Raw genomic sequence first — 144,179 nt, forward strand, 5'->3', positions numbered from 1 at the left:
TGTATACTATATATTACTCACCATTTACTTTTTACATTTAATAAAAGCCATAAAACAACAGTGTGATTGCTCAATTACTTGGGTGTATACAAGTGCACTTGCAACATTATACATTGTACATTGTTATACATGTACAAATGTAACATGTAATTCATTTATCTTACCATTATAACAGATCGGTCCTACTAAAAAGCGCCCGGGAGCGCCCGAGAGCGCCCGGGAAAAGAAAAAGCGCCCGGGGAAAGGAAAAAGCGCCCGGGGAAGGAAAATTAGCGCCCGGGAGAAAAAAATAAAAATATTTTATAACAATATTTTTTTTCCTAAAAAAAAAAATATTGCTTGTTTTGTCCTTAAGGTCAAGGGACAGTAAATGGGCTATGTCGCAGATTTTGCTAAAAATTTGCATACAACTTTGGCTCGTTGATTTACAACTGAAAATCGAAAAAATAATTCATTTATCTCTTTTATTATCTGAAAAATTGCAGATTGATTTCATTTAATATGGATGAATATTTGTATAGAAAGCACATAAAATCGGCGAAAAACCTTCTAAAATTTGTCTTAAAATCGCCAAATCTCTAATTCTACTCCATAGATTTTTCTTAAAAAACTATATATTGTTGACACATAAATTTGTGTTTCAATGATATCAAATAATCATGGGGTCACCGACTTCGTTTTTTGTCTAATAATCAATTTGATACCTTGTTGGTAGTGAAAAACGTCAAAAATCAACGTTTTACGACCTGCAACGCGATAACGTTACGATTATTTCGACGTTTTGTTGGATTTTTTTCACAAAGAACGCAACTATGAATGATGCTACATCGAAAGTGTTGTTTATATCTTTTATAAAACTAAAACTTTGACTTTTAATGTCTATGCTTATCAGGAATTTAATGCTTAGTTTTTGAATTAAACCAAACTTCTGCTTTTTACACCCTTCATTTAACTACTGTACATGTATAGTACTGCTTTATTTGCTGATTTGTCATTTGTAACTTTTTTAATTTTGATTAGATAAATATTTATCTGTGAAATTTAAGTTGTTTTTTAACATTCTTCATTTAAATATTGCTTTTGAAAAACATGTCTTTTGAAGTTTTACATTTTATAAATCTTCCGTATAAACTGTGATCTATTATTATCTGTCTTTCACAATAGTATTCATATATAATGGTTAAAATTGAAACATTCATACATGTACTTGTTTTTGTGCTTTATTATAAATGTCTATTATCTGAATTTGCAAATTACTTGTATAAAATAAAAAAAAATCAATTCACATAACTTCATTTCATCGACACAAAGTTGTCTCATGCCAATAAAATATCTATATATTTTCCCCGGGCGCATTTTGTTTTTCCCCGGGCGCTATTTGTTCTTCCCCGGGCGCTTTTTCTTTTCCCCGGGCGCTTTTTCTTCACCCGGGCGCTCCCGGGCGCATTTTAGTAGGACCCTAACAGATTATCAATAGTTTTCCATAAATTTTCAAAACCTCCTTCTATTACAGAATTTATATTTAATTACACTTACCAAAAATCAAATTACATGATTCTAATCCTGCTTGCCTAATGGCATTTTGTACTTCCTCCAGGGAAGAAAACTTGTCCAGAATGGCATTATAATCGGATCCTCCACCACCAAACATGTTCCATATACTGTTTTGTTGCATACTTGCTTTGCTCTTCTGTAGATTTGACAAATCTGGATACAGTTTATTTGTGCTGCTATTGTTTTTATCTGTTGCTCTTTTAGACTGGTTACTTGACCCACCACAGAAGTACCAGATTAGGAAAACAATCCCACCAAATATAGCAATGCTGATGAATTCCATTATGATGTGTTGTACTGATTCTCTTACCGATATATGAACTGTTTTTTAATTATATTTCCTTATGAATTTGTGTGTGAACTGAAACCAAAGCAAAAAGCAAAAAATCAAGTCAACATTTTCATCAATCTTGTTGCAAGTCTGCAAAAAAAGTGTACATATAATGGTTTACTTTTACAAATTGTGACTTGGACTTGAGTTTTCTCATTGGCTCTCATACCACGTACATCTTCTTATATATATGCACATGTACAATTTGTATTTTATTTGTATGGTTAAATATTTTTCTTCCTCAGAATATATGTCAGTATGTATTTGTTGTATCTTCAAAAACATCTTAATACCTACATGTAGCAATGGCAAATTTGCAGACACCTGCAACAAAATGAATTTGTTATTTTGCGGGTTCTTTAAATTTGTAAAGAGTTGCAATTGTTTTTAATATTCACTCTTGAAAAGTACTAGGAAAATGTGCATTGTCAAAATACAAGAATTTTTTTTTTAATCATTTAGTTTAATAAGATAAGTTTTCAACATTTACAATACTTGAGATACAAATAAGACATGTAAGATAACAGGTACATTGTACAATATTTGAAATATAGATAAGATAATGGCTGCAATATTTGAGATACATGTACATTGTGCATTTGTACATAAAATAGTTTAAAAACAGTGTTCAAGATAAACTTTTAAATCAACATACCTGGAGCTGAATTTTTGGAAATTTTAGATAGAATTTGTTGGTCTGTAGTCTAGGGATAATATGTACAGGCCTACTTGAGCTACTGGGCCTGTAAAGATTGAACACATGTATCAGTATAAGTCTCATAATTTTTTTTAAATCAAAAGCTATATAAATTTGATAACATATTACACAATCAAACAAAATCAATCACATAACTTCTATTCAAAATCAACAATATTTAAATTAACTTTGCTTTTGGAATAATAGTCGGATCATTTTTAATGGTTAAATTGGCTTTTGCTTACCAAGAGCCCGCTAAATAATATATTTTCTATTTTGCTGGTGTAGGCAAAATAGCCACTGTGGAACGGTATTGGGTCCATTTGCTCTGATAACATGTACGCCCTGGGTCCGTTCATCCTGAGTCCTTTTGCCCATAGACAATTCATACATGTAAACCTCCCGACTGGAGTACACTTATCAAGTTTTCAGGGGTCCCCTAAAGTCTGACATGATAGAGTTTGTTTGCCCTAGGTTACTTCTCCGTACTTTTTTTGAAAAATATTGGTTTGGGCAATTATGATTCAGGGCAAACGGACCTGGATTCCTGTGAATCTGCATAAAATATATATTCCTTTACTGGCTTCACTGGGAGCGTTGAAAGACAGAATTTCATATTGCTCTTACCCATTTATTTTTCCTAAAGAGGGCTCTTTTGATACTACCTTAAGTCGTTTTTATACACTTAACAACAGTATATAACAGTCTGTTCACTGTTGTCAGTGTTAATATAAAAAAAAAGTCTTAATTTTTCATAAAACAAGGAAGCAAAATCAAAATCTATAAGAATTGCATTGTAAGAATTGAAAAAACTTACATTTAAACGATATTGTTCTTTGAGATAGACGATATTGATCAGCTATACGATTCTGTTCGACTTAAATAACAAATATATTACACGTAAGCCTAATTGTCTGACTCAACTTTCGTAATATTTGTTTACACTGTGTCATATAGTTCCTAAAATCATGCGTAAAAAATCTCCAGATAAAAAACGCATCAAAGATATTTATAAGAATTCTAAATCTACACTAGTTAGTGATAAGTATGTTTTCCGGAAAAGCCACGTAATCGTTAGGGTTCATGATGACGAAAATTAAATAATTATTTCAAATCTTATTTCGCTTAAAGGGGCACTAGCTACGAGATCTATTAAAAACTAAAGTAAGATTTTTTTTGTTCAATCAATAATGAAAGTGAAATAGTGAATAATAATGCGCTTTTAGCAGCCAAAATGGTTCAATTTGGAAATTTTTATTTCAATAAAAATGATTAATTACTGAGAAAGAAATTTATATTTTTGCTAGAATTATTATTTTTCTGTTCCTAAAATTTATTTATTTAAATGCTATATTCTTTTCGTCAAACTGAATTTGTCATAACTTTTTTTATTGGTTTGTTAGTTGAATTCTACTTTCTTTCGTTTATATACCTGTTAAATTACATACCTTTTTACTTCACTCAAAGATTTGCTTTCACACGGTAAACACATAGTTCTTATTATATATTATTTTTTAAATTTGAGTTGAAGCGTCGATCAACACATTTTGGTAGTTTTGAGAATATTTTTTAACCCGCCCACCCGTGCCCATTTTTACTTTTGGGTATTTCAATATTTTCTCTACTGGTTTAGGGTTAATTCTTATGTATTAACAATTTTTGAATTTCTATATTGGTCATTCTTAAATTTGTTTATTGAATAGTATTGAACTATTGTTTTGTGTGAATTCATTTCATTAGCCTAATAAATGTTTTTATTGTTTTGGTTGTTTCATGTTTTTGAAAGTAATTTTGTCAAATTAAGCGAAGAAACATTGATAATTACTCATTCACTTGCAAGTGAATTAGTCGACCTCAATTCATCCGTATTCATGTGAACTTCAATTTAACCCCTTGCTAGAGATTGACAACGCATGCATTGTACCTGTACTGGTTATTTAAAGAAAAAGAATGTCAACAATGACAGTGAAACTACGGTAAATCATTTGATTACTGATTCGCTCCATATAAAATCATTCGTATACGGTTAAAAACAATGAGAAACATATATTTTTAATCCATAAAATAAACTCAAACAGACCTAAAAAAAATCCAATTGCACGTGTTGGTTTAATATATGCATATCTTTATTCATGTTTACATCGGTTATCTGGTCATCTGAGGTCAAATCGATAGTTAATTAGATCAAGGACGTATAACTAACTAATATACGTCCTTGATAAGATGGCATCTGGACTAAAATACACACGAAACGAACCTACATATTATCTACCCAATGCTCTGTAAACTGTTTATTTTATACTTTTGGTAGTTTGGATAAATGTTTTACATTATTATAAATCAAATATGAGAATTTGAGTCAATTAATCGGTGACCACTAATTTGACAGCTAGTGCCCCTTTAATTAAAACGTCAACGAGACAGCAAATTCTTATGGAAAAAAAATACATCTGAAGGTAGTCGGTCATTTAAAATCGATAGGATTTTTTATTTATCTGCAAACTTTAAAAAAAAAAAAAAAATTAAAAAAAAAATAATTAAAAATTCAATAAAAATTGTAAAGCTTAAAAATAAAGAAAAATTGAAATCAATTTACAAAAAGCAACCTCAATCAGGCATGCGCCAGAATGTAATCTTCAAAATGTTGATGGTTTTCTGTAACTAAAGAAGAAGACGAACTTATATGGTGATAACAATTATTTCAAGCGAATACTCCGTTTGAATAGAGTCTCAGTCGTGACTACACAGATCCTTGTTATCAGCAAAGACCACCATCACAGACACTTGTCTCTAAAGAAATTCTTTATTCCTTAATATAATTTTTTAAGGTTTATAGGGTTGGAAAAAAATCAAAGACAAGTACCTGAAGCAAAGATCCATCAGAACCTTAGGTAATTGCATGGGGACAGGTTACATTTTTTTAGCCCTCCCCCTTTTTTCCAAAATCCATAATTTTTTGGTTTCCATTAATTACGGTTATTTTACATAAATATGCTAGAAATTTTAAGTATTTTCTATTTACCGTATCAATTCCAGGTTTATTATCAACAGCGGTCACTGATCAGTAATTGGAATTAATGTCAAACTGGCAAAAAATGTTGGAAAAAAGGAGAAGGGCTAAAAAAAAATGTTCTGTGCCTAAGCCACAACTAGACCGTGCCATAAGTTCCAATACCTCAAGGTTTTCTTGAATAAAAAGCCACTTGAACTCAGTACTTGTGTTGAACACTTCAGCATTGTATGATAGAAATCTATTTTGAACATGTTGAATGGTAATGCATGGAACGTTCGAATATATTAAAATGTTCTTCATCTTGAACTTTATCCATTGTCCATTTTTACATAACCTTCGTGGTTATCAATATAGTTTGTTTTCTTTGCTTATATATCTCTGTTTTAAGGAGTATGTCTGATCTGGCATAGTTCTTAAAAAAAAAAAGGAAAATTGATGTTCAAATTAATGCTTGATCGAGCCATGATGAGAACCAAATATTAACTTACTAGTAGTTTGAGCCAGGATCAATCAAATTTTTTCCCGATTTGTTTTAATTTTATATTCTATAGATTGATCTATTGGTGTGTTTACAAACATCTAACATGTGTCTAAGAATGTAGCGGTGCATATAAAATTAATATGATTGTGTCGAAATATTTCTAAAAAAATATTCAACTGGAAGAAAATATTCAATATGAAAATTCAAATTGAACCAAATTCAGTTATTCATATGTCCGGTAAGGATTTTTAATTTATCAATCTCATGTTTTTAAATTTAAGCTATTTATACAGTTACTAAGGTAAACAAGTTATTTTTAGTAAATTTAATCGTCATACAATCCAATCCCCCTGTTAAGTCTTAATAAATAGTTATAAACTTATAATTTATCAAGAAAAGTTTTCTGTTTTGTTTACAATTAAGAACTAATTTCATATATGAGAAGTATGCAATTGAAATACTACATTGCATCTAATTCTTGCTTCTTTTTCAAAGTAAAAGGCCATTTTGATGAAAATATTGTTTCCCTTAAACAAAATAAGTCATTTAAGGTTTAGCTGCGTTTAGAGATCTAAAGCCTTATGCATTTTCACATGCGCTGAAGAATGTATGGGCATAGCTAGTAAATTTGGGGCCTGTTTATCGAAGCAGTCTTATGATTAAAACGTGTCTTAAGACCAACTTAGGACATATCTTAGTCCTAAATGGGTTTATCAAACATGTCGCAACTTAAGAAAATTCTAGGTATTGTCCTTACTTAAGGATGCAAATTTAGGTGTCTTATGATGGTCTTAGGATCGATGGTCCTAACTTTAGGAGATATTTAGAATGATAATTTTGTAAACAAAATCTGGCCTGTATTGGTATAGCATTTACTTTATGGAGCTTAGTTTTCCTGGCGGGAGTGGGGTTAGAGGGAAAGGATATCCTAGCTAGAATAATCCTAAGATAGCTGCGATGTGCATGCTGAGACATATCGTAAGTCGGTCCTAACTGTTTATCCTCATTTCTGTCATAAGAGGATTCCTAGGACCAATCTCTAGACAGTTTCGAGAAACATTCCCGTGTCGTTCTTCGACATGTGTTTTATTTCAACAATTAAGATTTAATTATAACAAAAAAGAACAATTTGAAGAAGGTACTGTTTGAATAGTATACATGCTAGAAATATCATTGCGCACAACCGTCAACAGGCACTCGTCAGTCTTAGAAAATAAATTTCATATATACCTTGTTATATAAAGGTATGTATAGAAAAAAAAAACATTCTGAGACGAGTGCCTATGCAACCATCACTCAAAAGATGTTTCAACATTGGATCTATCTATAGTCACCAACATATTTTGAAAGTGGTCTTTTTTCGTAGTATAAAAACTGAAAAACAAATTGCTTCAAGCATCACAGTAAAGTTGTGTTTTTAAGGGTTGACTAATATTTATATTTTCTAAAAGCCTTTCTTCGTATGCTGCCGACATTTACATGTTAAATTTTATTAGTAATGTTTATTATCAGAATAATACCAGTGCTAAGGTCCAATTTTCTCCTAAAATGTTCTCTTTTTCATTAGTTTTTGGTCCTGCTATTTCAAATCTGGAACATTTAAATGAAAGATAATCACCCTCTCTCACAAAAACAACTTATGTTTTTTTCCTCAAGTAATATTTATCAAGATGACCGTCCTACACGCTAACAAGTTTGGTGCAAATGAGGAGACGGTCATAGCTAGTGATGATACTTACATTCTACTAATTATAAAGCTTTTTTAAAGCGTGAAAAATAGAGATAGATTTTCATAATCATGGTTACCCAGGCACTTAAAAACCTGATTTTACTTCTATATCTATATGTTTTAGGTTTATTTGCCGTTCATATTTTATACCATAAATGTATACGAAGAAAGTCAATACAAAAAAAACCACATTTTAATCAGTTAAACCAAAACCATAAAGGTCCTTCTTGTCTAATTAGTAAAAACTTGGCACTATTTTTAATAAAATACTTACACGGTACTTATGATTTATGTTTGTCTTTTTTAGTTGAATATTATGGTAATTTGTAAATTGACATTTTGCTATATTTTACCACGCATGCATGGTGCATGCATTATTATGTTTAGTGTAAATGTATTGAACATAAAAATGTGTATACTTGTATATATGATGTCCTCTTGTACACCTATGTGCCCGAGGTTTAATGATCAAGTATGGTCTATTGTCTATGGTACTTCTTTCCTCATTTTGATGTTATAGGCAGTTATAAAGAGGACTGTGATGGAACCATTACCATTACAAATCACGAAGATTATGATGTGAAATTTAAAGTGAGAACAACTATGCCACATATTGTTACTATTATGCCAAATTCTGAAGTTTTATCTGGAAATAGTTCAAGGAAAATCGATAGTAAGATATTATTATATACTTTCTAACGTCTAAAGGTTACATGATCATTATATCTATTACAATTAATTTATAATGCAGAATTCAATCTCAACATAGTGAGGCCTAATTTTCCACATGATTATTTAACACTTAACTTTGGTAAAACTATTGTATTGTACCTGTAATAGCTATAAAATAGTCCAGCTGAAATGACAAATGTAAAAATACCAAACGAAAAAACTAATGACCTGCTTTATGTAAAAAAAACCTACAAAGGCAACACCTTTATATCAAAAGAAGGATACGTGGAAGGATTGCCTATGAGACAAGTTTCCACCAAAGTTCAAATGAAGTGGATGTAAGCAATTGTAGACAACAGTACGGCCTTCAACAATAGAAAAACCCATACTGTGTGTGTAAAAAAAAGATGTGGTGTGATTGCCAATGAGACAACTCTTCACAAGAGACCAATGACACAGAAATTAACAAAAATAGGTCACCGTTCGGCCTTCAACAATGAGCAAAGCTCATACTGCATAGTCAATTATGAAAGGTCCAGTAATGACAAATGTAAGTAAAACAATTCATATGAGAAAACTAACGACCTAATTTATGTAAAAAAAAATGAAGAAAAACAAATATGTAAAAGACATGAACCGACGGCAACCGCTAAACTACAGGCTCCTGACTTGGTAAAAGCACATACAAAATGTGACTGAGTAAAACATGTTTATGAGCGCTCAACCCTTCCTCTAACATGAGTGGTGTAACAGTACAACATAATAAGAACAAACTATAAAAAAAAACAGTTGACAAAGGCTTAACTCATCAATTGGATACAAACAGAAATACATCCAACAAAAACACAGAGTGTACGTGGACAGGTAATTAGACATCCCAAAAGCAAAAAGACACTAGGTACAGATCAGAGATTGCTCGCAGTTACTTACAGCTTGTTCAAAGCCAATAACAACCAATAAAAAAGTCATATATCTAAGACTGATCTACATATGCATATATTTCTGAAATCTTGTTTATCAATTACAGTTCATTACCAAGGACAGAGAACTGATCAGTATCTAAAATTTATGGTCCTTTATCTTTCACTTGAAGACATTAAGGACAGTGATAACGTGGTATGTCTATAAATTCCTCTTTCTATGATAAAGTATTTTTAAACATTTTAATGCCTTTATAAATGCATATACTAAGACAAAAGGTTGGAAACAGTCGTTAGCAAATATACAAAAGACAGTTTTATCATCGTGAATTTACTTGCAATTATTTCAGGGGATTGGTTGGGGCGGGAGATACATAGTCCTAATAATATTGCTTAAAGGAGACTTGTTATAAACGTGAAAGAGATAGCAACCAAACATCTATCCATCAGATACCAAATAAGCTAGTTTTTACCGTATACGGTTCTCAACAATGAGTAAAGCACTAACCGCATAAGCTATAAAATTATCGGGGACAACAACATGTGAAACCATTGATTATTAAGAATGAATAGAATATACTTATGTCCTGATTTAGCTTTTATTACGACCACCGAAAAAAACAAATGGTTTTAAGTTTAGTCAAACCTTATCAACTGATTATGTCCAATGTTGTCTCATAAATAAAACTTGTTTTATTTACAGTTTGAAAAATATAAGGATGACGTAGATCAAAAACCTCTTTCAGCAGCTTTTGTTATAAAATATAATTTGGACGAGGAGGTACGTGGATAAATCATTATTCTACCATTTATGTTTTAATTATCACTCAATAAATGAAGAAGTATTGCAAAACCTTATTTTTATAACAACATATATATATCTTAGACGAAGAGGCAATGATAGAACAATGTGTACAAAAAGAGATGCGACAGATACCAAAGGGAAATGCAAACCCATAAGCCGACAACAAACTGACAATATCAAAGCAAAAACGAAAAACAACATAAAGGCAAACAACGGAACAAAAAAAACACAACATAGAAAACGTAAGACTGAGCAATATATGAACCCACCAAAAACAGGGGTTGATCTAAGTATGCAGATTCTGTTTTACATGGCACACGTATTTTATAACGTAATTCCAACACCTGACGTCACTGATACTGCTTTATAGCATGACATTCAGGCGCGGATCCAAAGGGGGGACCCCTTTTTTTTGGACGATCAATGCATTTGAATTGGGACATGTAGTTGGACCCCCCTCTCTATGTCCTGTGTTAGGACCCCCTTTTAAAATGGCTGAATCCGCCCCTGACATAGCTGAATGTGCATCTGAATAGGACACTAAGACAAATTAATTTGGAAATCTATCACCTAGTTTATGTACTTCAAGTTGACGTTACAGTTTTATACTCTTGATATCTAGTATTAAATTTTAGGTTTTACAAAATAGGCGTGTTTCGTGCTAGTCCAGTTTTTCAAATCTTTCACACTTGCAACCAAGCTGTTCCTCCTGCAGATACTCTTTTAATGATATGATTTATTCCGTTTCAGTTCCTTTCACCTATGGCTCGTAGCCACCAATCTACAGATGCAGACGATAAAGATTTTGGTGGCAATATTCGAAAGAAAGTCCCGTGGCTAAAGAAGAAATAAACGAAACACCTACGAACAATGCTGAGATTATCGTTTTTCGTCCGTTGATTAGTATATCTAAATGACAAGGGTGCGAAACTTGAAATGTGACAATATATAAATGAATAGTGCAATTTTTATTGCATCGCTATGACCGCGAGGGCATTCCAATATATTGTTGCCACATAGATTTGACTTTCGTTTTTGACTGGTAACGATCGTACAAATACGCGGACAGAATCGAGTGCAAATTAACTTTCCTTGTCGCTTTTTATAAATTAATTTCTTCAATAAATACTCATAAAAATATTTTTTTTAGAACATAAATTAATAAAATCATTTTTGTTTGTCCTTAAGTAAAAAATCATTAACATCTGTGCACATGTACAGAAAAATTGTGTAATCATAATGACATGCTAAAGAATATCCCAAGAACCCTGTGCGGGAAGATATGAATTTAAAGAATCGAAGTATTACAGAAAAGGGTCCAATATGTACTTACAATGCAATATTACTAGAATAGTAAAATAAAATTATTAAAATGGATGAAAATTATAAATACATTACAAATATTATTATAATGTGTGTATCACTACAATATATTAGTTATTACAGTGAGGATGAATCCCCGGTCATTTATATATTTATCATCCACGCACGAGCTTGTCTCAGAAAAGAATATGTATCTGTACATTAACCTCACTTTCAGGTATATATATGTATTTTTTACACAAGTGCTTGTGACCTTCCACGAGAACTTGCGGTCATCCGATGTTCAGTACTTCTGTACTTTGATTTTTATTAAAGTATGGCAATGAAAATACAACTTTTTCTCATTTCAGTTTGTATTTGTACACTAGCATTTACAGGCTTATGTCGCTTTGACTACCGCAGATAATTGATCTATGTTTCCGCTTGCCTTTCGTTCAAATTATGTTTACTGTTGTGTACGGCAGATATCTGTGTGGTGTTCCGCCAGCAATTGCAAAACAATAAATTTTGTAACCGTTTTCGGCAGATTTTGATTTGTCTTGACTTGCATCTGAACTACCTTTGGCCGGTAATTTCATGAAAGGTAGCTTTTTTTAAATTCCAACTGGTATATGTATGACAGTCTTAAAATTCTAGGTTAACCAATGTTCAATAGGCCATCAGACAAGGTATACATTCATAACCAATGTTCAATAGGGCATCAGACAAGGTATACATTAATTAACAGATGACAAAAGAGTAAAGGGAAGCGAAATCACACGAGCTACAAATGTAGTAGGACTTGTTTCACTGAAAGAGTAAACACATCCTTCTTTGTATGAATCAATAATCACTTTATTGAACATTTTCATCTCAGCTTGGTCTTTTCAACATGCAATTGTCTCGATTTGTCATAAATTAAGTTATCAAATGTTCTGCAGTTTTCTCAGTATTGATGTTTATGCTTCAACACTTTAAAAGTGAATAAATCAATTAATTACTGTTGATAAAAAGTTACAAACTTTGCAAAATGATGGGCATAATATTAATACAAACACATGAGTTATCTTTCTTGTTGGAAATCACTGCTCACGATTTTAAAGACACGGTAAAAAAAAATTGAGATTTCTCGTCAATGGTTGTTGTGTCTCTTTGTGTATTTCCTTTCAGGAACTAATTTAACTGTCAATCTTCTAGGTGCGGACAAACAATGGCCTTCGATACGATTTGTCTACTGTTACAAGCCGTATTGTAAACGTTTCAGCGTCATTAAAGGCTGCTGTATCATTTGTGGGGATTTTTATTTTTCCACAGCATGTAACAACATAAATTTAAACAAAATACTTTACTTCTAAAGAAACAACAGAAAGAGCAGATCTATGTTACAAACTTTATATTTGTTTTCCTATCAATGTTAATAATTGTTTATAAATGAAACTAACTGCAAACCCGAAAAAATGAAATTACAAAAGTATCGAAATGCGAGGAAAGTATATCGATAAACAAAATAAAATGGCCAAATCAAAAGCCCCAAAACACTAGACGAATGGAAAACAACTGTCATATAACAGAGTTATATTGGTGACTGCTAGTGAGGAACAACTAGCTTTGAATGTTATTGCACATATTGTAAAAAGACCATCAGTTGTTTGGTAATTTAAAGTAATTGATATCATAATCGTCTGTGTACCGAGAACGTAGTACAACACATAATTATAGTGTAGAAATGCTTGTTTTAGTATGTCGTATTGACCATAGTTACGATCATGGAAATGTCGCAGTGTTGCATGTACCAGCTGTAACACTGCACATAGAACAGAAAAGAAACATAAAGTTTATTGTTCATAACCAAATCATAGAAAACTTGCAATTCTATTTCAAGGTAGCAGAAAAGATTTCTCAGAACATGTGTAAAAGTAAAATCACAAAAATACTGAACTTCAAAAAGGAAAGTCAAATGGCAATATCGCAAGCTCAAACACATCAAACGAATGGATAAAAATTAAACCTGGTTCAATAGCTAGGTAGACCTCTCACTTGTAAGTCAGTCGCATCAAATTCCATTATATTGCCAGCGATGTGTGAACAAAACAAACAGACATAATAGGTAAAAATGTAAAAAAAGAGGTACATCAGTCAACATTGTGTCATATTCTTAATCACTATAAACATAAACAAATATGTAAAAAAAAAAAGAAGAAACACATTAAGGCATATAGACAAACCACAATTTATTTAAAGTAACATTGAAGCTTATATTATATTGTATTCATATTGTATGTCTGTGTTTGCTATTACTTTATTCGTGAATTTCGGGTCATCAATGCTCTTCATCTATGTTTGGCTTTCTTTACTTTTTTACCTGAGCGTCACTGATGAGTCTTATGTATACGAAACACGCGTCTGGCGTATTAAATTATAAGCCTGATACCTTTAATGACTAGCATGTATTATGTTCTATTGTATTGTTGATTTGTGTATTTTTCTGTCCTGAATGTTCTTCCATTTATTTGTATTTTAGGCCTGTCATGTAAAATTGTCATTTTAGTGTTATATTTAACATTGTCATAAAAGCGGGAGGTTTGGCTAGCCACAAAATCAGGTTCAACACACCATTTTTTTCTTAAAATGTCTTGTACCAAGTCAGGAAAATGACAATTGTTATCTTATAGTTCGTTTCTGTGTGTGTTGCAATGTCGTTTTTTGTTGTTGCACTTTCATGTTTTTGTTGTTTCGTTGTTTTCCTCTTATATTTGATGTGTTTCCCTCAGTTTTAGTTTGTAACCCGGATTTGTTTTCTCTCAATCGATTTATGACTTTCGAATAGCGGTAAACTACTGTTGCTTATATTTACTAGTATGTTGTTACTCTATATAATAGGAGTAAAAATACACCTTATCTGCACCAGCTGTGCATTTCGACAATACATTTTTCTTCAGTGGGGTCGAGGCAAAAGCATTTGAAAATGGAAAGCTTATTAAAACAATTAAAACAAGGAAATCCTTATACACCATAAAGGACAAAAAAGAATAGACAAAGTCGGACAATGAATCAGATAATTACATTAGGGAGATACATTCTTTAATAAAATTACCAAAATGTTGTATAATATTGTATTGCTAAAGCTTAATATGTTTGCTTCTGAAATACAGATTTATCCATTCAACAGAATAATCTACAAACGACAAAGTACAAGTATATTTTATTTGACACTATAACATAGACGATTGACAGAACGAAATTTGAAATCATTGAACCAGACAGTATTTATATTTCTCAATTACCTAAAATGGCGCATTCTATTTAAAATTAATGTTACGTAAAAGCATATTTTAACCTTTTGCCTACATAGAACATATCAGATAAAATAAATGTATTGAACTTACACTTTCTAATATCAATTGTTTAAAAAGGGAAATACTTATCAATTGTAAATATTTAAACTGTTTCAATATTTGTAGCCAAAAGTTATAGATTTCACCGTAGCTGGCTATCAATATCGTATTTTAATTTCTTTTGAATAGACTATGTAGATATTTAAAATTCTTTTTGAAATTTACGATTTAGTGTATATATTTATCAACCGGGTGTATTAATATGCTAAAAGGATTGTAGAAGTTGATAACTTTCATTTAAAAGATATATGTCAACATGTCATGTACAGGGTGTCAATAAATGAAACTTGACGGGATTGACTTGAGATCATAACTTTTTTACATACCTTGACTATTTATCAATATTGAATTGGCGATAATGTGTAGTAAGAGTGTTCAGTATCTGAAAGTGACTAGGTAAAGCTGAAGTTTTGAGGCTTCAAGTGAGTACGTTATAATCTATATTTACATTACTGTGTCTTCATTCTCTCATTTATATGTCAAAAAAACACTAGTCAAATAACTATTTACAGTATAACTGAACAATACAGTTACAAGCATTGTAAAAAGTAATATGAAGAAAAAAAAGTGACCCTTTATTTCAGGAAATAGAAACATAGACACGAACGTGGCAAAATTTAAGTATGTTTGATATTTATATCATCAGAGTATATGTCGCTTGTGTCATTTTTGTTGTTATGATGACGATAAGGACATCAACCCCGGTCTTTGATGTTGATCAATCTTTAGTTTTCTATGTTGTGTTTTGTGTACTTATGTTTGTCTTTTCGTCATTTTCCTTTCTTTTCTTTTTTTGCTATGGCATTGCCAGTTTGTTTTCGACTTATAAGTTTGAATATCCCTTTGATATCTTTTGCCTCTTTTGCCATCAGTGAGTCATTAAATGCAAGTATAATCAATATAGAAATAATGGAATCATTTGAAAAAATCTAGCTTGTTTGACGGTCTCGACGTTTTTTTACTATAAACGCTCAGTAATATTCTTGTTTTTACTTAAATTAGCATCTTATAAAACATACCAAAAAAACGTAAAATCACTAAGATACTGAACTCAGAGGAAAATCCAATCGGAAAGTCCATAATCACATGGCAAAATCAAATGACAAAACACATAAAAAACGAATGTACAAGAACTGTCATATTCCTGACTTGGTACAGGCATTTTCAAATGTAGAAAATTCATTATGTAGAACCAAAAGGTAAATACACGAAAATGACATATCAAAAGTATTTTAACACGTGCAAAATATATAAAACGAAATAAATTATGTACAAATAAAATGCACAAAAAAATATCCGTAATGTTCCAAGAAAACAAATAACTTGCATAAAGTGTATAAAAGTGTTAATCAATTCGTGATCTCGTCAACACAAAAAGTGATACCAGTTGCCCCAAAAAGGTTAGCTTATTTTTTTCAAATCTGACATACATCGTTCTGTCCAGTGTTAATTTGGCTATTATGGATACTAATGATATTGATTTTATCTTTTTGCTATAATTTTAATGTATGTTTATATTGCTGTAATTCCTGTCTTATTTTACTATTCATGTTTTTCAGAACGTTGGTGATAATAAATTCAAAATGAAGAGGAACCAAATAAAAAAGCCATTTTATGATATGAAAGTAACTTTTTCAAGACTTGATGAGATAACCTCAAAGACACGTGCACGTGCGAACAGGGTTAATATGCTAGAAGAAGCACGCCTTCAAACAATGCAGAAAATAATTGAAAAGGAGGAAAGATTTAAAAGCAATATTCTTGATCGCATGTTAACACGATCAGACCGCTCTCACAAACGATTAAAAGGTTATGAAAGTGTTTTGAACGATCAATACCGAGCGAAAGAATTTGACACACTTAAGAAAAGAGGATATAAACGACCTTGGGTACAGTCTCCTAAATCTGCAAGACATTTCGCCCAAGAAATTAGAATCTATCATGGCGGGTACGATCGAAGGAACTTTGAAAAAGAAATAGAAAGAAAAATCAGACAAGTTGATCCAACCCGAGTACAGAAAATATTGCGTAAAGTTTTAACTGAACAAAGTCAAACTAAATCTAATTTCATTGCGGACAGAAATTTGGAAACTACAGAGTTTTATGAAGCTTTCAAACAGAAAATGAACCCCAAAATACGTGTAGACAGACACGGTAAACATATAACAGTGGACATGCGAGAGAGTAGTTTACAATCGAGACATTCGAGACACACAACAGAATGATATATAATTAATGTTCAGTTTTGTTACGTTTCATTGCAATTTAAAACAGATATTAGGAAATACACCATAAGACTTTTCATTTCATCGAAATAAGCTTCACACCTAGGTTTTTTTTTACGTACAGGATATTTGTTTTCCACTATGTTTGTATTCTCATGCGTCTCCCTTTGTCGCCATTCCTTACGTTTTCTGTAATAAGGTAGACTGTCTGTTATTCTACGAAAAATGATTTTGTTCTCCCTTTTTTACTTATTATAGTTATCAAAGGTACCAGGATTATAATTTCGTACGCCATACGCGTGTTTCGTCTACATAAGACTCATCAGTGACGCTCAAATCAAAATAGTTATAAAGCCAAACAAGTACAAAGTCGAAGAGCGTTGCGGACCTAAATTCCAAAAGGTTGTTCAAAATACGGCTAAGGTAATCTATTCCTAGGATAAGAAAATCTTTAGTTTTTTGAAAAATTCAATGTTTTGTAACAGGAAATTTATTAAATAAAGACCATATAATTGATATTCATGTCAACACCGAAGTGATGACTACTGGGCTGGTGATGCCCTCGGAGACGAAACGTCCACCAATAGTGGCATTAATATGAGCTATTCTGGATCGAAAGTGAATATCCTTAACATCTAACCAATTGTAATATATAATTTGTTTTCCCTTCTTCTATTTATGGTATTATACCTTTGGTATGCTTACAAATGGTCTAGAAAGTTGTGAATAAATTTAACAGTAACACTTAAAGATCTGAAATGAACACAAAATGATCCAGAAAAAAAATGCATTAAAATATGGCTGACGAGGTTCCTGACTTCGGACGGACATATCAAAATGTTTGTGTCTAAGGAAAGGGGGAGGTAAAACTCATTTTGTGAGATATCAACCCTACCTCTTCTTTCATTCTAATCAGAAGATTATCAAAAAACACAACAGAAGGTACAATAAAAACTAGCACAGCAAAAGCACCGATGAACTAAACACGATACAATACCGGTAGAATGTCGACATCATTGATGCCTTTATAAGTATATTTCTGTTTGTAGAATTATATACTGAGGTGTCCTGATGAATAACCAAATATATTTCCACTAATTAATGAAATTAATATCTGGTTAACGATCGCACCAGCGAGTCTACACTGTGAAACCAAATATGACAGCGTTGTTAACTTGGTACTTATACAAGAAATCTTTTTTTTTAAACATCCCTTCAGGTATGCCAATGCTTGTTCAAGTGGGGTGCAAACGGAAATTTTGCCCTGTATATTATCATCTTAAACAAACTACAATCTACTAAAACTGTAAATGGTTAGCTTTAAATAGTTTTACCTGAGATCAGATATCATTGCTTATAACAGGAACTACAAATAATTGGTTCAAAAAAGTAAAATCACAAAAATACTGAACTCCGAGTAAATTTCAAAACGGAAAGTCCCTTATCAAATGATAAAACACATACATTGAATGAACAACAACTGCCATATTCCTCACTTGGTACAGGCATTCCCAAATGTAGATGGTGATTTGAACCTGTTTTTATAGCGCTAAACCTCTTACTTTTATGACAGTCGCATTAAATTCCATTATATTTACAATGAAGCGTGAACAAAACAGACATAATAGGTAAAATAGCCAAAATATGGGTACAGCAGTCATCACTTTGTCACAATCTCAGAACAAACAAATATTTAACAAAACAGCACAAAGAGCATCTTTCAAATTTAAAAACCACATTCATTGCTTCGTGTGTTTGACGTCAGAAAATGTAGACGTTACACAGGAAGATATATAAAATATTTTTTTCGTTTAAGGTTTTTTAAAAACAATATATATATTTCACATGGGGAAAATGAAAAGGGTCTAAAGATATACATAAAGGTCTCCGTCATGTCGATATTGTGTAACATATATCCTACAAAATGTATTGTCTTTCTGAACTTGTCGTAACCAATAAATAAATTAGGTTACAGAAAAATGGCCATCTTATAGACTTCACCTATCCGGCTGGAGAACCCATGATAAACAGTGTCGTCAGCTTTGATTTCCTGGGTTGTAAAAAGTACATGCGCTTTAGGTACAGTAAAGTCTTAATGAATTTAACATTCACAATCTTAGGTCATCGGCAGAAGACATAGAAAAATTAACAAACATGGAGCAAACGGTGGGAAATGAAGCCATATCGAATTACAAGAAAGAGGTGATTTCAAAACAGTTAAAATGAATTTGTAAAGACGAAATTATTCAGGCTTTAAAACATTCCAAATATAGTATTTTTCGAATGGAAATCGGATAGGCAAAACATTGGAAAAAAACAGAAAGTGTTAAAGCTATAAAAAGACTACTAGTATAAAAGAAGTGCGCAACGAATGGCCAACGTAAGTGTAGTGGCACAAACTAGCGCTGACGACTACGCGCTAAGATAGTCATAAGCATGACATGCAATCCTAACTAGATATTGTACATGATAACACAAAGAAAGACCATGTTACAATCAATCCAAATAAGTCAGATCTAGTACGGATAACACCAAAATGTAAAATTATCTTTGTTCAGCATTGAAATGATAATATAGTGCAAAATTCAGAATAACATCTAGGACTAGTCAGAGACATCAAAAATAAATTTAACGTTGAAGATTGGTCTAAAACAGCGAGGAAAACTGTCTACGCAATGTTAGGACCAAGTATTTGTGCACGTAAAGGAATGTCATTAGTACTTGCACTAAAACATGGCAAACTTTTGCATTTCCTATGTGCTTTTACGGTAAAGAGATAATGAACTATACAAAAACTGACATACAAAAGCTAGACTGATAACAGCTATAGGTTGGTAGACAAATACAGGGACTGCCAAACAGAACAGCAAAAGCCGCCATCTATGCTATGCTTGGGGAGAACCAATACAAGCAGCCGTTGATCGTCTTGCTCATTCTTTTTTTCGGAGGCATTATTCAGGCTCGTACTAGCATTGAGTTTATGATCATAGAAAGTTAATTATGCATGTAAACACCAATTAATAACAATTTTGTTAAAAGACTAAAAACAGTTTTGGAAAAATATTGTCTATGAAAGGCACATGAAATAATGAACAATAATACACCGAAAGAGACAGTAAAAAGAACTATTAAAGAGGCTATAATCATGCACAGTGGTTAGCAGAAAAAGAAAATAAAACAACTATGCAATATCTGGAAATAAATTCACTACCCATCTGGCAGCTAGTACTCTACACAAGAATCGAAGTAAAAAAGGCAGAAATCAAAGTGTGGTTAGTAACAAGAACCTACACAATGCAATCAGACTGAGCAAACTTAGGTTGAGAAGACGACAAGTGCTTGCTATTTGAAACAAACTCTGAAGATACAAATCACTTTCTGCTAATGCCCCAAAGACAGAGCGGGAAAGAGATTTATCAGTTCTAAAACCCTAAACGTGTAATAACACAACATACCTTTTTGAACATATGACAAGATAGAAGCTCAAGGATCACTTTTACTATGCACCCTTGATCTATCTGCAATCAAATTTAAAGAGCTTTACAAAACAAAGAAATCTGAATATAAGGATATTAAAGCAATAAGAGGAACATTGTGTTGCAGCCTGCATATCAGACGTACCATTTTAAATCAGACGAAGGCTTAAATGGACTGTTACATAAGATCAGAATATTATAAATATCTTAGTGACAATTTTACGTAACAAATATTTGTGAAAGACTTGTTTCAAGAGACATAGTACAAATATATTAAAGACTTTAAAGTAACCGATGTATGGTGATAGAAAACACATCCGTTGCTGTATTTAAAGTGTCGAATTTTCAGGACATAGTCAAAACAAGGGCACGAAATGTATGCGTTTTAAGTTTTTAACGTGGAAAGTATAGATATTTTTAATGCATAACAATCATGTTCTGTTACTATAATTGTTAGACACAACTTATTGAATTGAACCATTTATGGTATATTAACCCTTTTGTTTAAAGGTAGTAGCGCTTGTCTAGTCATTTGATTCAAAGTTATAGGATAATGAGTTTGTTGGAAAACATTTAAAAAGTGAATGTAAGTATAGCTTAAGTTTACTGTTTGAACCACTATTGTAGATATATTATTTAGACTACTGATTTTGTAGAAATGTATCGTATACATTTCAATTGAATAGCATTTATAAAGCAACACACAATGTCTACATACATACTTATGTTACACTTACCAATGAAAAGATGCACTATATATATATATATATATGAATTGGTTATTTTGTTAGTATGCGTCCGAAAATAATCATTCTAAAACGTTATTTCATTTTGGTGTACTTAGTCGATATGGTTTTGGTGTATTGTAATGGGAACCTGTGATATACCCTAATAACTGAATTGGTAGTGTACGCTTTTCGATGTTTTCTTAAGTCTCGGATATTCCCTATAGCTATTGAAAGACTGAATATTATAATAAGGAAAATGTCTTTCTCTTTTACAATCCTAACACATCTTGTATTTCTGAACGCCCGAATTTTTAAAACGACAAAATTGAGATTTGTAATAATGTTTCATTTGTTCACTCTGCATATTTTTCAATTGACTCTTTTGTTTACAGGGAGATATCATTCATAATCTTCCTGAAAACAAATGATATTGATAGTCATGCAGAATGGGATGTTCTAATACAAAAGTGGAAACTAATTCTCCCGTTCGGAAAACAAAAGGTAAATATGAACTTCTACTTGACACAAATCCATGTAGTACGCAATAAGTTTGGTTGCTATATCGATGTTTTTTGCTATTTTATCGTTGGGTTAAATTATTGTCTCATTGACGTATATCCGTCATCTCTTATTATCTGACCTTAGTAAAAAAAAAGCCAAAATATCAATCAAACAAATTTCTTATTTTAAATTACAACTATAATACAAGTAATCCTGTGTTAGGATGCTAACACAAAAGTCACCAAAACGGACCCCACATCATTGTTCTGCGGTATCATTGATGCCAAATAATGTGTGTGTAAAGTTTAATTCAATATGAAGAATTACATTTTTTTGGACATTTTTGCTGTTTCCATGGCAACGGCGGCCATTTTGAAAATTTCAAACTCAAAATTAAAGTCTACACAAGTTAGGCAACATTTGTTATAAGTTTCATTAAATTTGAAGCATTTTGATTTTTTTAATATTTTTGCTGTTTCCATGGCCATTTTGAAAATTCCAAACTCAAAAGTCAATTCTACACAAGTTAGTCAACATTAGTTATAAGTTTCATTAAATTTGAAGCATTTTAAAGTTTTTCATATTTTTGCTGTTTCCATGGTAACGGCGGCCATTTTGAATATTCCAAAGAGAAAGTGCTGCTGCAAATTGTTCTCTCCATAATTATATACCATCATATACCATTAAATGTGTCTAGAATAAATTAAACTTTGATGTTCTGGAATGTTCCATGAAAATTCACCCCCCTAAAATTATGCCAGGAGACCCCCTACTGAAATAAAAAAAGTTCCATGTTGAAGCAGACATGTGTCTCTTAATATTCATAGAAGTAATCATTATTCCATCTACTCTACATACAGTAGGAAATTTAAGAAATGTAAAAAAAAATTGACCCCACCCATCTTTGAGCCCCCCTAATTATGCCAAGATGACACCCTGGTATCACCGACATTGGGTTCTGCAACCCCCATGATGCAGACCCATACCCAGAAAAAATATAAAGTTTCCATCCTCTACTGCTTCCCAGAAAATGGTACGACAGTTTAAGGGGTCAGAAAGAGAAGAATAAGAATAATAATAATAAGAAACGATACAAAAACAATAAGTCCCAAAAACTCCGTTTTGGTGACTTAATAACTGATAATATGTGTATGTGTATGTGTGTTTCTTATTTTTAAAATAAGATATAATAGAACATTTAATTGTCATTGAAAGCCTTGTTTGTTTATGATCACCACTGGTCTTATTTTGCAGATAATAAACATGGAAATGTAAATAAGTCTATCATAACGTTGCCCCTCTCTTTTCGCGTAACATTGAGAGAACGATTAAAAATAAAAGAGTCAGATGCGGATATATGGATAACAGACTGCATCACATTCAAAGACAAATATATATTCATAAATCGTAATACCGGTTTAGTTATCAGGGAGGCGGACAGAAATATCAGAAATATCACACTTTCCGGAAATGCGAATGGATTGTCGGCCATAGATGATGCAACTGTTGCTGTGACTTTTCCAAATGGACATTACATTGAGATTATCTGTGTTGCAACAGGTGAAGTAAAAAATAAAATCGAAGTTGATGGAATGTGTTTCCAAGTAGCTTATCGGAATGGACTGCTGTATGTCGGATTTGATGAAAAGATTGAAGAAATTGACCTTACAGGAAAGACAATAAGGCGTGTTCCAAGTCCGACGGCAGATATTGGATACATAGCAGCCACAGACGAAAAATTATTTGTCACTGATTTAGAGAAAAATTTATTATATTGTTGCGACTTTACGGGATTGGTTTTGTGGGAGTTCGAAGATAGAAAACTCGAATGGCCCATGGGTGTAACAACTGACAATGATGGCAATGTATACGTGGTTGGTAGCTCTTCTCATAACGTCTTAGTTATCTCTCCTGATGGGAAGCATCATAGAGAACTTCTCAATGAATCCAATGGACTGAAAGATCCAATCGGAATACATTACGACAAAACGAATAATCGTCTGTTAGTGTGTAATAAAGAAAGCGGTGATGCTTTCTTGCTTGAAATTGAAAATGTTTACTAGTAGGTCATTATGTATTGAGGAAAATTTGGAAGGGTGTAAAATACTATATGTTAAAGATAAGACCATGTTACTGTTAGAGGATTGACTGTGTAGAAAATAAACGAAAACAAATAAAGTTATTGCGATTAACTTGAGATTATTATAACAATATATAGTAGTCTCAGGGTTAACATATGATCACAATACCGCTATTGCAGGAAAAGAGATGTTCTATTTAGTTTGTTATAAAACAGTGTTTTTATCAGCTACGGGTGTTTTGATATAATTATTTTCATGCAAGAAAGAGTTGTTGAAGTTGGGACATTAGCCCCTGAAATTATTTTAAGCGAAGTCACGTCCCAATATAGTATATAAACTAACACAGGACAACCGTACCAAATATTATCAATCGCATACGCATCATACTTGCTTTATCTCTGGAAAAAAGATTATTTCTCACAAAACAATACGAATAGTCCAATTATCTTAATCACACTAAACCTACCAAAAAATCGTCCAGTAGAAATTAGTTTATTTCTTAATCGGTTGCTATTATCTTACAATTAGTTAAAAGATGCCCAAGCGTAGCATCAGTTTCTTCAGTCATGAGTGCCTTTAATGTTTAACTGAATTTGATTGCAAAGTACAGTTATTGAAACCCTACACTTAATATTTTATCAGCATCTACATTCATATCATTGATGTTTTTCGAATTTATGAATAAAAAAAAATAACTCTTTATTAGAGTATATCTTAATAACCGGATAACATGTAAAATGGAATTAAATATTTTAGTGCAACTAATATAATTTTCTGAAACGTTAAAATTACCAGTTCGAATTGCTTATTTTGCTAGTGGTATTATTTTGAAAGGGAAAATATAACTATCTTTAATTTTATCAATTTGAAGAAACTGTTATTTTAAAACAATTTACAAAAGAAGTCTTGTGTCGTAAAAACGAACGCGAGCTTCAGTGAAAACGAAAATTAAATTCTCGTTTCCAGGTGTTTGGCAACAAAAGAGATCTTAACATCTATCAAAATGAATTTAAACTGTCTTCGGGGAAGTGTTTTGTCAAAGTTTCCTTGCAAACAAAATTAGAATTAAAATTCATTCAAAAGAGGTTGACCGTCTTATCCAATCGAATCATTACGTCACATTCAGTGAAAGGATAACCGAAGAGAAGAAAAGAAACATTCCGATCGGCACGAGACTTGTAATTTGTCTCCTTTTTACTAGATAATGCTATCATTTATCAGTTGAACAGCCACGAACAAGGCCGAAGAGGTGTTATGCAAGAATCAAGATAATGGCTATAATATGTCGACAATACACGGGTCATGAAAGACAGTTTAATTCGACAATAAACATCATCGAAAAAAGTCAGTTCAAGTAAGAACACCTGGAGTGCATATTAAAGAATAAGAGACAAAAAGGTCGGTATTTGGCAGTAGAAAATAAAGTTTATGAGAACTAGTTCGCACATAATATATTGAAATGCATAAAATTAAAAAAATATATTATACATGAAAAATACAAAATATATCACAATTACATCATTATATAAAATGTAAAATGCTAATTTTAGTGTGTTTGCACAACTCAAAACAACTGAGAAACGAAAAAGCATATTTTTTTTTATAGAATTTGTATAGCTATGTTTTACATATTGTAACCAAATACAAAGTGGTTTCTCAGATGTGAAACGCGGGGGTGTCAAAGAAATGACAAACCGATCAAAGAGCAGAAAACGGCCCATAGCCAACATTTCAACACAGCGAGAAAATCGCACACCCAGGGCCGACTTAAGCTTCCCCTTAAACAAATTGTGACTAGTTCCGAGCTTATGAACGTCATCTGTATTAATACCAGTTCTCAATTGATCAAAACAAGGAAAATGAAGTTAACATAAACAAATGCTTTGTTGGCAATTTACATAAACAATTTTTACAAGTATAATCTCCATGGAATCTGGAGTCATGCTATGGGACAATTTATCTAATCTATAGATATGTTTTTATACCAAAAGCGATATACGGCTTATGTGTATCAAATACAATTCATTTTGCAGTGTGCATTAAAATAAGTATAGCAAAGATGGACGACAGATACCAGGATGATAGTCAAACTCATAGATCGATAATAAACTGACAACGCCATGGCTAAAAATAAAAAGACCAACAGACAAATAATAATACACAACATAGAAAACTAAAGACTAAACAAAACGAATCCCACCAAAAACTGGTGGCGATCTCAGAGTCAGGTGTTCCGGAAGGGTAAGCAGATCCTTCTCCACATTTGGCACCCATTGTGTTACTTATGTTATTAAAAATCCGGTTACTAGTCTAATTCGCTAGGTCACATTCGTGAAAATTGAAGGGTATTGAAGTTGCGACATTTAAGGAATGACTGTAATATTTTTTCTGTCTATGAAAAAATAACATAAAAAATTTGGTGCACACTGAATAACGCGCGTAGCGGGTTATTTAACAGTGTGCACCACATTTTTTATGTTATTTCGAATAGACAGAAAAAATACTACATTCGTTTCTTATAATTAAATACTAAATTACATTTTAAACCGTAGAAAACCATAAAAAAAAACGTTGATGACGTCACGGTCACATGACTAAATTGTGTCTATGGGCTCATAACAAAATAACGCCAGCCAATCAGAAGACGCGTTACATCCAAAATTAAATTATAAGAAACATTTCCGATATCATCTATGAAACGGTTTTTCCATAACGGTCAACAAAAAGTCAATAAAAACTGACAAATAGCAAACGCTATACCATTCAACAGAACAAGTGAAAAACAACTGCCATTATCCTGACTTGGCAAGTATACCAATCAACAGAACAAGTGAAAACCAACTGCCATTATCCTGACTTGACAAGTATACCAATCAACATAACAAGTGAAAAACAACTGCCATTATCCTGACTTGACAAGTATACCAATCAACAGAACAAGTGAAAAACAACTGCCATTATCTTGACTTGACAAGTATACCAATCAACAGAACAAGTGAAAAAACAACTGCCATTATCCTGACTTGACAAGTATACCAATCAACAGAACAAGTGAAAAACAACTGCCATTATCATGACTTGACAAGTATACCAATCAACAGAACAAGTGAAAAACAACTGCCATTATCTTGACTTGACAAGTATACCAATCAACAGAACAAGTGAAAAACAACTGCCATTATCCTGACTTGGCAAGTATACCAATCAACAGAACAAGTGAAAAACAACTGCCATTATCTTGACTTGAAAAGTATACCAATCAACATAACAAGTGAAAAACAACTGCCATTATCCTGACTTGACAAGAATACCAATCAACAGAAAAAGTGAAAAACAACTGCCATTATCTTGACTTGACAAGTATACCAATTAACAGAACAAGTGAAAAACAACTGCCATTATCCTGACTTGGCAAGTATACCAATCAACTGCCATTATCTTGACTTGACAAGTATACCAATCAACAGAACAAGTGAAAAACAACTGCCATTATCCTGACTTGACAAGTATACCAATCAACAGAAAAAGTGAAAAACAACTGCCATTATCTTGACTTGACAAGTATACCAATTAACAGAACAAGTGAAAAACAACTGCCATTATCCTGACTTGGCAAGTATACCAATCAACAGAACAAGTGAAAAACAACTGCCATTATCTTGACTTGACAAGTATACCAATCAACAGAACAGGTGAAAACCAACTGCCATTATCCTGACTTGGCAAGTATACCAATCAACAGAACAAGTGAAAAACAACTGCCATTATCTTGACTTGACAAGTATACCAATCAACAGAACAAGTGAAAAACAACTGCCATTATCTTGACTTGACAAGTATACCAATCAACAGAACAAGTGAAAACCAACTGCCATTATCCTGACTTGGCAAGTATACCAATCAACAGAACAAGTGAAAAACAACTGCCATTATCTTGACTTGACAAGTATACCAATCAACAGAACAAGTGAAAAACAACTGCCATTATCCTGACTTGGCAAGTATACCAATCAACATAACAAGTGAAAAACAACTGCCATTATCCTGACTTGGCAAGTATACCAATCAACAGAACAAGTGAAAAACAACTGCCATTATCCTGACTTGGCAAGTATACTAATCAATAGAACAAGTGAAAAACAACTGCCATTATCTTGACTTGACAAGTATACCAATCAACAGAACAAGTGAAAACCAACTGCCATTATCCTGACTTGGCAAGTATACCAATCAACAGAACAAGTGAAAAACAACTGCCATTATCTTGACTTGACAAGTATACCAATCAACAGAACAAGTGAAAAACAACTGCCATTATCCTGACTTGGCAAGTATACCAATCAACAGAACAAGTGAAAAACAACTGCCATTATCCTGACTTGGCAAGTATACCAATCAACAGAACAAGTGAAAAACAACTGCCATTATCCTGACTTGGCAAGTATACCAATCAACATAACAAGTGAAAAACAACTGCCATTATCCTGACTTGGCAAGTCAGGCATTTTCTGAAGAAAATTTTGGGTTAAAAGCATATGCTCTACCTCCCACTGTACGGCATGTTTATAGTTCCGTTATACTGAAAAAAATAGGGTAAGCAATCAAAACGGATCATAGTGATAGATTTCTCCAGAAATCAGGCTTCATATATACTTCATGCAAATATCCTTATTTTGTTTATTCTCTCAGTTGAACATATTACCTATTCTATAGTTCTTGTTGATATCTTTAAAATCTTTCATATTTGCATGTCAACGATACTTGCTTTTCAACGGTTTAGATCCCATTTTCAGCAAAATAACTAAGATAAAACTACAAAACCTGATAGTCGTATCTGTATTCACACGGATTTTTATAAAGAAAATAATCGTATTCGCAAACTGCTGACGATAAGATATGTCACCTACCTCTATTCACAAGTAACTTCCAGACTTTTTCTTACTACATGAAGGTTAATACTTAGTTTTTACTCATACAAATACACGGCATAAAACATTTGTTTTATTCTCTGAAGTAACCTGAATAATTCTGTCCATCCCCATAATCGAGTTATCCTTCTTGCCAGTCATGAAGTAATCATTTAGACTCAGCGGAATATACCGAATGAATTATTCGGGTTAATCCTTTAGTCGAAATTTAAATTGACGTTCATTTGTTAAGATTTGTCGCGTGCAGTTGATGGGGGGAATTTCTGGAGGTTTGTTTTTACTCAGCAAGTCATAGCTCCATAAAGCTTATTGAAAGTTGCAATGAACACTACCGTGCAACAATGCACAAAAATCACCCCAAATAGTATGCTTTAAAAGTGCTTGAAAAAAATAGAAAATTGATAATAGTCTGATTCAAGTAAATAGCACTTTACGAAAAATAAAATCATAGATTGCGCGCGGCAACTTCTAGCTGCTAGCATGACTCCTGACTCATCATATCGGCAGCCGCAGTAGCACAAAGCACAAAAATTTCAAATAAAAAGGTTAAACTGTACATCACTCAATGACGTTAAAAACTTATGACAGAAAATACCAATCTAAGAGTAATCGAAGTTACTCTACTCCTCAGAATTTATAAAACGTCACCAGTGTCTGAGCAGAAAGTTGATAGACCAAGGATATTTCAAAGAATGTCTCGTCCTGTTTCTAAAAAAGTTCGTTGGGTGATACCAATACCTTGTTGATGAATTTTCTGTTTCAGCTTCACAAATAATACATGATGAACTAGAAGTATAGTTTCTAGGTACTGACATTGTTTATCATCTTTATTACGTGTTAAGATAAAGTTCCCTTTGTTAGTCCTTGTTAATTTTTAAACTTTACTCTTTATAATACTCTAGTTTTTATTATATAATTATGACGTGGCTAGGTACTTGTAAATCACGTAATTGTATTATTGTGCTATGGTCAGTTTTAATTTCTTATCTTTCAATATTTTTACGTGTTTACTTATTATGACTGTTTGTTTTGCTAACTCATTGTTGTTAATATAATAGAATTCAATGCGACTGTCATACAAATGAGATGTTTATCTAGCTTTTAAACCAGGTGTATCCAACATTTTCTACATAAGAAAATGTCTGTACCAAGTCAGGAATATGACAATTGTTTTCCATTCGTTTGATGTGTTTGGGCTTTTAATTTTGACATTTTTTAAAAGACTTTCGGTTTAAATTTCCTTAAGAGTTCGGGATTTTTGTTATTTCAACTAACGAATATTCGTGTTTCCACAAACTAAATTTAATATAATCAACTTCTTGGAATGCATTCTTTAAAAAATCGTCCAAACTGAAAGTTAGATAACAAAAAAATTGCAAAATTTTAATAAACATAACAAAAACAGAATCATTTACTGCACTAAACGTTGCACCAAGATTTGTATGAAAGCACCAATATATTGAACTGAATTCTTGAAGAGAGTATTTATGTTTCAATTACACTACCACGGTCTCCAAACTCCTTCATTATTAACGATATGATTTCCTTGATAACAAACTGATACGGTAGGTCTATCGTCAATGTCTTCATCTTCGGTTTTACAAAATACTTCAATTACCGACGACGAAATAGCATTTTCAATTCCCACGTGCCTCTGTTGTGGTTCATCCCGAGTCTGATGATTCATACAACCATGTAAATCGTCATCATTGTTTGTTTCGTCGGGAGGTGAATGGTTTCTTGAGTTTACATTGGATAACAGGTATGATTGGATATTGTACAATACTGACTGTGGTATATGAGCATCATCCAGATATCGACCAATAGTATCCAGGCATTTCATGTATCCAAACAAATAAGTTGAGGTAATGTCTGAAAATGGAAAACGCATCGTGATACTTGGTTTATGGTTTATGTTGTTTGTCAAACTGAAGTGTTTATTGTTTATACAAAAAATAGCTCCTAACTGAAAGATCTTCTGCAATTGCCTTGATGAAGAACGCAGTGTTTTAGAGTATTTTTTGGTTTCTTAACACATTGCCTATGATAAAACTGGTTAAACTGCATCAACTGAATCAAGTCATGCAAACTGGACCACGTGTTGTTAGTTTTTGTTTGTCTGTTGTTGTTTTTTTCCATCCATATTTTTGGAAATTACTGTTATCTCTTGTTTTTATATCACTTCTCTGATGCATGTTATTTTTTAAATGTTAATCAACCATTTAATTCAAAGATCTTTTAGAAATGCTGAGGAGAAGAATAGAAATATTGGGGTTGTTTTTAGCATGGGCCGGCAAGTATAATTGTTTTTTTAAATTATTTAATCGTAACATATAAATTTTATGCAGGAATACAGTACAACATTTTCATTTTTACGTTGACATCAAACAATGATCAACTTAAGGTTCCACTAAAGTCAAAATATAGGACACTTCATAAACATCTAAACTTTGCCTGTATTTTTCAACCTATAAGGAATAAAGTCATAAATTATGAGAACATATGTTCATTTAAACATACTTTACATATACACACTGTATAAATTGTAAATAAACTTGAAATTGTTATGTGGTGGACAAACCGGTTTTTGGGGTGAACACTCAATTTCCAAAAAAATCTGGAGGCCTGCAAGATGGCTTAATTTGCTTAAAATTGGTATGAACGAAGACTATTACATGTAATGCAGGGCAAGCGGATGTTGATTTTTTATAAAATGTATTGATTTTCGAGTTTCAGTTAATTTCATGTATCTAAGTGAACGAATATCGAAGGTACAATACAGAAATTGGACAAATATGCCATTAAAACATATGTATGTGACAAATCAGCATACCAATTTTACGCAAATTCAGTCGTCTTGCAGGCCTGCAGATTTTTTTGAAAATTTAGTGTTCACCCCAAGAACCGGTTTGGCCACAACATAACAATTTTAAGTTTATTTACAATTTACACAATGTGTATATATAAAGTATGTTTAAATGAACATATGTTCTCATAGTTTATGACTTTATTCATTATAGGTTGAAAAATACAGGCAAAGTTTAGATGTTTATGAAGTGTCCTATATTTTGACTTTAGTGGAACCTTAACCCATACCGTTAAGTACGCATTATAAGACCCAATATAGAATACAGAGAACTTACGGCCTGATTAAAACTTACAACCTTTTAAACATGTATAACTTATGACTGATCATAGATAACGAAAACTACAAGACTACGGCTCCTTGCTTTGAACAGTGGACAGGCAAATAAATAATGTGGACAGGCAAATAAATAATGTGGCCAAGTTAAGCATGTCTTGACTGATTAACCAACTTTTATTTTTTAACAATAGTTCACCAGTACATCAATTGAAGAAACAAAAAACAGCTGATTTGTAAAATCTCTATTAAGCACACAAAAATACTCATAGAAAGAAAATGAAACCCCTATGTACCAATCTAACAGATCTCACAGTTTATGATAGGTAGTTCGAATCCTAGTTTTAACAGTTAAATAAGCCATGTCTTCCTAGACTGAAATAGCAATCGGTGCACATAAAATCTGTTTGATTATAATATGCTAACTTTGTACTTCTGGTTTGATTTACGTATTTTACTTTTTCTTTTGTTTTTCAAATAAGTGCTTTTCAACTCTTTCGGCGCCAAATGTTTTGTCTAATCTGCTTGAAATTGGTCGTTATGTACGAAGTAGTAAATGAACTGTATCAAAACATCCAGTATTTTTGATACAATCAAAGACTGAGATAAAATTGAGACGGGAAGTGATGATGTGTCAAAGAGACAACAACCCGACCAAAGAGCAGAAAACAGACCAATCAATGGGTTTTCACTACAGACAGAAAATCCCACATCCGAAGGCTCAACTGGCCACTTAGAAACTACCCGAAGAAAAATCAACCCATTGATTGCAACTGGGATTTATATAAACTTTACACCATCTTACCTGCAGATCCAGTTTTTAATCTTTTTATGTATTCAACTGTTCTCTCCAATACCTCAGCTTTCTCCAGTTTTACTGGTGAGCCCTAAAAGTACAAACAATTTATCATAATACTGTACGTTTATAATTACTTAGTTAAAGAATGGAAACTGGGAATGTGTCAAAGAGACAAACAACCCAACCAAAGAGAAAAAAAATAATCCTATGCCACCAAAGGGTTTTCAACAAAGCGAGAAAATCTTGCACCAAGAGGCGGGTTTCAGCTCGCCCCTAATATTACTGGTGGTATAATCGAAGGTGATTTCTTTAACTGATTTTTGAAAAGCACATAATTATTAACAGTTTGGTTCTCCCATCACTCTTCTAAAATAGAAATATTAAAATTCGCACTGTAGTTGTCCTTTTTAACATTTTTATGTTCCAGCGTCTGGTGTACACAATTTAATGCTGGTGTCTATGACGAGTTTACGATAGTCCTTGCTATGTTAATAAGGGTCATAAATAAGTATAGGAAAATTACCTTTATTTGCTTAAAATCGGTAAAGTCTGAATTTAGTTCTGAGCAACATTAAGATTTCAAAGCAGAAAGAGATATATACGGAAGCCGATAAGGGCCATTCAAAAAAATTAAATTATGTCGTAATTTCGACATAACATGTCGTTATTACGACATCCATATGTCGTAATTTCGACATAACATGTCGTTACAACGACATCAATATGTCGTAATTTCGACATATCATGTCGTTATAACGACATCGCTATATCGTAATTTCGACATTACATGTCGTTATAACGACATCGCTTTGTCGTAATTTCGACATATCATGTCGTTTTAACGACATCGCTATATATAAAAGAATATGTATTATGATTGCCAAGAGACTAAATGACACAGAAATTAACAACTATAGGTCATCATAATGCCCCTAATAATTAGAAAAGCCCTCACATTATGCTATAAAAGAGGGAGGAAAGATACCAGAGATAGAGACCCCGAAATGCTGTTATTATTTAATTATTAGCTCCCTTGGTAATACTTCAAATTTCACATTTAATGTATTTCATTGTTAGATAGTTTACACGAAGCTTAATGAGTATACATTTGTTAATTGCATAGCTTTTGCTATTTGAATTCATTGGTCAGAGATATTTAATTATATTGTAAAGTTTAATATTTGCAGCGTCGCAAAATCTTTGGCTACCTTCTTAGGATACCTTCAGTGAGAAACTTATATATTTTATAGAACCCCTCTAATGGTAATGAAAGACCCGCTATACCAACCGTGCGAGGGCTGTAAAGCCAGTCAAGGTCGTTAAACACTTCCATATTAATATACCCGCTGGGGAAGGGAACGTATAACCAGACAAGGTCCAATTAAATTACTAGGTGTTAAAGAATTAATATTTGGAAGTATCAATCCTACCAAAGCAAGCCAAGCTTTCCGTCTCCCTAAATATAAGCGCAAACTACATGGTTTCTTGTAAAAAGGGTCAAGTGAAGTATTGATAGCTCTATTTCTACTTTCAAACGTTGGGCACGATGTTCCTACAACCCCTAGGATTTAAAACAGAATCTTCAAAATGCTAAAAAAAACACGGACCAATATTAAAACAAATTCAATGTATGTTTTGAATTATGTTTTTACAGCTCTTGATCATATACTAAGTGATCTAGTAAGTTTGAGGATTGAAATAAGAAATCTATATGAAGAAAAAAAACCGGATATCCAACGTTACATTTATGAAAAACTGTTTTAACCTTTATGTATAGTGATCCTATTTCTTATTCTCTGATCTTCTTGATTCTTGGCAGGAACAACGACATGTGTCGGTTCTTATTGGCGTTTAAGCCGTTATTTTGCCAAATTTCATTTGACTAGGTGGCTGCATATTAAGCTGGAATAAGAAAAATGTCCAACGACGTTTTTCGTTAACTCAACGGCTGAAAGTGAATTTTATAAGTAGATATAGCAGATTGATTGATTGTTGGTTGCTTTACGCCGGATCTAGCAGAAAATGAATAAAAAGAGCAAGACAATAATGAAAAAACGTCGAAAATCCTAAAGACGCTAATTTCCGACGTTACATGTGCTAAAGTTTCAATTAAATGTTCATGATAATTAAAACAAATCGTGTTATGAATTTTGGGAAAAGGGTTGATGATTACTAACCGAAAAAAAGAATAGTGCATGTTGCTAAAGTATCCGCCCGGGGACATACTAGGTTCGACACAGGTTAAATTTTGCAATTTTTATTAATCGTTTATAGCTTTTAACGATTTATTTAAAAGATTTGAGAAATGGGGGAAAATCCCATTACATGAACTTCGTCCAACTTTTGCAAAGACAAATTGGAGACACCAAGACAGTTCTCTAATTGTAAAATGCGAATTTAAATTTATGTTACGGAAGTACTCCGAAATAGATAAATTAATTTAAAGTCGTCACTTCAGCTGTAAGGTGCAATCACCAATATCAAAAGCAATATCAAAAGACTTAATACCAGTTCACGAAATGTTTTACTTCGCGATTTGTACTGCTATTCATGTTATAACTGTCGTGATGAAAGTAATTCCTGTACTAGCAAAGCCGGAACCTTTCGTCAATATAAACTTGTGCATGAAAAGGAGGTAATTGAAAGACGAATCGAATCTCAAACAGCGACGAAAACCGTTTTATCGAATTAATACAAAAAAAACGGAATTATATTTGCCGTTTTCGCGGACGTTCCAGGAGTAGATTACTATATTTTATAATGTATATTAGAACCTGAGATCAGAACACTATAGATGACTTGGGGAAATAATTCTCAAGCCAAGGTTCAAGTAATTAAAGGGATGTATTTCGACAATTTATGTGCCAGGGAAAATACAATGCTATTCAAATTTAACCAGAGTGTCAGATATATTTGTATTGGGGTTGAATAAAGATAAAGAAATTTTACAAAGACATGATATGCAGCTTGAAAGTTAAAATTCCTATGATAAAAAAAATATGGAAAACTGTATACAAGTACTTCCGTCTCATCTTTGCTTCCTACATTACTTGCGACAGTACTGCATTTTTAGTTGAAATAACTTAAAAGGTTAAACATTATTAAATCGATTTCCACAACTCCTGGTAATGATAAAATGACATCACAAAACGAACGGAACTAGAATCAATCAACAATATAAAAAAACGAATAAACTAATTTAAAAGGTGAATGCTTGGTTTTGCAATATCAGTCCTCATATAATTCCAAATATTCTACCAACAAACAGAAGTTTATATCAATCTTGTCCGGCGGTACAGCTTTTATGTTATATCTTTATTTTTACTCTTCCACGGCCGTTAACTTATATGGGTTCTATAAGAAATACTAGTTTCTCACTATAGGTAATACGTATTAAAAAAGTTAACCATTGATTTAGCGACGATACAACATCTTATCAAATTTGATGGGATCTATAAAATATATAACTTTCTCACTGAAGGTATCCAAAGAAGGTAACCAAAGATTTTGCGACGATGCAAATATTAAACTTTACAATATAAATAAAAATCTTTAATCAATGAATTCAAATAGCAAAAGCTATGCAATTAACAAATATATATTTACTATTATTATAAGCTTCATGTAAATTATTAAGCAATGAAAAACATGACATTTGGAGTTTTACCAAGGGAGCTAAAAATAATTAATAACACTGTCTGCCACACAGCATTTCGGGGACTCTTCCTCTGGTATTTTTCCTCGCTGTATTATAGCTGACTATGCGGGCGCTTTTCTAATTATTGGGGGCACTATAATGAACTATAGTTGTTAATTGTTAATTGTTGTGTCATTTAGTCTCTTGGCAATCATAATACATATTCTTTTATATACAGCGATGTCGTTTTAACATGATATGTCGAAATTACGACATAACGATGTCGTTTTAACGACATGTCATGTCGAAATTACGACATAGCGATGTCGTTATAACGACATGTTATGTCGAAATTACGACATGCTTTGTCGTAATTACGACATAATATTTTTTTTTGAATGGCCCTTATCGGCTTCCGTAGTAATCACACCCAATAGCAAATACGTTTTTTTATTTATATTTGCCTTCTTGCTATTTCACTATTTGGTAAATTAGTGATACCAGGAACGTAATGTTCATTTTTAATTCTCTGGTTTTCAATACTCAATGATAAGCATTTGACATGATTTACAAAAGAATACAGACGAATTTTTCATTTATTTGTAATTTAACTATCTGACAAACCTGACAAACGTAAGACAATTAAATAACTGATATGTTCATCTAATTCATTATTTTTTTTATTTTTTTTTATCAAAAGCATGTATGGATTTAAACGTATAAATGTAAAGGTTTAACAAGAATCCACGAAATAAGGAGACAGTAACAGCACTTCCAATAACGATCGATCAGACATAGTCTGAGAAATGACACTCGATATATGTGTAGGGATACCGATGTTATATTCCGAGCTTATTTTAAACTAGAAAAACATGTCTCTTTTTTAATGGTAGGACTGATGAATAACAACAACACAATTTACGAAAAAAAAATATGACAGATACGAATAAACGATAACCACTGAACTACCAGCTTCTGGCTTGGGACAGGCACATTCAGAATGTGGCTGGGTTTAAATTATTTGAATAGGACTTTTACACTCATCAAATCGACACAAAGCACATATATAAACTTTTAACACTTATACATACCGGCCGTGACAGGGTATTTATTATTCATCCCTCACAACTTTATGTATTTTGGTTAAATTTAAATATTACAACCATCTATTAAAATTTTCAAACAATGACAAAGGCAAACTTGACACTTATTTTTTCATTTAAATATACAAAAAAGAAGATGACTGTGTTTGATTTTTTTATATTCTGTGTTTTACCGCCAATTTAATGTACCACTTTTGTGTTATTTCTTGGCGGCCAGTTTTTATTGGTGGAGGGGGCCGGAGATGCCTGCAGAAAACTACCTAGTACCTTCGATAGGAAAACTGAAAATCCTAGTCAATTAAGGTTGCAGAAGAGTGCACCCGCCATTCGACCACCGAGTCTCCCTTTGAAGGTTGGAAAGGGGGTAGGGGGGGCGGGGGGGGGGGGGGGGGGGCTTCCGTATAAAATCATGTGACCTTATTTAGATACAACTTCGTTCATGCATGGGCCAAATAATTGTATATGTGTGTACTAAAGTTACCTTTGATGCATTTATTTTATATATATAATTTGTTGATGACAGGTGCCACTATACAAATACGTATCTAAGAAAAAAAATTGGTCGGATATATAAGGAACTTCAAACGAAAATGGTTGATAAATTAAGAAATTCATATACATGTATACATTATGCATAGAATGAAACTGAATTTGCATATTGGTAAAAATAAAGGCGGAAGAACCAATAGTATGTGACATCCAAAATTCATAAATCGAAAAAACAAAACAAATCACAACCAATGGCCAAAGAATAATGAAAGAAGCGAATAGAGACGAAACAGACCAATGAATACCATTTAGAATTCTACTAACTGAGTACTATACGAACCCTACCAAAACAACATAGACAGTTCCTTCTCAACATGTGGCCCATCGTTAAAATACAGTATTGATTGTTTGGCCTTCATCTGTTGCATTCTTGTTTTAATTCTCGTTTGTGAAATGTCCTGTGCATTTTGTTTGTGTAATAAACCTCTACATGATGTTGTAAGAAATGAAGGGAAAAAAAAAGAATCCGGTCTGACGTTTTCATTGTCATGTGTTTTTTTTATTCACATTGGCTAGAGGTAAAGTTGGAGGGTTGAAATCTCACAACACATGTTTGCGCCTTTTTAAAGAGTCTCTGACCTTTGTCAGTCTTGTATGGTTTTTAAATCTAGTTCATTTATATATTTCGGAGTTAAGTATGACGTCTATTATCATTCAATTTGATTGAGGGCCAGGTGGAGCACGCCTCAGGTTGCGGGAGTTTCTCGCTGTTTTGACGACCCATTGGTGGCCTTTGGCTGTTTTCTGCTCTTTGGTCCGGTTGTTGTCTCTTTGATACATTCCCCATATCATCCTCATTTTTTCCTATAAAATTGCTGCCACTCGAACAGATTACGTTTTTTTCCCAATTAGTTATTATATATAACACACAATCAATCAGCTTTTCTTGGTTAATTGAATAAGACAACAGAGAGGATTTTAAACACAATTATAATACAAACAAATGAAGTGGAGCCCTTTTAAATTCGTAACAACATGAACAATGTCTATATATAGCTACTACACACCTATGAAATTCAATGTAGTAATGAAAATTCGTTGACAATAATCAGAGTTTACACACACGTTAACAAATCCACTAAAACCGGTTGTTAGAAAATCTCTTATACCGGATGTTACAAAATGATTTTAACAGTCTAACAAAATAAGATGGAAATCATAATGTATGGTAACCCGTTGTACATACTTGTACTGAAATAAAGAATCAAGTTAACATTAATAAACCTGTACAAATAATGCATTGGAATGTTATGAGTAAGTAAAATTTGATGCGACTGTCATGCATACAAGTGAGAGTTTTAGTTAGCTATAAAAACAGGTTAAATCAACCATTTTCTACACAAGAAAATGCCCGTACCAGTCAGGAGTATGACAGTTCTTGTCCATTCGTTTGAGGTGTTTGAGCTTTAGATTTTGCCATTTGATTAGGGACTTTCCGTTTTGAATTTTCATCGGAGCTCAGTATTTTTGTGATTTCACTTTTTAGATCTTTTCAATAGTTACAAGTAAAATATATTTTAAAATATTCACTTACTGGTGTTTGGTTTTAACTCACAGATGAAAGCGGACAAGTAAATGATCGTGAATGAAATTTGAAACCTTAAAAAAGGGACAGAATGCCATGCCCTTTAAGACTATTTATAACAGTTAATTAAATAAATAAACGGTTATTGTATAAAATTGTTCAACCCTTTGAAAGCAACAAGGTAATATACATCATGGAGCGCTTTTTCAGTTACTGAAAAAAACGACTTTATAAATAGATGAGTACACGGTATATGAGTAAGTTTTAAAATGTAATAATGTTTAATATGCATCACTGTCAATTGAACTTGTATGTTGCAAAGTTCTACCTTGTCTTTGTAACTTATGGCGTTGTTCGTATTGGTCTAGACTTATCACGTTATGTGTGTCTTTTAAAGATGGCCGAGCACCATGTTCAGTTTTATCTGCTTGCATTTTATCATTGAAAGCATTTCTCATTTCGTCTCTTTCAAAAGACGTTGCATTATTTTCACTAAAATGTGTGTTAAAATTTAATGTTTTTCCATTTGTATCCCCGTTCACGGGATCGTTTTCTAATATTATTTCTTGTTCGTACATTTCCTCGTGTTGTCCTTGTGCGCAATAGCCGACATTTCCATATCCGCCATTATCTGAATATTCAACTTGGTTGCCATAACAGTATGATGGATTGTGGGAAGTTAAACTATCGTCTGATTGGGTTAGTCCAACAGTAATAGAATGTGATTCCGCTATAGAAACTGGTAAAATGTCGCTAATCTCCTCATGGCTTGCACAATTTAACTTTAAATCAACCTCTCCAATATGATTGCTTTCAATTTCATTTTGATCTTGAATATTTATAACTACTACGGGGGGACTTCCTTCTTTGTCCTTAGTGTCGAACGTGGCAACGTCTTCAATCGAGTTTTTATCTAAAGCTTTAACAATGTCTGTTTCATTTTCCTCCGATGCTGGTTCCTCGTAATCTTGATTCTTTTCTTCGGTTTTCTAAAATATATTTTAAACGTAAATTAAGAAGAGCAAATTAAACGAAAACATATATTAAGAAAATTAATTGCACATGCTTGAAAATATGATAATCAAGTTTACTGAAACTTGACGGGTTGATGTACATGTATCTTAAGTCATGGTCATGTTTTAGTTTTTTTTTAAATAGTATGATATAATATGGAAACTGGTCTTGATGTATTTCCTTAACTGAATTGACATTTGAAATGTTCGTCTGTTCAGTCTTTTAAATACGCCGATTTAAAAAAAACAAAAAAAACTATGTTTGCTGATTTTGTGTCAGTTATTGGATTCAAATGGTAAAACTGTTTACATGCAGTTGTAGTGTAGAAAACATGTTCATTGATTTTTTGTTTGATGGTACTTAAACTATTTTAACTGTTGATGAAGTCCAAGTACCTGGAGGAAACAACCGACCATCGTCCGAAAAATCTAGCAATCCATGCATATAACGACAGGAGTCGAACATTAGCAAGGTTTCAATTCATAATCTTATAATAACATTAATTGTATGTGTCACTAAACATTATTCTGATTGGCTAACTGCACATCACGTGTTACTACTTATTAAGCAATTGCATTACTCAATAAAACTTTTCATTCATGATAACAACGGGTCCCAGAATAAAGTCATAGGTGACTTAAAAAAAAATTGATAGAATACGTGTTTTCGTGATCCTAGTTAAAAAAAATGTAATTATAAGTATTGAATGCTTCTTTTTGTAACTTCTTAGGGTTTTAAAAGCGTTGACAATATTTATGCTTTTTATGTTGCATTAACAGCCTGCTTTGTAACTGAATTTTTGTTTTTTACTTTTTAAAATTTGAAAGATTTGAAATTTTTACTTTATAAATCATAAATTATTTAAAAACAATTTTTAAAAAGAAAATTTTAAAATGTTAGTGCTACATATATATGTTTTGGTATTTTGCAAGATACATGTATATGCTATTCGCTTAGAGCTAATTTTTGGTGCTGCTTTTTATTATTTATTGCATGCTGCATGCCTTGTGTTATTGCATATGATTGTTTTTATATTCGGTGAAAAACTCATTAGAGCTTATGTTTGTATTGTTTGTCAATATGCCGAATCCAAATAAAGTTTTACTTACTTTTTTTGACCGTGTGCACATTTTTAGAATGAAGCGCTTACTACGGGGCGCAGAATGGGACTCTTGTGATTTTGTACTCAAAATTCAATTTTGTACGGACAAAAGTGACTTTTGTCCAACAAAAATGAGTTCAGTTTAACAAAATTTGTATCATACTACAAATTTGAAATGTTGTCATACAAAATTATCTATCAGCGGACAAAAGTCACTTTTGTCATGACAAAATTCATTTTTGTTACACAGACTTGACTTTTGTTACCTAATTTGAAAATTGAGCGACAAAAGTCAATTTTGTATTTAAATTAGTTTAGTTCGGTTTCTGTGAACTAATTTGCATACAAAATCGACTTTTGTTACACAAAATTGACTTTTGTTACACAAAAATTACTTTTGTTACACACAATTGACTTTTGTTACACAAAATTGACTTTTGTGAGACAAAATTGACAAAATTGACTTTTGTCTCAACAAAATTGACAAAATTGAATTTTGTCTCAACAAAATTAACAAAATTGAATTTTGTGTCAACAAAATTAACAAAATTGAATTTTGTCTCAACAAAATTGATTTTTGTCTCACGAAAGTCAATTTTGTCTCACGAAAGTCAATTTTGTCTCATAAACGTCAATTTTGTTGTTACAAAATTGAATTTTGTCATCACAAAAATGAATTTTGTCGTCACAAAATTGACTTTTGTCTCAACAAAATTGACTTTTGTCTCAACAAAATTGACAAAATTGACTTTTGTCTCAACAAAATTAACAAAATTGACTTTTTGTCTCAACAAAATTGACAAAATTGACTTTTGTCTCAACAAAATTAACAAAATTGACTTTTGTCTCAACAAAAATGACAAAATTGAATTTTGTCTCAACAAAAATGACAAAATTGAATTTTGTCTCACAAAAGTCAATTTTGTCTCACAAAAGTCAATTTTGTTTCACAAAAGTCAATTTTGTCTCACAAAAGTTAATTTTGTTTCACAAAAGTCAATTTTGTCTCACAAAATTGAATCTTACCGTACACAATTGACTTTTGTGATTTAATTTCCATATCAGGTAACAAAAGTCAATTTTGTATGCAAATATGTTTATATTTGCATACCTTTAAGACAAAATTGACTTTTGTCATGACAAATATGAATTTTGTCTACAAAAATGAATTTTGTCATGACAAAAATGAATTTTGTCTACACAAATGAATTTTGTCATCACAAAATTGAAGTTCTCACAAAACAAGTCTGTAGCACATAGTTTTGTAAGACAAAAATGATTTTGTTATGACAGAATTGAATTTTGTACAAAACCACAAGAGTCCCATTCGGCGCCCCGTACTTACGCGCTTCATACAAAATGTACTTTGGTCAACGCTTTTACATTGTACACCCCAAAGAAGTTACAAAAAGAAGCATTCAATTCTTAAATAAACAACAGGTATAATAAAAACTAGCTCAGCAATTATACTAGTCCAAACAACGTTATCTCCACTATGTTATAGGTTTTTCTACCTATAAGCCTAAGACCTAAGATGGGTTAAATCAAAGGTTAAGACTCATGAAACATCTGTGATTGTTGTATAAAAATAATATAAAAATCAAATCTCAAAACATACACTTGTGCAACTAATTCGTATATATGTTGATATTCATAAGTGGTCCATCGTGGTATAAATTTCGTTTTTCTGAGAGGGACTTTCTGAATTTAAATATTTGCAAAAGAGACGAGATAAAAAATGACGGGTACCACATGGGAGGCAGACTTTGATCAACTTTCTAAAGCACATGATATCACCCAGCTGGTGGTGGTGTTCGCGTTGCGTTGTCTATAGTTTTATATGTTCTGTCTTGTGTACTATTATTTGTCTGTTTGTCTTTTCCTTTTTAAGCCATAGCAATGTCAGTTTATTTTCGATTTATGAGGTTGAATGTCCCTCTCTTATATCTTTCGTCCCTCTTTTATAGACAATAAAACATGTTTAAGATTCTAAATTAATTTTGATGGATTTGATTTTTTTTCTTGTCAGTGGTTTTATAAACTTAACATTGGAAATAAACAGTATCAAACATGAAAAAGCAATAAACTAAAAGTATGACCAAAAATAACATTATCAAACACAGCTAATGAGTGCCATATTTTTTAACATTTAAACTGATACTACAATGAGCTGATCAAAGAAGTTTGAGAAGCGCAAATATGGCATGATACCTGTACGCTAATGATCATAAGATTACGTCTATATCAAGTCGAGTTGATATATACTGATTTAAAATATGACAGGAGAAACAAAATAATTGATACAAAAAGGAAACAACCCTCTCTCCGATTGGTTTTTTTTTCATAACATAATTATGTATTTTCATAATATTGGACATGCTAATTCTGTTTTGCAAAATTACTTTTCGTTTTTTTTATGTTAAAGATGTCAGTTAGAAGCATTGTTAGTCATCTTCGTCACAATGAATTATATATAAGGCATCAATTTAAAAAATAATAATTTAAAAAATGACTGTTTGTGTCTTCAGTACACAGATGCTAAACTCGCACTATCATTTTCTATGTTCAGTGGACCGTGAATTTGGAGTCAAAACTTTTATTTGGCTTTACAATTGGAAAGATTATATCATTGTATATTATGTAGGGAACATGTGTACTATTAATTTAAAATCTCAATTTGATTAATAGACTTCACCTATATCAAAAACTACCTTGACTTAAAACTTTAACCTGAAGCGGGACAGAGGGACGGACGACCGGACAGACGAAAACACAGACTGAAAAACATAATGCCCATATATGGGGCATGCAAGTTACCTGACTATTGTTGTCTGACTCTTCATCGATAAATTGAATAAAGCTGCGAGAGTCCGCCGGAGTACTTGCGGCTGTAGATGGCGCTGTCACTATAAGGCGTGGCGTTGTATCAAGTAATAGTGGCTCACGACAGGCACTTGGTGAATTTCTGTTTGGAAATGTGCTACCATCTTTGTCGAGAAGACTGTTCTAGAAAATATGACAATTCATAACACAGCTGTCAAAAACTTAATGCAAGAAATTTGCACAAACTCATGATGTGTGATACTCGGTTTCAAAATAACAAGCTTTCGAAAAAACTGTTGAAAATAGAAAGATTTTAAATAACAGAACTATAAAAGGAGGGGGAAACAGATGACATGTTCATATTCATTTTTTTTTTTAAATATAATGAATCGAAAATTTGTATTGACACATTATGGATGAAACTATGTGGGTCTTTTGTTTTCATTGACAATTATCGATGAAAACGAACACATTTGATGAACATTGATCTCGGACTATTTTTGAACTGAGTTTACTGTGTATTGCTGTGTGTTTGTTTTTTCTACATTGGCTAGAGGTACATGTATAGGAATGGTTGAAATCTCTCAAAGCATGTTGAACCCCGCCGCATGTTTGCGTATGTCCTAAGTTCGGAGCCTCTAGCCTTTGTCTGTCTTGTATGTTTATTAATTTTAGTTCGTGTATACGTCTTGGAGTTTAGTGTGACGTCCATTTTCATTAAACAAGTACATATTTTGTTCAGAGACTAGCTGAAGCTTGAGCCAACTATTGTTCAGATATACACATTGCATCAATTTCACGTGGCTTTAGTAGCACGCTAAAGATCATACACATTATGGTTAAAAAATCTCATTTCTTCTAAAAACCAAACTATTACCTGTTGACTATGTGTTGAAGAAGACTTTCGAGAATGTCCTTCAAGAGAGTTAGGGCCCTTTGCTAAAGGAAGTCGATAATTGTTAGAACGTCTACTGGTTTGCTGGTCTTCTCGAATTCTTTTCATACAATTTCTAAAAGAAGCAATATCAAAAGTTATACATATCGTCTTCTGAAAAGAGCTTTGCCACCGCGAAAAAAAAATGTTAAAGAACTGTTCGCATCACCCCAGATTTTGTTTTTAATATTTATATTTTTTTGTTAGTACGTCTGAGCCAGGGAAAACTCTACAACAGATTTATCCATCGGATTACCAGCAGTGATGGTGATACATGGCTATGTACATTATGTAAATACAACTCTGCTAAATTTAATCATCAACCCAACAATGTTAGATCTGTAAATTTGCTTTCGCAAATTTTTTGTTCTTTCATCGGGATTCGAACCCATGCTACTGAGATATCGTGACACCAAATCGCATGCACTGTAGCCGTCCAGCTAGACCACACGACCACCTGGGCTTCATTTGTGAAATCAAATTAACAGATCTAACATTGTTGGGTTGATGTTGAGACGAGTTGTATATCTTTTGGTTTATATCATGTTGTTCAGCATGATATAAACTATTTCCACATTAAATCAAACCAAGATATTTTAACTAAACTCCATCAGGAGATAGTTTTCTTTTTATCCTGCAGTCAGCCAGTTATTGTATAAAAAAAACAGGTTGAGGACACAGTATTTTGAATATCTCATTCAGTTAATGTTTATAGTCGGAAACGACAAATTAATTTTACTCGCTACGAAACAGGAGAAAAATCCGCAAGCATATCTTTTCGTCTTGTTTTCAAAGGTCGTACAAATACAATTTATATTTTCCGTCGACATTGTTCATATATTTTATTATATATGACTTGCGTAATCCTGAAATTTGGAAATACATAGAGATTGATACATGGCCTTTTCCATATCAGCCTAGGTATCATCCCGAGACGGAGTGGAGGTGCTGATATGGGTCGAGGGATGATACCCAGGTTGATATTGAAAAGGCCATGTATTAACATGTATGCTTTATCATATACTTTCGACAATAGTTTTAGAACTTATTTTTATATTTTAGAGCTAATTTCATAATGCATGTAGAGTACGACTTTGATTGGCTTACTTGCTTTGGTTGTTTAAACGTTTGGTCAAGCACTGTAATTAAGATTGACACAGCTGCTAACAATAGAGATAGGCATAAAGATTGTAAGAAATCAAGCAAGTTAACCAAAGTCTTACTTTATATGCATTTATAAATTAGCTCTAACATTTCTTACAAGTCTTCTGTCTGCTAGTTTATCGTAAACACACAGTATGTATTAAAATGTCTCTTTTGGGATTAATTTTCATTTTCAACGAAATAATTATATCTGGATAAGTTATCGTCAGTTGATTACAAAAATGTCCATTATTTCAATATTTAATCAACGCTGTAATATGAAAAGTACAGTTTACTTTGTATAATTGCAGTATAAATTCAGTGTTGAAATTAAACCAACACAAAAAAATTCAGTATTTTTTTCACAATCAGTTGTTTCGTATTTACATCTCAAAATGAGTATAAAAAATTTACATTATGGATTACTGAAATAAGTTTCTCATGACAACAAAATGCCTAGTGTCTACTGCAGCAGTGTAAAATTAATTAACGCCTCGAAAGGTATTATTAGCATATTATGTCACTCTATACATAAACCTGACAATTGTTTATAACAGAATTTATATTATAAGACAATGGCTGATTGCTAAATAACATTATTCAATAAATTCTTTTTTTTAAAATATGTCGTATTACTTAGAACTTTTAAAGTTACTGTCATAGATATTATTGTTGGTTACTAATTAAATTCTTAAACTTAGCATATATATATATATACCCAACACAATAACTCCGTCTTCAATATAAAAAAGACGATGTGGTATGATTTCCAATGAGACAACTATCCACAAAAGACCAAAATGACAAAAACATTAACAATTATAGGTCACCGTACGGCCTTCAACAATGAGCAAAGCCCATACCGCAGTCAGCTGTAAAAGGGTCCCGATAAGACAATGTAAAACAATTCAAACGAAAAAACTAACGGCCTTATTATGTAAAAAAATGAGCGAAAAACAAATATGTAACACATAAACAAACGACTACCACTGAATTACAGGCTCCTGACTTGGGACAGGTACTGGCTTTACAGTTCGGAAATAATTTTTTTTAAATACCAGTTTAAAATAAAGGGATCCATTCATTCGGGATGGATGTATAAGTACGTAGCCACGTTCAATTATTTTACCTCATTAGATAAAACTTATTTTTCTAATCATTATTAAACTGCTATTCGTTTGGAAGGCTTAAATATGAAGTATCTGTTGCAATTGTCCTACCGTTGTCAAATTTGAAATGTTATACCAATTTGGACATTTTTGATATTTTTGTTTGAGGACTGCCCTCAATGCAGTTTATAATAATAACATCTAAACTGTCACAACCTTTGGAAATTTAGAGTTGTGCCAGTTCACATCCAAAATAACTATTTTCATTTGGCATATCTTTGTAATCTTTGCGCCGTGTTTGGAAATTTTACTAGCGTCTGTGGTGTTTGCTTAAATTGTATAAATTTCAAGATTTAGAAAAAGTTTCTCAGTTTGAATATATCGACATGATTCATTTGACATCGTGCTATTATTGAAAAAGAATATCTGTTATCCGAAATATCTAATCGTTGTTAATTTTATAGACTTAGTTATTTAATGGTGTTAATGTACCCTTTTTGACTTGTTATATATTATATTTTGTAGTGTACATAATCATATCACATGATCCATCGCCCTGTAAGATTAATCGTTGACTATTTATTGAGTCATTTTATATATATATCTGGGGAAGAACAAAAAAAATAAAATTGCGAAGCACATTTACAGATCTAACATTGATCAACATTGTTGGGTTGATGTTTAGACGAGTTGTATATGAGGAACTAAAGATACCAGAGGGACAGTCAAACTCACTCAACGAAAACAAACTAACAGCGCCCTGGCCAAAAATGGAAAAAAGACACACGAACAAACAATTATTAAAGTGCACGTGACACAACATAGAAAATAAAGAATAAGCAACACGAACCCCCAACAAAAACTAGGGTTGATCGCAGGTGTTCCAAAAGGGGAAGCAGATCCTGCTCCACGTGTGGTAACCGTCGTGTTGCTCATGTTATAACAAATCCCGTAAACAGTCTAATTCGGTAGGTCACATTCATGAAAGGGAAGGGGATTGTTGTTACGACGTAAGGAACATATCCGATATCATTTGTGAAATTTACGGTAATTCCATAACGGTCAACCAACTCGTGATGACGTCCGTAAAATTTACGAAGGGATGATTTCAACTTCACCATTTGGAACTCTTGGTTTAATAGCTTCCTTGTGAGCAGCAATACCCTACCAAAACAGTACGTGACAATATATGTCAAGCTATACAACTTCCAGACAGTCTACCAAAGCCAATAGTTTGTTTCCACGGTTATAGAAAACAGCAATTTTCGCTTTTCAGAATCTTAAAGGACTATGGGCAATCTCATTGTTCGTACACCAAAATGAAAATAACGTAACGTCATTAGCTGAATTTCTTTTTTTTTATCACGTTTTAAACCAATAACAATTTTTAGGTGTATGCTTTTGGAAATATTACCCAGAATGCATAACTGTGTATTCTGAAACGGCCAGTTAAAAATTACGAAACTATCGGTTGAGACTATCGACAGTTTTCTGCTTGTGATAAAGTTGCTCGGTGTTTTTATTTAGGTGCAAACTATCATTTCTTACACTCTTTTAACCAACACATTGATATATGAAATACCTTATTCTTAATGCAGCTGCTAATATGAAAAAAGTTCCAACGACAGCAGAACAAGTAGCTATCACAACGACTTGTGTATGGCTCAAAACTGAAAAAGAAATAATTTAAAAGTACTTTCAGTTTTCCTTTGTATTATTAGAATTATTACAATTAAGAAAGTGAAATACTATATTTTTTGAATTCATGTGATACATTTCGAAAAAGACATTGTGCTAGAAAAAATTGACCTTAGTTTTTCGAATATAGTCAAAACCACGATACTGTTTTTAATTTAATTTGTTCTTGTTCTCTCTCAAACCTTCTATAACAGTAACGTATTTCTTTTTCTTTTTCTTCTATTTAATTTGATTTATTTAACCCCTACAATTTTGTATCTCAGAAATTGATTCCGTATATCTGCTTTGCTCAGTAGTATACATGTATCTTGGTCCTAATATTAAGTACCAGGTCTAAGGGAATGGTTCCTAACTTGTGGGGGAAAGGAACCACTGTTGCATGCATGCAGATGGAATGCAAGAAACATATCCAGTACTAATTTGTTATTTCTTGACGAAAAACTAAATTACATATACTAAACAAACATATACACCATATGTTAGGCAATACTTTTTCTCTCTCTATATACCCCCTTCACAAACTAAATAATAAACGAATTCACAAGATATTAAAGAAAGTAACATACCTGATGAATCTCCGTCATTTATGCTCGTTGCTAGGGCAACCGTATCATTTCCATTATTGGTATCATTTTCGATATGTGATTGTCTCCCTTGAGCATGATAGGTTACACTCCCGGTGGTGCACATTGTAGCGTCAACTGACGTTTTATCTGGTGTGTTTCCAGTTTTGAAATTTTCCTGAAAATGGAATGTAACACTAAAAGTCTGAGAATTGGAGTTTGGATCTTTTTGTCCAAATGTCTGCCCTACTTTCAATAACGAATAGCACGAGGTATCACGTGGGATAAGAATATTGAGCGCCTCTAGTTTATCGACGAGGTCATTAAATAGTGCACATTTTTGTAAATTCGATTTTGTAACGTTAACTTCCTCGTCCTTTCGTCCTGTTTGTTTGAAGAATATCGGACAATCAGAAGATGCTGTGACCACTAATTGAATATATCCAACCACTACTAAGAATATCCAATAATTATTGATAGCAAACAATTTGTATTTGAAGTCCATTTCTGATGCTCTGTTGTATAGCCGATCGTAATAACCTGAAATTGGACAAAATAAGCGTAATTTGCTTTCTAGAAAGTATATATGAAATATTTTGATGTTAGATAACAGCAAATCTCATTAAAATATAAATATTGTGTTTTAGCTTATACAAGGATCTGACAACCCTCCGTTTGACTTTCTGTTCTGGTTAACTTTATACGAGCCAATCGTGAAATCGTATACTCGAGCGTGTTCTGATCCTTGTTAGAAAAGCTTGGCACAGGATCTATTTTTAGGCACATTGGTAAACAGCACACATAACGTTGAGTGGTCTAGAAATAAAGCTTACAAGAAATGCACTCTGTAACAAGTATTCTACTTATTTAAAGATAAGTTTTGTTCAACTATGATTTAAATCATACACTCCGCGCATGCACAGTTCGGCATCTTCAAAATAAACGAAGCTGAACCCTTATATACCACAACAGGAAGAAGAAACCACAATTTAAAACTTCGTTTCGTTGGAGCAGAAATTACAAACAAACTACTAGTAATTGTTAACATTTATAAGTAGGTTATATCATTCCTGAAAATTGAGATCAAAGAACAACTAATATACCTGAGAAATGTACCGGGATGTAAAGGTTAATAACTTTAACCAGACTAATTGAAAACATTCGAATTGTATACTTCTTCAAGTTAACGATCAAGTAAAACTATATAACTTATAAGAAACATCATAAAATACGAAAACGGTAATTAAAAGGTGATAATTAAAACATTAGTTTTCAAGCAAAAATTAAAGGCATAACGCTTTGCTCAATAAACTATTCATTACAAGGTTAATCCTTCAGACAACGAACTAAGAAACCTGAAGATGACAATCGAACATATTTTGCGGAACAAAACTAAGACACAATAATATATTATTTCGACATATTTGAATTTTGAGTTGTCATGAGACAATCCTGTTTTTTTTGTTTGTTGTTGTTGTATAAACGTAACTGTAAATAAATAAGAGCTTTAAAGTGGGTTTGTGCAAAAAGTAAAAAAATCACAAAAATACTGAACTCCGAAAAGGAAAAGGAAACTGAGTCCCCAATCAAATTGCGAAATCGAAAGCTTAAACGAATGAATAAGAACTGTCATTTTATATAGATAAGGCCGTTAGTTTTCAGGGCCTTTTATAGCGGACTATGCGGTATGGATCTTGCTCATTAGTGACCTATAATTGTTAATATCTGAGTCATTTTGATGTCTTGTGGAGAGTTGTCTCATTGGCAGTCATACCACATCTTCTTTTTTATATTTTTTTTTATGTTCCTGAACCGATAACTATAAATGTATGAAATATAAAATAGAAGATGTGGTATGATTGCCTATGAGACAACTATCCACAAAAGATCAAAATGACACAAACATTAACAACTATAATATGTCACCGTACGGCCTTCAACAATGAGCAAAGCCCATACCGCATAGTCAGCTATAAAAGGCCCCGATAAGAATGTTAAACAATTCAAACGATAAAGTAACGGCCTTATTTATGTAAAATAAAAATGAACGTAAAACAAATAAGTAGCACATACACAAATGACAACCACTGAATTACAGGCTCCTGACTTGGGACAGGCACATACACAAATAATGTGGCGGGGTTAAACATGTAAGCGGGATACCAACCCTCCCCCTAACCTGGGACAGTGGTATAACAGTACAACATAAGTCTTTGAACGAAATGCCCATTTGAACAATGTCAGTAAAATCTCCAATATATAGCAGACAAAAATGGTGATTAATCTAGATTCTTTAACAATCAGAACAAAAACATAATTCTTCTTTTCTTTATAAAAGATGGAAATTGTATTGTATATATGCAATATGCACGAAAATCCTCTGGGACCAATTATTGGTAAATTGAAAATCTATACTACTGACTAATTTTGAATAAATTATTCTATATTTCATCTATTTTGTCAGTTGTACAAATGGTTCTGATGAAGCAAAAACTTAATCAGTTGCGTACACATGTATGTTCCGAACATATGCATAGAGAAAGAAACTATTAATTAAGGAATCGGTTCACAGTCGATTGGAGTAAACAAAAATATGGATATGTTGAAAAAGAGAGTGGATGTAGAATATATTCTTTAATATTGTTTTTGTTTGCTATTTATAGCCATTTAGGAACTGTCTTGAAGTAAGAAAATGCCTACAAATCGTCCATGACGTCATGGTTTTAGCTAGTGCAGCTGTTGCTCTTATTGGAAATTTTGATTCCTTTAAAATACTTTGCAAAACTTTAAATTTTGGAAATACTAATTTAAAGGCATTTCCACCTCAAGAATTGAACACCTTGTTTTAGAAATTCACAATGGTCATCAAACCAACGTTATTCGGGATTCAAATGTGTTGAAAGAATAAGTTAAAGTATTTTACCAGTATTTTGTTTCTGAGAACGATAGCAAAATTATAAGATGCAATTTCATTTTGATAAAATAGTAATGGCGTCATGTAATATGAGTTTATTTTCTATTTATTCGCAATTTAAAAAAGTATTGACAATTCCATGTAAAAGTTGTTAATAATTTACAATTCTGTCGTTTAAGCAATGAAATTGTAGCAATATGTCAATATTGTCAGAAAATAAAAATTGGCATATCAAGTATAGTCATTTGTTAATATTTTTAGAAAATGAAAATTGCCATATTAAGTGTAGTAACTTGCTAATATTGTCAGAAAATAGTAAGGGGGAACAAACTTAACATGAATATGATATGAAGCAATCTTATTTTTATTTGGTTGGATGGTTGGTTGGTTGGGTTTGGAGTGAGGGGGGAGGGGGGAGTGGATCGCCTCGCCGAATTTTCTATGAAATTCTAAAGAAGACCCATTACAAATTACAGCAATCAAAAAGATGGTTGATGATAAGAAGGCATTATTGATCAATAATGTTAAAATGATTAAAACAGGAAACTATTTGAAAGAATGACCAATTAATCAGCCTATTTCCATGTAAATTGCCTCTTGGAGACATATCTGAACTATCGTACTTTTGATCTGAGTCTCTAGGTATTTGTATAAACTATTGTTTCTGTATGTAAAATAGGTATAGTCATGTGCAATACGTGTACAATGTTTAATTTCAAAATGTCATTCGTGCTGATTACAATAACATTATTATAGGGACATGTTACAATTATGAATAATGAAATATAGAAATTCTTATAAAATATAGTAAATTAATCACAATAGTTAGGAGATAACTGTATTGCATTTTAAGCTCCGACGGCATCAATTGGGGATTTGATGGTCGCAAATTAAGTTTACTGGCGACGCGTTACCATCAAATCCCCAATTGATGCCGTCGGAGCTTAAAATACAATATTGTTATCTCCATTCTAATGAAACTGACAGAAAACAACGTTAAAACATGTATTAAAATCAGGATATAAGATATAAAGAAGATTGTTGGTTGTTCATAGACACTCTTATTATGTGCTAATGTAATGGATCATGCCAAAAGAGAAGCAAAGTAATCAAAACACAAAAAGGAAGAAAGGAAATTCTAGTAACAGCAGTGGAAGTGAATCACACGATAATGTAAACAAGGCAAAATATTTTCGGACAGACGATTCGGTGAGTTCTATTCTAAATGAAACCCATTCTGTTTTATATAACTCTGATGAATTTAACACTAGTGTATTTGATGAAGTAAACAAAGTAGATACTCATAACCCCACAGACTATATACAAGAAACTGACAATAATCAACAAAACATGTCTTCAGTAAACACCAACCTTAACCCTAACCTAGACGTTTGTGATAAACTAGAAATTCTGATAGGTGCGGTAAAAGACCTGAAAACTAGTCAAGATAATATGGCAAGGATGTTTGAATCTAAACTAGATAAACTAAGAAATGATTTAATGGCTAGTGTTGATAGTAAGGTGAGAGCGTTACGAGATGAATTATCGATTGACATAGGCCATGAAACTTCACGTACTGACCAACTACTGACCACTGTTCAATCAATACAAAGGCGTCTAGACGACGTAGAACAACAAAATCCTATACTAAACGATAACGGTACTGCAATACAAGAAAATCGACCGGGTCGGAAATACAATCCGCTTGATAACACTGACATTACAGTAACTGTAAGTGGCATCCCGTTTTCCGACGGTGAAGATTTGATGGAAAAGGCACATGATATGATTTTGGCTTTAGGTGATTCCGTTGCCGATAGTGTAAGGATTAGTGCTGCGGCTCGCTTGCCTTCAAGGTTCAATGATAAACCTGGTATCGTGAAAATAAGTTTCCAAAACACGGAAGAAAAAGTTAATGTTCTTCGAAATAAAATGAAACTGAGACAAACCGAGAAGTATAAGAATGTGTTTATCAAAAGTAGTAAATCCAGAGTAGAGCGTCTCATTGAAATGAACGCGAGGGCAGTATTGAGAAACCTCCCGGATGGGCGCGATTATAGAGTTGACGCCTCTGGACGGATTAAGAAACGTGATAATCAAACGCAACGAGGTGATGGTGAATAGGATGGCGCCCGATCTATTGAGTCTATTAAAATTGGTCATTTGAATGTTGCTGGATGGACTAGAGAAAATTGTCAGTTAAGGTCAAACATTTTAAAAAGCATTGAATGTGATATTATAGCAATTAGCGAGACACATTTAGCAGGTCAAGATGAAATAAATGTAACAGGTTATACATGGCTTGGTTTTAACAGAACAAATATCCATCGTAAAGCGCCAAAAGCGTCAGGTGGGGTTGGTATATTGATTAGTAATTGGCTTTTGAAATACTTTAACGTATCTGTAATCGATAAAACTTTCGAAGGAATTCTTGGTGTCAAATTCGAGAACACGTCAAAAGACTTGGAATTCATATTGTATTCATGCTATTTGCCACCAGAAAACTCATCACGAGGGCGCGATGCTCAAAGTTTCTTAGCACATCTTTTAACTCAAATCTATATGCACTCTGATTGTGAAAATATTCTACTAGTCGGTGATTTTAACGCTAGGATCGGCTCCTTATCAGAAACCTTAAACCAAATAGATAATATCCCGAAAAGGATTGCAATAGACAATAGTATAAATCAGCATGGACATGAATTCATAGATTTTCTAAACGAAGCCAAGTTTTGTGTTTTAAATGGTAGATTCGCCGAAAATGATAATTTCACTTCTATTTCACGCAAGGGAAAAGCTGTTGTTGACTATTTTTGTGTTCCGCATGACTCTCTCAGTAATTATGATAACTTTAAAGTGCTCCCAATACAGAGTATTGTGGACATGCATAAACTTCAACCGTTGATTGGCGAAAGGTCAAAATTACCGGACCATTCAGTGATTACATGTCATCTTAAACTTATGATTACGGATTTGATAGACGAAGCGCAACCGATTGATCCGTTATTTAACCGTACTCGTTATAGACTAGACAGGATACCAGGCGATTTTATGTCAAGTGAACTGAGACGGCTAGCAATAGTCAATATTATTGATCAGATAGAGCGAATTAGAGAGACACAAGAAAATATTGACATGATATACAGTGATTTGTGCAACGTGATTGTCGCTGAAATGGACGAAAAAATACCGAAAGCAATTTCAAGCTCGTCAAAAAAACGCTTTAGACATACAAAACCGTACTGGAACGATACATTAGCTACTGCATGGAATAAAATGCATACGAAGGAGAAAGAATTTCTAAAGTGTACTGGTAATAGATATACAAAAACGGCAATAAGAAAAGATTACGTTGATACACGAGACAAATTTGATAAATTGCTAAGAAAAACGGAACGTGAATATAGAAGTGCGAAAGCTTCGGACTTTGAATCGATATCTGTAAATAATCCGAACGAGTTTTGGGAGAAAATAAGTAGGCTTGGACCTAAAAGGGATACATCTATTCCAATGGAAATTATTGACGATAACGGGAACTCTGTACGAAAAGAAGCTGATATTCTAGAAAAGTGGCGAACGGATTTTTTCAACTTATATCATGGTGGAAATAGTGAACAGTTTGACAGCGATCATTATAATCGAACAAAAGTGCATAAAATCTTATTAGAGCAAAATATGAATGACCCTTTATATGAACCAAATGCATTCATTAACGGTAACATTACACGTGAAGAAACCAGTGACATAGTGATGCACGCTAAGAACAAATCTGCCTGTGGTCATGATCAAATACCATACATTGTTTTGAAGAATCCCGTAATAATAGATGCCTTGCATAATCTTTTTCAGTGGATTTTCGATACTAGTACTATTCCGTCGATCTGGCGAAAGTCGATTATTTGTCCTATTTTGAAAGACTATAATACGGACGCTAGAGATCCTATGAATTATCGAGGTGTTAGTTTGTTATCATGTACCAGTAAATTATACAGCGCTTTAGTTAATAAGAGAATTACGAACTATTTAGAGAACAACGACAAATTAGTTGACGAGCAAAACGGGTTTAGGAGAAACCGCTCTTGCGAGGACCATATTTTTACATTGAATAGTGCAATTCGAAACAACGATAAACTTTATGTGGCATTCATTGACCTAAAAAAATGCTTCGATTTTGTTGACAGAGAAATGATGCTTTATAAACTGTTAGTTAATAATATAGATGGTAAAATTTACAACTCTATAAAGAGCATTTACAACAGTTCCGAATCTTGTGTTAAACTGAATGGAAAGTTAACTGACTGGTTCCCCTGTACAACTGGTGTAAAACAAGGAGACAATTTATCGCCTACATTATTCTCAATTTTCATAAATGACCTAATAGCTGAACTGAATGAATTGAATATTGGCATTGACATCTCAGACAGGAAATTATCGGCGTTACTTTATGCAGACGATATAGCTTTATTGGCTAAAAGCGAGGACGATCTACAGTTATTGTTAAATAAGCTCGGGAACTGGTGTAAACGCTGGAGAGTCTTAATCAACACCAATAAATCTAAATGTGTTCACTTCAGAAAATCAAAATGTAAGCAGACTGATTACAATTTCATGATCGGAAGAAATAAACTTGAAGTTGTTGACCAATACAAATACTTGGGTGTTATATTTACATTTAACGGAAATTTTACCACAACCGCCGAAGCACTGTCAAAAGGGGCTGGTAGAGCACTTGGAAAAATAATTTCTAACATTCATTCATTTAAAGAGATTGGAATAAAGTCATTTGAAAAGCTATTTTACTCGTGTGTTGTGCCTATACTAGACTATGCATCCGGAGTTTGGGGGAACCGAAAGTTTCAAGCCATAGAGAACATCCAGAACCGATCTATACGTTACTTTTTAGGAGTTCATCGTTTTGCCCCACTTCTTGGTATTTATGGAGATATCGGATGGATCCCGTGCCACTACAGACATTGGACTAATATTGTGCGTCTCTGGAATAGACTTGTTCAATTTGATGACAATCGCATTACAAAACAAGCCTTCAATCACGACTATGAAAAATGTAGAAATAATTGGTGTTCTGACTTCAAAGACATACTCATGAAACTTGGTATTGTGGACTACTTTGAGCGCAAGGACGTTATAAGTATGACTTTGTTCGAATCCATATTGAAGGAACACTATAACTGTTTATGGAAAAATGACATTGTGAAAACTCCAAAGTTGAGAACTTATGTGAAACTAAAGACTAATTTTGGAATAGAAACTTATGTTAAATTAAATTTGAACAAAACTGAACGATCTTTCCTAACACAACTGAGATGTGGAATTCTTCCTTTGAGACTAGAGACGGGTAGATATAGCGGCGAGCAACCAAATGAACGCTTATGTAAGTTTTGTAACAGCAATTCCATGGAGGACGAGTGTCACTTTATTCTCCACTGCTCCTTATATAATGACTTGAGAGAATCTACTTTTAATGATATATTTTCTGGCAATGAACTAATAGATATGACAAACGATGAACAAATTATCTTTTTGATGACAAACTATCCTAGAAAGCTGGCTAAGTATACAGTGAAAGCGTTCCGGCATAGACGCGAAGTGTTATATAATACATGAACAGTTTGATAAACAGTATATTGCAATTCCAGTTGACAGTATTGATTGTATTTGACTGTAATATGAAAATGTAAAAATGTTACTTCTTGGTCAATCTAAAGATTTCCAGTTTCTTTATTATAAATATTAATTTATTATGCATTCAACTTTACTTAATCGATTTTCTAATAAGTTCATTTTTTATATAAGTTTGAATTTTTCATTATTAATTAATTATGCATTCAACTTAACATTTATTAAATCGATCTTCTAATAAATTCATTTTTAATTATTTATTTATATAAGTTTGAATTTTTCATTATTAATTAATCATTTTGAAATTTAGCTTAATCTTACTTTTCATTGATATGTTTGAAATCCGTGATAAAAGAATTATGTTTTATTATTTGAAAGTGACTTATAGACCCAATGGGTCGGGTGTATTTTATTGTGTATGTAATATATTTGTACTTTATTGAAATGTGATTACACAGGTCACTATAATAAACATTTACTTACTTACTTACTTACTTACTTACTGTATTTAAAAGCTGTCATATGCCGTCTGCGCTTGCGCGAACGTCCCATAGCATCAATAGTCAATTAATGCCATGTAAATTATAAGTGACGTTATCCAATCAAAATGAACGTTACAAACTTTGTTGGATTAGAATGGTAGTTATATGCAGGGGATATCATTAGTATGTCTATATCTCTATAGTTGTCTTGAAGGTTCTACTGTAGCCTAGCATACATGCATTTCTGTTAAATATAAATACAGTGAAAGCTTGGTACAAAAATAAAGGTTCATAAATAATAAATTGAAACCCAATCTACTAACATATGCTTGAGATTTTCATTTATTAAAAACGGCAGCATAAATACACTTATTAATTCTCCATTGTATATGTTTTTTGATATTTTTTTTAAAAACAGTACTAGTGTTTTTACTGCAATTTCAATTCAATTTCTGCTGATCTTTAAAGGAGAACAAACATGTTTAACGCAGACCAGTTATGCAATGGGTTTACTCAAATTCTTATTTTATACGCTGGTTGTGAATTGGTTACATTTCGATGGCAATATTCGATTGCAAACTGTTTTTCGGATTTAGATCTGCACAAAATGTTTTTGTTATGTCTAGGTGTATACACCACTTTCAGCTACATTGGTTATACATGTTTGATGATGGAGAAGTCCCAGAAACCTCAAGAGAAACACTAACTTCCGGCGGGAAAAAAGGTAATCATTATCAATCAAGGTACATTTGTACAATGCAGGTAAATGACATTTACATTTTAGTTGCACTTTAATTTTGTAAGTACTCAATGCGAAAGACGAATTGCATCATGGTAACACTGGGAAGATGTGTTTATCAAGTAGAGTTCCCATTTAAAGACATCAACTAATTTCGTTAAAACTTTCATGATAAAATGATATACCGGATACGAATGTAAATAAAACAGGTGTGGAGTACATGTTATTGAGATAGCAACAAAAAAATAAAAAAATGAAAAAGACAAAAGTTATAATTTTTATGTTGAAAATGTTATTTTGAGGTGGGTAATGTTAATACCAGGAGACGGGATGTATTCCGGTTGTTGGCTCTCCGGGTCCTGAAGGCCACTAACGTTTCGCATGTCTAGCCTCGTGATAATTTAATATTGGCTAAAAAATTACAAACAAAAAAGGCACTTTTTTTGTCAAATACATTTTTTTTTTCGGTTGAGAAGCATACATCTCAAATACTCAACGACAGGAAAAGGACAAGGTTTCTGCTTTTTGTACACATGTCGATGAAAAACAAAAAATCAGACGAGAATATTTAGATTAATTTCACGTTAATCACTCTAGATGTTCAATTCTTACAGCTCTATTGGCATGGCTTAGTAATTGTACACGTGACCTTTGCTTGCCTCGCATTCATCATCGAACTGGATAACTATCCTTTGATAAATGTAAGTTAATCAACAATTTAGTTGCCATGGTTATTCTATATTGTTATGCATTGCAGTAAAGCAGACCAAATTATCTTAATGAGACGTATGTCATTACTTAGGTCGGGAGAATAAAGGGAGGCCTCCTTTGAACGTATTATATTCTAAGTTATATTATTCGTAATATCGTCTGCTGCAGCATATGTAACGTGAATCATTAGGTTACAAGAGCGCAATTATTTGTTTACGTTTTACCGGCAAGTTTTTTACCCCTAGATGGTACTCAGAATATAATCCTATACGGCTTCTGATTAATTGATACAGGATTGGAATTACATTTAACCGAAAGCTTATTCTATTAGGTTTAAAAATTGCCGAAAATTATATTCACATTTTACGAAGTATAGAAAATATCTTCAATTTCTGCACGTCGGAGCCATTAAAAATATGCCTTTTTCATAAAGCAAAAAAAGTAGACGATTTTTTTCAACTGCATTTTAGGTCAATTTGAGCCGCATGACCCTATATTTTTTTTTGGTTGTAATGCAAAACTGGCATTTCTAGTAACAGGAACTGCCACTCGGTTTTCCCTAGTTGGTGTAGTCTTCGAGAAAAAAAAAACGGAACACTAGTGGTATTCTATGGAAAATGCATTACGAATAATTGCGCTCTTGTAACCATTATCCGCAATATCGTGATCTTCGGCATGTCACGCAAAGAATTCTGAATGATAAGTTTACAACCGCGAATGCTTATTACGACAAACATATTTGTCAATATGCTTTGAAAATATACTTTGAAAATAGATTTATCTATTTAATCTTTTTGTACTTTGAAGTTTATAATTGGTCATGTTTTTCTTCAGTGCAAAAGAGTCAGTATATAGACGTAGGATGATAGGATAACTTGTTACAGTGATTGCAAATAAAGTTATCTTATGGCAGTACTAGTATCTATTATTTTATCCATGGATTCAATCTTAAAGTTTTTCAGGCTTCGTTCAAAATCTGGAGTTCTTAAATATGACTTTGAAGTATAAACCACGTTATCATGATGGTGTATTCTAAAGATGCAATCAACTTATAAAAGAAGACCCAAAACTGCAAGCTTACCATATCTGGACAAATTTTGCGTAACTGTTATACATAATAGTGAAACTAGATACATGTAAGACCGTATTTTAATTAAAACCAAAATGCTAGTAGAAGTAAAGGTATATTTTCTTAGGAACAATCGGGGACAATTCAGTTCATGTTGGTTTAGAATAATCTTAAAACGAATTTTATAGAATGGTCGTCAACCACAATGCTTACAGTGATAGAGATTAATTTGTTAAATTATTTTGAATTGATGGACAACTTACAAATGTACGTTTGAATTACAATGAGGTCATTATCTTGGTTTAGATACAGAGTTTTTCTATAACTTTTAATGAAAGAACGTACAAATACATTTTCATCAAAAAGAAACAAATGTAATCTAGTTAAGAGTCTGTGGGATACAAATGGTACTAGAATGAAAATAAGATTCCAATCATTAACAATTTGAGATTTTCTAAACTCTCCAGTTTCAATGAAATAACTTAATAACGACCAAAACCAGAACGTAAATACTATCGAACAGTCGTAAGAAGACTCGAATGATTGTCATTAATTGAATTTTATGCCTTCCAGGACTAATACAAACAATCTAATAATATCGGAAGCACATTCCCGAATTTATTTAATGGATTTCTTTTAGGAAATTGAAATTCCAACATTGATGGTAACAAGAACTACATTAAGCCATAGCTCTAAATTAGTTGTATTAAAGATCTTTGCAAATAGTTTGAACAAACAACATATTTTACATTAAATGCATTGCATGTTGGCAAGTGCAATATTGATAAAGATATATAATTGTGTTATTGAAATGATGATGGCTGCATTTGAAGATATGTTATTTCAGTAAACGTACTATTTCAGAACATGTGCTTATTTCAGAAATACGTGCCTACTCCAGTTACACTTACTTCATACTCAAGAAAATGTGTTTATACAACAAAATCGTGCTTATTCCAGTAACAAGTACTAAGTCTTATTCAAGAATTTCTAATTTCACTTACATGTGTATATTCCAAAAACACGCGTGAATGTGTGTTTGTACACGTACTGAAGTCCGTTTCTAACTTTACTGGTCACATGGATTTTTTTCATTTCCCCCATCCATTTTTGAAGAAGCATACCTAATAACTTTTTAAATTCTCCTTCGGTGATTTTAAGTGCAAGAGGACCTTATGCTCCTCTAAGAGGCTTTCAATGATACGTACATGTATACTGTTAACAATGATCAGTTCAAACGTTGACTAACTAGGTCCCACCTCCTTTTCCAAAATCCTGGATCTGCACCGACCTCTCATATGGAAATACGCTGTGAACGTGTTTATAATATACTTCTACATTCAACTTGTTTTTATCAGTACGTAAATGCATAACTCGTAAAAATGCCTATTGCGAGGAATAAAGTTTATATAAAACAAAAAATCAAAATTAAGGTCAGCACCTCTCATAGGAGAGTCCCCCATAAATCGTAAAGATTTTAAATGGAAATAATCTTTTTATGAACCAATAAAACTTGACAGATGCAGCTAATAAAAAAATCGATTTTTTTATTGTTTTCGGAAAAAAACCCAGTGTACATGTAGCGTGTCATATTAAGTCGAAGCAATTTCAAATCGATGTGGAAAGGGGAATGAAATGTTTTCAACATCATTCAAACATGCAAGTGTTACTAACGGAATAACAACACAATTGTTTGTTAGAATATTAGTTTCATAGTTTTACTTCTACATTTAATGATACTACATCATATAATGTCAAAACTGTATCCAGGCAATATAAATAGCGTCTCCAAAACAAATTGCCTTTTTTTTTATTTATTTGTATGGTAAGTTTGAATCTGACAGAACATTCTATTCAAAGGCTACATTAGAGTACTATAATTGAGGTGTATTACCATTGTTCCTGTTAACAGATAAATAAACAATACAATGTACGAAAATATTGCCGTTTAGACACATTGTAAAAAGTTTAAATGGGTTTTAAAAAAAGTGAACAATGGATAAAACATATAGAAAAATGTGCACCAAAATAATACTTAATAGATATAGGAAGATGTGATAGGAGTGTCAATAAAACAACTCTCCATACAAGTCACAATTTATAAATTAGGGTAACCCATAAAGATTATAGGTCTTCAATACGGAGATAGATAGATAGATAGAAGTGGTATGCAGAGGGAAAAGAATAAAGAATTAGAGAAAAATGAACGTGAAAAAAAGAAGCCAGAAATAATAACAACACCTCATTAGACCAACTTATAACATGTTTCGGCACGAATGATACTGCATTCGTCGGTTTTCATGAAACTCCCCTGGGGCATCCGTAGAAAGAAGCAATAAACAAAGCAAATCAGGTTAACTCGATTATATTCACTATTTATGGGGCCCTTTATAGATTGCTATTCGGTGTGAGCAAGGCTCCGTGTTGAAGCCCGTACTTTGACCTATAATGGTCTACCTTTACGCATTGTAACTTGGATCTTCCTATGTCTACTATTATTAATCATATTGTTTCTTCGCTGTTATTATTATATATGGAAAATAAAATTGAGAATGGAAATGGGGAATGTGCCAAAGAGACAACAACCCGACCACAGAGCAGACAACAGTAGAAGGTCACCAACAAGTCTTCAATGCAACGAGAAATTCCCGCATCCGGAGGTGTCCATTTTTTTCTCCAATTATAATAAAGACCTTGGGCAGAAAAATAAGTAAACTCATCTTATAACCTACATTTTCTGTATAAATCATTTCAAGCATCGTTATTGATATATGGCGTCTGGGAATCTTCAATAATACAATCACATAAATCTTTTAATCATACACCATACATATAAATTTCGACAACACGCTAGGAAAGAGAAATATTGAAGCTCACATTGTTTATCCTTTCGTGACAAATATCAATTTTTTATCATCAAAGAAAGAGGGAAAAGACATTTTCGATGAAAACGAATTACCAATTGAAGATGGCTTCAGTTTCCGGATACTTCGTCAAACTACTTATAAGTGTTTATTCATCTCATCAGTTTTTATATCCTAATGGTTTATTTATGCGAAATATAAATATGGTCACCTGCAACTCTTACATCCGACATTGAAGCATGGGAAGAGGAACAATACTATACGTTTAGCTGTTGGTCATATCTAAATAACAGACACGTCCAAGGGCGAACAGACGACTAATTGAATTTCCTGTATCTGACAAATGACACTATCTCTACATGGTACATGCTTATACTGATTACAATAGTTCTGAGATGGTCAATAGATGACAGTTTAGAGAGAACAATTTTGGTCCGTTTTCAAAACACTACTTTTGTTTGCGGCAGAAACAGCAAAAGGTTATGTTGTATTTTGAAAAAAAAAAAAATTTTAACACATCGGTGGTTAAGCTACAACTACATACATTGGTGTTTGATGAAGACTTGAACGATAATTGTTTCGTTAAAATCTAACATGTTTCTATAAAAACAAATTTAGACAAGAATTCAGTCTCTAAATAGTTTGTTTTGGGTCGATTAATATACTATGTTGAATGCTGATATGTATGATCAACGTTTTTGACGGGTGAAAACAGGCAACACAGTATACTTTTTTTTTTATCACGACATAATTTGATAATGTCAGAACTAAACATTTCATTGTCTGCTTTTAAGAACCTAAAATTTAACATGGTTTAACCTGTTATCGTCCCAAATATGCATGAAATACTTGTCACTGGACCTTAAAAAATGACATGTTTTTAAAATGATCTGTGAAGTTCGTTCGATACATATACACGGAAAAGTGTGCTTTTGAGAATATTTCATTAGTGCACACGATGTAGGGAATTTTACAGCTAATAAAATTGAGAATGTAAATAGGTGATGTGTCAAAGAGACAACAACCTGACACAACATTAGAAAATAAAATACATTTAAATAAAATTGAGAATGGAAATAGGGAGTGTGCCAAAGAGACAAAAACCTGACCATAGAGCAGACTACAGCCGAAGGCCGCCAATGAGTCTTTATTGCAGCGAGAAATTCCCGCACCCGGAGGCGTCTTTTAGCTGGTCCCTAAACAAAAATGTATACTTTTAGTCTAGTTCAGTGATAACGAACGTCATACTAAACTCCGAATTATACACTAAAAGATAAAATTAAAAGTCATACAAGACTGTAAAAGCCAAAGGTTCCTAACTTGGGATAGGCGCAAAAATGCGTCGAGGTTTAACATATTTTTCAGATCTCAATCCTTCCCGTACACTTCTTCCCAATGTAGAAAAATGAAACGTGTATATTTAAATTTTAATAAAAAAAACAGTCCTTTATCGAAGTTGCTTAATTTGTCTGATATTGCAGACATCAAATGAAATAGACTTAATGTCCATGATGTTATAAGATACGATATTAAACTCACATCCATCTACAAAGAAACCATAAAGGCATCATTGTTATGTCAGTTTTATAGTAATATAACTAGCAAAGAATACCCAGTAATGACCATATAAATAACTCATAAACAATTTTAATATAGTATAGAATAACTGTATTCCCAATCTCGGTTCATAAATATATGAGAGATTGCTTTCCAATTTGTACAGTTCTATTTCTACTCATTGTTTTTTTTTTTTTATCTTGCTGCAAAAATCACTACATTATGCTTCATACGAGTGAATAGTTCATATTTGATCAAAACAAAGACGGATAATGTTGAAATTTTCCCATCCGTGGTGTCCATATACCGAACGATAATTTCAAATACAATTTATAAATGTGTGATAAAATGGAAAAACGTGTCAAACGCCATTATTTTATTGATTAGTAGACACTATTAGTGATTTTTTTACTGCTGAGTCGCGTATTCTCGTCTGTCAAATGTCTAAAAGGTTTTTGATATTGAGCAGTACAATTAGGTTTTGCGATACAAACGCTCATTTAGATAAAACATTAACTTCATTCAATGGTTGTAAACGTTGCACAAAAGTCACAGAAATCACATTATGTCAAATCTTACTATTGATTCACTGCTGCAGATCTTGTTACCAGTAAAGTTATGTATTTAAAAGAAAGCAATCATTGCAATTAACAAAAATAATTTTATTGTGTGCTCATGTATATTAGACCTTTTAAAACTGGTATATCTCTACATATGTATGACTTTACTGTTCATAAGATATTAATATCATGCAAACATCTCAAGACATAGATACCTTCTGCTTGATTTGCCACACGGATTAGTTTTGCTATAAATTTAGCTTTCTTTATGTTTTGACTCGGGTATCACATGTCTTATGTATATGAAACACTTTTCGGATGTACAAACTATGAACCTTTTGAATTGGTTAACTGTCATCAGAGTAACCATTTCCTAAATGTCAAATACACATTGTTAACTTTAATCACATCTTTGTTACAATTCTGGTAAATACCAAAATAAACCTATCAAAGAAGGATACTACTTTGTTTATATGACAAAACGCATGTTTTTGGTCTGAACTCGTCCACATATTTCTATTATAGCATATATAAGAAGGCAAGCAATATATCAAACGAGTAAGAGTTACTATTTCTTTAATGTCAAATACACATTGTTAACTTTAATCACATCTCTGTCTCAATTCTGGTAAATGCCAAAATAAACCTATAAAGAGGGATGCTACTTTGTTCATATGACAAAACGCATGTTTTTGGTCTGAACTCGTCCACATATTTCTATTATAGCATATATAAGAAGGCAAGCAGTATATCAAACGAGTAATTTTGTTGTCCAATGAAAGTGAATACTAATACACTTCATCAATTTGAAGCTTCCATGCATGCTATTGAAAGTGGAAAACCAAGGACCAACATGTTTACGTAAACTACTTACAATTTTTAAACGTTTTGATATGACCAAAAGGTATCTAACAAGCAATTTGAGTGAGATAAATAAAGTGTCAACTTTGCTTTTTTGTCTCTCCAAGATAAATATAACAATATCGTTTTTCAATGTAAAAATCACTATTATAGCGAATAACGCATTAAATCAACAACAAAACGTATCACACCAAATTGAATGATAACCCTAACTAAATTTAAATAAACAAAATCTGCTGCAGTAAGTTGATCGTTGCAATATCTTAGCTTCTCAACTCTGTATGTGTATGTCCTACCTATAATTTATCAATGTGCGTTCGTACTTTTGTCTTACCATACAGAAACACGTTTTTTGTTTGTTAAGAAGGCTTACTATGAGGTAAAGGCAAATGATCCTAAAAAATGTCAACTTGATAAAAATAGGTTCAAATACTATTTAAAAAGTCCTCTTTCGCAAATTAAAATCTCTATTAAAACCGGGCGTTACACGAAATGACAAGTTGTAATATTGATCAATAAATGACAACCCAGTTTAATGAAAATTTTAATTTGAAAACTATCATTCCATCTATTAAAATCAATATTTTTCCCTTTGAAAATTGAGAAGATAGTTTTACTTTAATAATGAATATTTGGAATGTTTAACCAAAGCTGCAGTCACGTTCTAGTATTTGCCTGAAGTATGAACAATCGATAAGAATAATTTATAAAGAACTTTTCAAATGGTCGTGAATAACATTTGTATGTTTTAGTAATTGAGCTTTTACAAAATGTAAGTTAGGTCATTACATACATTTTTGTGTTTTATAATTCTGTATGCGAAACAAAACGCGATATTTACTAAAAAAATTAAGAAACTGCTGTCACAATTAATATTTTTATTGAAATTCAACCAACAATTTGAATATTTATGCATTTATATATATCATTTTATGGAAACATTACAAAAAGATAACTAAACACAAATGTTTCGATTATAAACATAAACTATTGCATAGATTAAAAAGTAAACGTCCTATTTATTGTAAGACTTATTATGCTGAGATTCTTTCCAATGAAACAATGTGTTGTGCATTTCATTAGAGTAGGACATATTGTATCAAAGACGATTTAGCGCTTGGTAAGTATATCGGACGCATGATATGTTTTTATATATAAGACCGTTGATGTTCCTGTTTGAATGGTTTTACAATACTAAGTATAGCATATTAATCTATTGCAATAAAAAATCATAATATCTAATAAAATTTGTAGATTTAGCTAACTAAGTCCTTGTATTTGTTTAAAGTAACATTCGTTTATAGTGGAAAATAGTTTTTATGTTGATTTAGCTACAATTAAAAATTGCTTGCCGGTCTCTCTCTGTGATTACCATTAGATAACGCTGGGTCATTTCCCTATCAATCTATCATCAAGAGAAGATAATTAGATCGAATTTCATTCATAGTCTTTTTCAAAAATGATGAACGGTTCTTTATATTGGTATGTAATCATTTTAGACGTTTCAAATTTCTGAAATTATATTCGTACATCAATGTTTTTGATACTACAATAACAAAAACTGAAATATATTGAATTGATACATTTTGTAATTATTCAAAATTATTTCAGAAACGTAAACTTAATTATAAAATAATGAACCTGTTAAGGGGAGATCATACACGCATAACTTTTACGAATTGGCACATAATATAACGAAATGTCACTCTTGCATACAACTGGCACATCAATAGAATATTTTAACTGCGCAATCGTCCGCCACCTTCAATGATGATTCTAAATTATAAATATAACCAAAAAGTGTTAATCTATAGATAGTGAAGACTAATGAAAGCTAACCCAATGTAAAAATATTTTTTTGCAATTTTTTAAAATTTCCTCAGAAAAATGCTCTTGACTTTCAAAGCTTAAAATTAACGTTTTTACACAATATTTGAATAAAGTAGATAAAGATTATTTGCTTCTCAAAGTGTAAGACGCAATAAAAATCGTATGCTTGCATCTTCCTACCGAAAAACGGATTCAATTAAGTCCTGAACATTTCGACATTTCTTCGTATATTTATATCAAAACCGGTTTAACCAAATCACATGTACGTGTTAAGATCCGACTAAATACCTATTTCCCGATATGGTCAGGTAAAATTGCTACTAAGTAGTCATGAATTGGGCCCTTTTGGTTGCTGAGTGAGTCAATACTCCGACATATAACGGTTTACTATAACAATTTGTGACTTGGTTGAAGATTTGTCTCATTGGCACTCATATCACATCTTCCTATTGCTATATTCTATGTTAACCTAAATGGTTATCGATTGTGTCATATTTATAAATTTATACTTTAACGAGAATTATAATTGTTTGAAATACCAAGGATTTGTTTTCCAAAGGAATATATGCCTACGCTGCATTAGACAATGCTGGATGTTTTATAGACTTTAGTTCGTTATGCTTATAAAATTATAAAAATGTAGCATGCTATCTTTTATAAATTAATTTAATATTCCCAAACCCTCCTATGATATTTTTTCTGTGATTTATTTTGATAAATAAAATAGGTTAATCATACAGCAACAAAAAAAGCTACAAATGCAGACTTATGTTATGGTTATCGTCTCCATCAACTGAAATAACAGAATTTTGTCAATTTATAATGAGACGGATAATAATCTATCGTTCTAAGGTTTCCGCAAACTATGGATTTTCTACCAATGTATATTTGCTATAATAGACAATAAATGTTATGAAAATGTAATGTTTACATAGAAGCTTATCGGATGATACGGTCGTCAGTGATGATCAAAATAACTAGTGTAATTTTATAGAAATATTGAACGCCGAAATGATTCCAACCAGATAGGACTTCGAAAACAATATGCAATCAAAGTTACGGATTTATAGCTAATAGTAAATCAAATATTAGTTTAAAAAAAACCTAGAAAATCATTTATCCTACAATTTATAACAGACTTTTTTGCTGTATTAGTATATTATTAATATTCGGAAACCTCCCAGCGAATGATGAATAAGAACTCATAGAAATAGACTCAAAGCTACATGAATGTAAAACAACATACTATATTGTATGATGGCGTTTAAACCATCATTTTCTTGTTGTGAATTCTGAATAATTTTACTTAGGAAATTAATGTATATCTTTATTAGTTTTTTTTATTATCGAAACCAAATAATTAATATTTCAGGATATACTGAAAAAGTGACAATGACATTCTTGTATTTCTGCATTTATTTTCTCAACCGTCAGTAACATATCAGCAATCATATATTAAAAAAATGGAAAAAAAATGGGCCTAGACTTATGGTTGTTTAATTGGGTCTGGTGGTTTTTCTGTATTCCTGAACTTTTTTCTTCCTAAAGCTATATTCTATGTCCACCTGCATTGTTATTGATATTGAAGTTTTGTGTAAATTACCATAATTCTTCGATTTTATGTAATTTTTCATTATTCTGTAAATATTGTCCCCATAACTCTCTATTCTTTATGTTTTAACACCCTGATTTATATATTTTAGTTCTTTCTTAACACCTTATATATATCTATTCATTATTTTTTAACACCCAATTAATTATTATGTTTAACACTCCATCTTTCTTTATACTCGTTGTTAGAACATCCTAATAGTCTGTATTCTTATGTGACTCCACGATATGCTATATTTTTTCACACAATTATTCTCCATGCGCAATTCTTTAACATCCCTTTCTTTTCTATTCTTTATTTTTAGCAATGCATATTTTTTTTGTCAAATTATCTTTATTTCTTTTTGGGTCATTTTTCTATATTCTGCAAAACCCAATTCACACCCTTTTGTTTTGAAGGACGAATTTAAAACATGATTAGTGTATTGCCAAATTTATTTATTTCGTGTTGTTTATTCTTTAATTTTCTATGTTGTGTCATGTGTACTATTGTTTGTCTGTTTGTCTTTTTCATTTTTAGACATGACGTTGTCAGTTTGTTTTAAATTATGAGTTTGACTATCCATTTGGTATCTTTCGTCCTTCTTTTATATTAATTTTGCTTTAACTTGATAATGGTTGGAATGGTTAATCATTACATGTTATCAATTACTATCCGTTCGAAATACAAACAGCGCACCTTATCAAACCTATCATTTAATTCAAAATTGTTATTTCAGAAAAGTTGTTCTCATATGCAATGTACAAAAATACATGTATGTGAAACGTTTCCTATGTGAATATGAGATATATATTGTCAGCAGACAACAATACATGACCAATTTTCCAACCGAAATAAACAAATATAAAAATAATAGAATTAAACATTGAGTACCGAAAACAAACAAAAAAACAAGTAATAAAGATGTAGTCAGTATACATTTTGGCTGTTTCACTTAGATATGCATAAACAATACACATACTAGACTTACTTGTTAAGTTTTTACGAAAAGTATAAATATATAAATTATGTTTAATGACACAATTTAGTATGAAGGATTTAGGCTTATACCGCACACTGCATTATCCATTCACGATAACCAATTCAAAATAAAATTAAAAATGTTATATAGATTTTCTGGACTATCTAAAAGTTGTTTGTTTAATAGAAGATGTTCATACGTGCCACTGAAAATAAGAGTCTATATGCTGTACATTATACACGTGTTTGGTATATCATTTTCTTAATAATTCTTTTTATTGAATGATAATAATCGTAAATTAATGTGGGAGCAGCTCATCAGAAATTTCTTTTGACAAAGAGGGAAGTTAAATGAAATGTGCGTGGGATTTATGAATTAACTAAACACAAAATGCACAACTTGTTCAGAAGCACGTAGTCAGTACAAAATTGTGGATCGCTTTCATTTTATAAATATATTTCTTTTCAGTTATAATTGATCGTAAAGACCGCATTCAAGTACAAGGTTATAAAAAAATATATCAATCGACCCCGTCAAATAATACACTATTATTATCCATATACATACCTATAGTATTTTGTAATATGTATCTGATGTACAGTAGTTGTCGTTTGTCTATGTAATATATACGTGTTTCTCGTTTCTCGTTTTGTTTTTATATAGATTAGACCGTTGGTTTTCCCGTTTGAATGGTTTTACACTAGTAATTTTGGGGCCCTTTATAGCCTGTTGTTCGGTGTGAGCCAAGGTTCCGTGTTGAAGGCCGTACTTTAACCTATAATGGTTTAATTTTTAAATTGTTGTTTGGATGGAGAGTTGTCTCATTGGCACTCACACCACATCTTCCTATATCTATTTGATGCAAATTCAAAAAAAATTATCGCGCATGTAAAAATGAATAAAGATTTCTCAATATATTTGCACACGAACCTGGATGAACAGAATGTCATAACCATTTAGTGGAAATATGACATCATTTTCTGTTAAAGAGAGACGAAAGGGACCAGAGGGACATTCAAACTCATTATCGTAAATTAACTGACAACGCCATGACTTAAAAGAAAGAGATCAACATTCAAACAGTCGTACACAAAACAAAACAAAACACGGAACAACTTGTACCAAGCGTACTCATATATTTTACGTATAGTTGGCCGTTAAAGGTCACTACATGAAAAATATGGAACAATCGATGAACACTAACAGCGTTTATTTAAAACCACAATTTACGAAAAACTGACATGAACCAACAACAACCCATGAACTACAGGATTCTGACTGGATACAGGCATATATAGAATGTGGCGGGGTTAAACATGTTTGTGAGTACCCAACTCTTTCCCCTAGCACAACAATATAACACACACCTAATAGTCAGTTGAAATGCTCCAAAGATGCAAAATAAAAACACAATCAAGACGCGGAAGAATATATATCCTGTTTAAAAGTGTGCACTTATGTAAATCTTCTTTTGGGAATGAGTGTCTACTAAAAACAAAAAAAGATACCATGATTGGTTAAAAAGATCTCCAAACTTGTGAACAGTTGTTGCATCAACAGTTGCAGAAGAAAAAAAATAGGCAACGGTAGTATACCGGTGTTCCAAAGTCATCAGTCGATTTAGAGAAATCAAATCCGGATAAAAACCCTAACCGTGGAAAATACATCAACTATAAGAGGTAAACAAAGGAACAACAGGAAAACTGAATTGCAATTAAAAAAAAACAAACGCAAACTTACATAGAAACGAACTATTTGATAACAAGTGCCTTATTCATGACTTGGAACAAGTGTTTAAAGACAAAATGTCGGGTTAACCCAGGTTGTATTTCAAGCCAAGATTCCCGCTTTAATAAGAATGCTAAAAATATCACTAACACGCCAACACTACGTGACAGAAATACAGCACAAACACACACACGAACACCCATCACAGAAAAATGCACACACAAATAATAAAAGCTGTTGAACAAATAGCTGCTGTAGCCTCATCTGTCATTGAGAGATTTTGTAGGATTATAGCAAATTATGATCGGAGCGCTGTGTAAGTTGTTTCTACTGCCATATTAGGTGTTAATTATAAGCCATTGAAGAATACACTTATAGTTTTAAAATTCCTTAATCTATAATTGGCAATGTTTGAGCATGTGAGTATTCTCTAATCAAACAAAAATTAAAAACACAAGTATTCCTTAAAAGCCAATTACAACTACATGTACTTAATATAGAATCTTTAACCATGATATCATATTTTTCTTAATGAAAAGAAAATCATTGATTTTAATGGTGAAGTTGAGATAACGAAGCACTCGATGATCATGTTGAAGCTTTAAAAATGATGCGTCTGTCTATATGAGAAACAAATATGTTGACTTGAACTCCATATAAAAAGTATTACAAAAAGTGAAGTAATATGACGAAATCCGAAAAGAAATTTTGCAATAAAGTATAAGGCTAAACTAACATATTTGTTTTCCTACTACTTTTTTGACGTTGATTCAGGATTGACTTAGATAAATAAATTTGCTGTTCCCATGTGTTATTAATACTAAGATGTTTGCAACTGAATTCCCCCATAATACATCATTAGACGAGGATTCAAATATGTATTCCCGACCAAGGATGCTAATTTTCGTGAAGGTACATACCTGGGCATCTGTAGCTATAGCACTGTATGATTATTATGTAACTATTTCTGGAGCCTTTGTTGCATAAGCTTTTGACATTTTACCGGACAGTATGGTTTTATTTAAATCTAATAAATAATCCTATCAAAAAAACACATGAAGGATTTTCTTATCCAAGGAATAGATTACCTAAGCCGTATTTGGCACAATTTTTTTGGAATTTTGGATCCCCAAAAATGCAATGCTCTTCAACTTTGTACTTGTTTAGCTTTATAAATATTTTGATATGAGCGTCACTGATGAGGTTATATAAACGAAACGCGCGTCTGGCGTACTAAATTATAATCCTGGTACTTTTGATACTATAAACAGTCCTGACTTTGTTGCGAAAAGATTTTTTTTTTCTTTGGTCTTGTTCATTTCGAATTATGTTTGTAATATCTATCCGAACTTTGCCCCAAAACAAAACGTTTTAACGTTTTTTAAGAAGGACTTGTGTATGTTTCAACATATAAAGGTGTATACAGATAATTTATTCAAACGTATAAAATAGCAGATACAATAATATTATGTTATCATAAGATCTTCTCAAATAAGTGGAAGAACGAGTTCTTTCAATTATTAATGAGGCGAATGTTTATCTCTCCTTCCAATGGTTTCCGCAAACTTTATGGATTTTCCTAGCGATGTATATTTGCAATAAAAGGCAATGAACGTTATGAAAATTCTAATATTTACATAGAACCTAATCGGATAATGTGGTTGTCAGTGATAAACGAAATACACGTCGAGTAATTTTTACAGAAATATTGAACGCCCGATCATTTTCATTAGATAGAACTTAAACAGCAATGTGCTATCATAGTTTTCTGACAATGGAATTGATGTTTAATATTAGATCAAATATTTGTTTTTAAATGTTTTGAAAATAAGTGATCGTTCCAGATTGTACAATGTATATAAGTATTGGGATTGTGTATGAGTAAGACAGAATAAAAAAGCGACACAGATCCAAGAGGGACAGTCAAACTCATATATGGAAAATAAACTGACAACGTCATGGCTAAAAAAGACAATGACAAACAGACACATGATAGAACAATTCAAGACCAATCAACACAGATCGAACCAAAATCTGGGGATGATCACAGGTGCTCCATAAGGATAAGCCGATCTTGCTCCACATGTGGCACCCGTCGAGCTGCTCATGTTATTACAAACCCGGTAAATTTCATCAATGCTTCATGCATTGTTCGCTCTATATGTGTTTGATATTTTAGATACCAACATATGTGTATGATCTCTGCATACAGCATGTAACGGCTTAATTATCATAAGTCGAAAAAAAGGATTGAGTTTTGGAAACAAACATAACTGAGCCTAGGGCAGGGAAACAAACATAATAAAAAAAAATCAAAGTACAGCGATGAAACAAATGTACACATTTGCTGAAAAAAGTAGTCCCTGGATAAGGGTACGCTAATAAGTACACTTAAACTAAACTTATATATGACACTTGAAGATATAAATGTGTTCACTAACTATAATAATAATATAAAGGCTTTGAAGTTTTAACGAACTCTTTGTGGGTGCTGAGCAATGCTAATCAATACATGCATTCAAATTAAATATTTTGTAATTGAATTTGTTTGGATAATTAAATAGTTGTTGGTTTAAATGGTTCTGTTAGTTCCTCCAGAACTACTATAAACAAGAATTGGCATTATACCTAACAGGCATAGGTTAAAATAACTAACTAGAATAGTAGAAATGTTTGCTGTGAAAAGTATTACGTTATTGCCCGATTCTCAGAAAAAATAATTATTTTTTTACATTTAAATTGAACAATTTAAAAATGATGTTAATTTTACATGATATTTTTTTAAAAGTTAAGAAGTCTGTTTCAATCATCCTGAAATTATTGAAAATTACCAAGTTATATATAAAGTATTCTAATTTCATTCATGAAAACGACACATAATTAATAGCCATATATTATTTAGTAATAAAGGAAATATGCAGAAAATCAAACATACAGAAAAAAAGGAAAAGTTAATTATACTACAGTGTATGGAGAGAAAACACATTCTAGTTTATCGGTAACCCAGTTTCATCTTGACGATACATCCATCGACCAATTGGAGACGAGAACCGTACCAAGTTTACACAATCATGTATATGCATCTCATGTTTTGAATTTTTTTAGTGCGCATTTTCATTTTCCTAAACAATAAAGCACCATGTATTTGCATCAAGTTAGTATACATTGTCTTCATTTTTCTTTCCTTTTTTGGATGTCGTAAAACGTATCATAATATTCTAATTTTCACATAAAAAAACATGTCACGGCTTTTTTTATCTATATTTGATACCATTAATTTACTGATCAATAACAGTAGTACAACATTTTATTTACAAATGCATATACTACTTAATATCACTATTTCCCAATGATTTTTCGTGTAAGTTTGCGAAGTGCAAATACATATTAATCTCACCAGAAAACATTTTTTAACAACAAACTGTGTGGTAAGTTGTAATCAATCATTAAATGCATCATGTAAATGTAACGGAATTTGATGAGACTGTTATTAAAGTGAGAGGGTTAGCGCTATAGAACCAGGTTTAATCCACTATTTTCTACATTTGAAAATGCCTGTACCAAGTCAGGAATATGACAGTTCTTGTCCATTCGTTTTTGATGCGTTTTGTTTTTTGATTTTGCCATGTGATTATGGACTTTCCAAATTGATTTTCCTCTGAGTTCAGTATTTTTGTGATTTTACTTTTTGCATGTTTTGAAATATATGTATTAGTAACAAGGATAGTTGGAATTTGAATAGTTTAATCATATCAAAATTAATAATACAAGTATTCCTTTGTAACTTTACATAACCGTGACATATTTTGACAGATGTAGACTGAGGTGGCTGCTTATAGATGTGCTGATGTAGTCCCATCTGTCATTGATAGATTGTGCAAGATTACAAAGACTTAAGACCTCATATTTCCAAAGGTGAAGCTGTGTAGTGTTTTATTGATTTTATAAAGTGTAAATTGAGAGATGTTGTCGGATGAGCTTATAAAATAGGTAGATAGGACACGATTTCAATTGAAACACTCTGTTTAATAGACAAAATGAGATAGAAGGCAATCGTACGTCCTTAAAAAATGGGCAAACCTATACTGCATAGTCAACTATACAGCCTCGAAATTACAAATTTAAAAGAACTCAAACGGAAAAACTAACGGCCTGCATGATTTGTGGACAAAACAATGAATGAAAAAATAGATTCTATACAGCATCTATACAGCGAAAAATGACAACCATGTATACTTTTATCAATTGATATAGCTATATCAGTCTAATAAAATGTAATTCATATCAATTTGTGTGAACAAGAGATATCTATTAGTTTTAACTACATTCGTTAAAATTTTGAAGCTCAAAATATATGTGTATAAAAAATTGAGAGCATAAGTACTACAATAGAAAATAAAAAAATAAAAAAATCAACAGTACAACCCAATAATTAAGCCGTTTGTCATATTACCAAAAGTGAAAGAAATAATTTAAGTTATTGTTGTACTATCTTTGTGCAGCAAAATGATTTTGAAACTTACCGTAGCACTGACTTGTTGCGGTAGTTTTTGAAGGTTTTAAAGCGAAAGATATCATGTTGTTTATCAGGAATCCGACACAATGAGTTGCTCTTTCATATATGGCACCGAGCGGGAATTTAGTACTTTATTTGGCCTTTTAAACTTTTTTTGGAATCGAGCGTCACTGATGAAACGCGCGTCTCACGTATATATAAAATTTAGTCCTGGTATCTAGGATGAGTTTATTAGTATCACACATTAACATCAGCATAAAACACGGATGAGATATATATAAAAAACTTGGCTTAACGTTTGGGTATTCTTTTCAGAATGACTTTATACATATATATATTTTACAAAATAAACAATCTACAAATATCCCCTGAATTCGATATGACACGTTTAGATTGATCAATAGCCGACCGAAATTTCAATTTATGTATATATATTACAACATATACAATCAAATGTTGTTATCGTGCATTATTCTCGCTATATTTAGCAGAGAACAGCTGTTGGAGATGAACATGTGATATTGATATAACAATAACATCCTCTTTTAATCAAGATAATCATATTTATCTTTTGAAAAAAAACACACATGGTTAAAAACAATTATGTTGTTGAAAGGTGCAGAGCTGTCGCTAGAATTAGCGGTATTATTTAAATAAACGACCACAATAAACAATCACAATCCTTTAAGATAAACAATATCGATCAATTTAAAAAGTTCAATTATTTTTTGAGTGTAAAATAATGGTTACAATATAGTATATACAATGCAAACTATTTGAATATTGTCTATTAAAAGATAGAATGCTACGTATGTTAATATTGTCTACACACATTAAATTATTCCCCCTCTTTTATGAACCTAAACTACTTTTGCAATTGATCATGAAGCCAAAGCCATGCACAGATTGTTATTAAACATGTACAAATATAATGTCAGAAAAGATGATTTTATCATATCAAAACATTCTTTCCTTTTTCGTGATTCGGGATGTATAAATATATTTTATTTTATTTTTTGTTTTTCGTTTCACATTAAATACATCATTCGTTGACACTTGTATTTCCTCGTCTGTCTTTCATATTATTCAAATATTAAATAATTTCTGGTTGACTAGCAAATTATTTACGAGTTTAAGACTGTACCAAAATATTTCTACACAATAAATGTGAATTAGAAATAACCGTTATAAAAAAATAATAATAAATCCTACCTGCCGCTCCCAAGAATCAAGCACCTGTTTAGAGATCGTTATATATTAATACGTCATTATAATTCCAGGTATACTGACAGTTATCATACAGCTGTTCTTGATGAGCAATCATATCATATGGACAAGCGATATCAATTTTACACTATTTCCAATAATCGATGACATTTTGAATATGTTTTATGGAGTATTGTTGCTTTTGCCATTGTTGTTTAAGTAAATTCAATACTATTTTGTTTTGCAACGAAACAAAGTAGAAATATGGACTAAAAATTAATTAAAAATAACAAGTATTATATTTCAGATTGACATTTAAAACAATAGTTTTCTTCCGCATTTGAGCATACAAAAGTTTTTGCATTAAACTCTGAATAACTGAAGATACATGAACTAAATACAACAAAAGTCAAAATAAGTAAGCCATTCCTTGGATTAGGAAGTTAACAAATGCAAAACCCGCAAAAGAAAAATGGTCTTGTTTTGGTGTAGGAGACATGAGCAAACCTAGAAGTTCATTGTTTATGTCACTTTCTGTTGACATTATACAGCATTATACATTGATGTCATTGAAATATCATGTTACTAGTCAACAACTGACAAATAAAGTTATTTAAAAAAAACATCACCAGAAATACTAGGATTTTTTTTGTAAACAAGACGCGCGTTTCTTTTTCAAAAGATACAACAGTGACCACGAGTAAAATATTCAGACCAAATGAGGAATGAATTGAAGCAGGTTCAATAGTTTAATTTTTCTTCGAGAAATCTGTTTTTAATGTTGGTCATTAGATTGATACTTTGTGCATACACATATAACATCTTTAATTTTATTGTTCATAAAATGCATTTCTAAGAAATGCTAAACTGCTATCTTTTTAATGTGAATATGATTTTTATTCACTCAAGTATTGCAATGACAATGTAGCAGTTTTCAGGTGAGAAAGGGTATTAACAGTGAAAGATACATTTATAATTCTATCTATCATAACGACAGGACACAGTTTTACCGTTTAAAAAAATTCCCAACTAACACGTGTACTAATTTTCTTTGTAGAATACAGTAATTATCACCTTTTAAAGGTAAACAAGGTACGAGGAGGATACGGGAAGAAAGTACGCATAACCTGGAAAACATTAGGGCACTAAAAATTGAAAACATTAGGGCATGTAAAAATTATAGGCGAAAAATACAAACATAGTTCTTTAAAACTGTTTAAATTTTTCTGTACTGATACATACAAATACTATTGCATTATTGTTTTTTGAAATGGTGATCTTATTATATAAGCAGTACAATATTGAATAAAACACCATATTTGGACAATTGTGGAATTTCTCAAAGACGAGATGTTAGAAACTTTTAGACTTCCGCTGGTTTTATTATATAAACACAAGACAACGTTCTTATCTTTAATTTATGTCTTCTACATGACAATTAAAATTAACATTAATTATACTTCGATGATATTGCGTCTTTGTCACGGCTTTATATAAAAAAACAATGCAAGTGGGTTTAAAACTGTTCTTCCTTTTCGATCATCTATCATAACAATTGCAAAATTGTAGTTCTCAGAACTAATTTGCATACAACAACAAAATAAGCCTATTACACTCTGATTCTATGTTTTTTCTCAATTCTATGGCTTTATGTGATAAAATTGAGTTGATGTGTATGAAAATGCAATTATGAAAAGACAAACATGCACTATAAGATTTGTTTATCCAATAAGTAAAATGGGTTATACATATGATTTATTGATGAAAGTTAAATTTACAGTATGGATTTGTGGACCAAGTAAATAAAGCATAAGTAAATAAGTCTAGACAAGGGAATACATAATCGATCTTTTAAAGTTTAAAACAGTTTATCAAAATATTCAGATCCAACAAATTGTCTAAAAAATCAAACCTACTCTACTAGAACATTATCAAAAGGCTTTTTTTTAAAGTTATGCAGTTTTAGGAGTGACCTTCAGGAAGAACGTTCAAAGCTAAACAATTTGAAAGCCAAGGTTGTCTAAGATAGATATCAAAGGTATCTGGATTATAATTGTATGCACCAGACGTGCGTTTCATCTTCATAATACTCATCAGTGAAGCTCAGAATACAATAAAAATTAAGCCAAGCAAGTACAAAGTTGAAGAGCATTCCAAAAAAGGGCCAAATATAGCTATAGGCAATCCATTCCTGGGATAAGAACTCCATAAAATTAAGAGCTACTAGAACACACCCGTGATATCGCGGGTCCGTGACTGAATTAAAGTATATAACTATGCGCAAGCCTTGTTTTAGTATTAGTATTTTCATCTGATAAAGTCATGCCGATTAAAAGATACACAGTTTTCTCTGCTTTCAAATCTTTCTGTTTGAACCCGTCGAACTGGAACTTATCAATTTTTGGTAATATTAATTATTTAGAAAACAAAAGGTCCTGGAATGGAGTATTTTTAAATCAACAGCATTGTCCTATATTAGTTATCATTTGAAGTAAAGTTGAATTCTTTGATTCGCTGTTTTACGTCATGCCCGCTTACAAATTGAAAATTGTACCTATACGCCATATTTCAAGTCCAGATTTTTAGTATTAATATTGTTATCTTAGAAAGTCTTACTGATTAAAATACTACAATAAGTAACAATTTGACAATTTAGTAGTGTCAACCCTGTGATTATGATACGTGTATATAGCATATTAATCCTGAATACACCGTGTATTGGTGCGCCTGTCAGATGCGGAACGTACAGATAAGGTAACCATAAAATAGGTAACAGGTGAATATACTATTGGTATCGGTATCGGACTCGACCCGGAACTTCTTAATTATTGGCAATATTAATTACGTGGAAAACAAAAGGGCCTGGAGTGATGTGATTTTTAATCTACACCTTTGTACTTTATAAGTTATATATAAAGTTGAATTCTTTGATTCGTCGTTTTTACGTGATGACGGCTGACAAATTGGACCTCGTAATTTTAGTAATATAGATATGAAGAAAAAGGCCATTTACACAATAATCAGATCCATCTAAGGTCAATTTTGTGTGAGAAAGTTTTAATACATTTAACAATTTGAAAAAGAACAATTAAGATTTTGTTTTATCATCGAAGTACCGATGAAATTACTTCTGAGCTGATGATATAAATAGGGATGAATGGTCACTGAGGACCAGAATCGATCAAGTACCGACAAAAAATTCACATTGTCTAATTACCATTAATCGGTTAAATATTTTGTTTACTTCCGTTTGGAGTTCATGAGATTCCCTTCGTTTTTTAGTTTGTTCTCATGAATTTATTTTTTTAAACCGATTTAGGAGATTTTTAAAGCATCTGCATTTCTGTTGCCTAAATTAACAAGCATTTTTTTTTAAAGGCACCCTATTTGAAAATGCCTGTACCAAGTCAGGAATATGACATTTCTTGTCCATTCATTTTTTATGCGTTTTGTTATTTGATATTGCCATGTGATAATAGACTTTCCGAATGGATTTTCCTCTAAGTTCAGTATTTTTGTGATTTTACTTTTTGGTATAATACTTTTCATCGTATCAAAAAAAACCTTGATACCAGGTGTAAAATTTGGTAGACAAGACGCGCCTTTCTTCAAATAAATTATATCCATTAAAAACAAAAGATAATAGGATGTATTCGGTTTGTTTCAAAAAATTATAATAGTAAAAAAAGAAGATGTGGTATGATTGCCAATGAGACAACTATCGACAAAAGACAAAAAAATTACACAGAAATTAACAACTAAAGGTCACTGTACGGCCTTCAACAATGAGCAAATCCCATACCGCATAGTCAGCTATAAAAGGCCCCGATAAGGCAATGTAAAACAATTCAGACGAGAAAAATAACGGCCTTATTTATGTAAACAAATGAAAGTGTAGGTTTCTAAGCTGAAAATGGGATATATTGTTTGGTATCAATGATTAATCAGTGTTAATGACAAAAATATATGCTACTTATGTATTTATAGTTTATTTAGTGTATGTAAATATCAGCTTAGATGAATAATCATTAAATTAACAAAATCAAATCATATGAAAATCAATTCATAAATTTTTGATCAGCCTAGTTATTGGACGTCTGCTACCAAATTTAATGGAAAATGAAAGAGAAAACTAAGGTCTGTACATGTATTTGACAACAACACCTGACAATCAAAGCTGGTTGACCTGCCTATATTAACTTTATTAACCATGTCATCTTGGTAATTGTCGAAACGTTATGTCATTGGCACTCAAACTAAATATTTGTGCAATACTCATTTTAAATATAAAAAAGAAGAAGTGGCATGATTGCCAATGAGACAACTGTCCATATGAAACCAAATGACACTGAAGTTTTGACAATTATAGGTCACCGTACGGATTCAGCAATGAGCAAAGCCCATTCCACAAAGTCAGCCATAAATTGCCGCGACACGACAAAATTATTGTTTAACAATTCAAACGAGAAAACAAACGGCCTAAACAAGTATGTTTACAGGTAGACTATGATACATAAACAAGATCGTTGGTTTCAAAGAGAATTTTCCTGATCAAATTGTACCACATTAACACGTAACAGTATATTGATATCATTAGCATGGTCATTGAATATCACGATTAATCATATACATAGTATATTTTAATAATGACAGATTTGCACTTTTTCAAAGGATTAAACGTATAATTAGTAAATCTTTTGATAACTGTTTTTCATCCGTTAAAAATGTATAATGTTCTGTTACATCAAATTATTTAAACAGAAACTTTATCTGGATAAGAATTGGGACAGCAACATATATATTTCAGGTATTAATTAAGGAGGAACAAAATAATTGTTTATGTGTGATAAAGGTAACAGTCGTTTACCGACATTCAAATCGCGTATATTGATTAAAAAGGGACATATCAAAAAGTAAAATCCCCAAAACACTAAAATCCGCTCAGGAAAAAAATTCGAATATCACGGCGCAGGCCATGTGTAAATTTCCAACAATCTATGGCCTGATATATGTCGATATATATATATGACAGTTGTTATCCATTCGTTTGATGTTTTTGAACTTTTGATTTTGTTTTTTGATTAAGGACTTCCCTTTTTGAATTTTCCTCGGAGTATTTTTGTGGTTTTGCTTTTTTCAATAAATTATTTCTTAATAATCAAAGTAACCAACAAAGCCTGAAGGAAACATCGAAAAGAGCTAGACAGCGTAATAACGTATTCATGATAGGCATGCAGCATAATTTTGAATCTTTCTGATTTCAAAGGTCATTTGACTCCTTTGTTGTCCTGTTGTATCGTGTTCGCCTGAAGTGTATGAGGTCGTATGTTCTTACACGACAATATGAAATTTCATCTTGTTGATGCATTTAATTTGCCGTTGGTCTTTAAACCACCATCCTTCATAATTATGAAATGATACAAAAGAAGCCTATAATACAGATAACTTACCAGCACATTTCATGTATGACGTGTACAAAGTCTTCTTCGACATATGACATATGTATTTGGTTTTTAGTTTTATCCATTGTATTAAGTTGTTTTCCTTGCGAAATGCACTGAACTCTCTGAAGTCAGTCTACATATGAAATATTTAGGAATATCCCAATAAGTCATCACTCAGGTGACTTTATAGTTAAACTGCATGATATGCAACAATCTGCACTCCATGAAGGCGGCATATATGGTCGGTTGTAGTATTGTTAACTTTACATAACGCTGTTTCTCTAATTTTATGGAAATTTATCCCTTTTCGATCCCATTGTATGAAAAAATTTAATCAACGTGTGGTTGCTGGTGATCTCAGAAGATCATTGGATGATTTTAAGGGTCATGACCTTTTTGGCTGACTGGATGAACCAAAATATGATAACAGGTGTTAATGAAATTGACAACTTCGTGCAATGTGAAAGGCACTCGAAGGGGATTTTCGGTAAACAAAAAAAGAAAATGTCTTTTTAATCATTAGAGAAACAGATTCTTACATATTTACTCGTGGATTATCGGATTTATCCAATCTCGATAGTTAAATTATAAATTTTAAAGTACTCGCCGAGGCGGCTCGAACTTTAAAATTGATAATTTATCTATCTCGATTGGATAAATCCGATAATCCACTGGTATCAATGTAAGAATCTATATTATATACATTTTCACAAGGACGTGATATCAATTTCTAGAGACCAAGATATAACACTAGTTTATCTTTGGGAATATCTGAACAGTGGACATGTTGCTTAATGCTATGAACCACTTTTACCCATATTTATTCAGCACAATAATGGTACTTTCGTTTGATGACATTAAGCATTTGTTTTTGTCACTTGATATCTACTTTCCGACTTAAATCTTTTTTATCGGTAGGTACTTTTATAATTCATTTTCCGATGAAAATTTAGAATTTTTCTATTTGCGCTTATCAAGCAGGAACTTACTTTTTAATAGGAGGAGATGAAGTTACAAACTGCATCTATTTAGATATGCAACTGCAATCAATGCTTGTATGGTCAGTGTTTGAAGTCATACCTTTAAATCTGGTGACATTATCTTTTGACACCCAAAATGAATTAATACATTTTACACAAATGATTGCAGTTTGTAATATGTAAGTGATGCACAAATATTGTTGACGATCTAAGTAATTTTTCAGTTTGCGTATACCCTGAACAAACAACATAGACAGCTATAGTTAACAATGCAAAAGCTATTCATATATAACAAAAGCCTGTAATTGTCGAAAAGAAACTGCATATGAGGCTTAAACAACCATTATTTCTTGAGATTGGAATATAAACCATTACAGAATAATTGAGACTCACACCAACACGATTCAACTTTAAACAATAATTTCAAAATAGGAATAATCAAACAGTACTACATCTTATCAAATAACACTGGAAAATGCATCGCATCCGGGAGTTGAGGTCACATATTTACAACAATTCATTACCGTCCGGACGTCTCATATATACATGCATTCATTAGTGATAGTAATCAAATCTACGGGTTTATACAAAACAATACTAAATCTTGTTTATGATTGCAAAACATTGAAGATAGATGGAAGAACATGAATTCAGTAAATATCAATACTCTCGAAGTATAAATGACATTTTTATCGTCTCTGTCGCAAATATATTACAATGTTTTCGAAATAATTAGGTAAATATGAAAAAAGGGATATGGTTTCGTCTTTACTAGTTTTCGATAAGAGTCTGTAGACTCAAGTCCAGAATGCTATTTAATATTTGTCATGTTAGTTACATCACTAATAATGAATTTCGAACCCAAATTAAATTATTTTTTTTATCTCTGAATAAAGTGACCCAGCCGAAGCCGATGGATAAATGCATTGCCTAAGCTGTATTTTGGTACATCTTTTTTAGAATTTCGGGTCCTCAATGTCTGCAACTTTGTACTGGTTTGGCTTTATAACTATTTTGATATGAGCGTCACTAATGAGTCTAATGAAGATTACACGCGCGTCTGGCGTACTAAACTATAATCCTGGTACCTTTGATAACTATCATGAACACTGTGAAATACATAATGGCTTTAACAAATATAAAATAAAACGTAATCAAAGCTTAAATTTTTATCTTCTTTGATTTTCAAACCAAATTAAAGAAAAACCTAAATTTAAAGCATTTTATCACTTGTAATAATAATATTTGTACTTTTAGATGCTGCTTGTTTTAAAGAAAATATTTGTTTTACAGAAACATAGTTAAAAATAATCTCAGTAGAGTATTGGTGTGAATAAATAGCGAGCTTGTTAACGTTTTTGTCTCAATGGAAAGCATACTACACCTTTATATTTTTTATTTGTTTACTATAACATGTATAACACATTATGCAGAGATGAAGTTAACTTATTCTTTTGATCTTCAAATAAGTTTTTAACATTGTTGTTTCGTTTCATTCAACTTTCGCACGTGGGTTTTCATCAAGCTACAAGATCGCAAACCAATATAAAAAATGAAATTACCATCATAACAACGAACCAAACTATCTGTTTTGAAGTATAACACAATTATCAGCTAACTAGTTAACATTATCATAATATGCTTGGAAAAGCTGAGACAGTTCATGCCAAAAAACTGAAATACTAGTACCGTTATTGAAAATTACCAAGTAGCACTTCGAATCCCGCTCTCTATTAACGTCGAATCATATTTGTGATAAATTATTCAGGATGCACTCTTTCTGAGTGAATATATTTATGAAGTATTTGTAGTTAACGATTAGCAACCAACACATAAACAAATGATGGAAGAACACGTTTTATTTATTACATAATATAAATATTATTCTGTTTGATTTCATATCACTCTATGTACGATAGTAAAAGAAGTCTTTGACAATTTGCCTTATTTTTTTCTACTAATAACAATCTCATTTTCGTCATCTGATATTAATTGGTGGTAGTAACGACACACATTTACAAAATGACGTTCAAGGAGCATGATTCGTACATATTAGTGTTTGGAAATAATAATAAAAGCTTTTATATTTCACTGCTTTCCAATAGATAATAAATGCTGCAAATAAATATTTGAGCCACACGAATCACGTGCATTTGATATCAACGTCATTTCTATTTTTATTGATATTTTCGTCATATTGTATAACATTGAGAATGGAAATGATGAAATTTTCAAACCCGACCATAAAGCAGACAACAGCTGAAGGCCACCAACGGGTCTTCAATGCAGCGAGAAAATCCCGCATGTAGTCGTCTCTAAAAAAATTAGCGTAGCATGCCATTGTATTACGCAACCCTATGAACTGCAATATGTACAACAAAAATACCAATACAAAATTCGGTAGCATTATGCATACTAGTATAATGCAAGAGGATAAATGGTAAATGTAGCGATATTTTCAAAAGGTTATCGCATCAACTCGGTTTATCAAAATCACGAATTTAAAGTAAGTTGGATGAATGTGTAGTGTTGTTATTTAAATTCACATTGAGTATATACGTTAACTCAAACATCTTTCTAGTAAGTGGAAAATATCTGATGCATGGTCAGAGTGAAAATGAATAATATTTTCTTAAAGTATCTGAAATTTCATTTACATTTCAGGATATATGCACTGTATTAAAAAAAAGATAATGTTTAAGAAATGTTTTTTTATCAGAATTGTGACGAATTTAGCTTTAAATGTCAATATACATTGTTCTTATTGAATGACGTTTCGATATAACTATTATTAAAATAATTTGATATTTTGTTATTTCTTCTGTTATTGCTACCGACTGAATAAAAAACGTGATAATATACGTGGCCTCGAAGCATTTGTTTGGGCTTTCGTAATCAGGAACAATCTAACCTTAACATTTGAAAGCTAATACACAAAGACGATAGAAAGTTCTAAGTAAAACTGTATTTTACCAATATGCCCTCAGATAAATCGAGAGCTCATCCCATAATACCATGGGTATTATTACTTGATTGGAAACAAAATGAAAGCAGTGAGCTAAAACCGTAGCTATTAGAATAGAAGGTTTATCAATAAATATGTAAAAAGATCTTATTCTCCAGAGACCTATCTGGAATGGTGATGTTCAAAACAAATTATCGCTCTTTATTGTTACTTTAATGAGACAGAAAAGGAATTTGTCAATCATGGCGCTAAGTAATTACAGCTAAATATACTAGTGTTTCTAAAGAGTTGTCACAACAATGAGTTCAAAGTAGAAGCTTTAAGATGAAACGCGTGACTGCTCTTGGTGCATTGCTGGATGTATAAACATGAAGAATATGTACAGTCGCGTTTAATTGAAATTACGTCTAATTCAATGTAGCGTATTATAAATGTTACATAGTAAATGATATATATTAATAACTAATTTATCACGTTTACCTAACCGTATGATTAAATGATCGTTAATAATAGGTAACCGCAACGTAGACTTTAGAAATCGCGTGTAACATTAAAATATTTCCAGTATTCATGGTATTATATATTTAAAGTGCTTACGACATATGAATTAGTTGCTAATTAATAAACTTCAAAGCCAAAGACCAAAGCTATATGCAGCACGCTATTTTGTACTTTCTGTAATAACTTTGTTAATCAATGCTGTCAATAGTGCATTAAATTGTCATGCAACGACAATATTCCTTCGTTAAAAAAAATGTAGTAACAAAAATTTACAAAAATCTTTTAAGTCATGATGAAAATGTGTTTATAAATTAATTTAAGTCATGATAATAAATTTGAATTTTTTATAGATTCATTCAATTCCTTCAATTTATTTTCAATGCGTAATCATAGCAAGAACCGTTAAAAGCATGATGTTGCGCTAATTGCAATTGTGTTGTGAACGGTAGATATGGCAGACAATTCATTTTATACATAAAATGAAGACGCTTTCAAGATTTGTCAACTATATTTCTGTTTGATCCGACTGTAAGAAAATAAATTGGAAACTTGGCTCTAGATACATGTTTTACTGTAATGACTGGTATATACATATAGTAATCCCCAAAGTTCTCCTGTCTGGCAGTAAGGACATTTGTAAAGTTAGGCGTTCGTTTTTATTCTGAATGGATAGATGCTCAACAAAGTCTTTTCTTACTGGACAAATTGTATTCTAGGTGCAAGTCACGCTAAACAACTACATGTATTTTAATCAGCAATTCTGAGAGTTCTGTATGTCTACCGTGGCAGACAATGTCCATTGAATAATCTCTTTAATTTGTCCTGAATAATCATTAATTTGTCCTGAATTTTGATGACTTTTTTTTAATTTCAATTATTCAAAATTACTAATTTTATTTGTTCCCACAGTTTGTATAATGAGAATTTGACGCTCTATAAATAATTTGTAAAACCATATCATCAAATATGCAAGTTTGAATTCATGTCAGTTAACTGCTAGTATTTCTGTTGTTATTTATGTATTATTGTCATTTTGTTTATTTTCTTTTGTTACGTCTTCGGACATCAGACTTCTCTTGAACTGCACTTTAATGTGCGTATTGTTATGCGTTTACTATTCCACATTGGCTAGAGGTATAGGGGCAGGGTTGAGATCTCACAAATATATTTAACCCCGCCGCATTTTTTTGCGCCTGTCCCAAGTCAGGAGCCTCTGACCTTTGTTAGTCTTGTATCATTTTAATTTTAGTTTCTTGTGTACAATTTGGAGTTTAGCATGGCGTTCATTATCACTGAACTAGATATAGGAAGATGTGGTGTGAGTGCCAATGAGACAACTCTCCATCCAAGTAACAATTCAAAAAGTAAACCATTATAGGTTAAAGTACGGCCTTCAACACGGAGCCTTCGCTCACACCGAGCAACAAGCTATAAGGGGCCCCAAAATTACTAGTGTAAAACCATTCAAACGGGAAAACCAACGGTCGAATGTATATATTTGATTAGAGGCCATCTAAAAAAGCATCTGGGTGCGGGTATTTCTTGCTATTTTAACGACCTGGTGGTGACCTTCTGCTGTTTTTGTCTGTGGTCGGCCTGTTGTCTCCTTGACACATTCCCCATTTCCATTCTCAATTTTAGTTCTCTACATTACTTAATCGCGTGTACATGGGAATTAATTCAAGAAGCACTTTCAAAGTGATCTGTAAAATTCAATTCCATTTATTGTACTTATAGCAGCTAAACATTGTGGAAAAATCAGTAGAAATACTAGAAAGCATATCACTACTGCATTGAAATCAGAATAACGACGGATGTCAACGCTCTTTATGATACATAAAACCATTAGGATATTATATACATCAAAAGAAATGCAAAAGTGCATACATCTTGTTGGTTTAACTAAATTTTCTAATTCTGTATATGTTTTGTGCAAATGTATTTTGATATTAAGTTTCTCCAAGAACAGAATATTGTGTCCGCAAAACTCATCATTCAAACAAACAAAGACACGTCGTTTGATTTAGACAATATGCATTATGAAGACTTATTTCCATTTCAATTGACCCACATTTTGTGTACTCTATTCTGATGGCGTGGCATACATCAAACTCGATATGATTTAAATAATTGGGAATAAAATCTTCAGCCACAAGTGTGATAAATAAGTTATCAAATATTGTGGATTTCATTTTTCTTATATGTCTTTATCGTATTAATCGACACAGATAAGTCAAGTGACATAATATCATAATTAAAATAACTGGTTTTCTTCATACTCACTTTGGTCAACATATACGTCACAACATAGCTATATGTTCTCGGTTGGCTTGCGGATTATTTGAAATTGGGTTATCGAGTTTCTTCCAGAATAATTGCGTTATGTATATGGTTATTATATACAGTGTAATAATTATATCGAGTAAATACATGTGTCTACTTCTATGTATGTTTGTTTATTATAAAAATGTCTCGTCTTGACATTCATACTACACCTTCATATCTAATATTTGATAGATTTAGTTAATAATAGCAAAAAAAACAAGACACTACCATTAGAAAACAGTTTTACAGGAATGAATTGTTTTAGTCCGTGCTTCGGTATTATATGATATTTATCAAATATTTTCTAATATTTTCCGTGACCGTTGATTTACTTAGAAATAATCTTGAACCTTAGGTTCCCAATCCTACGCGAAAAGTAGAATTCACATGATTTCGGCAATTCTTATTGGTTCCTTTTGTCGTTAATCTAAAGAAAGAAGCTTCTTACATTTGTACGTTTTTGTACATCTCTGACTTCAATTATTTAGAAAAGGATGTGCACGTGTTTAGTGAATTTAAAGGAATAAAAGCGTTTCAGACTCACCTAAGTATTTGAGTAGTATTTCATTTTAGAAGTCAGTACACATATGAGGGTGATCGAGACTGTTTTCGACTTCATCCTTAAGTCAAAGTTTAATTATAAACAGCAAAACTTCACTTTCAACTTTAAGTAAGCAGTAACATACAGATTAATGAGACACACAAAATAAACAAAAAAAAAACCCAACATGATATGTGTGCAAAAGATTGTTTAAGAAACATTTCAAGTCATCGAATGTTGCTTATCGTACGCCTGTACGATATATGTGAATACAAAAAAATATCCCTCTCAGGAAATGACCTAAAGATACAAACATGAGATTGCAATTGATCTCACACGAATTGGTGGTAAAGGGGAAAAGAGTGTTGGACATGGTCAAGTACATAAAACGAGACTTCACTGTATTTGTAGATATCTACTCAAACGAAACGAGTCATTTTTTTTACCAAGCCACCCTTTTCAATTCAAAACAACAAAAGTAGCTATAATTTGTTTTTCATTTTAGTTTCACATTATTTTTATCAAGTAAATATTTTATATTAATTGGACATAAATACTGTTAAATTAAAACGCGTAAGGCAGCCACGAATAGAAGATTTTCGATCTACACATACACATTAACGACAACGCCTTTTCAACAACAATATTGTAATTCCTATTCTAGAGATAATGCAAAACTCTCAAAATGTTTCAAAATACTTCTGATAACCAATTTACGCCGAATTAGCTTGCGCAATGTTCTTGCTCAGATTTAAAGGAAATGAAAGATTTGAAAAAGTATAAGAACTGCACTTATTGCATAATGATCATTTGAAGTACATGACAATACACTTAACAGTTCAAAACGTCAAGTTAACGCCCATACTTTAAGGGAACAGGAACTAATTCACTTATTTTGTTTCCTTAAGGAAAATAAATGTGGATAAAAAAGCCACTAATGTCTAGTCAAGTTTTATACGTGAAAGTTATCATACCAACAGATTATTTCTATGCTAACTACTTTATAAATTCACAGTTCAGACTATCATGTATTCAAACATTGTCACTGTAAATGATCTCAGCTCTCATTAGTCTAGACGCAAAGTGACTCGAAACACACCAGGAAATTTGCTTGATGGTAGTTTTACATGATAAGCACTTTAAAATAAAATAACAATGACGTACAACGCAAAAAATGTGCATCAGATTGACAGACGCCAACAATTGTGTCACACTTCTATTACATGATTAGGAAGGATATTATTAAAAAGTGCACAATACAAAAATGATATATAGATTAGTTAAAACTATAGTTTAAAAAGGGAAATTCATCTGAATGATAACGTTACCTTAATTTAGAGGAATGTTTTAATTGGGCGGGTAATTTTGATATGATAGTAATCTGTGGACAATCCAGTCTGTATTTCGCGCCTAAGTATGTCGTGTTACTCATTGAATATTTGATTATGATTGTATACATACCGATACTATTAATGCATTAACACATAGTAAACCTTACATTCTTTTCTTTTTATACAGTGATATTTTGTGAACCAGCGATGAAAGTAGCAAATTCAAAATGATAACGATTTAAATTTCCTTTCTTATATATATAGCAATGTTTCGCCTGCATATTTCATCATACATACTTAGTATAATGTAAAACATATACGCAATTCCAATCCAAAGCACAACTGTTTCTTTAAGAATAAAACAAAAAGCATTTAATATGTTGAAAATTAAATGTATTTAACAGAACAGCAATAAACTTGTAGAATACTTACTTTATTTTTAGTAGTGTGACTTATATTCTGATTAATCCATCAATATCACATATAGTCAATGCTGATCTGTTAAATCCTATACCAATTATAGTAAATATCCGAACAGCGTCTGTTTATATCCTCTGTATTCTGTCAAATCAAATAAACGCCTGTATATATTAGGAAGAAAGAATTCAGAACGAGGAAAACAGTCAATAATTTAGTTGTGTGTATTTCATTCAAGACCTGTGTTTTATTATTACAGCATATATATTTAGTATTATGAATTAATTGATCATCTATTAAGTTTACACTCAATGGTTTAATTTATTGTAATAGTGTTTACTTTTCTGCATTTGGAGTGATTGTTTATTATAAGGGTATCTTCCTTTCTATGCATAAAGTATGTACCACTGCACGTAAGCTATCATTTAATAATACTGGTTTCACCAAGAACAAGAGTATACAGAGGAATTATAGAATAACCACCTTTCCTAGTTTCACCAAATGTTCAAACAATAGAACCAAAAACATAACGCCTAAAAAAATTACTATAGCAGTCAAATGAGGAAAGTTTTACACATTGACATAAGTCAACCTGACATATTCTGATAGATAAAGTACACATGGAGTGAAATACAAAGTATTAACATTCACGTTACCAAAAATATGTTTACTTAATCGATTCCCAAAACACAATATCCCTATAAGGATGGCTTACGTTGTTGGCAAAAACAATTTATTTTATATTTAAATGTTTAAACTATTTTTTTTTTAAATTGTATGCTCAATAGTTATTAGGTAAGGTACCAAGATTATAATTTAGTACGTCAGAAAAGCGTTTCGTCTACATGAGACTCATTCTCAACCTCGTTCCCAAGTGGTAACAAATGTGTTCAAATGATAGAAAACAGAAACGGAACTGAAAATGGCGTTTGACATGAACACTGATAAATTCGATATTCTCTGTAAATAATCATCAGTATCTTAAACGATAAATCAATTTATCTACATAACTTAAATCAATGAAACCGCAGCAAACATTCACCAACGGAGGTATTATGCTTCATAGGAAAATCATATTGTTACAGCAATTTTTTTCATGTAAACGTAGAATTTGTGTTATCACACCATCAAATATGCAGTACTCTACATGTACGTTATCGCGTGTAAATCGGAATCAATTCGAAAAGCACTTTCAAAGTGATCCGTAAAATGAAATTTCATTTATTGTACATATAGCAGCGAATCATTGGGGGAAAATCAGCAAAAAAACTAGAAAGCACATCACTGCCGTTTGAAACCAGATAAACAACGGATGTCAACGCTCTTTATGAAACATAAAACCATTAGCATATTCTACACATCAAAAGAAATGCAAAAGTGCATACATCTTGTTCTGTTGGCTTAGCTAAAATTTCTAATTCTGTTTTGTGCAAAGGTATTTATATTAAGAACTTACCAGAACAGAATATTGTTTTCTCCACAGTTGTTCGCAATACACACTTTTCCAAAAAAAAATTGTTTAAAAATCATTGACAGCTGAATGAAACACCTTAGTTAGTTTTTAACTATAACAGTCGGTGTTATGAAGACAAGTTTCCATTCAAAACGATACACATTTTTGTGTATAGTGTAAACTGATTGCTAAATCAAATTTTAATAATTGGGATCCAAATCTACAGCCACTAGTATGATAAATAAGTTATCAAATAATGTGGATTTCCATTTTTCTTATATGTCTGTATCGCCTTATTAATCAACACAAGATCGTCATGTGACACAACCCCATAATTTAACTAACCGCATTTATTCATACGTATTTTGGTCAACATATACTTTACAAGATAACTATATGTTCCCATTCGGCTTGAAGAAGACTTGAAATTGAGTTATCGAGTTTCTTCTAAAATGATTGCTTTAGGTATATAGTTATTACAGACATTGTAATTATCATATCGTATAAACACTCTTATATGTATGAAGATTTATTGCAAATATGTCTCTCCTTCGAAATCATATCACACCTCCACATTTCATATTAATAACTACTAGTTGATGATTAAACCAAATGCATTAAAGACAATATCATTAGAGAAACGTTTTACAGGAACGTATTTTTTTCATCAGTGCTTTAATACTGATATGATTTATATCAAATTATTTTTTAACAACTTCCGTAATATCGAAAAATTAGTAGATTGTTTAAAACCTTTGTTTCTTACATGTACTCCCCCGCGTAAAGATGAATTTAAATGAATTCAGCTATAATGTTAAGTCCTTTTTGTTTTTAATTGAAGGCAAAAGCTTCTTTCATTTTGCCGTTTTTTTACATCACTGACTTCAGACATTTTGAAAAGGGCGTTTTTGGTGAATTTAAACCCAAGAAATCATATCAGAGGCGACAAGTTATGAAGTTGTATTTCATTTTAAGAAGCCTGTAAAAATATGGCGTCGCTCGCTAGTGAAATTTTCGTCGTTATTCATTGTCAAAGTTATATTTAAGAAATAATTCATGGGGGCTTAGATATATCGTGATTTCACCACGGGTTAGCCCTTTATGACAAATATTTTACCCTGAGCGTTAGCGAGTTAAATGTAACATTTTTTTTCTCTGATGAGTTATTCTTTGTTAATATAATGCTATTACAACAGTTTATTTCAAAATCGTTTCTGACCGATACTTTTTGGAAATTTGGAAATAAAATGATTTGCACCAAACATGTCCTCTCAGGTTATTTTGATGAGGTAGTACTCTGTGAACGTGCCAGTCTACATTTTGCACCTTAGTATATCGTGTCACGCATTAATATAGAAATGTTAAACCTGCAACATTCATCATACATTATATTGTTAAACTTGTACGCAATTCCAATTCAAAGCACAAGTTTATCTTTTATAATAAAACACAAAGCACTGAATATGTTGAAAATTAAATGCATTTAAAAGAACAGATATTAACTTGAAGATTACTTACGTTTATTTTTAGTAGTGTGACTTAATTCAGATTAATCCATCAATAGTACAAAGAGTCAATGCTGATTTGTTAAATCCGATTCCAATTATAGTAAATATCCGAACAGCGTCTGTTTATATCCTCTGTATTCTGTCAAATCAAATAAATGTCTGTATATATTAGGAAGCAAGAATTTAGAACGAGGAAAACAGTCAATATCTTAGGTGTGTGTTTTTCATTCCGGTGTTTTATTACTACAGCGTATATTTAGTATTATGAATTAATTGATCATCTATGAAGTTCAGACATAATTGTTTAGTTTCTTGTAAAAGTGTTCACTTTCTGCATTTGAACTGATTTTCGAAACACTTGACAGTTGTCAAAGCCGATTGTTTATTATTAGTGTATCTTCCTTTCTATGCATAAAGTATGTGTCACTGCACGCAAGCTATCATTTAATAATACAGGTTGCACCAAGAACAAGAGTATACAGAGGAATTATAGAATAACCACCTTTCCTAGTTTCACCAAATGTTCAAACAATAAAACAAAAACATAACGCCTGAAAAAATTACTATAGCAGTCAAATGAGGAAAGTATTACACAATGACATAAGTCAACCTGACATATTCTGATAGATAAAGTACACATGGAGTGACATACAAAGTATTAACATACACGGTAATATATGTTTACTTAATCGATTTCCCCAAAACACGATATCCCGTGAAGTATGGCTTACGTTGTTGTCAAAAACTATTTATTTTATATCAAATTACTAAAAATCATGATGTTTTTTAGAATTGAATGCTCTATAGTTATCAGGTAAGGTACCAGAATTAAAATTAAGTACGCCAGACGCGCGTTCCGTCTACATAAGACTCATTTTCAACCTCATTCCCAAGTGGTAACAAATGAGTTCAAGTCATAGAAAACAGAAACGAAACTGAAAATGGCGTTTGACATGAACACTTATAATTTCATTGTTCTTTGAAAATAATCATCAATATCATGAACGAATGAAATCAATTTATCTACACAACTGTAATCAATGAAACAGACGCAAATATTCACCAATGGAGGTATAATGCTCCAAAGGCAAATCATAATTTGTTAAAGCCATTTTTTTCATGTAAACGTAGAATTTATGTTATCCAACATCGAATGTATAAATATGTCGTACTCTTCATGTTCGTTATCACGTGTAAATCGGAATCAATTCGAGAAGCACTTTCAAAGTGATCCGTAAAATTCAATTCCATTTATTGTGCATATAGCAGCGAAATATTGGGGGAAAATCAGCAGAAAAACTAGAAAGCACATCACTGCCGTTTGAAATCAGATTAACTACGGATGTCAAAGCTCTTTATGAAACATAAAACCATTAGCATATTATATACATCAAAAGAAATGCAAAAGTGCATACATCTTGTTCTGTTGGCTTAGCTAAAATTTCTAATTCTGTTTTGTGCAAATTTATTTACTTTAAGATTCTACCAGAACAGAATATTGTTTTCTTCAAAATTGTTCCCTATACTCACTATTCCAAAAAAACAAATGGTTAAAAAATCGTTGACAGCTGATTGAGACACCTTAGTTAGTTTTTAACTTAAACAGTCGGTGTTATGAAGACAAGTTTCCGTTTCAAATAGATACACATTTTTCTGTATACTACACTGATTGCTTTGCATACATCAAAATCGATATAATTTTAACAATTGGGATCAAAATCTAAAGCCACCAGTGTGATCAATAAGCTATTTCATCATGTGGATTTCCATTGTTTTGTATATGTCTGTATCGTCTTATTAATCAACAGAAGAACGTCATGTGACCGAATCTAATAATTTAACTAACCGCATTTATGTATATGTATTTTTGTCATCAATTACGTCACAACATAACTTGATGTTCCCATTTGGCTTGAAGAAGATTTGAAATTGAGTTATCGAATTTCTTCTAAAATGATTGCTTTATGTATATGGTTATTACATACATTGTATTAATCATATCGAATAAACACACTTCTATGTAAGTTGATTTATTAGGTCTTTCCACTTTTCTGTGGAAAGACCTATTGTTTTTCTTCTGATTATTTTTTTTTTTTTTTTTTTTCTTCCGCCTAATTTTGTTCTTTCGATAAACATTTGTTTCGCAATATGTCGCTTAGATATTTTGTATATGATATCAAACAGTTTATGCGCTTTTGAAATTTACCCTGCGTAAACAAATACTTTTCTTTGTAGGAGTTATCTCCCCAAACACTGTTTTCCTTGTTAGCGCATCTCCTCCGCAACCGTAAAAGAATATGACAAATTTATTTTACAAAATTGCTCGTTATATCCTTCGCATGATTTGTCCTATTTTGACCGAAGCGATATGACCGCTCCATATGAGAGTTATTTCCCCTTATGCATCTGATATAAGTGATATGAAATTCTATCTTATAAACCATAAGTGATAGAGACCTAGGATCTTTTGATTTGAGGTCCTTGGTCCCAAAAAATGAAAATTAGGTCAAGGTCAAAGGTCAAGGTCATATTTTAATATTTGAATTTGGCTTATTTTCACTTATATCCAAAGACAGTATAAGATATCAACAAATTATTTTTACTAAATTGTTAGTTGCGACATGTCGTAAGATTTAAATTTTGATTGCAAGCGTACGTTGAATGTAAAAGGGAGTTTTCTCCCCTCTTGTATTTAAAAAATACGCGTTTGGTGATATAACTCATTAACTAAATATAATTAAGACCTATGGTCTTTTGATTTGAGGTCCTTGGTTTATGACCTTGAAATTGATCTCAAGGTCATAGCTTAAATTGACGTTCTAGATTTTGACCTTTGCTATTATTCTATATGTATACAAGATAAAGATATACAACTTTTAGAAAAAGGTATCAAACCATTTAACCTTGAAAAAACACAACCGGAAGTGACCTTTTGTAAACCGGAAGTAGCTATTTTTTGTACTTTATTAATATAAAAGTATAAAGAACCAGATATTTTTGGAATCGGTTTCAAATAAATATTTAAATATAATCGGAAGTAACATTTTTCAAACCGGAAGTAACAAATTATCTCCCTTATTTAAAAAAAATGTATGGAAACATTACATTTTTGGAATCAGCTTACTAGGAGCTATCATTTGACAATTGAAATGACATTTTAAACTTAGTTTCACAACTTTTCATATCAAAATATCAATATATTTTGATGGAAAGACCTTCAATTGTTCTCTGAACAATTGGTTTTTAATTGTAAATATGTTTCTTCTTAGAAATCATTCCACACCTCCATATTTCATATTGATAACCATTAGTTTATAATCAAAGCAAATGCATTAAACACAATACCATTAAAGAAACTTTTTACAGGAATGTATTGTTTTTGTCGGTGCTTCAGTACTAATATGATTTATATCAAATAATTTTTAAAAACTTCCGTAACATTGAAAAATTAGTAGATTGTTTATAACCTTTGTTTTCTAAATGTACTGTACTCCCCCGCGTAAAAATGAATTTTCAATGAATTTGTCTATTATGTTTAGTCCCTTTTGGCATTAGTTAAACGAAAAAGGTATCTTTCATTTTGACATGTTTATACATCACTGACTTCTTTTCTGTTTACAAAACTTTGAATTATTCGAAAAAAACTAAGGATTTTCTTACCCCAGGAGTAGATTACCTTAGCCGTATTTGGCACAACTTTTTGGAATTTTGGGTCCTCAATGCTCTTCAACTTTGTATTTGTTTGGCTTTTTAACTATTTTGATCTGAGCGTCACTGATGAGTCTTATGTAGACGAAACGCGCGTCTGGCGTATAAAATTATAATCCTGGTGCTTTTGATAACTATTTACACCACTGGGTCGATGCCACTGCTGGTGGACGTTTCGTCCCCGAGGGTATCACCAGCCCAGTAGTCAGCACTTCGGTGTTGACATGAATATCAATTATATGGTCATTTTTATAAATTTTCTGTTTACAAAACTTTGAATTATTCGAAAAAACTAAGGATTTTCTTACCCCAGGAGTAGATTACCTTAGCCGTATTTGGCACAACTTTTTGGAATTTTGGGTCCTCAATGCTCTTCAACTTTGTATTTGTTTGGCTTTTTAACTATTTTGATCTGAGCGTCACTGATGAGTCTTATGTAGACGAAACGCGCGTCTGGCGTATAAAATTATAATCCTGGTACTTTTGATAACTATTCATATATTTTGAAAAGGGCGTTTTTGGTGAATGTAAACCCAGGAAAGGATATCAGAGGCGATAAAGTTATGAAGTTGTATTTCATTTTAAGAAGCCAATACAAATATGACGGAGCTCGCTAGTGAAATTTTCGTCGTCATCAACAGCCAAAGTTATACTGGTTAATATTTTATATCGTTCACTTTTTCAGTGCCCATGGCTGAATATTTATGCAATATTTACCAATAGGCGTTAAGCAGTCAGTTATCATCACCAGCATCATCATCAGTAATAACATGACATAAACGATCAACGGGGAAAGACATTGTAACCAAGAGCTCATCTCAAACGCAACCATGCCAAAGATGACTTACTGCAATGTAGGTTATTTTGCAAATAATCGAGGTCTAACGATTTCGAACTTGTATCTTAAATCAAATTATGCTAATTGTGAAAACATAAAACGAGTATAAATGTTGGTTTTATCAATTTCAAGATTTTAAATTAAAGAAAAGGAAGATTCTGTGATTTTTATTGGAAAAATTTCCCATGCATTCGTTAGGTACAAAATCTCCAAATTCAATTATAAACAAACAACAAAACGTCACTTTCCGATTAAAAAGAAGTAGTAACATACGGATGAATGGCAAAAACAAAACAAAACAACATATAATATGTGCACAATTTTGAAATATTTTAAAATTTGAATGTTGCTTTACGCCTGAACAATATATTTAAATACAAAAAAAATATCTCTATCACAGGAAATGACTCAAAGATTCAAACATGGGATTGATCTCGTACGAATTGGTGGTAAACGGGGACATGCTCGTGTACATAAAACGAGACGCCACTTCATTTTGTAAGATATATACTCAAGCAAATTGAGTCATACTAAATTATTTTATCCAGCCACTCTTTATGTTTTTGGTGATGCAAAAAGTAGCTTTAATTTGTTTTTGATGTTAGTTTAACATTATGTTCACTAAGTAAATATTCATCTTCTCATTGTGTCATTGTGAACAAAACAAAAATCCTGCTTAACCTTCATTGAATGATTTACTCCATCATCTAACAACTTCATTTGAAAACTGATGACTAGGGAATAACGGTACTGCATTTGTAGAGTTTGAGTTGTCAATAAGCGATTTGACGGTTACAAACGCAGTTTTTTTGGCAATGCATAGCTTGGTCAGGAATATAATGTTTCTACCTTCATATACAAATGACGACAGCATTGTTATTCCAATTCAACAAACAACAATAAAAGGTCACAAACAGGTCTTCAATATAGCGAGAAATTCTGCTGATTTTTCCTCAATGTTTCGCTGCTATAAGTAGAATAAATGATGTTACATTTTACGGATCACTTTGAAAGTGCATCTCGATTTGATTCCTATTTACACGCGATTACGTTAATGTAGGGAACTAAAATTGAGAATGAAAATGAGGAATGTGTCAAAGAGACAACAAGCCGACTATAAAAAAAAAAACAATAGCAGAAGGTCACCATCAGGTCTTCAATGTAGCAAGACATTCCCGCACCCGGAGGCGTCCTTCAACTGGCCCCTAAACAAATATATACTAGTTCAGTGATAAGAAACGCCATTCTAATTTCCAATTTGTACACAAGAAACTCAAAATCAAAATAATACAAGACTTACAAAGGCCAGAGGCTCCTGACTTGGGTCTATGTTTCGCATCTTAGTATGTCGTATCACGCATTGAATGTTTGATTCTGATTCTATCCATATCCTTACTAATTATACATTTACAGATGTCAAACTTGACATTTAATTCTTTTTCTACAGTAAACTTTCGCGAATCTGCGATTAAAGAAGAAGCAAATTCTAAATGTTTAGCATTTAAATTTCCTAACTTTACAAAATATAGCAATGTTAAACCTGCAACATTCATCATACATTCTAATGTTAAACTAGTACTCAATTCCAATCCAAAGCACACTTGTATCTTTTATAATAAAACACAAAGTCCTGAATATGATGAAAATTAAATGTATTTAAAAGTATGCAACTAACGTATAATATACTTACGTTTATTTTTCAGTGATGTTACTTATGTTCTGATTAATCCATCAAAAGTACAAAAGTCAAAGTTGATCTGTTTAATCCTATACCAATTATAGTAAATATCCGAACAGCGTCTGTTTATATCCTCTGTATTCTGTCAAAACAAATAAATGTCTGTATAAATTAGGAAACAAGAAATCAGAACGAGGAAAACAGTCAATAACTTAGTTGTATTTTTTTCATTCCAATAATTTATCATCGAAGGGTGTATTTGAGTGGAACGAATGTAGCCTGTTGAAGGCAAATATTGCTCCATTTGAATTTCTTCTAGTTTCTAAATGTCTTGTTGATAGTGATAGTTGTTTCCTTTATATGCATGAACTATGTGCACAAAAAATCTACAAGTACGCAAATGTAAGTCAATAACAGCTTTTTTCAGAACTGGCGTATATATAGGTATGTACATATGTACATGTATATAAAAAATGTAAAAAGACTGCCCGATCAAAAAAAGTAAAAGAATAATGTGACACATCAGTAAGTACACAGCAAATGTCTAAATGAAAAGTCAAATTCGAAAGCATTATAACATTATACACAATGTGTCAGCCGGCGATTACAAGTGTAATAGTTTTGGCGATTCAAAGATCATGATTGGCGAAAGAACTTGGTGAAAGAACATCACCGTTTAACCACGTCGATCTTGTTAATCTTGTTTCAGGTTTTGGACTTTTCCCCTCATCAAACAATACTCAGATTTCACCTTGAACCTTGAACTCGTAACGCGTAATGATTTTGACAGAAAGCTAATAATCAGCTGATTGCATTTGGTAGCAATTGACACCAATGAACTCATTGATAAAGATGGGTTAAATGGAAATGTGAGGCGAGATTGTTTAACAACTTTGATAAAAGAAATGGTTTTGAAGAGGGTATTTCAAATTATTTTAGTGGCGAAATTATTTTTAGTCAAGGTTTACGTTTAAAGTTTAAAAAGATGACTCGGAAACGTAAAATGATGTTTTGAAGATATATCTGAGGTCAAAAGTGAGAACAATCTTCAAATTAAGTATTTGTCTTTCAAAAAGGCAGCATATATCTTATACTCTGATTGATGATAAACTGAAGACAACTCCTGCGTTCCTTGAGACCTCATTTGACAGAATGGTAAAAAAAACAAGATTTCTTTTTTTTTTAATTTCGTGATTTTTTATTACAAAGTAAGTTATAAAAAGCAATGTAGGATAATACTTGAAAACAGAACATGCACGCATTAAACTGAATTACTTGTTGACCAGTAGAAACCATTTAAAGTTAATCAACGAATACATTGAGGGTAGCGAAAAAAATATTGTTGAGGCGAATATCGATTTGAAACAGGAGAAACTCTGGTTACTGATATATATTCAAAGCATAACATGATTTACAATACATATTTACTGCATTAGATACGCATTTCAAAAATAAAAATCTCTTAAAATGTGGTTTTAATTTTTTTGTATGTATAAACATTATCCCATTCGAACTTGGTGTGACAGTGCAAATCACCCCAATTAGAACAAGGGTTGTGAAATGTTAAGCTTATAAGCTGCTCTCCCATTTGTTTAAATTGATTAAGACAATTAAAAAATGAAACACTAAATGATAAATCAATACTCGGAATGAATGGCGCTAATTATTCCCTGTTTTAAATCGTTCTCATGTCTGTCAAATAGTGGATATAAAATGATTATTAGTTTGCAAACTTCACAAAAAGATCGAAATGATCTTTGGAACATCGGTTAACTAAGTTGCTATCTAATATATTTCGATAATCACTCCGTACTACAACTTAATAGATAAACACATAGAAGAGCTGCTTATAAACTTGAATGTGACCTACCTAACTAGACTATATGCCGGATTTGTTATCACATAAGCAACACGACGGGTTCCACATGTGGAGCAGGAACTGCTCACCCCTTTGGAGAACCTTAGATCACCCCTAGTGTTTGGTGGGGTTCGTGTTGTTTTTTCTTTAGTTTTCTATGTTGTGTCATGTGTACTATTGCTTGTCTGTATGTCTTTTTTTTTTATTTTTTAGCCATTTCGTTGTCAGTTAGTTTTAGATTTATGAGTTTCACTGTCCCTTTGGTATCTTTCGTCCCTTTGTTATAAACTTAAAATCTCGCGTCCTTTGGTCTAATAGGGGGGATCTCAAATGTATCACCCTACTTTGAGGTTTCTTTGTTCTGTGTGCTTTGTTTTTTATGCAACAATAGTGCGGGAATGCCGAACACAGAACAAAGCCTAGACATATTAAATGGTTATGGCAGTAAGACTAACTTTCAAAATTAATAAAAAAAAATCCACATAATTTCCAGTGGCTATGCTGGAAATCGAACTCAAGATCTTTAGTAGCATATGATTTCCAAATGTGTAGATGTACCCCTAAATAAGGACGACTGATTTAAATCCTCTATACAATTTTTTTTAACGTTGTATTCAGGGCTCATCAAGTGCATATCCTATGGATGGTATTGCATTCTGATCTACATGATATACAGCGTAAATATTTGTCCAGGTGTGACAGTGCAAGATCACCCTTCCGACTCAAGCTATCAAGGGGACCTTACTCTGACATGGAATACCTACATGTACTACGAATATACAAGTGGTACAGTCTTTGAGTGAAAAGTCATTATTGTCGGACACAATTTGTGTTACGATCCAATTCAATAATCATCTATCAGGTTATTACAAAACAGGAATTACAAAATGATGATTGGAATATACACTGAATTATTATATATTTGTTTATAGCCCAGCTGAAGAACGCTACCTGGTGCGGGAATTTCTGCTGTTGTTTTTTCTATGGTCGGGTTGTTGTCTCTTTGATACATTTCCCGTTTTCCTTCTAAATTTTACTTATGCTTTATCAAAATATAAGAAGACGAGAAATCATCAATATGATGTTTTTTCTTTTCGTGTTATTTTCTTAAATGATTGCAGGCTTATTTCAATGTCATATATCATGATATCAAACCACCATTTACATCTAACTATTAATCATGTTAATGATATAAGACTTTCTAATGTGCATTTAAATACAGTTCTTTGATAATACAAGCCGATGCACTTAGATTTGTAATGCATCATAAATAAATGCATTGTTTTTACTAAGAAATATCCTGTACTTTATTCTTATGCTATTTCCATTGCTGATGAGACCATTCATTACAAAACTAATATGGTAATAGCAGGAACAAAGTCAGTTAGTCTTCCGAACAAATTATTTGTGGAAACGGAAAAACATCTAACAGACAAAATGACGGAGTCTAATTTTATTGGTTAACTTGTCTGTATGGAGTGAATTTAGTTCCGGGAAAGTTACTAAACTGCATTTTTAATTTACCGATCTTAACGATGAACCATTGTCATATATTTTAATTGTTAACACAATAGTGTAACGAATATCAGTAATTTTGAGTATCGAACACTATATAATACGTAATAAACAAAACGCTTAAAATAATAAAATTGAGAATGGAAATGGGGAATGTGTCAAAGAGACAACAACCCGACCAAATAAAAAACAACAGCAGAAGGTCACCAACAGGTCTTCAATGTAGCGAGAAATTCCCGCACCCGGAGGCGTCCTTCAGCTGGCCCCTAAACAAATATATACTAGTTCAGTGATAATGAACGCCATACTAATTTCCAAATTGTACACAAGAAACTAATATAAAAATAATACAAGACTAACAAAGGCCAGAGGCTCCTGACTTGGGACAGGCGCAAAAATGCGGCGGGGTTAAACAAGTTTGTGAGATCTCAACCCTCCCCCTATACCTCTAACCAATGTAGAAAAATAAACGCATAACAATACGAACATTAAAATTCAGTTCAAGAGAAGTCCGAGTCTGATGTCAGAAGATGTAACCAAAGAAAATAAACAAAATGACAATAATACATAAATAACAACAGACTACTAGCAGTTAACTGACATGCCAGCTCCAGACTTCAATTAAACTGACTGAAAGATTATGATTTCATCATATGAACATCAGGCACAATCCTTCCCGTTAGGGGTTTAGTATCATACCATCATAACATATATGAGAAGAACATAACCCGTGTCATGCCAACAACTGTTTTTAGAATAAATGTCTTTAGTTCCGAAGCAAAGACCTTATCAGTGACTCAATATTAACGCCAAAATGTGCAATCTTTAATGACTTGACAACAGTATCGTAATTATATCCCTTCTTAATCAGTCTATTTAAAGGTTTTGTAAGTTTCTGAGGTGAATACTGACACCTTTGTGCTTTATTAAGAATATTTCCATAAAAAAATTGGATGTGAAATACCTGAACGTATAAAAAGTCTGCATGTTGAGCTATATTTACGAATGATGTCTTTATACCGATGATAAAATTTAGTAAAAGTGTTGACTAGTTTGTGATATCGAAAACCCTGGTGTAATAATTTTTCAGTAATACATACATTTCTCTCGTTAAAATCTAAAACATTGTTACAAACACGAGCGAATCGTACAAGTTGAGATATATAAACATCGTAAGATGGTGACAAGGGAACGTCACCATCTAAAAACGGATAATTAACGATAGGAAATGAAAAATCATCCCTTTTATCATAAATTTTAGTATTCAGCTTTCCGTTAGTGATATAGATATCAAGATCGAGGAAAGGGCAGTGGTCATTATTAGTATTAGTTTTATTTATATAAACCTTTATCTGTAATTACAATGCTAATCTTTTCAACATGAATTATTGCATCAAAATTCCTTCTCATTCTACTATTGTTAAATTGCATGGATGGTGCGAAGGTTTGGGGAAATGTTATAAGAAATTAAAGAATTAAACGTGAGCCTGTAAGTTCAGTGGTTGTCGTTTGTTTATGTGTTACATATTTGTTTTTCGTTCATTTTTTACATAGATAATGCCGTTAGTTTTCTCGTTTGAATTGTTTTACATTGTCTTATCGAGGCCTTTTATGGCTGACTATGCGGTATGGGTTTTGCCCATTGTTGAAGACCGTACGGTGACCTATAGTTGATAATGTCTGTGTTATTTTGGTCTTTTTTTAGATAGTCGTTTCACTGGCAATCATACCGTATCTTTTTGTTATATGTGTCCTGACGTAGTATTCTACTTTTAGGTAATCGATTTTAGATGAAAATTATTTTAAGAATTCAAATATCAAAGTGATTCGTAAAATTCAATTCCATTTATTGTACATATGACAGCGAAACAAATCACATAATTAAAGCAGAAAAAACTGTAACGCGCATTACAGTCATTTAAAACTAGATTTAAATCCGGATGTGAACGCTCTGTATAACACATGAAACTATACAATATTACAAAAGGAAAAACATCCTGCGCGATGATGGCTTAATATTTCTTTTAATTATGTTTTATGCAAAGATATTTATATTAAGTTTTTCTTAGACCTTAAACATTCATTTCCAAAATTGTCCGCAAAACTCATCACTCAAAGAATCAATAAATTGTTCAAGAATTGTTCAAGATTGACAGCTAAATGAGACACCTTGTTAAGTTTTCATTTAAACAGTCTGCGTAATTAAGACATGTGGCCATTTCAATTGACATACATTTTTTTTTTGTGTATACTATTCTGATGGCTTGACATACATCAAATCTACACTACTGTGATAAATAAGTAAACAAATATTGTGTAATTTATTTTCTGTAACGTATCATTGATCAACACAGATAAGTCATGTGAAATAATGTCATATCTAAACTAACCATATGTTTTCATACGTATTATGGTCAACTTATACGTTACAAGATATCTATATGTTTCCGTTTCGCTTGAAGAAGATTTGAAATTGAGTTATCAAGTTTCTTCTAAAATAATTTATTTTATGTACGTGGATATGGGTATTACATACCTTGTATCGAATGCCCCCAGTTTTCTACTTCTATGCATGTCTGTTTATTGCAAAGTTTGTTTGCCTTAGCAATCATACCACATCTTCATATTTCATATTTTATATTGTACATAGTACATATTCAAAGCAAATGTATATAAGGCACTATCATTAGAGACAAAAATGACAGGAAAATACTGTTGTCGGCAGTGTTTAGATACTGATATGAATTATATCAAATAATTTCTACAGCTTTTTGTGACCGTTGATAAATTAAGAAATACAAAAAACTTCTTCTCCATTGCCTCAATATGAAGTCACATGCGTTTCGCGATTTGTTTTTCGGTCCTTTTTGTCACTATTTCAAAGAGATAATTACATTTCTACGTTTTTATACATCACTGATTTTATATATTTAAGGTAGAATAAGTTTGGTGAATGAAAAACCGGAAAAGCGTTTAAGACGCGACTAAGTTGGGAAGACGTTTTTCGTTTTAAGAAGGCAGTACAAAATATGCGAGGACTACAGAAAGAACTTGTCGACGTCATCATACAGTCAACGTTATACAAGTCATTATTGGAATATAATTCTCTTTTTTGGTATCTCTTCTTGCATATGTATACAATATTTGCAAATGGACGCTAAACAGTCAGTAATTAAACTCATTAGTTATAACATGACAAAACGATCTAAGGAGAGATAATTCCTTATTTGTATTATTGAAAATGCTCGAAGTTGCGTTAATAATGTAGCATTTGTTGCTCTTTATTTTTGAACTTCTCTGTAACGACCTCGAACTTGGATCATAAATTAAATTATGCAAATTTTGAAAACGACAACGGATATAAATGTTGGTTTAATCAATTTCAAGATATTGAATTTAAGAAAAGGCAGATTCTGTGAACATTAATCAAATGGTTAAATTTTCCATATATTCTTTAAGTACAAAATCTGAAAATTTAATTATGAACAGCATAACTTCTCCTTCAGCTTAAAGAAAGAAGTAACATACGGATTAATAACCCACAAAAAACAAAACAAACAAAATGAAATACGTGCACAATAATCGTATATTGATTAAGAAATATTTAAAGTCATTGACTGTTTGTTACCGTACGCCTGTATGCTATATTTATATACAAAAACCGTTCTCTATCCCAAGAGGTGACTTGAAGATACAAACATGGAATTGCAATCGATCTTTAACGAATTTGTGGTAAAGGGGGAAGGAGTTGTTGGACAAGTTCTAGGACATAAACAAGTAAGATACAAAAGAAGCAAATTGAGTCATAATAAGGTGTTTGTTTTACCAAACCACCATTAATGATTTTATGGTACTCCAATGCGAAACAACAAAAGGGGATGTAATGAGCAGAAATAAGCAGGATTTTATAAAATTATTTTTAGTTTCAAATTATTTGTGTCAAGTAAATATTTTATGTTCACACAATGTAAACAAAACAAAAATCCTGCTTAATTTTATACGAATAATTTGCTCTATCACCAGACAACTGACGACTAAGGAATTACAGTTCTGCAGTTGAAGAGTTTGAGTCGTTGATAAGCGATTTGACGATTGCAAAAGCAGTTGTATTGGCAACGCGTAGCCAGGAATAGAATGATTCTACCTCCACATACAAATTGACGACAGCGCCTTTTCAACATCCGTATTGTAATAAAAAAACTTCAAAATGGTTCTTATACTTCTAATACCCCATTTACACAGACTAGGCTTGCGCAACGTTGGTGCTCAGATTTAAAAGAAATGAAAGATCTAAACAAGTATTAGATCTGCATAACTGATGTTTTAAGTTATATGACATTACACTAAACAGTTGATAAATCCATTTTTACACCGATACGTTAATGAAACAGAAACTAATTCACTTACTAAGTTTCCTGTGGACAAAAAAAACTGTTTATAAAACAACCAATTATGTCGAGTCAAATTCTATACGTGTAATGTTTCGTACCACAAGAGTTTTTTTTTCTATATTAACTACTTTATATATTAACAGTTTAGTTTACCATCTATTAAAACATTGTCACTGTAAACGATCGCAATTCCTATGTGTCTAGACTTCAGGAAATTTGCCTGAGGGTAGTTTTACATAATTAGCACCATTTAATAAAATAACAGTGACGTCAAATGAAAAATTACAACAGAGTCACTGGAGCTGACTGGAGCAACACGGAGGTTTTCGAACAATGAATTGTATTTCATAACTAGAATCAAGCTCCACAGTTTTCCATATTTCAAATTATAATGAGAGACGACATGTCAAATATTACATTTTCTCTCTGATGAGTTCTTCTTTGATTATATAGTGATATTACAACAAAATAGTGTCTGACTGATACTTTTTGAAAATTTGGATATGAAATGATTTGCACCAAACATGTCCTCTCGAGTTATTTTGATATGGTAGTACTCTGTGGAAGTGCAAGTCTATATTTCGCACCTTAGTATGTCGTGTCACGCATTGAATATTTGATTTTGATTGCATCGATATCCGTACTATTCATACATTCACAGATGTCAAACTTTACATCTAATTATTTTTATACAGTAAACTGTCACAAACCTGCGATTGAAGTAGAAGCAAGTTCAAAATGTTTAGCATTTAAATTTCCGAATTTTACAAAGTATAGCAATGTTAATCCTGCAAAATGCATCATTAATACTAATGTTTACATTGTACGCAATTTCTATCCACAGCATTAGTTTATGTTTTATAATAAAACACAAAGCACTGAGTATGATGACAATTATATGTACATGTATTTAAAAGAACAGCTATTATCTTGTAGATAATTTACGTTTATTTTAAGTGATGTGACTGATATTCTGATTAATCCACCAATAGCACAAAACGTCAAAGCTGATCTGTTTAATTCTATACCAATTAAAGTAACATTCCGAATGGCGTATGTTTATATCCTCTGTATTCTGTCAAATCGAAAAAACGCCTGTATATATTAGAAAACAAGAAATCAGAACGAGAAAAGCAGTCAATAACTTAGTTGTATTTTTTTCATTCCGATATTTTATCATCGAAGGGTGTAATTGAGGGGGTCCGAATGTCGTCTGTAGATGGCAAATATTGCTCCTTTCGAATTTCGTCCAGTTTTTCAATGTCTTGTTGATAGTAATTATTGTCCTTGATATGCATGATTATGTGCCTGTAGACGTAACGCAAACTATCGACCAATAATATAAGTTTAAACAAGAACAAGAGTATATAGAGGATTTATAAAATCAGCATTTTCCCTAGTAACAATGCATTTAGTCAACTTGACATAATCTGATTAATAAAATAAGTAATAAAATGACAAAGAAAGGAAAAAAGTATGTTTGATTTGTTGATTTCCCAAACCATACTGTCCCGTAAAGAGTGTCTTAATGTGTTGTCAAAAACAATTTATTTTTAGATCTGATTATTAAAACTAATATTTTTTTTTATCTAAATCCTATACTCAAGTGGTACATTGTAACAAATGAGTTAGTATAATATGAAACAGAAAATGCCGTTTGGCATGAACACTGATAATTTCATTATTCTCTGTAAAGACTTATTAAAGGTCTGAACAAATGTAATCAATTTCTCTACAACACAAAAATCAAGGAAATAATAGCAAATATTCACTAATCGCGGTGTTGTGCTCCGTAGAAAAATCCTTTTTTCACAGCAAATATTTGATATCAAAAGTAAACATCTGTTTATCTGTTTTTATCTCCTTAGATAAATTTCATATTGAATGATTAGACACCTTTTCCAATCGCCTGTCAAAAGAGCTTAGGAAAAGACGCTTAAAAGAATCTGTTATCAGGCATTTTTCGTCTTAAACATGCATAGAGCGTTATATATGATCGCCAATGAGACTTGTATCCATAAGAGACTGACGGGAAGGGTTATCTTATGAAATAATTGTAGATTTTTTTTTTATGTTTGCACAATTATCGATCAAATGACGTATATGTAAGCGGCTATAAGTCACCATACGGCCGCCAACAACAAGCGAAACAATTAGCGTTGTCAGCAATAAACTGCCCTAAAATTACGAAACTTTCAACAGCGCAAACCTAAATCGTTAATGAATACAGTACCAATCGCAAATCACTAAAAACAATATTCTGAGTTGGAACCAAACACATAACGATGCACTTTAAAAGAAGAAAAAATAAGAAAAGGATTCCCAGTATGAAAATTAACGATATAATTTAGTTTAACCCCTAAAATGTTGATACAAATATTAATAATTTGTGACCATTTAAAATCAAATCTACTTCTGTTAAATGTATAAGGCGTTCAAGATTTAAGCCCGGGGGTGTTATGTTGTCCAATAATAAAGACATAAAATAACTGCTAAAATTCTTGAATGTTCATTTTTGTTAGCTAGCATTAAAGCCGTTAAAAAGTAAATTGAACATTTGTCTATTAATAATCGGAACTGTCATGTTAAAAAAAGGTATATCAAACATCAAGTAAGTATCAAAGATTACTGACAATGGACTGTGATACCTTCTAGGACTATAAGTCCATTAGGACGGTGTGAATGAAAAACTAGTTGTGTGCTGTCTATGGAGATATCATAAATAATGTGTCTATTTTATGTTTTTTTTATTATGACATGCCGAAAGAAATCATATTGGTTTATATGTAATATTACTATCAAATGATCGTAGTGTTTGTTTCTGAGGTTGAAGCATTAACATTTTTCAAACAAATGCAATGTTTCAATTCTAATCTTTGAAACATTTAAACACAATGTGTTGTCTTGTCGAAGATTTGAATTCGTTAAAAATTCCAATAATGTTTTGTGTTTTTTGGCTTCAGTAATTTATTAAATCAAAGAACATACATGTATGTACTCGATAAAAACTTCGGAAACACTTCAAGTTGACTTTATGATACACTTTGAAATAAAGATAACACGAATCACTTCCGTCGTTCGGATTAATTGGTGTTGACCCTTGACTTAAAATATATAGTTGATTGTTTTTCGTGTAGACTTATCATTGACATGATTTACTCAGATGTGTTAAACTTTTTATACTTTAAAAACTTTATATAATTTCCAGAATTATCTTTTTTGGAAAACTTTTGTTATTTTTCACAAATTTGTGATATTTTACAAACTTTTATTATTGCAAAACATTTGTTAATTTTCCAAAAAGTAAATAGAAACAGAACATGGACCTACTAGAAAAAAAGACCGTCAAATGGAGATGGACAAATAAAGGCAACAGTAGTATACCGCTGTTCAAAACTCATAAATCCATGGACAAAAAACAAAATCGGGGTAACAAACCAAAACCGAGCGAACCAAAAACGGGTGTATATAATTGTTTTGTATATATACAAAAATTAATAAATAGAAAGACTGATTTTTTGAACATGTAGATATTTTATTTTAGAAAGGCTGACTGATCGAAATAACAAATAATAATGTGTGACTCCAGCAATTGCATCCTGTATGTCTGAATGAAAACTAACATTTAAAGTTATATAGCATTACACAGAAGGTTTCAGCGGTCGCAAATACAATAAGTGTGGCGATTAAAAGTAATGATAAGCGAAAGAACTTGGCAAAAGAAATAAACCGTTTGACAACGTCGATCTTGTTAATCTTGTTTCAGCTTTTGGACTTTCCTTCTCATCAAATAATACTCAGATTTCACCTTGAACTCGTAACGCGTATCGATTTTGACAGAAAACTAATAATCAGCTAATTGGATTTAATAGCGATCGACACAAACGAACGCATTGATAAAGATTTTAATAGTGTCGTTAAATGGAATGTGATGCGACATTGTTTAACAACTTTGATAAAAGAAAAATGGTTTTGAAGAGGGTACTTCAAATCTTGTTAGTGGCTAAATTATTTTTCGTAATGTTTTACGTGTAAAAGATGTCTCGGAACGGAATTTGTTGTTTTCAATATAGATCCGTGGTCAAAAGTAAGAATCATCTGTAATTTAAATATCTGTCCTTCAAATAGACAGTTCATATCGTATAAACTGGTTGGTGATCAGCTGAATACGAATTATGTATTCATAGATGCAAAATTGTAGTATTGTAAAAAAAAGTTTAAGATTTTATTTTCTAATTTCGTTATATTTTATTAGAAAATAAGTCGTACATAGTAATTAACATATTTAAACATTGTATCCGGTGCTCATACAGTGCATATCCTATATAGTAATATGTGAAGTACTAGTATATTATTATTATTGATAATTATTGTATCATAGCATTCTGATTTAGATGCTATCAATCATAAATATTTTATTTTCATATAGTCTTGAAGAGCTGGGATGTAAAAATGTAATCTCATTCGGACTTGGTGTGACAATGCAAGATCATCAAGGTGATCTTATATTGACACAAACGCGTCCGAATGGGATAACAATTAAGAAATAATTCATGGGGGCTTAAATATATCGTGATTTTACCACGGGTTGGCCCTTTATGACAAATATTTTACACTGAGCGATAGCGAGGGGTAAAATATCGGCATAAAGGGACAACCCGTGGTAACATTTAGATATATTCAAGCCCCCATGAATTGTTTCGATTCTAATAGGACAAATACGGCATGTTTTTGGGATCGAAGCGCTCTAGGTAGAGGCTGATATTTGCCGTTCCCATAAATAAACGCACCATTCAATTGGCGTAAAAGAACGGAACAAACTAAATAAGTGACATGCTAAACTATTTACAATAACGTTTTTAGATAGTTTTGCGTGAATTTAATGATAATTTACTTATATGTCTTATATATTTAAAAAAAATTGGCTTTTATCACATTTAAGCATCGTTTGTTTACGTTTTCTAGTTGTGATGATTTTCGGTTTCACAAGCGTGTATTTTCCCGTAAAATGCTTATATTCTGACGTCGTTGTTCTATGACGTCGGGTAGCTCATTCATTAAAATACATATGACGTGGGAGTACAATAGGAACAGCCCTATCAATATATTCATATTTTACCACGGGTGTGTACTCAAAGCGTTTGAAGGACGTCATGTTAGAATCACGTGTATACAACTGGTTAATTTAGTTTTCGAATACATACATGTAGCCATAAATGGCGGACAGCATTGTACGTATGGGTGTGCCAAGATCCAATATATAAATCATCAATGCAGGAATATAAAACGTATTTCTAATTTAAATAAAGGCAACAGTAGTATACCGCTGTTCAAAACTCATAAATCAATGGACAAAAAACAAAATCGGGGTAACAAACTTAAACCGAGGGAAACGCTTTAAATGTAAGAGGAGAACAACGACACAACACAGAAACGGACCAAGCATCAGACAAAATACCACGATAAAAACAAATATAACATCAAAACCAAATACATGAATTTGGGATAGACAAGTACCGTGCCACGTCTTATCTTAATATCTCAAAACAAAAGAGAAAACAAACGACAAAACATTAAAATGCAACACACACAGAAACGAACAATAATATAACAACGGCCATCTTCCTGACTTGGTACAGGACATTTTTAAAAGGGAATAAAAATAGTAAGCTGAACCTGGTTTTGTGGTAAGCAAAACCTCGCACTTTAATGGCAAAGTTAAATATAACATTGAAATGACAACATAATATTACAGGACTACAATACAAATAATAAATAGGAGAATATATTAGACAATCGAACACATGATTAAATGTTATCAGACGACAAATGATAACTATGATTTTTGTTCGTGTTCTTTTTCTTAAATGATATGACAAGTATAAGAATGCGGGTCAATTTCATTGTCATTAATCATCTTTTAAGACGATCATTATAAAATTTTCTAAAGTGCATTGAAAATGTAGTCCTTTGACATTTGCAAGTCAATGCACATAATTTTTTGAATGCAACATGCAAAAAGGAATTAATCGACATCATACTAAGATATCATGTACTTTACACTTATTTAGTATGCTATTTCAATTGCCGATGACACTATTCGTTATAAACTAATATGGTAATAGCAGGAGCACAGTCAGTTAGGCTTCCGAACACTTTATTTAAGAAAACGGAAATATATCAAACAGACAAAATGACAGAGTCTCATTTAATTGGATTATTTGTCTGTATGATGTGAATGTAGTTCCGGAAAACTTGCTAAACTGCATTTGTAATTTACCAATCGTTACAATGTACCATTGTCATATATTTTAATTTTAAACAAAATACTGTAACGGATATAGGAAAGGGGATTTTGAGTAATGAACAGCATGCATTACGTTACGAACAAAACGCCTTACAATAAAAATGTTTCTGTAATTATGTTGTATAAAAGATTTCTATTTTTTCACATTTCGTATTGTATCAAAAATCCTCCGCATTCTGCAATTGTTAAGTCTTAAAAAATTTGGTTGGGTACATTATTAGAGAAATGTACTAAAAAGAAGACATTTTTCAGAGATTTATATAACAATCAAAATTAATTTCTCAATTTTACGTACGAACCTACGTCTTTGAACTGACAAACTTGTTATGAGGATTTTATATTTAATTAGCCGACGTTTGTAAATTTAAAAGAAGGATAAAACCTTTCAACGACATACATGTACACGAGAATCGACAAGATTTGGACGATTTAAGGTTACAGCAATCTTACGCATTTAGGTTTGATAGAACATACAAACAATAGCACTTGATAAACATCCATATTGAATTCTTGTTATCTGCCATTTTAATGTGTCTAGGGTAAGTTTTATTCAATTGACAAGCTCGACATAAACTATTGGAAAACAATCAGTATACTAAATAAAAAAAGTCCAAAGTTATTATATTGAGGAAGGTAAACCAAGAGTATGAACATTCAGATGTCTGACATGTAATTTTATGAAGGATTCTAAAAGGACACTGAAACTCATTAAGTCATAAACAAATCAACAATGTCATGGGAATAATAACAATACAAGTGACAGTAATCGAAACACAACATAAAACCAAAAAATCAAGTAACACAAACCCAACCAAAATCCGGGGTAGTTCATAGATGAACAGGAATGGTAAGCAAATCCTGCTCTACACTAAACTATAATCCTGGTACCTTTGATAACTATTTACACCACTTGGTCGATGCTGGTGGACGTTTCGTCCCAGAGGGTATCACCAGCCCAGAAGTCAACACTTCGGTGTTGACATGAATTTCACTAATGTTGTCATTTTTATAAATTTCATGCTTACAAAACTTTGAACTATTGGAAAAACTAAGGATGTTCTTATCCAAGGCATAGAATACCTTAGTTGCATCTGGCACATTTTTTTGCAATTTTGGATCCTCAATTTTCTTCAACTTTGTACTTGTTTGAATTTATAAATAAGCGTCACTGATGAGTCTTGTGTAGACGAAACGCGCGTCTGGCGTACTAAATTATGATCATTGTACCATTGATAACTATTTTAACTGACAACAATGTGTGAGCACAACTAAAAAGACATCATACATGTAGGTAGAAATGTCAAACATTGGTGAACAACAGTCATTATTGACTTATAATCACTATAAAACAAACAATTCTGTCAACAAATAAAAACAATGTAAACTACATTATGAAAAAGAAGATGTGGTATGAATGCCAATAGGCCAATTTTTCACAAGAGACTTACAGATGGGTGCGGTCCTAACCTTGACAAAAGTTAACTTAGAGTTAACTTGTTGACTGCTTTCTAAGTTAACTTGAGAATTTTTAAGCAGTCAAGCAAGTTAACTTCGTCGTTGGTGGACCAGACCTACGGTCTGCTTTTTTAGGACTGCTGCAGACCTATCGACAAGTCTGCTCCAGACCAGACCTGTGGACAAGTCTGCTTTTGACCAGTCCTGAGGACAGTTCTGCCCAGACCAGACCTGTGGACAAGTCTTCTTTTGACCAGTCCTGAGGACAGGTCTGCCTCAGACCAGACCTGTGGACAGGTCTGCTCCTGACCAGACCTGAGGACAGGTCTGCTTTTGACCAGACCTGTGGACAAGTCTGCTATTGACCAGACCTGAGGACAGGTCTGCTTATGACAGATTATCGTTATAAGAGTTTTCATATCAGACTTGAGCTTTCAATAAAATATGTAAACAATTCAACATTCGCATTGTTTTTCCACAGATATCATTTATTATTTACTCGCTAGACTCTACTAGATATTATACAAATGCTCTCTTTTATTTGATATACATGTTTTCTTATATAAATAAAAAATGGCTATACGATCACACAGAGGTTTCTTTTATTAGAAGGCGGATAGAAAGGTTATCCAACGCATCGGAACACTATTCTTATATCACGGGATATCGGCAACATTGTCTACGTTACGAATCGTTCCCCGTTGTTTACCTGTCCCTTCCTAAATTTTACTTTATGCATAAATTTATACTTGCATGGATATTTCATTGATATTCAACTTGTTTGCATTGGATTTACTATTCTATTTCCCGCAGAATATTCTAACAGAAATTGTACAGTGTCCGTAAGCATACGGTGTGGTAAAACTATCAACAATCTCGTCAAATTCGTCAGATTTATCGAGAGATTTGTCATTGCCGATATTTATATGGGACGTCCTAAAATTATACTCAATGCGCACTTTAATGAAATAGTTGCCACTTGACGTTTAACTATAAACAAAATCAATCAACCGACATAATAGATTCCAAGAAGAGAACCTCGTATACTTTTTTTTTTTATTAAATCATTGTAAATAGTACAAATGAATTCAGACATGTCAGTGTTGGTACTTTGATGATGTGGCATAATAGTTTTGTTTTACACGTACACCGTCATGAACTCCTATATATATGATGTGACTGTTATTGTGAATAAAGAGATGAAATTCTGACATTCTCAATTTATTCAGAATATTTTTTGCATTAATAGTTTTCTAATATTATTGATTACGTGTACATTTACGGTATTACTAAAATGTGAACAGGAGCGCCAGGAAAAGACATTAAGGCGCCCGGTACAATGGTATGCGGGTATATAGATTTGCAAATAAAAGTGCACATATGATCAGTTTTGGTCAAATAGTTTTGTTTTCCAAGTCAGCATGAGGTATTAAAACTACTGACATTTTGTTACATATCAATATTTTGAATAAAAGGAGGACACACTGGTATCCTAAATTTATGCGAACAAAAATTTGTTGTTATTAAATTGCAATATTGCTGTCCATTGTCATGATTATATTATACATTGAATCCTGACATAAAAAATATGGCTGATTAATACTATGCGGGTATGTCATGGTGTATATAGATTTACAAATTAAAGTGCACATATGGTCAGTTTTGGTAATGCGGTCAAATAATTTTGTTGTACAAGTCAGCTGGAGGTATCAAAACTACTGAAATTTTGTTACGTATCAATGTTTTGAATAAAATTAGGACATGCTGGTATCCTAAATTTATGCGAACAAAAATTTTTTGTTATTGTATTGCAATTTTGCTGTCCATTGTCATGATTGTATTATACATTGAATCCTGACATAAAAAAATATGGCTGATTTACTATGCAGGTATATAGATTTACAAATTAAAGTGCATATATGGTCAGTTTTGGTGGACACGGTCAAATAATGCTGTTGTACAAGTCAACTGGAGGCATCAAAACTACTGAAATTTTGTTACGTATCAGTATTTTAAGTAAAAAGAGGACATGCTGGCACCCTTAATTTAGGCGAACAAAAATTTGTTGTTATTATATTGCAATATTGCTGTCCATTGTCATGATTGTTTTATACATTGAATCCCGACATTAAAAATAAGGCTGATTTACTATGCTGGTATATAGATTTACAATTTAAAGTTCACATATGGTCAGTTTTGGTAATGTGGTCAAATAATTTTGTTGTACAAGTCAGCTGGAGGTTATATAATCAAAACTACTGAAATTTTGTTACGTATCAATATTTTGAATAAAATGAGGACATGCTGGTATCCTAAATTTATGCGAACAAAATTTTTTTGTTATTGTATTGCAATTTTGCTGTCCATTGTCATGATTGTATTAAACATTGAATCCTGACATAAAAAATATGGCTGGTTTACTATGCGGGTATATAGATTTACAAATTAAAGTGCATATATTGTCAGTTTTGGTGGATGCGGTCAAAGAATTTTGTTGTACAAGTCAACTGGAGTCATCAAAACTACTGAAATTTTGTTACGTATCAGTATTTTGAGTAAAAAGAGGACATGCTGGCACCCTTAATTTAGACGAACAAAAATTTGTAGTCATTATTTAAATGAATTAAACTATTGCTGAATGTGGATGCATAGTTCAAGGATGTATAACTAACAAGGACGTATACACCTAACATCAAATATACTTCTTTTCAAAAATATACATAATATGATTGAATTTGATCTCGGAATATATATATATTCAGTGCCGAGATCGTTTATATAATAGATAAATTGTCAGATCACAGATAAATTTGTGTTACGTTCTGTGCGTACTTATTTTCAAATATTTGTATTTAATCCTGTTCATAAAACGGAAGTATTAATTTTCAAATTACTTTATTTTCGATGTTTATACTACGAAACAAAGATATTAATTTTTTTTTTAAATCAACGAAGAGCGGTCCTGGTTACAAGTTAACTTAGTGTTGAGCAGACCAGTCAAAAGTTAACTTGGGAACAGGTCTGGTTTTGATCGGATTTGTCTAAGCAAAAGTTAACTTTGTGGCAGGACCGGTTTCCAAGTTAACTTATGTTAACTTTATGACAGGACCGGTTCCGAAGTTAACTTATGTTAACTTATGACAGGACTGGTTCGAAGTTAACTTATATCAATAGCGGACCTGTTTCCAAGTTAACTTTTTGGCAGACATAAAAACAGTCCTAGGACCAAGTCCGCTTTTCAAGTTAACTAGATTTTGGTCCTAGGACTGGTCAGAGCAGTCCTATATTCGGTCACAGGTTAACTTTGACCAGTCCAAATGACTGGTTATCAAGTTAACTTTCTGTACAGGTTAGGAGTGCACCCATCTGTAAAAGTAAAATCACAAAAATACTGAACTGAGGAAAATCAAATCGGAAAGTCCCTAATCACATGGCAAAATCAAATGACAAAAGCCATCAAACGAATGAACAACAACTGTCATATTCCTGACCTGGTACAGGTATTTTCAAATGGAAAAATTGTGGATTGAACCAGGTTTTATAGCACCAATAAAACTCTCACTTTTGCGACAGTCTCATTAAATTCCGTTATATTTACAACAATGCTTTAACAAAACAGACAAAGTAAATGAAATAGTCAACGATAGGTAAATCACTGTCTTAAAACACAAAAGATGGACGAAAGATACCAAAGGGACAGTCAAACTCATAAATCTAAAACAAAACCTGACAACTCCATGGCTAAAAATGAAAAAGACAAACAGAAAAAGACGACTAAAGTTTTGATTTGTAGTGATGTAAAATATGAGCCTATTTGTTCATGTGAAAGACAAATCCGATAATTTTACTCTGTTAATACGATTGTTGTTTGTGAACCTTCTCATATCATATGTAATACGAACCCAAACTGAGCTTAAACAACGATAGTTTCATAATTATCAGAGAGACATAATGATAGGATAAAAAACGATTCTGTTTTGGAATTGGATAAGTTCGTGTAATTTGCAATACCATCAAATGTAATTGATTTACGACTGACAGCATTTCATATAATGTGTTATATCATGGAAGTATTGTATTGACGCCGTATACTACTTCAATCTATGGTTATGATAATTACATTTTCAGGCTTGTTTATATAATACGATTCAACATCACATGTTATTCCATTTGTAAATTACTTTTAACTCAGATTAATAGGAAGACCTGCCTGATCTTGAAATTTCTTTTTCTACATATCAATTGATCAATATTGATTGTATTGAACCTTTATTATCTTATATTCAGAACTGATTAAAATACTCATTCGTCTAGCTGCGACGAAAATGGACAGATATAAGATCCATATATTATTAGTATTCAAAAACAAATTGGAATGTAAATTACCGCTCTGGAATACGTATTGCATTATTTAAATAATGCTATAAACCATTAAATTTATAAATTTGATAAAAAAGAAATGTGTATGTATTTACTGTCGCTTATCTATGAGGACCGAAGAATCAATATAGTGGCAAATTTGAAAAAATACTAGACGTAGATCACCCAACATCTGTACTTATCTTAGGGAGGAATAAATCCTACTTTGTAAAGGATCACTCTGATTCAAACAACAAATTATCTGAAACTGATATTATCAAGATGCTTGATTTCTTGATTGACAACATATTTGTTACAATCGGAGGACGTGTTTTTCAACAGACTGTCTCGGCATTCCAATGGGAACAAACTGTGCCATCTACTTGCCGACTTATTTCTTTATTATAATGAGGCTGACTTCATGCAGAAACTTCTGAGGAAGAAAGACAAGAAGTTAGCAATATCCTTTAACTCTACTTTCCGCTATATAGATGATGTTCTTTCACTACATAATTCCAGATTTGGTGACTATGTGAAACGAATCTATCCCATTGAACTAGAGATAAAGGATACTACATATACAGTTAAGTCGGCTTCATATCTTAACTTACATCTAGAAATTGACAATGAGGATCGGTTGAAAAAAAACTTTACGACAAAAGAGATGATGTCCGCTTTCCAATTGTGAACCATTCTAAGTAGCAACATTTCAGCAGCACCTGCATACGGGGTATATATCTCCCAATTGATACGATATTCCCGTGGTTGCATTTCATATCATGATTTTCTTGATAGAGGGTTGCTACTCACAATGAAGCTATTAAACCAAGAGTTCCAAATGGAGAAGTTGAAATCATTCCTTCATTTTACGGACGCTATCAGGAGTTGGTTGACCGTTATGGAATAACCGTTTCACAAATGATATCGGATATGTTCTTTACGTCGTAACTACAATCCCCTTCCCTTTCATGAATGTGACCTACTGAATTATACTATTTACCGGATTTGTTATCACATAAGCAACACGACGGGTGCCACATGTGGAGCAGGATCTGCTTACCCTTCTGGAGCACCTGTGATAACCCTAGTTTTTGTTGGGGTTCGTGTTGTTTATTCTTCAGTTTTCTATGTTGTGTCATGTTTAATATTGTTTGTCTTTTTGTCTTTTTCATTTTAAGCCATAGCGTTGTCAGTTTGCTTTATATTTATGAGTTTCACTGTCCCTTGGTATCTGTCGTCCCTCTTTTAATTGACAGCTGCTAGATGTACTTTAAAACAAAAGGCAAACGATACCAGAGTCTAACTCATAGATCGAAAATCTACTGACGACACCATATTAACTAAAAAACAAAAAGATAAACAGACAAATAAAAGTACAACATAGAAAACTAAACACTAAGCAGCACATACCCAACCAACAATGGGTGTGATCTGATGTGCACCCAGAAGGGTTAGCAGATAATATCATCAAATTATATATAAATCTAACAAAAAATGGTTCATAAATTGTCATGCAATACACTTTCAAATATTATACATGTTATAAAGGTAAATTCAGAAAAGCGCATCTGACGCAAGAAATTAATAAACGTGTTGTTTTCATTTTTTCACCACTGGATCGAAACCTCTGCTGGTGAACTATTAGTCCCCGAGGGTATCATCAGCTCAGTAGTCAGTGCTTCGGTACTGACATATTTTAATAAACTTTACTAAAATTAACCGTTAATAAATTTTGAAATTATCATGAAACTAAGGTTTTAACTCACTTAGGCAAAATTGGCTTTATAAGAATTTGGCTATTTATTTTAGGTATTTTTCACATATAGCCCTTCAACGATTTTCGGTACTTATCCATCTTTAAATTTCAAATGTTTGGCGTTGAGCGTTCCTGATAAAGATTCATCCAGAAAAGCGCTTCGGACTTTAGAAATCATTAAACGTGTTGTTTTCATTTTTGTTTTATTATAGTAGCAGTACACACGTTAATATAGCCATTGCATAATTCAGAATATACGTTAGATAAGCAAAACATAGAGTAACATGTTTGAAATGTAATGCACAACAAATAAACAATAAACCAACTAGCCAAATTCGTGAAAGTTCAATTACAAAATAAAATATAAAAGAGAAGATATGGTATGATTGCAAATGAGAATGGTTTATTGGGGTTGCTATAAACAAAAACGCAGAAATTTTAATAGATTAGAACTTAAGCATAGCCATCGATTATTTTCTTTTGAAGCCAGACAAATATCATTGTGTTCCTATTAATATACAGATTCAAATGATTAATGCTTTATCTAAATTCTATAATAGTTCCTAAATTGAATTTGTCGGACGAAAATGAATTATGTGATATGAAACCAAGAAGAAGTTGTGCAAAAAGAATACAAATTGATCATTATCAAGAGTTTATAACGCACAATATATAGAACGAATCGTTTACAGTGTACATAAAAATTATTCAAACAATCAATAGTTATGGTTTAACTAAATTTTATAAAAAAAAAAGTAGATGCGGTATGATTTAAATTATTCTAAGTTGTTTTTATTCGTTACAAGCACTATAGTTATCTTCTTCTATTTTTTATTCATGGTGCATTGAAATAAACAATAAATTTCTGTTTTTTTGGGGTGAATTATACAATCATGGTTATGAGAATCCAAAACAAATGATTTTAACACGTTAAAGATACACGACACATGTGTACTCACGCAGTACATTTCATGTTCCTAATCAAATGTTAATGGAAGTCAATTCAAGAATTCAAATCAACGTCACAGTGATTTATAAATCCAATTCTGTTTATTACACATATAGCAGAGAACTATTGAAAAAAAAAATCAAATAATTGAAGCTATAAAAATAACGCCAATAGCATATTTTATCGCTATTTTGTGCATTTGTCTTTTGATCTGTTTTTGTGATAATTTTCATATCATGCTTCTTGCTTGAGATGGAAAATTATCGTTAGAAATTAAGGAGGCCACGTGACGTTGCTAACGAAATTGACATTGAAATTGACAACGTCGTCATAGGAAAAATAGCGATAAACAGATTATCATTGGTCATCTCAACTCGATTACTTTCTCACTTTCGCTGTACCAGCTCAAGCGAGAAAATCAATCTCATTGAGATAATCAACGATAATCTATAAGTATCTACGAAAGGAAATCTACAAAAGTGTATTTCAAAATCTAAATGTGTGTTGTTAAGTCCAGTAAGTACTTATCTCAATTATGTTGATATTATACTTCACATCTAAACTACATATTGAAATGTGCTTTGAGAAATAAATTCCTACACTATCTACTTCGTAATTGAAATATATTAATCAACAAGTTTGACCAGCCCAATTTGTGGCTTGAAAATCTTCAACCTAGAACAAGGTCAAACATTTTTTTTTTCTTGAACTCTCAGTCAAAAAACACATATTGATTTCTGCATACATCAAGTTATATAGGATTGATTTAATTTGAAAAAAAACAGCTACTAGCGTGATAAATGAAGTATTTCATCTTGTGTAATTCAATTTTCCTTATATGACTTTATCGTATCGTTTATTTGGTCAACATTTACGTCACAGCAATGGTTTGCAGATATAGGAAGATATCTTGTGAGGTCCAATGTGACAACTCTCCATCTACGTCACAATTTGTGAAAGTAGACTATAATGTTCCTGTTTTGCGTGAAGATTATTTGAAATTGAGTTATAGAAATTCCGCCAAAATATTGTTATTACATACACATGATACATTATGATAATTATATTTAGTAAACATCGATGTCTAATTCTTTTTTATGTGTTCACTATTAGAGATTTGTCTTATTGTTAAACAAATCACACCTTCTTATTTCAAATATATTAATAAGAGTACAAATCAAAGCATAAGCATATAGACAAATACGATCTTGGAAACTGACTGGTTCGTTTAAATAAGTGATGAAGTGTAGTCTGGATCTTTAATTTCTAGTATAACAACGATTGTTTAAACAATACTAACTACACAACAGTCAATAAAATTTAGATTTTTGAATTTGTTAATGGACCTGCTATGATTTAATTTGATATTTGTGTTGATAACGCCAATCAAACTATCGCTTTTTGTGCTTGGTTAGTGGCGACCAAATTGTAATGGTTCAGGAAGCTGGAGTGCCTTGGCAAAAATTGACAATCCTGGTCATTTAAGATTAGAGTTAAGTGCACCCACCCAAACGGGGTTTGAAGTCATAACCTTAGTATTGACTGGCTAGTGATCACAATATTAACTACTTAGAACACTCGGTAACCGACGTCTTTAAAGTTCCAAATAATGCCTTCGAAATTAAAAAAGAAGGACAAAAGATACCAGAGGGACAGTCAAAATCATATTTTAAAAACAAACTGACAACGCCATGACTACAAAAAAAAAGATAAACAGACAATATTTGTACAAAAGACACATCATAGAAAACTAAAAACTTAGCAACACAAAACCTAGCAAAAACTGGGGTGTTTTTGTAGGGCTTAAATGTTTAATCAAATTATCAAATTGTAAAAAAACAGACTACGAATATAAATGATGATTAAATAATTTTTTCAGATTAAAATTTAATAAAAAGAAGTTGCTGTGAAAATTACAGGAACGCCAATTTCTCGTTAGATCGTTGTTAGAAAAGCTGACAATTTAATTATGAAACGAACAATCTTAACATTCATCTTCAGTAGTAAAATATGAACTGTATGACATAAACACAACAAATAAATGATTAAATTATTGGAATTACTCAGACAAGTAGTTGAACGTTACTTTTCGTTCGATTGTAAGCAATATAAATATACACAAACCTGTCTATATAGCAGGATATGACCTTATAATACTAACATGTAACTGCTTTTGATCTCGTACGAATTGATAAAGGGTTGAGAGCAAGATGGAATAAACTAATTCATATACTTATAACGAATCAACATACATTTGTTTAACACACAACCAAGCGAATTAATAAATACTAAGTTTGAAGCCACGCTTAATGTTTTGTAGTGCTCTAAAGCAAATCATTATGATATTTGTAAAGAAATACAACGGATGTTTTTAAAACTCTATGACTTTACATTATTCGGTACATCATTCTAATTTATCAATGTTACCCATATACCTATATAGCTACATTGGACAGAAACTTACTAACTAAATACGTTTCCCAGATTTCGTTGAAAAAACAAATATTAAAAGTATTAGCAAGTTATGTCTAGTAAAATTTCGTGCATGATAGTTTTCCTACAAACAGATCTTTTCTCTACACTAAACGGTTTATTTATTCACAGGCTGGACTATCATTAGTTCAATCATTATCACTGGTAATGATCTTCGCTCTAATTTTGTCTAGACGAAAAGTGACTCTGATACATACCAGAATTTGTGCCTGAGGGTAGTTTTGCACGACTAGCACCAATAAATAAAATAGCAATGACGTCCAATGCAAAAGTACGGCTAGGTCACAAAAGAGAGTACAGTGACAAGGATTTATCATTTTGTTATGAGGCTATTTATCATAAACAAATGTACAGCATGACAATGGTATATTTATTAGTTAAACTATGCCACAAACATTTGATTATGAGTTTGACTGTCCCTTTGGTATCTTTCGTCTGTCTCATTGACAAAACAAAAACGTACTTCAAATTGCAAATTAAGCCTTTGAAATGAATATTTCCGATTAGGCAACAATTAAAACACTTGACATGTTCAATTGTAAGGCTTACTTTGATATCCTTACAAATTGACGTTCAAAAACGACCCTGCACATAACCCAATGTTTACATATATGCAGTTGTCTACATTCAATTAAACTTTATTGTTAATTGACTGGTATTTGCTTCAAAGCATATCTCATTTTGCTTACAATTGATTTCTTATAGTTGTCATTTTTATAACCTTTCAAGTTCTAGTAATTATTTGTTCGGTTAGATATCAAAATAGTTGTGAATTTTCAACTTTTTTATAAGATTATCATGAAACAGTATATATTATATAGCATATATCAAACTACATATCAAAACATTTTAAACCACCACAAATGACCCTGTTGGAATATCAGTCCCACTGTGTTGTCATGAGGTATTATTATATTTTTATTACCCATCGACTTCTGTTTGGATAATAGTCTTGATTTTAATAGTGATTGTGATATCACAATAAAGGTAAAAAGAACAATATCTTTATAACCTAATTCATTGTTCCCTTGTACTTGTAATAAATAAGTTTGTTTCTTAATTACCCATTATGGAACGACTGAATAAGATTGATTCAAAACTTAAATGCAAGATACTGAAGTGATTTCGCCTAAAACCAAAATATTAAAAGACACATATCAATCGTTCGATGCAAACTCATCGTAAAACTGAAAAGGTGTACACCTGACATTTAAAAGCTTTTGGAGTCAATGATGAGTTCAACCTTAAATTTAGTGTATACATTAAAAGAAGCATTTAACCTAATAGCTACAGGGAGAAGATTATAGCAACAGCAAAATATTTTTCTAGAACACCTCCAACAAAAAGTAAATGCAACAATAATTTACAACAGTATCAATACAAATAATAATTTGTTCTTAGATATAACATATGAGATCCTCCTCCCTTCGATATACAATGATGTTTAATTGAATGAAAGATGCATAGGATATATATGATATAAATCTTCTACCTTTGGTCAAAAAGTTAAATCACAAAAATACTGAACTCAGATGATCAATACGGAAAGTCCATAATCACATGGGTGATGCGGAGTAAATCATACAATTCAACACATCCTCAAATCGGAGTAGAAGAAAACAAAAAAGGGTGACGTCTTCCCTGGGGATTCATTTATGTTCGTGGGTACCAATTCTTGTGGATTGAGAAAACTAACATTTTCGTGGATATTTAATTTCGTGGTTTTGCCGAAAAAGCATACATGCCTATGGGGAGTTTGGTATTCGTTAAACATTTAATTTCGTGGTTCACAAGTTCCCACGAAGTACGGAATTTGGTATCCAATGAATAATAATGAATCCACATTCTTTGTTAAAACCTTGCGAAAAGAACAGAACCAACCTCCAAATATTTACCAAAATTGCACAATGTTCGTCCTGAATTATTCATCATACATACTAGTGTAAAACATGTACGCAATTACAATTCATCGCAGAAGTTTACCTTTCATAAAACAACACATATAGCATTAAGAATGTCCTAAAAAATGTAATTAAAACTAAAGACAAACTATTAATTTGTAGATTACTTACGTATATTTTCAGTGATGTGACTTATATTCTGATTAATCCATCAATAGCACATACAGTCAATGTTGATCTGTTTAATACTATTCCAATTATAGTAAATATCCGAACGGCGTCTGTTTATATCCTCTGTTTTCTGTCAAATAAATAAACTCCTGTAAAAATTAAGTAAACAAGAAATCAAAACGCACTCTCAATCATGTATTTGTTTTTCTCTCTTTTTTATTCCTTTGTTTTATTATATATGCATGTTAAGAGCGATTTAAATATTATATATCAATTGATCATCTGTTAAGTTTAAACGTACTTCTTAAATTCCGATAAAAGTGTACACCTTTTCCCAGTGAGGGTGATATCGGAAATGCATGAGGAAGACGATTGCTTTATACATGTTATATTATAAAAAAAAAGTATACTTGATTAGCTATTTGTGCTTAAAAATAAAAGTATCCCGACATGGATTATAAAAACTCATTAAACTCGTTTCATAATTCATGCTAGGGATGACCGAAATAAAAACATTACTTTATTTAGAAATGCATACCCAAAACTATTCTTGGTCATAAATGGATGTTGTTGGTTTTCTGTGTAATTGGGTGTATTTTTGTATTGTCTTTTTACTTTTTGTTTGGTTGCTTTTCGTATATTCGCGTTATTGATGCTTTGTGAATGTGATCTGTAGATATATAAAGGGATATCTTGAATTATCCCAATATGAAATGTACATGACTGTTTACCAGTTACAGAGAACCGGGGTATGGGGTTATGATTGTAAGGTAAAACGAAATCGAAATGTTTGTGATGTCGGTCATAATATCCTTGATAGTGGGTGCTGATAACAAGGAAGTATCAAAACTTAACATCCAAAAAGTAATCTTATCGAAAGTTGGATTGACCGTTATAGAATATTTTTGTCAAAATTAACCATGCATATTATTCGCTTGCCGTAACCACATGTGTGTCGTATTTTGCTCGATAGTGGCATGTACATAATCATCCCCGAATACGATACTTATTAGCGCATTTTTTAAAACGAGTGTGAAAAAACATCCAATCTGGCTCCTTTTGTGTACCCGAAGATAAACACAAAAAGTACATACTGAATATATCATTGTCATGTGAAGATCGAAATCGCTAATGATATGGTGTTTGTGGATCCAATTATTTTTGTTACATTGTACATTAGTTATGGATCGGTAAAATCAATGCGTATTGCGTATTTTATACATTAAATGGTCAGAAATTAATACGAACGGATCTACGTGATGATTATTGTAAATCAGCGATTGATATGATCTGTAGCTAGAAAATTCTGTCCATCAAATCAACAAAATAGTTTTAAAGAACCTACCAGGCACATCAATTAACGGAAGTATAAGAAAACACAAATGGGACAGATAATATACACAGTCCATCACACAAAAAAACCCACTATTTTCATGGATGTATTGCCAATGATAATATGGCCGCAATAGTTAACCAGCTCTTATAAACAGAAACGACAATAGAGCTCTTGTGAATTAAGTTCTTATGGGAATCGTATATCATATCGTTATGTTTATATTACTTTATATAACACGTGAAGACCATTTCTCAAAATCAATTTAGTCAGGCTGATATATTCTTATTTGAACAGTAATCGCCGAGTGACATTTAAAGTAATATAGTATGTTTTATTTATAAATGTTCAAATAACATGCTGCTCCGTAATGTATGTCTTACGTTGTTGTCAAAGTGATTTACATTATACGCTTTTTCCAGAACTAATACAATTACCTTAATTTCTGCCAATAGTGGTTACGTCAAAATTATTCGATACGCAACTCAAGTGGTAACTAATAGTAAATCACTGTACTGAAAATGGCGTTTGACATGAACACTGATAATTTCATTATTCTCTGTAACGACTGATCAAAATTATGAACTGGTGAATTCAATATCTCTGCAACACTGAAATCAATGAAGCAGAAGCAAATATTCTTTAACGGAGGTGTTGTACTCCATATGGGAAAATCATAACTTCACAGTATTTATTCAATATAACCCGAATAAGTATGATCTTTATAACATGTTATATTTCAACAGATATTTTTTTCATACTGAATGATATGACACCTCTTCAGAACTGCTGTTTTTTGGTGGGGTTCGTGATGTTTATTTTTGAGTTTTCTATGTTGTGTCATGTGTACTTTTTTTTCTGTTTGTCTTTTTCATTTTTACCATGGTGTTGTCAGTTTGTGTAAGATTTATGAGTTAGGCTGTCCCTTTGGTTTCTTTCGTCCCTCTTGAAAGAAGGCGTCGGAAAAGACACTTACATTCATGTGTTATTAGGAACTGTTCGTCTTAATCAAGCAAAGACATATGAAATAAACTATATGGAGATGTGATAAGTATTGCAAATGAGACAACTATCCTTGTATCAGAGACCAAATGATGCATTGTATAGGCAAGAACATGTATCTTACCTTGCGGTCGAGAACCATGAAAAGAACACATAATCTATACGGTTCTGGAAATACTTATCCTTCCGGTGCACCTGTTGATGTAAATGTCCTTTGGTTTTGTGAGGTTTTGTTACTTTTTGTTTACAAAAATAATTCAAGCGAAACTGCATATGAAAACCAAATGCATTCACTGAAATGAGAGCTTCTGACTTAGAAAGACACATGAAAACGAAATTTAGAACAAAAATATACCAGTCAATAGTCAATAGTCAACTAAAAATGACAATTTAAGCACATATGTAAAACAATTTAGACGAGAAAACTGTAAGCCTAATTTATGTACAATACGTTAATGTTGCAACTCCTATCCTAAAAAAAATATCAAATCAGCCAAAGCCTTATATGGAAATTGACAGGATTTTGACGATTTTAGTTTACAGCATAACATTCATGAGGATATTAATATGTATTTATGAAGAGCGAAAGATACTAGAATAACATTCAAACTCATTGATCGAAAATTAACTGACAACGCCATGGCAAATTAGTACAATAAAATGATGTCTGAATTGTGGCCTTGGAAAAATATCAATACCAGATTTATACAATTCGCGTTATCTGTTATTTTATTGTGATTATGCAAGTTTAATTTAATCGGTTTACAAGACTCCACGTCAAATATTGGAAAACGATCAGCAAACTAAATTTACGAGAAAAATTTCAAAAGGTTTGCCAAGAGTAAGATATCACGATAGCAAAAATATCAGGGTGTTTCAATATAGATTAAAATAGTTTTAAATTTTTTCATCGTTGCATTTTATTCAAGTGTCAATATACTGTAAACCAACTTATTTTCGGGGATACTTTATTTCGCGTTTACGACTTCTAGTCCACTTCGCGGCTTATTAATTTCGCGATTTTCTTATCTACTTGATGTAGTTTAAAAATTCAAGTTCAACATATTCGCGACGATTTATATTCGCGTTATATTTCTACTCGCGAATGTTGTGAAATTAAATCGCTCGCAAAACAGGAGTTAGTGTTTCTTTTATTATCAATGTGAACTTCAATATGAAAAAGATGATGAAGTGTGATTGCCCATAAGACAACTTTTCACAAGAGACTTATTGACACAGAAACAAAACCTACCGGTCACCGTACGTCCTTCATCGATCATATAATAGTCAACTAAAAATGGCCATTTAAGCACATATGTAAAACAATTTAGACGAGAAATCTGTAAGCCTAATTTATGTACAATACGTTAATGTTGCAACTCCTTACCCTAGGAAAAGAACTGATATCAAATTAAAAAAAAACTGAGACATCAGCAATTATACAAAAAATGTTTATATAAAAAACATTACACGTACATGTATATGTTCCGAATCTACACTGCAGCTTCAAAATGGTTGGGATAATATTGATATTTGCATTAAATTCGTTTAGAACAAGCTTGATATAAACCTTTTGACATAAATCTTATTATGACATAGAACTAAGTTTAATCTAAATGCAAGAGGACTAGAAAATAATGAATACAACGTTAATTCTTTTAATTTCCTCTCTTTTTAAAAAAGCAATTGTTTTCGGTTCAATTTTGTGATCTTCTATCATAAGTCTACTCCTTCCTTTGCATACTTATTAACAGTCTTATGAAAATAAGACCCACTAATGTGCATTAACATGCAGACATTTAACAGTTCATGTCAATACATCGAAGTTAATGCAATGAATCATTAATAAAAAAAAGAAGCAAATCCGTACTGAAAATTTCCTGTAATTTATTCAAACGATATACCTACTGCCGGTGAGACTTTTCAATACAAAACTAATAAGGAATTAAGCGGAACAATGTCATTCGGGCTTCCGAATACTTTATTCGAGTAAATGGAAATACATCTAAAAGACTTGATACCAGAGTCAATTTTAATTGGTAATATTGTCCATATATAGATATAGGAAGATGTGGTGTGAGTGCCAATGAGACAACTCTCCATCCAAATAACAATTTAAAAATTAAACCATTATAGGTTAAAGTACGGCCTTCAACACGGAGCCTTGGCTCACACCGAACAACAAGATATAAAGGGCCCCAAAATTACTAGTGTAAAACCCTTCAAACGGGAAAACCAACGGTCTAATCTATATAAACAAAACGAGAAACGAGAAACACGTATATATTACATAAACAAACGACAACTACTGTACATCAGATTCCTGACTTAGGACAGGTGCAAACATTTGCAGCGGGATTAAACGTTTTAATGGATCCAAACCTTCTCCCCTTTTCTGAAACAATAGCATAACATCACAACATAGAAAAACATACGATAAAATATCAATTGGCAGACTTACAATGTAACTCAATCAAAAAACGTATGATTACACAATGAACGAATAAATTTGATCTGCGATATCTGAATACAAATGCACAGTTAATTAAATATTAGAGACAAACATTCATGACCAAAAATCTAACAAACAAATTCAAACACACTGAGAAATATTTAACCAATCAATGTTCACTTTAGAGAAAAAACGTTTTTTTATAATCTTGAAGTTTATACAAATGTTGTAAGAATAAGTGAAAAATTGAAGATATTACAAATAATCAAAGCTGGTGTACAGACAAGATCCATATAAATAAAAAATAACAAAAAAAGCATCATAAACAGTATCAACAGGTCGAATTAACAAGAAAATACGATTTGAGAGTACTCGCAATCTGTTCCGGGAAAATTACTAAACTAAACTAAACTATATATGTAGTTAACTGATCACCATAGTGTAACATTGTCATGTACTTAAATTTAAAATAGAACACTGTATCGAATATAATAAAGGAGTTTTGAGTCATGAACACAATGTTATGTAACCAACAAAACGCCTCATCATGAAAGTATTTCTGTAATGATATATGGTTAATAAAAATTGTTACTTTTACAGACTATCTATTGCGACCAAAAATCCCTCTCTGTTTTGTTGTTGCTAATTTGTCTTAGCATATGGATAATGCTATCGTTTGAAAAATTCGTATTCGAATTGGATAAATTTCTCTCAAGTATATAAATATAAACATCATTATGTTGTTAAAGTCAAATACACCTCAGTTTACAATTTCTCTTTTAAAACCATATCATTAAACTGACAAAAATGTAATGACATTTTGAGAAACCCTAATTGTTAAATTAAAAAAAATATCAAATCAGCCAAAGCCTTATATGGAAATCGACAGGTTTTTGACGATTTTAGTTTACAGCATAACATTCATGTGGATATTATTATGTATTTATGAAGAGCGAAATATACCAGAATAACATTCAAACTCATAGATCGAAAATGAGCTGACAACGCCATGGCAAATTAGTACAATGAAATGATGTCTGAATTGTTGCCAAGAGTAAGATATCACGAGAGCAAAAATATCAGGGTGTTTCAATATAGATTAAAATAGTTTTAAATTTTTTCATCGTTGCATTTTATTCAAGTGTCAATATACTGTAAACCAACTTATTTTCGGGGATACTTTATTTCGCGTTTACGACTTCTAGTCCACTTCGCGGCTTATTAATTTCGCGATTTTCTTATCTACTTGATGTAGTTTAATAAGTAAAAATTCAAGTTCAACATATTCGCGACGATTTATATTCGCGTTATATTTCTACTCGCGAATGTTGCGAAATTAAATCGCTCGCGAAAACAAGTTGGTTTACAGAAAGTGGAATAAAATTTTAGTTCAAAAGCATAGTTAAAACGGCTGCATTACCCTAGAGGAACTAGTATATCTTATAAATTGGTTCATGACGTAACGTCAATTTTAATAGGGACGTCACATATTAATATTGTTGCGCTATAGTATATCTTTTGTAGAAAAAAAAACATGACAGGAAAAAAAGTCCCACGTGTAATTAATCGTTTACACGGTTCACTACTGACCTCCTATTGAACTGCGGGTGGTGACTAAAACCCATATCAGGTAATACTTTCGGAAAGGACGCTTAGTGTTTTCCTTTATTTTATTTTTTTATTATTACTTTGTTGTAATACCAACGACAAATCTGATACTTCTATTGTACTAACCCTTACATTTTCGATTTGCATGCCTTATTTATTCAAGTTAAACTCATATGTAATAAGAATCCAGACCTTATTTCAATATACATAGCTTCATGTTTATCAGACAGACATATTGATAGGATGAATAACGGACACAGTAGTATACCGCAACTAAATTGTAATAGGAACACAAAATTAGACAGGTGTTTTTCTCTTTTGAAATGATAAAGTCAAGAGCACTTTACGTGGCGCTAAAGGACAGCAAATTTGTATTAAACAAAGAAAACAGTCGCTTCTGATGTATGGTAAGTTAGTTAATATTAAGTCCTTGTTCGACTTGAATAAGCATTGATAATCGTATCTGACGTATGTATTTTCAACCCTAAAATCTAAGATAAGTTTATTTAAAACAAAATATATGCCATTGGATAAATAAACATGTTCAAGACAAAACAATTTCAATTCTAGCCTGATTCCATTTGCAGATTACTTTTAAATCACGTTAAACATGTTAAAGGCATGAACTCTCTTATTAAGCAATGTCTCCTACTTGAAGTCAAACAGTATTGATTGCATAGAACCTATCTGCATTTAACTGAACTGATTAAAATGCTCGTCCGTCTAGCTGTAACAGAAAATGTCAGTGATTAGATCGGTAATGTAAAGATCGACCAATAAACCGATTGCCATGTAATCTGTCGCAAGACATCAACATGAACTAAATACTATATAGTTTACATGTTATAACAGCAAGATGAACCTTATAGTCAATTATATAATAATATTGAACTTTTTCCATATCATTTTATCATGTATATTACGCCTCGTTTACGGTCAAATCTGATAGATCAAATCGGCAACCACTCGTCTATTAATTGATATAACCTCGTTCACACTTCTTTGAATATGTTTGGTTAAAAGAGTCCGCATGGAGATCCTGTATTTTCCATATTTAGTAAGTATGGAGGCCGGGCCTATTTCAATATTCGGGAAGAAGTGGAGTTACGACTTTGAAACTTTTTTTTATTATTTAAATGAATAGATAGTTCTGTTTAGAATTGTTATATATTGACATGTGTATCATGTTTCTTTACTTACATGTCTAGTATATTCATTTTTCATGGGTTATCTTAAGTTATAAAACAACAGTTGTCCGACAATGCAAAATCAATGGTATACCTTTTGATTTATTGATTTTATTGTGTTATAACGCAAGTTTTAAACACCGCGCGGTGGCTATAACGGGGTGTTCAATTTTTGTATTAGTGTAGGACGTCGTAGTGCCCTCAGAAAAGCATTGTCCATCAATTTAAAAAAAAACTGTATACAAACTTTGATGCGTCCTTCTTTTTTGTTTGCTAATGACACGTTAAACCAAATGTATTGTGTTCTAACTTTCAACTTTAACTTTAAATCAAAATATGCAAATTGTGAAACCAAACCAGAATACAAATGTTGGTAATAACATTTTTCAGAATTTAAATTAAATAAAAGGAAGATGCTGTGGGCCTTAATGAAAAGCCAATTTCCCATGAATATGTTGGGAACAAAAGCTCAATGTTTAATTATAAAACAGCAAATCTGCACTTTTAGCATAATAGAAACAGGAAAATAAAGATTCATGCCATAAACAAACATGGGAAAAGTGATAAACACCATTTTGAAATTACTTAAGTCACAATATATGGGTTTCCGTACGCCTGTACGGAATACATAATTGAACAAACTATTATATATCGGGGGAATTGAATCTAATATAAACGCACATATTTTTAATTGATTATGTACGAATTGTTAAATGGGTTCGAAAGTTGACTTATCAAGTCATCACTACATTTGTATGACATACAACCACGCAAATTGAGTTTTACTACAGTTGTATGACATACAACCACGCAAATTGAGTTTTACTACATTTCTATGACATAAAACCAATCACATTGAGTCTTACTTAGTTTTTTACAAGGTCACGCTTAAAATTTTGTAATACTCCAATGCAAAACAGTACTGGTATACTGACTACTCAGAGTTTGAAGGTATGTTTGGATTTGAAAAGTATACCATCTACACAAGGCTGTTTTAAACAGCATGAAACATTACTTTACATTCAACATTACAAAATACCCCATAATATAATTAAATAGAAACCGAATCACTTTAACTACGTTTCAATTGAAAGAAAAATTGTAATAGAATAGCCAAATATGTCTAGTTAATTTTTATACGTGGTAATTTTTTTCTGAAACATTGTCTCTGTAACTGATCTCAACTTTCATTTGTTGAGACGCGAAATGACTCTGAAACACAACAGAAAATTTGCCTGATGGGTAGTGTTAAACGAACAACGCAAATAATTAAAAAAAAAAACGCCGTCAAATTCATCAAATATATTGTTTTACAAGTCTAATGAGAGGAAATCAGTGACGCGTGACTTCTTATTTCCCAGTTGGTCTTTCTTTACATTGTGCTCTCTTATGATGTTTAACATTTTTTGCGATATTAAAAAAAAATACTTCCTGTATACTAATTATGTACACTTGTTCGCACTTGGAGTGACTTCGGAAATACCTGACATTGATCAAATTCGATTGATTCACATAGTAAAAAATCAGATACTACAATGTATAAAAATCTTAGAAAATATTTTGAATGAATTGTTGTTAAAAAAAATATCGCTTCGTTTTGAAAACTTTGAACTCATTTAATAGTTCAAGCTAGAGAAAATACAATTTTAACACATAATAATTTTATATTTTGAAGTGTATACCCAACATGCTTAAAAAATTTCAGAAGCACCTGAAATTACTCTCAATTTGAGATGGATTTTGGTTTTCTGTTGTATTTAAAAAAATGTTAATAGACTTTTTTTCCATTTAAATACATGCAATGAGTATTTAGGTACTACAAGCCGGAAAGTATGAGCTTTCCAGTCCGCAAAACCTTATTTCACATTTATAGTTAGTAGAGTAAAGTGGTATTGCTTATAGGCCTTTTCCATAACTAATGATATTATACTTAAATTCCTGCCAATATCGATTACTTCAAAATTATTTGAGACGCAACTTTAATGGTAACAAATGAGTTCAAATAATATAAAACAGAAACTGAAAATGGCGTTTGACATCGATACTAGTAATGTCATTATTCTCTATCAATACTCATAAATATTATGTACGAATGAAATAATCTTTTTTACAACACTAAAATAAATGAAACAGAAGCAAATATTCTTCAATCGAGGTGTTGTCCTCCAACGAAATCCATTACTTATCAGCATTATTTGAAAATAAATGAAGAATATATTTGATCTATACTATTATTAACAGATATATTTCACATTGATGTATATAACACCCTTACCAAACGGCTGTCAATGAATCTTCGGAAAGGACGCTTAAAGTTATGTGTTATCAGCATGTTTTATTTGTTTACTTTAACATGCAGAGAACGTTATAAATTAGACTATAGAGAATTGCCATGATTGCCAAGGAGACGTATATTCATCAAAAGAATAGTAATTGTATAAAAAAGATGTGGTATGATTGCCAATGAGAAATCTTTTCACAAGACCAAATACGTATAGACACTAGTATATATTTGTTTAGGGGCCAGCTGAAAGACGCCTCCGGGTGCGGGAATTTCTCGCTACTTTGAAGACCTGTTGGTGACCTTCTGCTGTTGTTTTTTCTATGGTCGGGTTGTTGTCTCTCTGACAAATTCCCGATTTCCATTCTTAATTTTATATAAGAACAATATGCGAATAGGAAGGACAGCAACCAATAACAAATCACCGAATCACATATTCCTGACTTAGGATACTAGCACATACAGAAGATGAGGTCGTTTTAAGTATGCCCTTTTTTCTGTTTTCTCTTCGCACAACATGTACCAATTATATATAAACAGACATACATAATACTAAATGTAAGTACCATTTGGAAAGAGTTTGATTCATCACATCGGCACGAAGCATAAAAAACCTCAACAAGAGTAACAAATTACCAATTTAAGAGTACTTTATAGCCCATTAAGAGTCAAAAATTAAAATAAGACCTTCACATTCTGTATTCTGTTACATTGCTGTTGAAACGCAATATATGTGTAGACAATTTTTGGTCAAACACAGCTTTATCTGGCACATGTTTTCAATAACATGTGTATATATCAAACAAAAAGTAGAAAGACTGATCGAATTTACCAAAATTATAATGTGTGAAACCAGTTATTGCACCCAATAAGTTTACGTAACATCTATATTAATAAGTAATAGACATAGATAATATTAATCATATATGTTCAAAGTTTAATAGCATTAATGGTACCAGCAATATGACAGTCAAACATATGACAGTGAAGAATATGACAGTTGTTATCCATCCGTTTGATGAGTTTTAGCTTTTGATTTCGCCTTATGATTAGGGACTTTCCGTTTTGAATTTCCCTCGGAGATCAGTATTTTTGTCAGTTTACTTTTGTCCTGCAATATACATGATGTATGTGTATTTTGACAATAAAAATATGTCTTGAAATGTAGTTTAATATTGTTTAAACGAAAAACAAAAAAGAAACAAAAGACCAAAGACTCAGACACTATGTTGATGAAATAGCGCTCTTTCTAATCTGTCTGTTAAATATTTGCAATAAAAGCTCATTAGTGTGCAACATTCACAGCACAGTCAAGATGACCCCTTGAACCTCGGATAACTACCGAGTAAAGAGGGAAGAAAGATACCAGAGGGACAGTCAAACTAATAAATTGAAAATAAACTGACAATTTATAACCAGATTACTTTTGTTTACAATTAACTATGTTGCTTTTCAATATCTTTCAATAACCAATTTATATTTAATATTGATAGATGATCAAATGGTTGATCAGTAAGAAATGAACTCATCATAAGTACCATAATTAAAATTTTATATTTAGGCCAGACGCGCGTTTCGTCTACATAAGACTCACCAGTAGCGCTCGATTTAAAAAAAAATGTTTTTAAAGGCAAAATAAAGTTAAATGTTGAAGAGCATGGAGGACCAACATCTCCTAAAAGTTGTACCAAAGACAGCTAAGATAATCTATTCCTGACGTAGAAAAGCCTTAGTTTTTCAAACATGTTACGTTCACATTTGGACTTCTAAACAAACAAAAAATGTAAACCTGTCAAAGAGTTAAAGACTTGAATTAAAAGTGACAGGATTTAAACGCGTTTGGTTTAAACAAACAAATTAGTTTGCCTTTTAAACTGATAATTATTCAGTTTATTATAAGATATGACACATTAGCACAATAAAATATGTCTGAATTTTCACTTTCAGTTGGAAAACATCGAAAACAACTTTATACAACATGTAAAATTGTGTTATCTGTCGTTTTAATGTCACTGGGGTAAATTGTATTCATTTAGTCTATAAAACTAATAAAAATAAATGAAACACGATTAACATAGCAAATAACGAGTTCAAGTCGAAAATGATTATCACGATAATGGTAAATCAAGAAAAATCTGGATAGAGGGGACATTTCTTTCTGTATCCATACATTTTATGAGAATGTTTTCTGTATCTGAAACAATAATGCGTATTTTGTAACATTCTCTTAAAAGTATTCAAGAACTTCTACAATATTGGGAGAACATAGTTTATTTTTTCATGATAGGATATATAACAGTGAGACAGTGGCCATCAAAGATTCAGTTGACAATCTTTTACTTTAAGAAATCATTCAAGTATTTGGCGTATTATAATGATAAAAAGAAGGGTAAACTGTAAAGACACCAGTTTAGTTGTTGCCCTTTAATATTATCTGGATGTGTGATAAATTTGTTCTGTATGTATCTCTTTGAGGACATAAACCCATTTACAGATGTTGAATATGATTACTTTTTAATGGCAAGGATAATTTCGATACTTATATTGTACAATCAAGAACATTGTCTATAAACCTTCCTTATATATTTAAATTAAACTAATGTGTAAAACAAACCTAAACTTTATTTAAACATATATGGTTTTATATTTTCCAGACAGACATAATGATATGATGAAAACAGGTCTGGTTTGGAATTGGATATGTTCCGTGTAATTTACAAAACCATAACATGTAATTGATTTACAGTATTTTATATTATGTAATAAAAAGAAAGTCTTGAATGGACGTCAAAATTATATTTCATTATTACATTGGTTGCAATGACATTGCTTTTCCAGTTAAACAAATACCGATAATTTCACATGTGAAATAAACCTGGTTATTTCACTTCCTGACGTCATATAACAATAGACAATGTCAAGATGTCGACGGGTCAAAACAAATTGTGAATACTTAGAAAAAAGATGTTTCACATTAATTTCTTTAAAACAAACCATTTGCAAATGTAATAAAAAGAAGGACTAATTAAAGAATTCAAATACAGAAAAATATTCAACGAGTGACCGAACAACACATTAATTCACGAATGCGCGTATCGATTAGTTATTCTATAATTAAGGGATGGCTGTAATATTTGTCATGTCTATAAATAAATAATACCAAAAAAGTGGTGCACGCTGAATAATTTGCGTAACGAGTGACTTTAAAGTGTGTACCACATTTGTATGCTATTTCGAATCAGCAATCTATGATTTAATTCGTAATTGCATTTTTAACTGAAGTAAAACATGAAAAACCGTTGATGATGTCATGGTCACATTACAAAACACAGTCAGCCTATCAGAAGACTCGTCACATCCAAACTTATACTAAACTGTTAAAGTAAATAAAATTTATGATAGTCTCAGTTTTAACTTTGATATATTAAGTACTGTCGATTATCAAATTTTAGATAGTTGTCACGGAGAGTAAACAGAGTCTGTTCTAATACATTTGTCATTCATTTTAAATAGTCGTCGATTATGTTTGTTTTTATCTGGACCCGTATGCCTTTCAATCAAAAGCATTTACTCAACTGGTTGATCAATATTTCACTAGCAGACACCTTTTGATAAAGAGTCAATCTTGTTTCATTTTCAGATGAAATTGTTCCATTCAGGTCATATATTTACTTATCTATCAAATTGTAGTTTGTTTCACATGGGGAAATTAACATCAATCCTGAATTGACAACGGAATTGAAGACATGCTTTTGACTAACTAGTCTGCGGCGTGAATGAGATAAAGTGATAGAAAGTCTACACAGGCTAATAAAGATAACAAACACGAATAACATTCACAAAAGATATAAGTGCATTAATTTATTTGAAAATGTCAATCCTATTTACTTTTTAGAGGAAAAAAACTTTCCATATTAAAGCTTTTAAATGCAACCCACATTTCATATTTTTTTTAAACTCTTTTATCGTCAGTTATATGAATATTATGATCAATTCATGACTTTTGAGCGTGAACACGTTTGCAATGATTAAATATATAAACCGGCTAAGTATAATTTTGTTAAGCTTTAATTTCCATTTATGATGACATAGATATAGGAAGGTGTGGAGGCAGAGCCAATGCGACAACTCCTCCCAATCCAAGTAAAATATTAAAAAAGTAAACCATTATAGTTCAAGGAACCGCTTTAAAACAAACCTATCTCAAATAGTGCGTCTATAGCTACTAACTCAGTAATCGATT

General features: G+C 31.8%; 5 protein-coding genes and 1 long non-coding RNA gene across 12 annotated transcripts in view; 3 read left to right on the forward strand and 3 right to left on the reverse strand.

The window, feature by feature from the left end:
* Positions 1 to 3,560, reverse strand: part of LOC134693751 (uncharacterized) — a 10,541-nt gene extending 6,981 nt beyond the window's left edge. Inside the window, exons 1-4 of one of the 3 annotated variants that reach the window (XM_063554660.1) lie at positions 3,400 to 3,555; positions 2,541 to 2,628; positions 2,183 to 2,209; positions 1,537 to 1,915 (exon numbers count right to left, since the gene is read on the reverse strand). In XM_063554660.1, coding sequence (XP_063410730.1) covers positions 1,537 to 1,837 — 301 coding nt within the window. In that variant the 5' untranslated portion in view covers positions 1,838 to 1,915; positions 2,183 to 2,209; positions 2,541 to 2,628; positions 3,400 to 3,555. Of the gene's footprint in view, positions 1 to 1,536; positions 1,916 to 2,182; positions 2,210 to 2,540; positions 2,629 to 3,399 lie in introns of all 3 variants that reach the window. The other 2 variants (XM_063554659.1, XM_063554658.1) reach the window with 2 other exon arrangements.
* Positions 3,561 to 6,155: 2,595 nt separating this feature from the next.
* LOC134693107 (uncharacterized) lies at positions 6,156 to 11,342 on the forward strand. Its single transcript, XM_063553815.1, has 5 exons — positions 6,156 to 6,314; positions 8,326 to 8,478; positions 9,505 to 9,593; positions 10,101 to 10,178; positions 10,953 to 11,342. The coding sequence occupies exons 1-5, from the start codon at positions 6,272 to 6,274 to the stop codon at positions 11,052 to 11,054; spliced, it is 465 nt and encodes a 154-aa protein (XP_063409885.1). The 5' UTR covers positions 6,156 to 6,271; the 3' UTR covers positions 11,055 to 11,342.
* Positions 11,343 to 15,045: 3,703 nt separating this feature from the next.
* LOC134693108 (uncharacterized) lies at positions 15,046 to 17,203 on the forward strand. 2 transcript variants are annotated; one of them, XM_063553817.1, is made up of 2 exons: positions 15,046 to 15,325; positions 16,459 to 17,203. In XM_063553817.1, the coding sequence occupies exon 2, from the start codon at positions 16,483 to 16,485 to the stop codon at positions 17,122 to 17,124; it is 642 nt and encodes a 213-aa protein (XP_063409887.1). In that variant the 5' UTR covers positions 15,046 to 15,325; positions 16,459 to 16,482; the 3' UTR covers positions 17,125 to 17,203. The 2 variants fall into 2 exon arrangements, with proteins under 2 accessions (XP_063409887.1, XP_063409886.1); XM_063553816.1 differs by having other exon boundaries at positions 15,046 to 15,321.
* A 3,914-nt stretch (positions 17,204 to 21,117) lies between these two features.
* Positions 21,118 to 24,007, forward strand: LOC134693130 (uncharacterized). Its single transcript, XM_063553836.1, has 3 exons — positions 21,118 to 21,186; positions 21,721 to 21,829; positions 23,084 to 24,007. The coding sequence occupies exons 2-3, from the start codon at positions 21,775 to 21,777 to the stop codon at positions 23,890 to 23,892; spliced, it is 864 nt and encodes a 287-aa protein (XP_063409906.1). The 5' UTR covers positions 21,118 to 21,186; positions 21,721 to 21,774; the 3' UTR covers positions 23,893 to 24,007.
* Positions 24,008 to 30,207: 6,200 nt separating this feature from the next.
* Positions 30,208 to 32,950, reverse strand: LOC134693167 (uncharacterized). The gene is made up of 2 exons (XR_010102348.1): positions 32,786 to 32,950; positions 30,208 to 30,710 (listed from the first exon to the last, which is right to left on the reverse strand). It is a non-coding gene; the product is annotated as an uncharacterized LOC134693167 (long non-coding RNA).
* Positions 32,951 to 38,149: 5,199 nt separating this feature from the next.
* Positions 38,150 to 103,034, reverse strand: LOC134693758 (uncharacterized). Of its 4 annotated transcripts, none has more exons than XM_063554666.1 (8): positions 102,931 to 103,034; positions 96,705 to 96,833; positions 93,749 to 93,877; positions 49,983 to 50,157; positions 49,301 to 49,388; positions 45,410 to 45,542; positions 44,527 to 44,715; positions 38,150 to 40,582 (listed from the first exon to the last, which is right to left on the reverse strand). In XM_063554666.1, exons 4-8 carry the CDS (start codon positions 50,104 to 50,106, stop codon positions 39,875 to 39,877), a joined length of 1,242 nt encoding a protein of 413 aa, XP_063410736.1. In that variant the 5' UTR covers positions 50,107 to 50,157; positions 93,749 to 93,877; positions 96,705 to 96,833; positions 102,931 to 103,034; the 3' UTR covers positions 38,150 to 39,874. The 4 variants fall into 4 exon arrangements, with proteins under 4 accessions (XP_063410736.1, XP_063410737.1, XP_063410733.1 ...); XM_063554663.1 differs by having other exon boundaries at positions 38,151 to 40,582; positions 49,983 to 50,519; XM_063554667.1 differs by lacking the exons at positions 93,749 to 93,877; positions 96,705 to 96,833; positions 102,931 to 103,034 and adding an exon at positions 79,236 to 79,321.
* Positions 103,035 to 144,179: the final 41,145 nt, after the last annotated feature.

This window comes from Mytilus trossulus, chromosome 12, assembly GCF_036588685.1.
Source record: "Mytilus trossulus isolate FHL-02 chromosome 12, PNRI_Mtr1.1.1.hap1, whole genome shotgun sequence".
In the NCBI taxonomy this organism is placed as follows: Eukaryota; Metazoa; Mollusca; class Bivalvia; order Mytilida; family Mytilidae; genus Mytilus; species Mytilus trossulus.

Bases quoted from the DNA above. Each gene is read 5' to 3' on its own strand.
- LOC134693130 (XM_063553836.1), top strand. From the start codon at position 21,775: ATGGGATGTTCTAATACAAAAGTGGAAACTAATTCTCCCGTTCGGAAA. The intron at 21,830-23,083 runs GTAAATATGAAC...CTTATTTTGCAG, and splicing joins TCCCGTTCGGAAAACAAAAG to ATAATAAACATGGAAATGTA.
- LOC134693107 (XM_063553815.1), top strand. From the start codon at position 6,272: ATGAAAATTCAAATTGAACCAAATTCAGTTATTCATATGTCCG. The intron at 8,479-9,504 runs GTAAGATATTAT...TATCAATTACAG, and splicing joins TAGTTCAAGGAAAATCGATA to TTCATTACCAAGGACAGAGA. The intron at 9,594-10,100 runs GTATGTCTATAA...TTTTATTTACAG, and splicing joins TTAAGGACAGTGATAACGTG to TTTGAAAAATATAAGGATGA.
- LOC134693758 (XM_063554663.1), bottom strand. From the start codon at position 50,484: ATGGACTTCAAATACAAATTGTTTGCTATCAATAATTATTGGATATTC. The intron at 49,389-49,982 runs GTATGTTACTTT...TTTCTTTTTCAG, and splicing joins AAATGACGGAGATTCATCAG to TTTTGAGCCATACACAAGTC. The intron at 45,543-49,300 runs GTATTTCATATA...TGCTTCTTTTAG, and splicing joins GCAGCTGCATTAAGAATAAG to AAATTGTATGAAAAGAATTC.
- LOC134693108 (XM_063553817.1), top strand. From the start codon at position 16,483: ATGAAGAGGAACCAAATAAAAAAGCCATTTTATGATATGAAAGTAACT.